We start from the raw sequence: 144179 nt of genomic DNA, 5'->3' as shown, positions 1-144179 counted from the left end.
CCAAAGCAACAATATCATTAGCTATCATTTAATGTTTACATTTCTTCAATATTCCTGTGAATATTGAATCAAGATTTAAAAAGTGATTCATTGCAATGCATTAACATGTCTTTTAACATTCTCTTAACTCCACAGGTTTCTCTTCCATTTTTTTTTTAAACCAATTTTTTAAAACAAATAGTAAATAGATTATTTCTCCTGTAGGTTCTCAGAGTTTTACTGCTCAAATAAATCAGAGATGACACAAACAAATGGAAAAACATTCCATGCTCATGAATAGGAAGAATCAGTATCATTAAAATGGCCATATTACCCAAAGCAGTTAACATAGTATTATTTCTGTCAAACTACCACCCACATTCTTCACAGAATTAGGAACAACTATTTTAAAATTTACATGGAACCGAAAAAGAGCCCCAATAGCCAAGGCAATTTTAAACAAAAAGAACAAAGCTGGAGGCATCACGTTACCTAACTTCAAGTAATACTACAGGGCTGCAGGAACCAAACAGCATGGTACTGGTACAAAAACAGACACATAGACTGATGGAATAGAATATAGAGCCCAGAAATACTGCTGTACAAATATAACTACTATCTAATCTTCAAGAAAGCTGGCAAAAACAAGCAACGAGGAAAGAACTCCCTATTTAATGAATGGTGCTAGGATAACTGGCTAACCATATGCAGAAGATTGAAACTGGACCTCTACCTTAAACCACAAACAAAAATCAGCTCAAGATGGATTAAAGGCTTAAATATGAAACCTAAAACCATTAAAAAAGAACCCTGGCAAATAACCTAGGAAATACTATTCTGGACATAGGACTTGGCAAAGATTTCATGATGAAGACACCAAAAGGGATTGCAACAAAACCAAAAATTGACAAATGGGATCTAATTAAACTGAAGAGCTGCTGTACAGCAAAAGAAACTTCAACATAGTAAAAAGACATCCTACAGAATGGGAGAAAATATTTGCAAACATGCAGCTGACAAAGGTCTAATACCCAGAATGTTTAAGGAACTTAAACAAATGTACAAGCAAATATCAATCAGCCCTATTAAAAAGTAGGCAAGGGACATAAGCAGACACTTTTCAAAAAAAGACATAATATAGCAAATAAGCACATGAAAAAATTCTCAACATTACTCATCATTAGAGAAATGCAAATCAAAACCACAAAGAGAAACCATTGCACACCAGTCAGAGTGGCTATTACTAAAAGGTCAAAAAGTAACTGATGCTGATGAGGTTGTAGAGAAACACTTATACACTGCTGGTGGGAGTGTAAATTAGTTCTGCCCTTGTGGAAAGCAGTGTAGCAATTCCTCAAAGAACTTAAAACAGAATTACCATTCAACCCTGAAATCTTATTATTGGATACATGCCTGATACGGTTTAGCTCTGCATCCCCACCCAAATCTCATTTTGAATTGTAATCCCCAAGTGTTGAGGGAGAAAGGCGAATGGATCATGGGGGGGGGGGGGGTGGTTTACCCCATGCTGTTCTCATGATAGTGAGTGAGTGAATTCTCATGAGATCTGATGGTTTTGTAAGCATCTGACATTTCCCCTGCTTGTACTTCTCTCTACTGCCACCATGTGAGGAAGGTGCTTGCTTCCACGTCACCTTCCACCATGATTGTAAGTTTCCTGAGGCCTCCCCAGCTATATGGAACTTTGAGTCAATTAAAACTCTCTCCTTGATAATTTATCCAGTCGCTTGTATTTCTTTATAGCAATGTGAAAACGGACTAATACAATACCCAAAGGAATATAAATCATTCTATTATAAAGACACATGAACATATATGTTCATCACAGTACTATTCACAATAGCAAAGACATGAAATCATCCTAAATGCCCATCAACAGTAGACTGGATAAAGAAAATGTGGTACATATATACCAAGGAATACTATGCAGCCATAAAAAAGAATGAGATTATGCCCTTTGCAGGAACATGGATGGAGCTGGGGGCCATTAACCTTAGCAAACTAACACAGGAACAGAAAACCAAGTACTTCAGATTCTCACTTATAGGTGGAGCTAAACAATGAGAACATATGAACACAAAGAGGGGAAAAACAGACACTGGCACCTATTTGAGGATGGAGTGTGAGAGGAGGAAAAAGTTCAGAAAAAATACCTGTTGGGTACTATGCTTATTACCTGGGTGATGAAATGATTTGCACACAAAACCCCTATGACATGCAGTTTACCTATAGAACAAAATTGCACATGTACTGCTGAACCTAAAATAGAAGTTAAAAATAAAAGCTATTTTGTGAAACTCTAAAAAAAAGTTTCTCAGAGTTTGAATTTGCTGATTGCATCCCATGGCATTATTGAACATAATTGAAATACATCAAAGACAATTAAGTCTATGCATTTGTGATGATACCACGAGATACTTTATTGATTACCTTTGGAGGAAAAAAGGAAATCAACTCACTAAACTGAAGGTTGGTAAATGCAGGGAAATAATTAGCATTTATCTTGAATTTTCTATTCAAACTATACCTTAGAAAAATAAAACAAAACAAGTTATGAGGGTAAGTTTATCTTTATAAATGTGTTTGAGCTAATAAATGAAGAAATGAGAGAATTAGAATATTATCATTTTGCAATCTTTTATGAATCAATGGTTTCTAACGTACCAAAAAGAGAGCCAACCAGAATTATGTACTTCCTGGTGGAAGTACTTACAAAGTAATCTTTCTATTTTAAAAAAAGTCAAACTTGAATCTGATTGAGACTTGAAAATGAACTTATGAATACATATGGTAATATACAAAGTACATAAAGGAGACAATTTTAATTAGCAAAATATGATGAAAATCATGTATGGAGAATAGAGAAAGCATATGAAAGAATGAAAAGTCCTCAACTTCTCTGATTAAAGGCCATAGATAACATCAAACTATACAAACCATGATGCATTTATCAGTTAGAAGCACTGAGAGAAACATTATCCACTAAATGTGTTTAAAGAGCTTGCCCGTGTGACGAGGCAAAGCATGAAGAGCTAAGAGTATTGTGGAGTTTTTATTTGTTTTTGGTTTTTTTTTTGGACCATATATTACTTGAAAAATATTTTTAATTTACTTTTTTTATCTTTGATTTTATGGGTACATAATAGTTGTACATACCATGGGGTACATGTGATATTTTGAAACAAGCATACAATGTGTAATTACTAAATCTGGGTAATTGGGATATCCATCACCTCACACATTTATCATTACTTTGTGTTCGAAACATTCTAAATCTTCTTTTAGCTATTTTGAAATATACAATAAATAATTGTTTACTATAGTTGTGCTATTGAACACTGGATTTATTTCTTCTACCTAATTGTGGTTTTGTACCCATTAACCAACTCTCTTCATCTCTTTCTCTCCACTACCTTTCCCAGCCTCTGGTAATGACCATTCTACTCACTACCTCTTATGAGATCTTGTTTTTAGTTCCAACATATGAGTGCAGACATAATCATTGTCTGTGACTGGCTTATTTTACTCAATGAAATGTCTTCCACTTCCATTCATGTTGTTCTAAGTATCAGGACTTAATTCATTTTTATGGCTGAATAATATTTCATTGTGTACATATGCCATATTTATTTTCTTTATTCGTATATCCACTGATGAACACTTAGGTTAATTGTATGTCTTGGCTCTCATAAATACTGCTGCAATAAACATGGGAGTGCAGAAATCTCTTCAATATACTGCTTTTCTTTCTTTGGAATAAGTCCCAGCAGGAGAATTTCTGGATCATATAGTAGTACGATTTTTAGTTTTTTGAGGAACCTCCATACTGTTTTCCAAAGTGGCTGTACTAATTTACATTTTCATCAACATTGATGAACATTCCCCTTTCTATATATTTTTGTCAAATTTTGGCGTTTTTTTTTTTTTTTTTTGTTCGTTTGTTACTTGCTAGTAGCTATTTTAATTGTGGTGAGGAGATATCTTGTTATAATTTTTATTTGCATATTACTAATGATTAGTGATGTTGAGCATTTTTTCTTATACCTGTTGGTCATTTGCATGTCTTCTTTTGAGAAATGTCCATTCAGATCTTTTGCCTATTTTTTAAATCAGATCGTTTTCTGCTGTTGAGTTGTTTGAGTTCCTCAAATATTCTGGTTATTATTCTCTTGTCAGATGAATAGTTTGCAAATATTTTCTCCCATTCTGTAGCTTGTCTCTTCACTTTATTTTTTCCTTTTACTGTGCAGAAGCTTTTTAAATTTCTGCTTTGGTTGCTTGTACTTTTGAGTTCTTACTCAAGAAATCTTTGCCCAGGACAGTGACCTGAAGTATTTCTCCAATGTTTTCTTCTAGTAGTTTTATAGTTTCAAGTCTTACATTTAAGTCTTTAATACATTTGATTTTTTTATAAGTGAGAGAGTGGGGTCTAGTTTTCCTTTTCTGCATATGTATATCCAGTTTTCCTAGCACTATTTATTGAAGAGATACAGAATAGAGAACTCAGAAATAAATCCATGCATTTACAGACAACTTATTTTCAACAAATGTGCCAAGAACATTGGGAAAAGGGCAGTCTCTTCAATAAATGAAAACACATTAAAATTTTAAAAAAATCTAAATTACGTATCTTCTCCCAACAGAGTCAACAGCTATTACTTGTTATTCATTCTACATAGATTTTATGTGTATTGTTGTTGTTATTTGATAGAAATATTCTTTATGTTTTTGGACGTTTCCAACCATTTGCCTCTTGGGAAGGTCATCTCCTCATGGTGCTCTATCACTCAGCAGCCCCCTTCACTATCAAGAGTGTTCTGGCTTGGACAATGAATTTTAGAGCCATTCAATAAATAGCTACCACATTTTTTGCAACTTGAAAACTTTCCAAACTGCTCCAGTCTCTCAGACATTTCAGAAAAGAATTGGAAAAAAGTTCTTGACCATCAGTTATTAGAGAGAGTTCATAAGTTATTGAAGAGAAGGGTTCTCAGGTAAGCTTTTAACCTAGTCTTTTAAGTCAAACTGATTAGCATGGAGGTGGTAGAGTGAGAGGTTTCTCTAAACAAAGGTCATGTTTCATATCTGATCTTCCTAAGTTAGCAGAAAAGCAAACTGGTCATGAAGGTATAAACTATATATTTATATCTTTCCCTGTTACTTCCTCATTAGTGTCTTCTTTGTAATTAGCAGAAACTCTTGGAAATCAAGTTATTATTTCATATCAATTCCTTTTCTTTTTTTGAGTTATGATACAGTTATTTATTATTGTGTAAGCCCTTATTAATTAGTTTCTCCCTCATCCCATCTTAAAATATTCAACAATAGATAGGGGCTCAAATTTTTTTTTTTTTTTTTAAAAACAGACTGCCATGAAAACCAAATCTTTTCTTCTTGTGATAATAGTGGCTTCCTAGTGTTATTTTTTATTAATAGGAGTATCCATGGATTTAATTGTATATTGCATTTTAGTTCTGGTCATGTAATAATTTCATGACTTCATACACCAAAAAAACTAATCTTGTCTTGAGTTTTAAAAAGAAAAAGTTACTAGCACTCATGGTTAGGAAGGAAAACTGCAGCTCATTTCAATACATTTGTTTCTTTTCAATTCATGAAATCGAGCACGTGCAAGAAACAGGATGACAGTCACCAAGAGTGGTTAAAACTGCAAACTATCATGCAATTGAAAATACCACATTAAAGTTATATTTATATACTGAAAATGGAGCAATGCCAAAAAGATTTTATAATTTACAAAAGTTACTTGTTAAAGGCAAATTTCATAATTGTGTTTACAATCATCCATTTAATCATCTCCAAAAAAGGCTGAATTTATTATTTTAAACTAACATTCTGTAAGTTAAAGAGAATAATCAAGTTGTCTCATGGACTGGATGGAAGGTGAGTTATTAATTCCTTTTCATTTCCAAACCTCATCAAGCAGTCACTACATTTATGAGGTAAGTCAGCTGAACGCTTGAAATCTAGATGAATTTTAAGATCTTCAATTTGTCCTGTTGAATATTCACAATATTGACATAAATAAATCCCTTCAGATAAATGTGAATTTAAATGCTTGCAATATTCTAGCATACTTGAAAAGCCTTTCCCAAAGTCATCACAAACATGAGGAAAAATTTTAGTATGTTCAATAGCAACATGCCTGTTAACATTTGTATGACATCTACTCTGAAAACCACATACTTGCCACACAAAGAAGGTTTTACATTTGTCAAAGGTAATTTTGCTTAAGAGGCTATACTGTCCATGTTCTCCATTGTTATCACTTTATTAATTTACATGCATGCTCATTTACCACATGGCTATGCAAGTCTTCTGGATCATTAGTTTCATGTTCACAGAACGGACACAGGTACTGTTCATCACAGCTGTGCTCCTGGAAATGTAGGTAGAGTTCACTGCTTGAGGAGAACTGTACATCACACTGTTCACACCAATAGAGGTGATCACTAAAATGGGTGTCTGCAATGTGCTGACTGAGGTTCTCAAAAATTACTGTCTTATAATCACAGTATTTACAAAAGTAGGGATCCTCTTCATGTAGTTTGGCATGTTCTATCAGAAGCATATTGGTAGAGAAACTTTCCTTACATACTAGACACACATTTGAATCAGTACATTTATGCTTCAGGATCATATGCTGCTTTAAGTCAGAAAAATATTTGCTGTTAAACTCACAACGTTCACATTTATAGAGGCCACTGCTATTAGCTCTCAGTAAAGGCCATTTCTGCTGGGCAGTCACATTCAAACTTGGCTCTTGTCAAGAATTTTACAAAGTTTAGCTGGTGGTTCTTCATCAGTTTGCTCTTGGAGACTCTCAGAGGAATTGTTTTCTGTCTCTATATCATAATCCTCAGAAATCGCATGCACTTCTACAGCAATTGGAACATCTTCAGCAGTGTGAACTTCTATAGGATTCTCCTCTTGGGTCTGCTGGTTGACTGATTCAGGTGAGTCACACTCTTCATCACAAATTTCCATATCAGCAGATTTTTCTGTAGAAAAGGCAGTGTGGTCTAGAATTCTAAGTACAGGACTGGGAACCAGGTAGTTCTGATTTCTGTTTCTGGCCTTGATTCCATTTGCAAATTTTGGCAAGTCATTTGATGTCTTGGTATCAGAATCATTATCTTTGTTGTCAAAATATTTTAAATCTGGCTGTCTCATAGAACAGACACTGTAACAATGATCAGAGAAAATTCCATTGAATCCATCTGCAATTCTGCTTATTCCAGAGGAATCTGAATAACGAGAAGGGTGTAGAATCTTCCTTTTTCTTTTTTTAGGATACTCATTGATATCTTTTCAATTTGGTGTAATTCTTACTACTGGAGTGAGGAAAAATGAATTGCAGTAAGTTTCTCTAGATGGTAAAAAATGCCCGTCGGTCCCCGCCCCCAGCCCGCCCTGCCAGCCCACGCGCAGTTCAGAGACTGCCCAGGCCGAGGTGCCGGAGCGCGGGCGAAGGGGCCGCGAGGTCCTTCCCGCGGACTCACGACTGCGGGCGGACAGCCCTGCTATGGCCCTAGCGCTCCCGGACCCTGTGTTGGGCCGACCCCTCTCCCTCTCCGTGTGCCCCACGCCCTGCGCGCCGGGACCCTGGCCTAGGCTCCGCAGCTGCACTGTCCTGGCTGCCATCAATTCCTTGTCAATTGACGTTTGAATCCGAGAATTACAGTAAGCATTTATCTACATAAAGCCAAAATGAATACTCACTTAATAACAAGGCAACTAACAACTTTCATTTTTCTTTCTTTCTTTTTTTTTTTTTTGAGACAGAGTCTTGCTCTGTCACTCAGGTTGAAGTGCAGTGGCACCATCTCAGCTCACGGTGACCTCTGCCTCCCAGGTGCAAGTGATTCTCCTGCTTCAGCCTCCTGGGTAGCAGGGATTGCAAGCACACGCCACCACACCCAGCTAATTTTTGCATTTTTAGTAGAGATGGGGTTTCACCATGTTGGTCAGGCTTGTCTTGAACTCCTGATCTCATGATCTGCCTGCCTCAGCCTCCCAAAGTGCTGCGATTACAGGCGTGGGTCATCACACCCAGCCTAAACTGTTATCTCTATGGTATACAAACTATTCTCCCCAAATCTACCCTTCTACTCCTCAGCCCACATACACTTTTATACTTTTTATGCTTTTTCCTTCCTAATCTAAACTTTCTAAGCTATGAGACAACAGAAAAGTCCCTTTTACTCCCCTAAAAATAGACAATTCTATCAAATAAGAACATGTATAAAAGGTCTTCTGAAACTTGGGAGGCTGTAGAGAAATGTTATTATTTCTTTATTCTAAAAATGTTATTATTGTATTATTTCTTCTCAAGCACGTATAGTAGATGAGAAGAGAAAAGGCTGATAATTCATTATACATGTTCCACGACCTACACCAAAGGGTTGTAGCTATATCAGGGAAATCTGTGTACTGAAACATTTATTAAAGATTAGACAGTATTTAATCATTTGCTGATATTAGTTTTATATTACTTATATGTTTGCTATATTTGGAAAAAAATCAGTAGAAAAAGATCATTGTCCAAAATGGGGAAACAGAAAATATATGTTAATCATAGGCAATATCATAAATTAATGAGTTAAATTAGTGGAAGTTTGATAAACAGCAGGGTTTTTAGTAGACGATGATTTCAAGAGCATTATTATGATCAAATAGTCAATAATAGTAGTGATAGATGGAATGCTTTTACTTGAGTTTCTCTCTTTCTCCCCTCACCCCCACTTGTCTTTATCTCTATCTCCACTCCTTTTGTTATCATTCACATTTCAATTTATTTTTACATATGTGGTTTCTGCTTACCAGTCACTTAAGAAGCTGAGCTGTAGATTCCTTTCCAAGATGGCCAAATAGGAACAGCTCCAGTCTGCAGCTCCCAGCATGATTGAGGCAGAAGACAGGTGATTTCTGCATTTCCAACTGAGGTACCTGTTTCATCTCACTGGGAGTAGTTGGACAGTGGGTGCAGCCCACAGAGGGTGAGCTGAAGTAAGGTGGGGCATTGTCTCACCCAGGAAGCACAAGGAGTCAAGGGATTTCCCTTTCCTAGCCAAGGGAAGCCATGACAGACTATACCTGGAAAAGCGGGACATTCTTACCAAAATACTGTGCTTTTCCAATGGTCTTAGCAAGTGGTACACCAGGAGATTATATCCTGTGCCTGGCTTGGTAGGTCCCACACCCACGGAGCCTTGCTCACTGCTAGTGCGGCAGTCTGAGATCGACCTGCCAGGCAGCAGGCAGGGGGAAGTTCATCTGCCATTGCTGAGGCTTGAGTAGGTAAATAAAGCAGCCTGGGAAGCTTGAATTGGGCAGAGCCCACCACAGCTCAGCAAGGCCTACTGCCTCTGTAGATTCCACCTCTGGGGGCAGGGCATAGCTGAACAAAAGGCAGCAGAAACTTCTGCAGACTTAAACATTCCTGTCTGACAGCTCTGAAGACAGCAGTGGTTCTCCCAGCATGGTGTTTGAACTCTGAGAGTGGACAGGCTGCCTCCTCAAGTAGGTCCCTGACCCCTGTGTAGCCTAATGCCTAACTTGGAGATGCCTCCCAGTTGGGGCCAACTGACACCTTATACAGGCAGGAGCCCCTCTGGGACTGAAGCTTCCAGAGGAAGGATCAGGCAGCAATATTTGCTGTTCTGCAATATTTGCTGTTCTACAGCCTCAACTAGTGATACTCAGGCAAACGGGGTCTGGAGTGGACCTCCAGCAAACTCCAGCAGCCCTGCAGCTGAGGGACCTGACTGTTAGAAGGAATCTAACAAACAGAAAGGAATAGCATCAGCATCAACAAAAAGGACATCCACTCCAAAACCCCATCTGTAGGTCACCAACATCAAAGACCAAAGGTAGATAAAACCACATAGATGGGGATAAACCAGAGCAGAAAAGCTGATAATTCTAAAAACCAGAGTGCCTCTTCTCCTCCAAAGGATTGCAGCTCCTTGCCAGCAATGGAACAAAGCTGGACAGGGAATGACTTTGATGAGTTGACAGAAGTAGGCTTCAGAAGGTCAGTAATAACAAATTTCTCTGAGCTAAAGGAGGATGTTTGAACCCATCGCAAGGAAGTCAAAAACCTTGAAAAAAGATTAGATGAATGGCTAACTAGAATAAAAGTGTAGAGAAGACCTTAAATGACCTGATGGAGCTGAAAACTATGGCATGAGAACTACGTATTGCATGCACAAGCTTCAGGAGCCGATTCAATCAAGTGGAAGAAAGAGTATCAGTGATTGAAGATAAAATTAATGAAATGAAGCAAGAAGAGAAGTTTAGAGAAAAAAGAGTAAAAAGAAACAAAGCCTCCAAGAAATATGGGACTATGTGAAAAGACCAAATCTACATTTGATTGGTGTACCTGAAAGTAATGAGAACGGAACAAAGTTGGAAAACACTCTTCAGGATTTTATCCAAGAGAACTTCCCCAACCTAGCAAGGCAGATCAACATTCAAATTTGGGAAATACACAGAACACCACAAAGATACTCCTCGAGAAGATCAATCCCAAGACACATAATTGTCAGATTCACCAAGGTTGAAATAAAGGAAAAAATGTTAAGGGCAGCCAGAGAGGTTGGGTTACCCTGTAGGTCCACACAGTTACAAATTATTAATTTCTTTGTATTACATTAATATGTTTAATATTTTATAATGTGGAATATATGTTACACATACATTAGAAGTTTATGTTCTCCCTGGGAGCAATCCTGGATTATACATAATCAAACCCCTATATGCATTTAAAAATACCTTTGATTTTCAGACTTTTTTCACCTATCTTGAGAACTTAAACAGGAGGCAAAAAATTGACATAGAAAGAATAGACAAAATATGTCTTCATAGTCTAAAGTCAACCACACAATTCTATATTTTTATAATCCCATGGGCATGAAAAGCTCAGCAGTTGTGCATTAGGAAGTTCAAACATCATAGTTTCAGGTTTTAACTTTATAGTGACTATAAAAACACAATATGTGGCCAGGGGAAGTTATTTATAAAAAATTCTCAACAGTGATACTTAAAGTAGTTTTAAATATGTTTTTTAAACTGAAATTTATTTATATTTATAGACCATAAAATTCACTGATCTAATGTAAAATATAGTTTTAAGTGGCAGACTCTGAGATATTGATCTGTTTAAGCAAATGTCCTAGTAGAAACTACTAGGAAATAACTTTTTTTTTTCTCTAGCAAGATTCTTAATTCCTCCAACTCTCACTTCCACTCTTTTCCCTTTTTCTTCTTCCTTCCCATAGAATGTTTTTATTTTTTCTTATTCTTGCTCATCTTTAACATTCATTTCTTTGCCTCCTCTTCTTTTTTTCCTCCTTGCCATTTCTTCTCTTCTTTGTGCATTAGGGCTTTGCTTACTTCCCTAACCTTTTTTTCTGGCTGTTTCTCTCTTTCATTCAGTTACATTAAAACTCCTTCTGGCAAAATCTCTCCCTCAGATACATCAGGGCCCTTGAATGAAATGCCTGGAAAATTAATTCCATGTACATTTTAGGAAATCTTGCTCACAGCTGCATTTTTCCATTAGAGATGGTTTCAAAGGCTGCATTTAACACACACACACACACACACACACACACACACACACACACACAGAGCCAAATGAGGCAGTTTAAGTGAGAAAACATGTGTGGAGCATTAAGCCAAGTGACAGGAGGGTTGCATTTTCAGAGAAGCAGGGAAGTTCTATAAATGCCTTTCAAATAAAACAAGAACACTTTTGAACTTTAAAAATCAGATTGCCAACACAGAATTGACTAAAATAAAATTCACATTTAGTTTGAAAGACAATTACAGCTCAGCTTCTTTTTTAATTTTAATTTTAATTTTAAATTATATGTTAAGTTCTAGGGTACATGTGCACAATATGCAGGTTTGTTACATAGGTATACATGTGCCATGTTTGTTTGCTGCATCCATTAACTTGTCATTTACATTAGGTATTTCTCCTAATGCTCTCTCCCATTGTCTCACCCCATGACAAGCCCTGGCGGGTGATGTTCCCCGCCCTGTGTCCAAGTGTTCTAATTGTTCAATTCCTACCTATGAGTGACAACATGCAGTATTTGATTTTCTGTCCTTGTGATAGTTTGCTCAGAATGATGGTTTCCAGCTTCATCCATGTCACGACAAAGAACATGAACTCATCCTTTTTTATGGCTGTATAGTATTACATGGTGTATATGTGCCACATTTTCTTAATCCAGTCTGTCATTGATGGACATTTGGGTTGATTCCAAGTCTTTGCTATTGTGAATAATGCTGCAATAAACATACGTGCTCATGTGTCTTTATACTAGAATGATTTATAATCCTCTGGGTATTTACCCAGTAATGGGATGGCTGGGTCAAATGGTATTTCTAGTTATAGATCCTTAAGGAATCACCACACTGTCTTCCACAATGGTTGAACTGGTTTATGTTCCCACCAACAGTGTAAAAGCATTTCTATATCTCTACATCCTCTCCAGCACCTGTTGTTTCCTGACTTTTTAATGATTGCCATTCTAACTGGTGTGAGATGGTATCTCATTGTGGATTTGATTTGCATTTCTCTGATAACCAGTGATGATGAGCATTTTTTCATGTGTCTGTTGGCTGCATAAATGTCTTCTTTTTGAGAAGTGTCTGTTCATATCCTTTGCCCACTTTTTGATGGGGTTGTTTGATTTTTTCTTGTAAATTTAAGTTCTTCGCAGATTCTGGATATTATCCCTTTGTCAGATGGGTAGATTGCAAAAATTTTCTCCCATTCTGTAGGTTGCCTGTTTACTCTGATGGTAGTTTCTTTTTCTGTGAAGAAGCTCTTTAGTTTAATTAGATCCCATTTGTCTATTTTGGCTTTTGTTGTCATTGCTTTTGGTGTTTTAGTCATGAAGTCCTTGCCCATGCCTATGGCCTGAATGGTATTGCCTAGGTTTTCTTCTAGGGTTTTTATAGTTTTAGGTCTAACATTTAAGTCTTTAATACATTTTTAATTAATTCTTATATAATGTGTAAAGAAGGGATCAAGTTTCAGCTTTCTACTTGTGGCTAGCCAGTTTTCCCAGCACCATTTATTAAATAGGAAATCCTTTCTCCATTTCTTGTTTTTGTCAGATTTGTCAAAGATCAGATGGCTGTAGATGTGTGGTGTGATTTCTGAGGCTTCTGTTCTATTCCATTGGTCTATATCTCTGTTTTGGTACCAGTAGCATGCTGTTTTGGTTACTGTAGCCTTGTAGTATAGTTTGAAGTTAGGTAGTGTGATGCCTCCAGCTTTGTTCTTTTGGCTTACGATTGTCTTGGCAATGGGGGCTCTTTTTTCATTCCATATGAACTTTAGTTTTTTTCCAGTTCTGTGAAGAAAGTCATTGGTAGCTTGATGGGGATGACATTGAATCTATAAATTACCTTGGGCAGTATGACCATTTTCACAATACTGATTCTTCTTTTCCATGAGTATGGAATGTTCTTCCATTTGTTTGTGTCCTCTTTTATTTCATTGAGCAATGGTTTGTAGTTCTTGAAGATGTCCTTCACATCCCTTGTAAGTTGGATTCTTAGGTATTTTATTCTCTGAAGCAATTGTGAATGGGAGTTCACTCATGATTTGGCTCTATGTTTGTCTGTTATTGGTGTATAAGAATGCTTGTGATTTTTGCAGATTGATTTTGTATCCTGAGACTTTGCTGAAGTTGCTTATCAGCTTAAGGAGATTTTGGGCTGAGACAACGGGGTTTTCTAAATATACAATCATGTCATCTGCAAACAGGGACAATTTGACTTCCTCTTTTCCTAGTTAAATACTCTTTCTTTCTTTCTCTTGCCTGATTGCCCTAGCCAGAACTTCCAACACTATGTTAAATAGGAATGCTGAGAGAGGGCATCCCTGTCTTGTGCCAGTTTTCAAGGGAAAAGCTGCCAGTTTTTGCCCATTCAGTATGATAATGACTGTGGGTTTGTAATAAATGGCTCTTATTATTTTGAGATATATTGCATCAATACCTAATTTATTGGGAGTTTTTAGCATGAAGGGCTGTTGAATTTTGTCAAAGGCCTATTCTGCATCTATTGAGATAATAATGTGGTTTTTGTCGTTGGTTCTGTTTATATGATGGATTATGTTTATTGATTTGTGTATGTTGAACCAGCCTTGCATCCCAGGGGTGAAGCCAACTTGATCTTGGTGGATAAACTTTTTGATGTGCTGCTGGGTTTGGTTTGCCAGTATTTTATTGAGGATTTTCACATTGATGTTCATCAAGGATATTGGTCTAAAATTCTCCTTTTTGTTGTGTCTCTGCTAGGCTTTGTTATCAGGATGATGTTGGCCTCATAAAATGAGTTAGGGAGGATTCCCTCTTTTCCTATTGATTGGAATAGTTTCAGAAGGAATGGTACCAGCTCCTCTTTGTACGTCTGGTAGAATTCAACTGTGAATCTGTCTGGTCCTGGACTTTTTTTGGTTGGTAGGCTATTAATTATTGCCTCAATTTCAGAGCCTGTTATTGGTCTATTCAGAGATTCAACTTCTTCCTGGTTTAGTCTTAGGAGGGTGTATGTATCCAGGAATTTTCTATTTCTTCTAGTTTATTTGTGTAGAGATATTTATAGTATTCTCTGATGATAGCTGGTATTTCTGTGGGATTGGTGGTGATATCCCCTTTATCATTTTTTATTGTTTGTTTTTGATTCTTCTCTCTTTTCTTCTTTATTTTTTTTTGCTAGTGAACTATCTGTTTTGTTGATCTTTAAAAAACCAGCTCCTGGTTTCATTGATTTTTTGAAGGGTTTTTTGTGTTTCTATCTCCTAAATTCTGCTCTGATCTTAGTTACTTCTGCTAGCTTTTGAATTTGTTTGCTCTTGCTTCTCTAGTTCTTTTAATTGTGATGTTAGGGTATCAGTTTTAGATCTTTCCTGCTTTCTCTTGTGGGCATTTAGTGCTATAAATTTCCCTCTACACACTGCTTTAAATGTGTCCCAGAGATTCTGGTACGTTTTGTCTTTGTTCTCATTGGTTTCAAAGAACACCTTTATTTCTGCCTTCATTTTGTTATTTACCCAGTAGTCATTTAGGAGCAGGTTGTTCAGTTTCCATGTAGTTGAGTGATTTTGAGTGAGTGTCTTAATCCTGAGTTCTAGTTTGATTGCACTGTGGTCTGAAAGAAAGTTTTTTATGATTTCTGTTCTTTTACATTTGGTGAGGAGTGCTTTATTTCCAACTATGTGGTCAACTTTGGAATTAGTGCAATGTGGTGCTGAGAAGAATGTATATTCTGTTGATTTGGGGTGGAGAGTTCTGTAGATGTCTATTAGGTCTGCTTGTTGCAGAGCTGAGTTCCAGTCCTGGATATCTTTGTTAACCTTCTGTCTTGTTGATCTGTCTAATATTGATAGTGGGGTATACTCTCGTATTATTACTGTGTGGGAGTCTAAGTCTCTTTGTACGTCTCTCAGGACTTGTTTATGAATCTGGGTGCTCCTGTATTGGGTGCATATATATTGAGGATAGTTAGCTCTTCTTGTTGAATTGATCCCTTTACCATTATGTAATGGCCTTCTTTGTCTCTTTTGATCTTTGTTGGTGTAAAATCTATTTTATCAGAAAGGAGGGTTGCAACCCCTCTTTTTTTTTTTTTCTTTCCATTTGCTTGGTAGATCTTCCTCCATCCCTTTATTTTGAACCTATATGTGTCTCTGCATGTGAGATGGGTCTCCTGAATACAGCACATTGATGAGTCTTGATTCTTTATACAATTTGCCAGTCAGTGTCTTTTAATTGGGGCATTTAGCCCATTTACATTTAAGGTTAATTGTTATGTGTGAAGTCGATCCTGTTATTATGATGCTAGCTGGTTATTTTGCCCATTAGTTGATGCAGTTTCTTCCTAGCATCAATGGTCTTTACAATTTGGCATATTTTTGCAATGGCTGATACTGGTTGTTCCTTTCCATGTTTAGTGTTTCCTTCAGGAGCTCTTGTAAGGCAGGCCTGGTGGTGACAGGCATTTGCTTGTCTCTAAAGGATTTTATTTCTCCTTCACTTATGAAGCTTAGTTTGTCTGGACATGAAATTTTGGGTTAAAAATTATTTTCTTTAATAATGTTGAATATTGGTTCCCACTGTCTTCTGGCTTGTAGGGTTTCTGTGGAGAGATCTGCTGTTAGTCTGATGGGCTTACCTTTGTGCATAACCCGACTTTTCTCTCTGGCTGCCCTTAGCATTTTTTCCTTCATTTCAACCTTGGTGAATCTGACAATTATGTGTCTTGGGGTTGCTCTTCTCAAGGAGTATCTTTGTGATGTTCTCTGTATTTCCTGGATTTGAATGTTGGCCTGCCTTGCTAGGTTGGGGAAGTTCTCCTGGATAATATTCTGAAGAGTGTTTTCCAGCTTGGTTTCATTCTCCCTGTCACTTTCAGGTACACCAATCAAATGTAGATTTGGTTTTTTTTACATAGTCCCATGTTTCTTGGAGGCTTTGATTCTTTTCACTCTTTTTTCTCTAAACTTCTCTTCTCACTTCATTAATTTGATCCTCAGTCACTGATACTCTTTCTTCCACTTGATCGAATTAGCTACTGAAGCTTGTGCATGCATCACCTCGTTTTCTTGCCATGGTTTTCAGCTCCATCAGGCAATTTAAGGTCTTCTCTACACTTTTATTCTAGTTAGCCATTCATCTAATCTTTTTTCAAGGTTTTTAGCTTCCTTGCGATGGGTTCAAACATCTTCCTTTAGCTCAGAGAAGTTTGTTATTACTGACTTTCTGAAGCCTACTTCTGTCAGCTCATCAAAGTCATTCTCTGTCCTTCTTTGTTCCGTTGCTGACAAGGAGCTGCAATCCTTTGGAGGAGAAGGGGTGCTCTGGTTTTCTGAGTTTTCCACTTTTCTGCTCTGATTTCTCCCCATCTTTGTGGTTTTATCTACCTTTGGACTTTGATGATGGTGACCTACAGATGGTGTTTTGGTGTGTATATCCTTTTTGTTGATGCTGATGCTATTCCTTTCTGTTTGTTAGTTTTCCTTCTTACGGTCAGGTCCCTCAGCTGCAGGGCTGTTGGAGTTTGCTGAAAGTCCACTCCAGACCCTGTTTGCCTGGGTATCACCAGCGGAGGCTGTAGAACAGCAAATATTGCAGAACAGCAAATATTGCTGCCTGATCCTTCCTTTGGAAGCTTCATCTCAGAGGGACACCAGGCTGTATGAGGTGTCAGTCGGCCCCTACTGGGAGGTGTCTCCAAGTTAGACTACATGTGGGTCAGGGACCCACTTGAGGAGGCAGCCTGTCCATTCTCAGAGCTCAAACACCATGTTGGGAGATCTGCTGCTCTCTTCAGAGCTGTCAGACAGGGACGATTAACTCTGCAGAAGTTTCTGCTGCCTTTTGTTCAGCTATGCCCTGTCCTCAGAGGTGGAGTCTACAGAGGCAGGTGGGCCTCAGTGAGCTGCAGTGGGCTCCACCCAATTCAAACTACCCTGGCTGCTTTGTTTACCTACTGAAGCCTCAGCAATGGCAGACGTCCCTCCCCCAGCAAGTCTTGCTGTCTTGCAGTTCAATCTCAGACTAGCAGTGCGCAAGGCTCCATGGGCATGGGACCTGCTGAGCCAGGTGTGGGATATAGTCTCCTGGTGTGCAATTTGCTAAGACCATTGGAAAAGTGCAGTGTTTAGGTGATGGTGTCCCAATTTTCCCAGTATAGTCTATCATGACTTCCCTTGGCTAGGAAAGGGAAATCTCCCAACCCCTTGTGCTTCCTGGGTGAGGCAATGCCCCGCCCTGCCTCAGCTCACCCTCTGTGGGCTGCACCCACTGTCTGACCAGTCCCAGTGAGATGAACCAGATACCTCAGTTGGAAATGCAGAAATCAACCATCTTCTGCATTGATCATGCTGGGAGTTACAGACCAGAGTGCTTCCTATTCGGCCATCTTGGAAAAGCAATCAATACAGCAGTATATTAATGTCAAATGCAAAACTATAGTTCTATTTTATATGTATGGCAGGTTCAATATATCTTTAATAAACCTAATATAATTAAGTTACCATGAAATGTTATACTCCATCACTACATACAGTTTGAAAAAATTTAGAGATTCTGAAACAATAGGCTGAAATATAACATTTCCTCTACTTTCTCTCTCTGGTTTGCTACCTATCATGTGCTTGAAACTTAACTCTGTTTTCATTTATTTCTTTTGTCTATGGTTTCTGCTTTTGCTTGTTAGTTTTATTTGGTTATTTGTTTAGTAACTGTAGTTTTTCTATGGCAAAGTAATCTATATAATTTTATCAAAATGTGTGAAGTATTCATGGATGTGACTGAACTTTCTGCAGAATAATATCTGATACTATTGGAACAATTTGTATGGGAGCCTTAGAAAACATCAATGCACTGTAGACTATATATGGAGTCTTTTTAAAAAAGATTTTTATTTGGTACAGAGTGTCAGTATTAGGGCAGTCATTTCACCACTGTTCTTTATGGCCCTTGGAATCATAAAGCTGATTTGTCAGACATTCTGGATATCTTCAGACAATGTGAGATAATGGAAGAAACTCTTGGCTCAAAGACAGAAGATAAGGCTTTTATCCTACTTCTGCCATGTTAGTTAGTTATTTGTAAGGAAACCAAGAATAGGAGTTGATTCCCTTTAAAAATAGTGCACTTATTAAAAAAGAAAACAGAAAAAGTGCTGCTCTTATTAGAATCATATTTAATTTTCCCTAGTCATTGGCAAGATGGATGGTGGTATGCATTTTTTAATTGCAAAAAGATAATATCTAATATTAAAACAATATTTGAATGCCGACTATAAGCTCTCCTCTGAGCACCATCTGAATTTCTTTATGTAGTACTTACAAGACATGGCAGAAACTTCATTTATTAACTCATTCAATCATTAACACATTTTCTCATTTAATTTAAAGTCCTTACATTGGCCTGTGAGGTTACACATGACCTGTCCCTTATCTCTTCTGCTTCTTTCTCCCTTGCTCACTCTGATCCAGGCCCAGGAGGTTATTTGCTGTCACTCTGATGTGCCAGGCACACTACTGGCTTACTTCTTTTGTGCTAGTTGTTTTCTCTTCCTGGGGTTTTTCTCCCCCAGGTGTCTTTTAGGCTGACTTCCTCACCTTCTTTGAGTCCTTGCTCAAATGTCACCTTCTCAAGGACCTATTCTGGCACCTGAATTAATACTGCTGATTTCCTTCTTTCATCACCCACCTTCTTGATTTTCCCTATTTTCCCTTACCCTGCTCTGCTTTTATCCCCTGTAGCATATCAGCTTTTAGCACACTGTGCACTTTATTTCATTGTTATGTTTAGATTATCTTTCCCCCTCTCTTCCAAACTCCATGAAAACAGAGATTTTTGTCTATTTTCTTCCTTGATACAAGTGTCTAGGATAACTTCTGATCCATAGAAGACACTCACATATTTGTGAAATGATTCAATTTAGCAAATAGGTATTGAGTGTCTGCTCTGTTTCGCGATTTGTGCTTACCACTGGGAATAAAATGAAGAACAAGACACAATCTCTAACCCACAAAAGTTTATGTGGTGTAATTCCCAGGACACTCACCACAGATTCTGATTCATTTGATCTTGGATGGAATCTAGTCATTTGCAACTCTGCCAGACACACCAAAGGTTTCAGATGTACCCTGTCCTCACCACGTCCTCCCAGCAAGTAGGGAAGTTGTCTTGTCATGGGATCTTTGACACTTAATACAAAGTCTGAAATGTACCGGGCATTGAATAAATCAAATTAATTGAAGGTACTTTCTATCTTCCAGAAACACATAAAAACATTGACAAAATTTGTACCAGACAATTGTTTGGTTTTTTTTCTAAAAGCACTTCCAACATTATAGAAATGAATTTTCTATACATAGAACAGTTAACTGAGAAAAGAAAGACATGTGCATATGGAGATTCAGAGGAGGGAACAAACCTCCAAAATATTTCACTAAGATTTCTACAGCTCTGATCTTGAGAGCTATATCTTGAGAGTAATATCAATGTTATCTTTAGGTATTACTAAAAAGTCAGTAAATGTAATGCTTAGTACATGTGGAAAAAACGATGACTTTTTTGGTAGCATTTCACATTTATGAGGGGACTGGGGCAGTGCTAGTGATACTGGATTTGCAAGTGATCAATGGGCAGGCTATTGTTATGAAATTCACAGGATACATACAGGTCATGACGAGATTCACATCTCTCCAAGATAAATCTGCATATGCAAACTCAACATTGATTGACAGTGAATGCTTAAATTATCATCAGCTGAGAACTCAAAATTTTCTCTCTTGTCATTTGATACCTGGGCTGGGAATTGCATTGATTGGCTCCAAAGGGACTTGGACTATAGATTGGAAAGGGAAACGTTTCATGCACCACAATAAAGTTTGAGCATAACACAACTTGTCATGGGATGTAATTCAGAATAAAGCCTGTGTTTATTATTGGGAGTAGCAGAAAAGCCTTGTCATACAGCACAGATTCTTTTATAATATGATTGATAAACATAGTATGCTGCCTGCTAAAGACCAAGATTCCAGAAGAATATTATAAGCCAGACTCTGAGACATATACCCATTCTCAAATAGAGAGTTTAAATAAGTAAAGCTTATTTTCTTGGACCCAACTCTTTTCTTTTTATACATATCCTCCTCTATTTATTCTTTTCATACCTCAGCCATCCAGTACTCTCATTTCACTCTCCTTTTCTTTTAATAAATCCTTATTTTCTGGAAAGAGGTTTATATCAATAAATTATGCCTAAGTATAAGTTTGTTAATGGTTGTTTATCCCAAGCATAACCTACTTCAAGTGCATTTGACTTGTACTTATATCTAATTGTGAAATCAGAATGTTTTCAAGCAAAAATGTCAAGATCAGGGGTGGAGAATAATATGTTTTGAAGAGTATGGAGGAGTTGATTATTAAATACCTATCATGTGTCAGGCCAGACATTTGGTCTTCATTACCCAATTTAATTATCTTGAAGAGTTCTATGAGGTGGGTAGGGTAATATGCATTTTTCTTTTTCTTTTCTTTCCTTTTCCTTTTTTTTTTTTTTTTTTTACAGATGAGGAAACTGAGACTTAAGGAGGTCAATGTACTTGCCAAAGTTCATGGGTTTTAAAACCCACGCACTGATTTCAGAGGCTTCCGAGCTCCTGCCTTTCTATATTCCACACCACAACCTGAGTTGGCCCTATCATAAACTATCTCTAATCCTGATAATAAGAATTGCATTATTATCTCCATTTTTTTCTTTCCAACTCACTGATTCCTTCTTCAGCTATATCCATCTTACTCTTTACCCCAGCTATTGTGGACTTTATTTCAACCATTATATGTGGGATAACTAACATTTCCTCTTTGTTCATTTTTATAGTCACTTGCTTTTCTCATATCACTAAGATGCTATATACTATTGAGCTGTTGGATTTCCTTCAGGTAATTTTCTTCCTTAGGTGTTGTTTAGTTTATTCCTTAGGTTTTTATGCTTTAGCTGTTGAGTTATTATTTAATTCCTTAGGTAAAAATGCATAAAAATACCGGAGGTTCTCAGTTATTGTAGCAGGTAAGGTGTTTTGGGGAAGGGCCAAGGTAAAGTTCCAAGTTTAGAGTCTCAGTCACTTTTGGTAACTCACATGTACAGTGATAGTTGTTAAAGAAAAACGTTTGATTAAAACAAAAGCTAAATTAAAACACAAAACAAAAGAAAAATATGACAATACCAACTGCTGGTAAAAATGAGGAGAATAGGACATTTTCATAGCTTCCTAGATGAAATAAAAGTGGGATAGCCACTTTGTAAAATAGTTTGGCAGTATCTTATCGAGTTAAACATACACGTAACATATGACCTAACAATCTTACTTTTAGGAATTTACCCAAGAGAACTGAAAATGTATTTCACACAAAAACCTGTGTGCAAATAGTTATAGGAGCTTTCTTAATAATTTACACCAAACTAGAAATAACCCAGGTATCTTTCAACTAGAAAATGGATAAACAAACTGTGTATGTGAATACAAGGGAATGCTACTAAACAGTACAAAGGAATATACTACTGACACAACATGGACAAATCACAAATAAATTATACTATGTGAAAGAAGCTATACACAAAGGCTACATACTATATCATTGCGTGTATATTTCATTTTTTTTTTTTTTAAAAAGCTTAAAGTATGGTGGTTTTCAGGGATTGAAGGAGGGAAAAGGGCAGCCTGAGAGAGATGCCAGGTTGATGAAACTGCTCTGGATCTTATCTGTGTTGATAGATAGGTGAATCTTTGCATTTTTCAAAATTCATAGAAATATACATCAAAAAGTGAAACTTTCTGTAAGTTAAAAATATAATTTTTTAAAAAGTAAAATCTAACCTATTTGATTCTTTTTTATGCTCACTTTTGAGATAAAAAGTGTGACTTAAAAAATCTTGAAATATTTTGTGTTTTAAACTTAAGAAACAGTCTTGTGGTTCAGTCACAAAGTCACAACTGAACTATTTTCATTAGATTTATTTAAAATATTTAATAAGTAGCAGAGTTTGAAGAAAAATGTTTCCAGCTTTATTATTTTTATGTTGTGCCAAACTTTGCTTCCACCTGGGTGTGTGTTTTAAGATCACTTTGTTTTCTTAACAAGGTCCTTTGGAGGAGAAAGATTTTTAGTTCCATCAATGAATTGCCACCTTCTCTTAGCTTATTAAACTGGAGATAAATGAGTTCAAATGCAGGTGGCCACCAAAAAAAAAAAAAAAAAACCCACTAAATTGTGAGGTCAATTCCCACCCAGGGTTCACAGGCCCTTTATTCTAAATTATAGGTGGAAAATGCTAAAGTGATCTCATGCTCATAAAGTTGGACCAGTGTTCCCTAACAGGTGTTAAAAAAGAGTAAAGACTACCGGAGAACTGATGGAACCACATCTGTTCCCGTTTAGTATGCACAGCTGTTTGAAACTATATTGAGACTCTCAGGCCTCCTTTGCAATAACTTGCTTGAAATGATGGATGTACAAACCAGATTTAGAATTTTGAGTTCCAATAAACACATTGGAGTGGCCACTCAAATGCAGAAAGCGGATCTCTCCCTCATCTCTGTTGTCCTGGTACTTGCATAGTTGTTGATAATTATTAGGTGTCAAGTAAATAATTGAGAAGCAAATAAAGTAAAACTCTCTGGGTCTAATAAATATGTGACTTTTCATGACTTTGTTATGCATCTTCTGTAGTATAGATATAATACCTTACATTCCTATTCCTTACATACCTTACATTCTCACAGGACGTTGAGAATAAAAAATAAATTAGTTGCTAATATAGAAATGTGCTGAAATAATATGGAAGTTTTATAATACTGAATCTGTAGTGAGAATTCTAACATAACTGACTCAGTTCTGGGTTGTCTCATTCTCTGAGTCTTTCATTTTACTTAAAAGTATTTTCATAGATTTGCATAAAGTTGTCCTTACTTTGGATTTCAATGCATCCCACGGGAAAATTGTACAGGATCTGTTCGCAGAGCCATATTGTTGTTCAAAGAAAATGAAATAAAGCATCATCAGATTTGGGGCTCTTTATTTCACAATACACTTTGCTTGGCAATGGAGTCCTTGTTTCAACTTGGGTGGGAGGTAAAGAGAGAAAAGTGGTAAATCTAGGAGAATCATTATTTAGAAATGTCTAAGTCAAAGCATTTCTCCTTGTGGTGACTATTTCTCAAAATCCTGATCCACCCACTGTCTATCCACTATTTGATTTTTCCTTTTGAGGCTGACTGCTTCCAGTATCTCTAATGGTACAGGCTTAAAAGTCAAAATAGCAACCATGGTGTACCTTTGAATGAATCCACTTCAGAACAAGATGGCTGCCATGCCCACAAGACGTGGTTTGTCATGACTTTGTCCTGGGCTAGTATATATTGCTGGGTGGCAGTGGTGGAAGGAGCTGCTACTTATTATTTACAATCTTCAAGTCATTAGTAAATGCTGTTGCAGTTCTCTTGTTTGCATAATCTTACCTGGAAAATTAGAAAACCAAGAATTTCTAGATTCAGCTGGGAATAATTGGGACTGGCAACTGGAGTATTGTCCTTCTTGAAGGAAGGTGATGACAACGACAAAGATGATGATGAGGATGATAGAAATAGTAATAGTTATCATAGCTTTCCTTTCTTGAATACTTATTATATGCCAGGCATTTGCTTTTGTGATCTATACGCTACATAATTTATAACCCAAATTTGTGCGAGTCAGGGATTAGAATAATTCTCTCCAAACTCTGTAATGCTAGCTTTAGCCAGATCACAGTCACCATCACCATGACAGCTATAGGTATTTTTTCTCCCCAACTCCACTGCACCCATCCAACCCATCCAAATTTAATGTGCCAAGGAACCTACAGCCTCAAAAGCTGAAGCACACTGACACAGGAGCCTTCTTTGGGGAATCGTTCATGCTATGGCAACCATGGAAGCATCCAGGTGGTACTTAAACACTATAGTTATCCAAAATAATTCTGAAAGATTTGTCGAATAAACCACCTGAACCCCTCCCTCTACTCTTCACTCCTCCTGATTCCTCCAACTCCCTCCTTCCAGACAGGGGAAGTTCTGGAAAGGAGACTGATGGAGCCACAGGTTTGTCATTCAGTACATATGCTATGTTCTACTTCCTCTATGTCCTCACTAGGTACACATCAGCAGTGGGGGGTACTTATTATTGTACAAGGCAGGTGCTGACCCTCATGTCAGATCTTTCTAGCCCCATAGCAGTCTGTGTTTTCAATCCCCTCTTTTGATGTGAAGCCTAAAGAGACTAAAAGTGTACCCAGAAGAATAGGAGAAGGGTTAGGAACTTAGGAAAGAAAAACAGTGATCATGTTCAAAATCATTATATTTCTTTAAAATAGTGTTCTCTGAAGTAGGAATTCTTACTCTATTTTATTCATAGTGTCCGATGAACAGTAAGGACCTTATTACGTGTTTGTTGAATAAAAGGTGCCAGCTCTAAATTCTGAAGGTTGTGGGTTTTCTGGATATTGACTTTTTTAAGTTGCCAACTTATAGTTATTGTTCCATTATGTAGTGTCTCTCATTGAGTCAAAAAAAAAAAGATAAGTATGAATCTAACTGGTTTAGGAAATTAATACAAAATGTATCTTCCTACATTATTTGTCTGCTTTGTATTTTGAGGAAAACAATACATAAATATTTCAGAATTTTTGCTTCAAGTTTTCATTTTCAGAAATACTACCTTATATTTGGTCTAAAAAACATTTTTTGAAGTCAGTGCTTAATGTCATGGTTTGGTAAACAACGATGAATAAGCCATGGTTCCACCTTCTGTAGGGATAACTAATCTGATATTGAGCGGGGCACCAGTTTGATAGCCATTTCTGCCCATCTGCCATATTTATACATTTCCTATTTCCTATTTCTCTCTTTTAACAAGATGAAAATTGGGATGATGGTGATATTATTGTTATTATTTTGAGATAGAGTCTTGCTCTGTCACCCAGGCTGCAGTGCAGTGGCACAATCTCTGCTCACTGCAACCTCCGCCTCCTGGATACAGGGATTCTCCTGACTCAGCCTCCCAAGTAGCTGGGACTACAGGTGTGCGCCAGCACACCCGGCTAATTTTGTATTTTTAGTAGAGATGGGGTTTCACTATGTTGGCCAGGCTGGTCTCGAACTCCTGGCCTCATGATCCAACCCCTACTCGGCCTCAAGTGCTGGGATTACAGGCGTGAGCCACCGCACCCGGCCGCAAATCAACATTATTAACTGACCTTTTTACCTTTAATTTTGAAGCCAGAGTGATTTTTCTAAAGCAAAAAATAATTTTATTTTGTCTTAGCTAAAACTTTTCAAGGTCTAACTACCATCCTTCAAACCTCTAAGCCTTCACGGTACACGTTCTAATAGATTCTCTCTAGTCCCTTAAGGCACCTCTGTCCTGGCACCTACCGAAATTTATTATTTATTTGCTTTCCTATCTGTGTAGATAATACCTTACTGAAGGAAGGAATTACAGTTTTTATCTTTGTATTCTCAGCACCTAACTGGCATTTAGAAGGTATTTAATATATGCTTGTTGAATGAGAGATGGAATGAATTAAAAAAAAAAAAAACCCAGAAACATTGTGGACTATGAAATGTCAGCCAAAGTAGAATACTATTAATATGAGCAGACAATATTGATATATATAAGTGGTAATAGATAAGGCCAAGGTATTTTTGTTTTGACAAGCTTTTTGGAAAATATTTGCTAGGATGTAGGAAAGTTTGTGAAGACTGTCTTACGTACTGAGTTGAAATATCAGTCATCAGGGAACAGACAAATAGTCTGTGGTTAGACTGAGTATATTCATAGGCTTTTCAAAATGCATTGTAAGGCACATGTTGTGTTTATTTTCCTGTGAAATAAATTCTAGCATTTTTGAGGCAAGAGTATTGATGGCAGGAGTATTGCTGGCAATTCCTAAGTAGGTTATATCAATTGTGTTTTGGAAAGTTTTAGCTCATACATAAACTATTTTACCAAATTTTAAGTATATATTTAAAACAGAATGTATTTAAAAAATTTGTCAATTGTTTTAAAACTAAGGAACAAATCAAGAGAATAGAATGTTACATAAATAATATGACTTAGTTGCTTAAATTGTGACTTTTCAAGTGTTTGATTTTATAAAAATTGAGTTATCTGTTACTGGACGATATCCACATAACCCTTATTATTTCAATGTAATCAAAAGCTCAAAGTTCAAATTTAAAAGGATACATAGAATTTTGAATAAACATGTATGCTTTTTAAAAAAGTTTTGCAGAAACTTGGAGAAAATCTGTAGTTGTTTGCAAGGTAGTTGTAAAATCAGCAGCTGGTTCAAAGTTATTCTGGATTTTTTAAAGCGACTTGGATTAGGGTACTTTTACCATTGAAAAACATCAATATACTAAAGCTTACAAAACAAAAAAATCGAATGAAAAGAGTAACATTTCAATGCCCAATTTGTGTCACTAAGAATCAGACACCGGTTCTAAAGTAATGGGTCAAATCATGTCAGTTTGCTATCTTTCAACCATTTTCTCTGATTTATCCAAATGAAATACTCCAGAAGATTGTACTGACTGTAACATAAATTTATGGATAATTTTCTGGTGAAGATATTTAGTGGAATTTTTCAACTCTGGAAACATTCGAAAGCTGCTAAAAGAAACACAGTATCAAAGTTTCTGAAATTTATAGTGAATTAGAATGTTTATGAATCCCTGCCAAATTTGTTGTTTCCCATCCATCACTGTCCATTGGTTTCTCTTATCAGTTCAGATCCAATCTTCCCAGAAGTAAAAAAGAAGCCCAAGAAAGATTCTTTTATTTTAACTTTATCATCTTCATTACTGACATAACTTTTTATTTTGCACATTTGTTCAATGTGAAACATTCATAGTGTTACTAGGAGGAAGGAATTTCAGAAGCTGGCTTGAATAGGAAGAAGACATGCCTCCTGGGGCAAGAACAAAAGACAAGTTTATGTTCTCCTCACTTGGACCTCACCTGGTAAATAAGCTAACGATATTCACTAGGAGGAAGAGTTCCTATCAGCAGAATATCTCTGGCTAAAAGATTACTTATGATAAATAAACCCCATGAGGATTTAATCCATGTGGCATGACTCCCTAGAGAATTTCACCTAAGCTATATAACACACTCTGGGGTATAACACGGAAATATTTTATAAGTTAAGTGGTCTTTGCAGTGTGAGGAATCCTACCAAACCTTATGGGGACCTCATCTGTTGTGCTTGTGTCCATTGTGGAAAAGCTGGACACATGGAGACCATAAGAGGCTGTGCCCCTCTCTGCTCCAGCTGAGCCTCTTGATTGTCTGTATCCTTAAAGCTGGAAGTAAAGGTTGATGCTGAGTAAGATCTCTGACTCTTGGGAGTAGAATTTGAAAATTCAATCCCATGCGTAAGCTGAGCTGTCAAATAATTCCGACATATTTTGCTGTTTAAATATCCATTACTATTTTTTCTTGGATGTCATTTTTCCAGAAAATGAGTTTTGGAGATAAATATGCAATTAATTGCCCTTCAAAAGGAATAATATATTAAATTTTTAAAAAATGTTCCTTCAAAATTGGGTTACAGTTTGAGAGTGATTCCAGCAACTCCAAAAATTTCCTTTGTTTGTTGATGGCATATTCTCTCTGTGACCACAGAAGAGAAGGTTTTTGTGTAGCTAAAAACATAACTATGTCAAAAAGATGGTGTAAAATATCTCCCCATTTTCCCACTCTTTATTCATTTCCACATGCTAGATTTTGTCAATGATTTTTATTCTAGTTTTAGTACCATTGCTGATATCTTCCATGTTTCTAAGTAGGAAAAATGTTCAGATGTCTCACGTTCAGAGATTTGAGGATTTAATTCTCACTATGTTTTAAGGCTAGTTATAAAGCTGGCTGTTTCACTTTTTGTCTCATCTGCAAATGGTCTGCAACAGAAAGCAAAGCAAACATGTTTTTGATTTTGAAGAAAGCAATTTCTTAACTTTTTGTCTCTTTTTGGTTTTGGTAAATACTTATAAAACCACGACATTGTTACATGTTGATTATTTCCTCTGTTATTTCTTTTTTCCTTCTTATTGAACTGTAGTGTAGAAAGGTTCACCTTTAATCTAAAGAGGTTTATGTCTTCTCTTAATCCAATTAACTCTCAAATCATCTGGAACCAGTACCGGCCATGCAGCAATATCAGAATAAATGAAAAATATCATTGTCTCTTCTGCTTGAAGTTCTTGGTCTCAGTCTTTACTATTCCTATCTCTCTATATATCTATTATCTATCTATCTACCTGTCTATCAATCCATCCATCCATCCATCTATCCATCCTCATTATCTATCATTATCTGTCTTTATCATTATCTATCATCTATCTATCCTGTTAATGTTGATTTTTACCAGCATTTTCTTTCTCTTCATTACTGTCAGTGCTTATAGATGTTGTTTCAACATTTTCTTTCACTCCTGTGCTATCTGAATTTTGCGTTGTTTCTAGTATGGTTACTTGCGTTTTTTCTAGTATAGATACCCAAGCGTACTTGCATTTCTAAAGAATGATTGTTAACTATACTGTATTAGGGTTCTCCAGAGGGACAGAACTAATAGGATAGAGGTACATGTTAAAGAGAGTTTATTAAGGAGAATTGACTCCCATGATCACAAGGTGAAGTACCATGATAGGCTGTCTGCAAGCTGAGGAGCAAGGAAGCCAGTATGGCTTAGTCTGAGTCCCACAAACCTCCAAAGCAGGGAAGTCAATAGCACAGTCTTCAGTCTGTGGCCAAAGGCCCGAGAGCCCCTGGGAAATCACTGGTGTAAGTCCAAGAGTCCAAAAGCTGAAGAACCTGCAGTCCGACGTTAACGGGCAAGAAGCATCTATCCTGGGAGAAAGATGAAGGCCTGAAGACTCAGCAAAGCAGCTTATTCCACCCTCATCCACCTGCTTTTTCTAGCCATGCTGGCAGCTGATTGGATAGTGCCCACCCAGCTTGAAGGTGGGTCTGCCTCTCCCAGTCCACTGACTCAAATATTAATATCCTTTGGCAACACCCTCACAGTCACTTCCAGAGACGATACTTTGCATTCTTCAATCAAGTTGACACTTAATATTAACCATCACATATACACAATGTTGAAGGATATAATTATGTTGCAACTACGGTCAGTATTCTCATCCAAGTTCTTATTTTATGAATAATCATTCTTTAAATCTCTGCAGAAATCATTCTAGTGGAAACATTTCTTCAGGTGTGTCATTTTTTAGAGCTTTAAGGAAAAAATATTTATTCCTTTTCGGCTCACCTCATTCACTGGAAAATGCTACAGAATTAAGACATAAGAGTGGAGAGACTTTCCCAGACAAGCTAAAATGCTCATTAGAGAGCTGTGCATGCAGTACAGACACATTTTAAAAGTTAATACCAACTTTGGAAGTACTGTGTGATCTAATAGGAAATATGGATTCAAAAAGATCAGCTTACATATTACTCTGATGAATAGGATTTTTCTGAGTCCTCTTTTTTGTTGTTCAAAATTTTTAGATGAAGTTAATCACAAACATCCAGGATCAGACTTGGACAATACACAACGAAATACCAAGCTTTAGAGTGATCCCTTAAAGATCAGCACCTTGACATCGGGAAGGCATCGATGCAATAAGCAAATGTAAGAAAATGAATGTTTAAATAGAAAAATGAAATCAAATGTGAAAAACAATGCCAGGAAAAATGGCAAAAGAGAATGGTCTTTCATTGTCAGAAGAAATCAAAAGAGCAGCATTTGAGTGCCTCAATTCTTTTCACTAAGAATTGGACACTCGTTTCTAAAGTAATAATCACATAATGTGAATGATCATATCTTTAACTATTTTGTCTAGTTTTTACAGAAAAAAATTGTGGAAATAAAACTGCAAAAGTTTTACTAAATATAGTAGAAATTTATGACAAATGTGGTCATGAAGATATTTAGCAGGAATTTTTTGAGTGTGGAGATATTTGAAAGCTGATAGGTAGAACTGAAACTTCTGAAGTGTACAGTGAAATGGGATTTTCATGGATCGATGCCAAAGTTCTCACAATTTTTAAGGCTTTTCCTAAGTCTTAATTGGAAATAAATTTTTAAATTTTGGAATTAATAAAAAGTCTTCTTTGACCACCTATGAGCAAAGACAGATTGATGAATCTGGCTATGCTTTCTATTAAAAATGAAAATATAACTAATGTTGATGAAGTTCGTAACAAATGTGTAGAAATCAAGTCACTAAAACACAAAAAAAGAAAACGTAACATTCCTATAATGTACCAATATTGAGATTCCCCCCCCATCAAAAAAATCTATCAGTGTAGTTAAGGACTATTAATTTATTACTTTTCTGTTTCTTGTAATGTTATTTTTACTTTGTGTTTTTTATTTTATTTCACTAGCATAATAATATATATGAAACTCAACAAAATACAATTTTCACTCTCCCTTTTTTCTGGCCAATTGTTTTCTGTATTTTATTTCATGATTAATTATTATTCCTAAAGTTAGGTTTATCAAGTAGAGAGTTAAATAATGTTAAAATAGAATCTGTTCCAAATGTCATATACACTAAGTATGACACTGATTTTTAGTTCTTGATATATTTGAAATCAGATGACACTGTGTGAAGGAAGTGTTGAGATAAGGGTAAGTAAATTTCATCTGATATGACCATAAAGAAAAAAGTAATAAACTCCTCAAAGTGAAGAACTTTGTTGTTGCTGAGTTCTTTTTCTCCCCATTGTATCCCCACTGTCTATACCAATTTCAGACATGATTTTTAAGTATTTGTTGAATGAATAAACATGCTAGAATATAGTAAATAATTTTAGAGAGAAGAAGTAGCACAGCTAAAATAGATAATCATGAGATTTTATGCCATGGTGAAATGTTTGGGATTTGTTCAGAATATTGTTGTGCATGAGAGTGTATATACTGTAAGCTTATAAAATTAGATGATATCAAATTTGCATTTTAGGGAGCTTACTCTGGTCATGATGTGGTGAAGGAAGTCTGTATTAGAGGCAGGTTGCCCAATTAGTAGACCACTGAAATAGCCAGGTAGTAGAGGGGATATAAAAGAAGGGAGGGAATGGATCTGAGAAGTATATGGGAGCCAGACTCAACCGGACTTGGATGTGGGAAATGAAGGAAGGATCTCTGACAACTCCTACTTCTGACTTGGATGCCCAGATAAATCTTAGACTCATTGTTTTAGCTGGGTACTGAGTACACAAGCTATCAAAGGAGCCACTGCCTGAGGTGGAAGTGGTCTGTGAGGCTTTTCAGTGGAGTAGTACTCGGGGCAGATAGACCTAAAGTCCTGGAGCTTAGGAGAGAGGACCAGGATATTGGTCTGGTTAGTGGATCATTGTTGAAAAATGGGATCTGAAGGTATAAAAATGTATGAATTATTGACCACTGAGAAGAATTGGGACATGTGTGAGACCTGAGGAAGGACAACATTTATGGGCTGAGAGGAGCAGCCATGCAAATAGAGAAGATGTTGAATCAAACACCAAAGGAGGAAGTGATCAAAACTGATCAGGTGCCATAAGCAGGACAGAGAAGGTCACTGTGGAAGTAAATGGGACATGAGGAGGTACGGACCCAAAGTGGTCACCACTCTTTCAAGAGCTTAGCTTCAAAAAGACAGCATAGTAATTAGGAAGACACAGAGTTTTGGCCAAGGGTAGGTTTGTTTTTTTTAAATAAAAATAACTTTATCCTATTTACTGATTATAAAAGAAAATGTTTAATCCCAAAATGCTTACATTAAAATGTGAAAGCCATGGATCAACACCTAGTAAAAAATGTTACAAGGACTAGAAACCATCTCTGTCCACTTAGTTTTAGTTTCTGGTAGCTCTTTGAGATAGCTAGGGTAACTTAATAAGGAGGCAGAAACAAACTTGTTCAAGAGAGGACTTTAACATGTCATCTGTTAGATCAGATCTCACGCGGCCTGAGTCAAGAGAGGAGAATTTTACAAAGCTTTGCATGCCACTTCTCCACAACTGCTTCCTTCTATCATCCTAAAATGAATAAGTGGGGCAATAGAAAACATTGCCGGCCGGGCGCGGTGGCTCAAGCCTGTAATCCCAGCACTTTGGGAGACCGAGACGGGCGGATCACGAGATCAGGAGATCGAGACCATCCTGGCTAACAAGGTGAAACCCCATCTCTACTAAAAAATACAAAAAACTAGCCGGGCGAGGTGGCGGGCGTCTGTAGTCCCAGCTACCCGGGAGGTTGAGGCAGGAGAATGGCGTAAACCCGGGGAGGCGGAGCTTGCAGTGAGCTGAGATCCGGCCACTGCACTCCAGCCTGGGCGACAGAGCGAGACTCCGTCTCAAAAAAAAAAAAGGAAACATTGCCCTGCAGTCTGGTCTCACCCTTTGGATATTCAAAACTTAAGTCTGGATTTGTATTGGAATTTGTTTCTACTTGAAAGATGTAAGAAATAATGGAAACCTCAAAACTTCTTTTGTTAGGGCAAAAAGCACACGAAGCCAACGAACAGAAACTAAGGGAATGTCCAATACAACACATCCTGAATTTAATTATGAGGAAACATCAAACCCATATGGAGAAACATTCTACAAAATAACTGAGCAGTACCCTTCAAAAATGTCCATGTCAGCAGAGATTCTGGAACTGTGTAAATAAAAGAGGCTAAAAGTACATGCCCTCTAACTCATAGTGCCATGCAAGATTTTCTTAGGTGTTAAATAACGTGACTGGGACAAATAGGGACATGTGGTCTGTAGATTAAACAATAAATAGCGTACCAATGTTTATTTTCTGATTTTGATAATTATACTGTGTTTATGTAGGAGGTTCTATTTATTGTTTGCTGTGAGCACTCTGCAGGTGCCAAATATACCCTCACCTAGAATTTGATTCCTATGTTGAGATTTATGATGCCAAACACATCTGAAGAGGGTATGAAAATATGTATTGCTTACATTATTGATGCGTCTTGGGAAAGCAGGTCAGGCTTACCGCGGAGGTCCAAGAGAGGAAGGATAGAAGATGGGCTTGAGGTATTCACTATGGTATGGTTAGGGGATGGGGACAGACTAGGGTGCTTCATACAGGCAGGATTGTGCATGGTTTGAATTTCCCAGTGGCACCAAAGGAAAGAACACTGGGCTTTCTTATCAGCTTATTCAGATGTGGGGCAGAGGAAAAGAGGGATGGGAGAAGCTGAAAAGTTGTCAGCTGTCAAACTTCAGAAAATGGAGTCAGACTCCTTATTTCAGGGTTAAAGGAGTGTTACGTCAGCAACATAGTCTCAAACAGAAAAAAAAAATATATCTATATGGGGGGAAAGGAGTTTAAAAAGATAGAGGAAATGTAAAATGTTAACTACTGGGGAATCTGAATGGAGACAATATGCAGTTCTTTGAACTGTTTTTGCAATTTTTTAAAAGGAAATTCAGTATACAAAGGGTTTTTTTTTTCCTGGTTGGGGGGTTTGTCTGTCTTAAGAAATGGAAAAATAGTCCATTTAAAACTTTCTTCTTGAGGAGAAAAATGTCAGATTTGTAATAAAGAGATGAAACCCTGTATCTACTAAAAAAAAAAAATACAAAAATTAGCCGAGCATGGCGGTGGGTCCCTGTAATCCCAGCTACTCAGGAGGCTGAGGCAGGAGAATCGCTTGAATCTGGGAGGCAGAGGTTGCAGTGAGCCAAAATTGTACGATCGCACTCTAGCCTGAGGAACAAGAGCAAAACTCCGTCTCAAAAAAAAACAAAAAAACAAAAAAAAAACAGCAGCATCAAGGCAAAGGAAGTAGTCTAGGAAGTTTTCTTTCCTTTCATAAAATTTTCAATTCTATTTTAACGATATACCTCTTCATGGACATAAATATATCATAGTAGTAACCATTGATGGCAATTTAGTATATATCCATCTACATATTTTCTATGGCCCTATGCACATGTATGTCACATATAAAATTGGTATATTATTTGACTCAATACCACTTATATAAAATTACCACAAGTACAAATAATGAGTATGCAAACATATATTACCAGGATGTTTATTATAACATTGCTTATAGTAGCAAGGGAAAATGAAAAACCATAGACATAATCCAAATGTCCTTACAAGAGAAATATAACGAGTTTCTCTGTCTGCATATGAGCCACTAGAAAATAGGAATTACAATTAAAATACATGTACATTTTTAGAATACAGCATGAACTGAGGTGCTCAGTACCTACTTTAGAGGAAGTGAACTCTCTCTCTCTCTCTTTCACACACACACACATACACACACACACACACACTTTTTAGAGCACATTCATCCAATACAATGGTACCTTAAGAAGAACATCTATCTGTTTTCTTTCCTAGATCACTGATGAACCTTTCATTTTGACTTAAAAAAAAAAAAGACTGGGTCATCATTTTTCCTTTGATTTTGTGAGCTCCCATGCTATTTAATAATTCATGTATTTACGTTTTTATTTCTGCTTAGTCACCGTCCATTTCTGTGTATTGCAAACAAAGCTAACTGATACAGATAATAAGTGAATGAACAAATGAACAAACAAACACAAAGAAGGGCACAGCTAAATGATTAAAAAGTATGTGATATATTCCAATGTAATCATAGAGGCAAGCTAAAAGACTAGATAGAGAAAAAAATGAATTCAGAAATTATAAGTTCTAGCCAATAACATTTTCTTTTCCAATCTCTTGACTTGATGAAGTGCTTTTAAAGTTCTTTGGGTTTTATGGAGTTAGAATGAGATTTTTCTGGCAGAAGCTCATTTGCCAATTTAATTAGTAATTAGTAATCCCAAAGGTTAATGTGGAATTGCTATCAATTTTATTTTAAGCTTAATATTCTTATCTAAAGGACAAAGCCAATGAATATATTCAGATAGCAATCATTAGCTTAATATTCTGGCCAAGTGAAATATTAAATTACAACATTTTAAAACTTGAAATAATATTTAGATTCTCACATTTATATTATTCTATTCATATTTTATTTCCTCTAAGCAATATGAAATACCCACTTTAAAGATGCCTAAACTTCCTGTAGTCACTAGATTTCTGCAAGTGCAATTAAAGCACAACATTTGATGTTCAGAGGAAGAATTGCAAAAACTAGGCAATTGCAATTGAGGTCCACTCTCATCAGTGGGACTTCTTTTGCACACTACGAGTGGCCCATTTTCCTTTTTTTTTTTTTTTTTAATGGTTTGAGGGTAGAGAATCTTCAATGAAAGACTTATATCCAGGTTTACATTAGAATCACAACTTTAAAGAATGTCAGAGCAAAGAGTTTAGAGATAAAATGTATAGGCCAAACACATTCGTGGTGAGCAAATTACTAGTTGAATGTGTGGGCAGAGTAATGGAATCTAACATGCAACATCCTCAAATTATTACATAATTCCTGGTTGAAAGGGTATGGGAAAAGGGGTCCAGATTCAACTGAAGAGACTTGTCATAAGCTGTAATGATTGATGAAGGAAGAGACCAGTGTGGTACACTGTCCTGTGGCCACATTCTGAAAATGAATAGCAACTTGTTGTCTTCTCTTGGTGGCATGTCAGCAGAGAAGTCAAGTATCTTGCCTCTTGTAGCTCTGGGCTTCCACTGAGAATTTTCCTAGGAAAAAAGTCATTTATTCAGAAGACCAAAATATGTTTTGATGACTACATTCTGCTACCTAATATATTTCAGTTATCACAAACTCTTGACTGAAAAAGAATATATACATTTTCTTACTGCTTTGGAATAAGTAAACTTACTTTTTCAGTCTCAAATGATCTTGGATGGCCGTATTTATAGTGTGAGCTATGAGGTAGATTTTGAAGAAGGAATTGTCACATGTAATGTGGAAAAAGGCTTTGGTAAGTTCAGTTTTAAAAGATGACTCTCTTGTATTTAGCATCATTAATTCTGGTCATAATTTAATTCTTATGAGCCATGGTAAGTGTCTATCTGTTTATCAGATGATTGTGTGTGTGGTGCATGCATGTAATACCATAAGCAGAATACAGATTGGAGAAATTGCCTGACTTTCATTAAAAATACCTTATGGCTATCATTTATTGAATCTTGCTGAGAATATGCTATCTAATGTGATACTCATTTGATATTTACTTTCATCCTGCCCTCTGAGACTTGAGACTGACACATTTGAGATTCATGGATTTGTTCTATGATTAGAAAGCTCTATGACTCACTCCAAATATGCTCCTGTGTCTCTATAGACTCCTGACCATCCCTCATAGGCATGATTCTTTGTAACATTAAGGGATGAAGAAAAAAATCTTAGCTGTCTACCAACCCCTTCAAAATTCACCTGGCCAGGATTTTCAAAGTTCTGTTTGTGTTTGCCTATATTCCAAGAAGTTAAAAAGAAATTATGACTCCCATAAACTTGTAGTTTTTTTAAAAAAAATTAAATAAAAAATTAGCACCTTCTCATACTATTAATCTATATATCTTTTAATTACATTGCCTGTATTCAGCAATGCCATGTTAACCCTTACCTGTATATATTCACTATTCATTCATTTTCATCTCATATTATTTATTGTTGCATTGAACAAATATTTACTGAGTGTCTACTATGCTTCTAGCACTGCTCTAGATGGAGGGATTTTTTCAGTGAAAAAAGAACAGACGATAAATGATTGTCTTTATGTAGCTTTCATGTGTTGCTTGCCACTTAGCTGAAGAATGCCTAGAAAAGTACATTTTAATTAAGGCCATTCTTAAAAATGTAGTTGGTCTGCAAGTGGTAAATAAGTCATTAAGTATATTATGAAAGTTTATCTTTAGATGATAATCAGAATTCATTTCCGCACAAGTGATATTCCCAGATGCAGGCCTACACAAACATGTACGTACACAATGTAAAATAAAACATGATTCTAATACAATATAATCTAAAATGGAAATGGTAAGAAAATTTAATAAGAAAATGTATTTTTCATATACGCATATATTGAATGAAGACATTCATAAAGTAGGTAAAAAGAGTTACCATCAGGCTGGGAATGGTGGCGCATGCCTGTAATCCCAGTGCTTTGGGAGGATAAGGTGAGAGGATTGCTTGACCCAGGAGTTTGAAACCAGCCTGAGCAATACAGTGAGACTGCATCTCTACAAAAAATGAAATAACTAGCCAGCCGAGGTGGCATGTGCCTGTAGTCTTAGTTACTTGGGAGGCTAAGGAGAGAGGATCACTTGCACCCAGGAGATCAAGGCTGCAGTGAGCCGTGTTCATAGCACTGCACTCCAACAGAGTGAGACCTTTTCTCAACAACAAAAAAGAGCTACCATCTTATCCCAGTGAGAATAGCTATTTATTAAAAAGTCAAAGAATAACAGATATTGGCAATGATGTGGAGAAATGGGAACACTTATACAGTGTTGGTGGGAATGTAAAGTAGTACAGCCTTCATGGAAAACAGTATGGAGATTTATCAAGGAACTAAAAATAGAACTACCATTCAATCCAGCAATCCCACTACTGGGTATATAACCAAAGGAAAATGACACCTGCACTTGTATATTTAAGGCAGTATTATTCACAATAAAAAAGATATAGAATCAACTTAAATGTCCATCAACAGAGGATGAAATACAGAAAATACACACATATATACACACCTATATATAAACATACACCTATATATACATACACCTATATATAAATGTATCTATATATTATATATATTATACAGATGAAAGATATAGATACATCCACACATACCATGAAATACTACTCAGCCATGAAAAATAAAATCATGTCTTTTGTAGCAAATGGATGGAACTAGAGGCCATTATTGTAAGTTAAATAACTCAGCAATAGAAAGTCAAATATCACATATCTTCACTTACAAGTGGGAGCTAAATAATGGGTACTCATGGGCATACAGAGTGGAATAATAGACATTTGGGGGTACAAAAGGTGGGAGGGTAGGAGACAAGTGAGGGTTGAAAAATTTCCTATTGGAGGCAATGTTCACTATTTGGGTGATTGATACACTAAAAGCCCAGACTTCACTGCTACATGATATATGTATGTAAGAAATCTACACATATATTCCCTAAATATATAAAAATTAAAAAAAAATAGAAGTGAGTTAAAGGAATCAAAAGGCAGATGACAGCATTTTAATGATTTGAACAAGACTTAGATGCTTATAAGCATCAAAGGCCAAGGCAGCTTGTTTTTCATCACATCTAAGTTCAGTTTAAAACATATGTCTCTCTCTCCTTTAGTACTTAAATTGGTTAAGTGACCTTTATCTCACTTCTGGAAAGTGAGAAAGACAAATGAAGGTGGGAAGTAATAAATCATGATAATAAACCAATTGAGAGAGCAGATGAAAAAATGCATACATAATGATCTAGAGGGAATGGAAAATGAGATGATTCATTAAGTTATGCTCAACACCAGCAAAAGGTAAGCATTATTGACCAAAAACCCAGGGGCAGTTATTGTAGTGGGATGGGATTAAGCAGCCTAGAACAGTACCTGAAACATAGTGGGTTCTCAATAAATATTTGTGAAATATGCAAATGAATGAATTAATTTTCCACTTATTTATTTATTAAATGTTTCTTGAACACCTAGTATGTGCCAAACACCCTCCTAGACACTGGAGATACGTATTGAATAAAACAAACAAAAATTCCTGACCTCACAGGGCTTACATCTAGTAAAGAGAAATAGACAATAAAAGTTAATCTTAAAGGATATCAGATGGTTATAAGTTAAGGAAGTTTTATGGGGAGGGTTTGCAATTTTGAGAAGGTCAGAAAACGTTCATTAGAAGAATTTCAAGGAAGCCAGAATGGCTAAAGCTGAGTGAACCATAGCAAGAGATGAAGTGGGAGAGAGGCCAGATCATGGGGCCCTTAAGCCATTAAATTGACTTTTGCTTTGACTGAGTGAGCTAGGATGCTATGGGGGCTTCTGAGCATGAATCTTACACTTATGTGTAACAGGATTATTCTGACTGCTGCACTGGGAATAAACACAAAGGCCTGGAAAAGGTGGAAGTAAGAACAGCACCAATAAGGAGGCTTGTCAGAGTGATAGCAGGAGAGGTAGTAAGAAGGTGTGAAGTCCTGGTTATATTTTTGAAGCAGAGATCAGAGTATTTGCTGACCTATTGAATATGAAATATGAGAAAAGAATAACTCCAGATTTTTGGTCTATAAGTACAGGGATGGAGTTGCCATTAACTGAATAGGTTTGGTAGGTTAGAAATCAAGGGTTTTGTTCTGGACATGCTAGGTTGAAGGTGCTCATTAGAAATCTAGTGGAAATCAACAGTAGGCAGTTGTATATAAATGACTGGGTATTTGAGGAGAGGTCTGGACTGAAGTTATACATTTGTGAGTCTTTAGTAGCATGTAAAGTCATGAGACACTGATTGAGATCCTCAAAGATTTGAGTATTAATAGGTGAGAAGAGATCTAAGTAAGGACTGAGTCTTGGGACATTTGAAACTTAAGAGATCTGGATGATGAGGTGGAATGAGCAAAGGCGAAAGAGAAGGGACAGCCAATAAGGTAGGAAAAACCCCGAGAGACTGTGGTGTCCTGAATGCCAAGTAAAATGCCAAGTGATTTTCATTCACTCATTGGGTGTTTGTAGGAATTGTAAACTTGAAATTAATTCATTCCTCCAACAGACAATTATGAGTAGTTATTTTGGCCAGGCATTGTGCCGGGCACTGGGGATACAGAAAAAATAAGACTTAATCCCTGGTCCTCAGTCAATGAGAAAAAATGAAAATCAACAGTTACAGTGTATGTAAAAAGTCCTGTGCTAGAAAAATGCATAGACTGCTTTCAGAGGTTAGAGGAGGGAAATCTAAATCATATGGGGTGGAACTGAGGCCTTGACTCAGAGGGAAAATATCAGCTAAATGAACAGAGTGGAAACAAGAAGTTTCTAAACTAAGCACCCCCACTCCCATTATGTTTCTCTCATTTGTTTCTCATTTGAGTATGTGTTACTCTACTGGGATTATTTTCTTTTATTTCATTTGTGATGGTTTTCTTCTCCAAAATGTAATGTTTGGCTTTTATTTTGATTATTCTGTTCAAACTTCTTACACAATTTATTTTTTATTTTATAACGATGACACATTCTTTATTTTCACCAAGTTTTATACCTAAAAATTATTTTCATGTTCTCTTTTCAAACTTGCTTTTGTGAATTAGTTCTTCCTCAGAAGCTCCCTTTTAATGTGCTCCATTTCAACGGCACAAATAAAAGATAATTCTAAGGTTAAAACTTTTAGGTAATCCCAAGAAATATGAATATATTAAGGAACCAAATTATAAAAGTTTGGAAATAAAAGCAATGCCAGTGGAGAAAATATCAAATATAGCAGTGTTCCCTTGTCACATTTATTTTCTTAAAATCAGCCAGAATCCACTTGCTAGATCTGTAGTGCAGATAAATGAATCCGTTCTATATTTGGTGACTATGTCTCACTCAATCCTAAATTGCTCTGTGATTTCGTTTATTTGTTTTTGTTTTTTTAAATATACACTTTGCAAAGAAACCTCCCACAAATAGGTGGCATTTGTATTCTAGAAAAAACAAATACAACTTGACCCAGGAAACAGTACGCTGTCTTTGAATTTCCACATTTTAATAGAACCTGCCAGGACATTATCTAATATATGGCTGTTGCTGCTACTGTTTTTCTTATCAGTCTGGTATGCATTAACATATTTTGCAACAAGAATAAAAAAGGATGCAGTAAATATTGTTTTATCAGCTCCTTCTACTGATAACTAACTTATTCACAATCCTTTTCTAAACAATGTCATTTTCAACAGGGAGCTGAGAAAGAATGACCTGACATTTTGAATTAAAAATAAAACAAGCTATTTGAATATGATCTAGGGTGATACAATTGAGATTGAAGAGATCTTCTACTCAACTATAAAAAAGAATAGAGCACTCTAAAAAACCTAAAGTTACTGTATGACCAACTTTGCTTATATATTGAAATTCTCGCCAAAAATAGATAATAACTTTTTTGTGAAGTTATCTGTGTTTTATCAGTATTAAAGAAAAATAATGGCATTACAGAGAGTTACAACACTGGAATTTAGAAATGACTGGGATAACTAAAGAAGATAAATGCAGCTGAGAGGGGCAGTCCATATGGGTATAAATTAGGTTAGTAAATCAAAGCTACTGCACTAGTGTTCTTTAAGCAATGCAACCATAAAAATATAAATGTACTCACTATAACATTTTACAGGGAACAACAAAATAGTAATGGTTAGCCAATCGAACTGTTTCTTCGATTTGTTTCTGTTTGTTTAACAGAAATATTTTACTGCTTGGAAAAGGCAGCTGATGTATTGTAAAATTATTGAATAAATTGAGTAGTAGATTTTAAGCAACCTCCTTCCACACACTAACATGTTGCTCCAGGTTAATTTACCAACATCCATATAAACTAAGTGTTTGGAGATGCTTTGGGGTGACAAATAATCTCTGGCCTTTGACAGGAGAGATTCCAATTCATTTTGCTTTTCCTGTGGGGAAAGCTGGTCACATAAAGACTTAACCATATTACCTTTTAATGTTGTATTATTATCATTACTGAATATAATATACCGTTTCACAGTTTACAGACTGTTATAAAACATTAATAGTTTGAGGTAGAATTCACTAATAGGACAGGCAAGCTTGACATGAGTTTAGATCAGTTTGTGTCCCCAGAATATAATTCTTCTGTATTAGTGAGGCCTCCTTTGGTTGTATATAATGAAGATAACTCTAGGTCGTTTAATTCAAAGAAAAATTGATTAGAATCAGAACTTATCTGAGCTCTACATGCAGTACAAATATGAATACGTCTGTTTTATTTTCTAATTAAGCTTTCAGTCCACCTGCTTTTCATATTAATAGGAAATCCAATCTCTCCTTGAAAGAGTTCTCTACTTCATGAATTGGGCTTCCTCCATCCACAGGGGTCAGATCTGTTTCCAAATCCACCACCATCTATCATAAAGGTCCTAGTTATGTTAAACCTGAAAAGGGAAGAGACTGTAATCAACCTCTCTCTCTCTCATGGGGTGCCTTGCCCCTCAGCCTGCTTCTAGATAGCACTTACCTCTGCATATTAGGATATTAGGAGACAGCCTCTAGGAGGGACAGCATTAATTGGACCACAGGATGCTCTGTCCCCTTCTCTAGGGCCTTGGGTGTCTTATCAATTTTATATTTTCATAACTTAGAAGCAGTACTCAAGTGTTTTGAAAAAAAAAAATCAGAAAAAAACTGCTCCTGAGTGACTTTCTGTGTCTGTTAGACAAAGGAGTGGTGACTGGCAGTTTTTCTTATTTAAAAACAAACAAAAAAGTGTATGTGTTTGCACGCATGTGCACGTGTGTCTATTTGTTTCTCCAAGTACCCCTCTACCAATGAATGCAAGGTTGGCCTATGAGATCCAGAGTCAGAGATGCAGCCAGGCCCCTGGTATGGCCTGGAACTAGACACTAGGATGACATCAGACTCTTCACATTTTCCCCACACTCTGCAGTGCAGGCTTTTTTGTTTGCTCTTTCTATTCATTCTGTCAAACATGGTAACTGCCATCTGGTTTTTAGTGTTTCTGGTTCACCTACCCCAAAAGAAAATTCTGTCTTAGTCCTAATGTTACATTTCTATGTGAGGGACAGTGATTAGCCTGCCTCAGGTCAGTTGCCCATCTGAGTTCCAATCAATTTTGTTCAAGTAGTCAAGAACACATTACATAAAAGTTTCCCCTGTTGTTTGCAACTTTTAATTAAGAAGCAGATTCCAATTCATAGAGCTGTTATGTTCAATTGTACAGACTGTACACTACACCAGAATGTCACATCAGAACACAATTCACATCGCAGATACCTTCTTCGTACTGTAACATGTCAGTATTTTTACTATACCTTTTGACTTCAAAGGTGAACTAGTTACATATTTATGTTGACAATTTTCTGAGAGTGAAGGAGTCTTATTCTAGAAAAATGAACATATTATGGGAATTTTCTGACTAATGGTAAAGTATGTTATCTAAGACACATAGTTTACATATATGTGTATATATATATATACATATACATATTTTACATGAAATTCCATGCCACATTAACTTATGAAAGAGGAGCAAGTTTGATGATTGAGAAACCTTGATCTGATCATATCTAAAATTCTCTTTGCCTCCAGATAAGATGCTGTTTTTATGGCTGATATACTTAGTGATTAGTAAACATTTATGGTTTTAATTTCATATTATATTAATACATGGATAAATTAGACATTCTAAAATTTAGTTCATCTGCCATTTGTTTACTGTAGTGAATGGTATTTCTGAATTATTAAGCATACAAATATTTTATGATATGAATCACTTCGAAAAAAAAAATGTCATTGCTAATCTCCAAAGTACTGCGTACATATAAATTACAGATTATCATGTAATCCACAAATTAAATAACTATTTATTTGTTGTTACAAAAAATTACCAATTGTTAATACAAAAAATTAATTTCTAATAAAATTTAACAAGATATTACATGAATCCATTCAAATTTGTTTTAAATGATAAAGAGCTAAACAAGTTTAAGATATCAAAAAAGGTTTTCTTCAATTGGTTGCTGTCAGAAAACAATTTTAAAAGAAAATACAGCTATTGTAATTATCGAAAGCATTTCAGAGAAAATAGATGAAAAGTTAGAAAAATTTAGAAGTACTTTGGAGGTCCAAGCATAAGTAGAATGTAATCACAGTTAGAGTTCAGATGAAACATGGGTAAATTAACTGTAAATCTACATGAAAACCACTATTAAAGAATTAAAAAAGAAAATCACAAAGGACTTATATCAAATATGTTGTCTGCTGATCTAAGTACATAGCCTGGATAAGTAAAAAAATTTAGTTTTTCAAATGACAATACTAATATAAAATTTTCAGAAATTTATTTGATGTAAGTTATTCAAAATAATGAATAATTATTAAAACATTATATACTGGTCAGTTTATTTTCTACAGTGCTTCTATACTTTTTTATTTTGCAAACTCTTGAGGGATTAAAAATCAACTGAAGATGAAATTGAGTGTACACATGGAAGCATTTATAGCAATTTAACAAAAAGAACAAAGCGAAATACTCATTAACAGTAGTATTGTATATAAACTAAAATATTTTATAGATGTAATTATAAATGTTAAAATTAAAAATTATACATTTAGTGATAAAAATATTCACATACTGTTTTTGAACTTATAATACATGATTCAGTTTTTGGCAAGTTGAAGTCTACCATCCAGAAAGTCATCCAGGAAACTTTATGTGTGTGAGAGTGGACATTTAGAAGAAAACCGAAGCCCAATTTGAGAGCATTGTGGCAGAACTTGTATGCAAAATACAAACATTGACAATAAGTAATATTGCAATACTGCACATTATTTAGGGGATGAAATGCAAAGCCAAATCCTGAGGAAGGATTATGTATATATTGGTTGGTTTATAAAACTATATATAAATAATAAATCTAGACCAAAAAAATTTTTGAAGCCTGGAATCCTAAGGTATCTGAATTGGAAAACATGGAAAACATAATGATTGCTACAAAAGATTCTTGAAAAATATTCTAAGATATTCTAAATTTCTTGTTATATATATTCTTTTTTTATTTTTTATTTTATTTTATTTTATTTTATTTTATTTTTTTGAGATGGAGTCTCACTCTGTCACCCAGGCTGGAGTGCAGTGGCCGGATCTCAGCTCACTGCAAGCTCCGCCTCCCGGGTTCACGCCATTCTCCTGCCTCAGCCTCCCGAGTAGCTGGGACTACAGGCGCCCGCCACCTCGCCCGGCTAATTTTTTGTATTTTTTAGTAGAGACGGGGTTTCACGGTGTTAGCCAGGATGGTCTCGATCTCCTGACCTCGTGATCCGCCCGTCTCGGCCTCCCAAAGTGCTGGGATTACAGGCTTGAGCCACCGCGCCCGGCCGCTATATATATTCTTTAAACTTGGTAGCAAAAAATGAAGCCTAAAACTCTTTTACTATCACTTAGTTTTTTCTTTTCTGACATTATTGAAAGGCTATATGATTACTACTCATTGGCTTCAATGAAATATTGAATTGTTTTGAAAACATATTTACTAAATGCAAATTTGAATCATTACAGAATACATAATGGGAAAGTCTAGTCATTGTCATTACGCCATTAAAACCCAATTAGATGCAGTGTGTGCTCATATAGAAACTGTTGGTGATATTAATAAGATGTAAATTACAGAATATAAGCCAAAAATATTTCAAAGCTGTATTTATTGAAATGTATTTTCTAAGTTCTAATGTGCCTCAATGTTTTAAGTGAAATGATGTGTTAGTCAAAATTCTCTATACATAATATCCTTGAAAGCAGCAAAGTAATTCAGAATTTTAAAAAGATAGACATGATAATATTTATGAAGCCTATATCATTGATGCCAAAAAACTTGTAGTTTTACAATGATGTGAATTTCTCCAAACATAGAAAATATTAGAAAAGGGAAGACATTTTGACGTCAAACCCCATTATTTACAATTTAAAACTAAATTTTAAAATAATTTTTTGTACATCACAATATCTTAAATAAACAAGTGTATGATCATTAAAAAGTGTAGTCTTTTTAATATCCTTGATGGCATTTAATTTAAGAATTATGATTAAACTTGACTAATAAAACATAATGACTTGGAGACTGAGTATGTGCTCTGCCGTGGTTTCTGTCTGAGAGGACAGAGAAAATCTGATTTACCTCAGAGAGGGCCGCTCTGCAGGAAGATGTATTTGGATTAACTGTTAAAGAATAACTCTGAGGCAATTACTTTAAAACACTGAGGGTTTATTTATGCAGAAGAAAATACAAAGACAAGGGCAGAACTCACAAGAGGGAAAGCCAAAACTTTTCACAAGGAAAAGTGATTGGTTGGTTAAATGAAAACTTGACACGTGAGTTCAGAATTGGTTGGTTTTAGTGGAGCTTGATGAAACCCAATTATTGAACCCCACATCTCTTTGCATGTTTTGCAAGAAGAATGACATGAAAGAAGGGCTTTAAAGGAAATATTTTTTACTGTACATAAAGAGCACAAGTCAGCATCAAAGCAGTCATAAAGAATATTGTTTCCTATGAAAGTAAGAGTTATAACTATTTTATCATATATCTTTTAATTCTGAGTTCCTAATTATTGTGACTAAAATTTTCATTATGTGTGATTTTATGTTTACTATTTTGGTTTGCATAATTTACAAAAATGATTTTCTATTTATTTTACTTCTTATAGATATATTAAAAATATACTAACTTTAAAAATTCTTAAGTTTGAGAAAGCCTTCTCCAATTCACATTTAAAGCATTGTTTGGGCTTGATGCTACATCCTCCATAGAAAACAGACTGCATATTTAAAATAGCCAAACTTACACTCAGAGAGTAAAATGGTGTTGGCCAGGGGCTGGGAAAGTGGGAAATGGGAAGTAGCTGTTTAATGGGAGTTTCGATGATGTCTTAATGGAATAAAGGATAAAAATCAAACAATTATCTCAATAGATGGAAAAAAATGCATTTGGCAAAGCTCAACACTTTCAATATAAACAAGTTACATACAGAAGGAACTTATTTCAACATAATAAAGACTATAGTAAAAAGCCCACAGTTAACATGGTAGTGAAAATCTAAATCGGAAAAGATTTAGAACAAGACCTGGAACAACGCAAGGATGTTCACGCTTGGCACTACTGTTAAATATTGCACTGCAAGTCCTAGCTAGAGCAATTAAGAAAGAAGAAATAAGCAGCATATAAATAAAAACGGAAGTATAAAATTATCTCTCTTTGCAGATGACATGATCTTGTATATAGAAAACCCTAAATATTTCACAAAAATATGGTTAGAAATAATAAATTCAGTAAAGTTGCAGGATACAAAATCAACATACAAAAATCAGTTGCATTTCTAGACACAGCACACTATCCCAAAAGATAATTAATAAACTTTGCCTTTTACAATAGCATCAAAAAGAATAAAAATCTTAGGAATAAGCTTACTCAGTGAGGTTCACTGAAAACTTGTACATTGAAAGCTATACAGTACTGATGAAAGAAATTAAAGCAGACACAAATAAATGGAAATAAATTAATGTTCATAGGTTAGAAGAATTAATGTTGTTAAAATGTTTATATTATCCAGCATGATTTACAGATTCAGTGCAATCCCTATTAAAAGTTGAGTGGCATTTAAAATATCTTTTTTATTAATTTTAATTTTAATTTGAAGTTCCAGAGTTTATGTGCAGGATGTGCAGGTTTGTTACATAGGTAAACATGTGCCGTGGTGGTTTGCTGAACCTATCAACCTATCACCTAGGTATCGAGCCCAGCATGCATTCACTATTTTTCCCAATGCTCTCCCTCTCCCCACCCCACTATCCAAGAGGCCCCAGTGTGTGTTCTTCCCTTCCCTGTGCCGTCTACATGTTCTCACTGTTCAGCTCCCACTTGTAAGTGAGAACATATGGTGTTTGGTTTTCTGTTCCTGCATTAGCTTGCTGAGGATAATTGCTTCCAGTTCCATCCATGTGCCTGCAAAGGACATGATCTCATTCCTTTTTATGGCTGTATAGTATTCCATGGTGTATATGTACATTTTCTTTTTTCAGTCTATCACTGATGGGCATTTGGGTGGATTCCATGTCTTTGCTATTGTGAATAGTGTGCTGCAATGGAACATACATGTGCATATATCTTTGTAGTAGAATGATTCCTGTTCCTTAGGGTATATACCCAGTAATGAGATTGCTGGGTCAAATGGTACTTCTGATTCTAGATATTTGAGGAATTGCCACACCGTCTTCCACAACGGTTGAACTAATTTACATTCCCACCCACTAACGAAGTAAAAGCGTTCCTATTTCTACTCAACCTTGCCAGCATCTGCTGTTTCTTGACTTTTTAATAATCGCCATTCTGACTGACGTGAGATGGTATCTCATTGTGGTTTTGATTTGCATTTCTCTAATGTTCAGTGATGTTGAGCTTCTTTTCATGTTTGTTGGCCACATGAATGTCTTCTTTTGAGAAGTGTCTGTTCATATCTTTTGCCCACTTTTTAATGAGGTTGCATGTTTTTATCTTGTAAATTTGTTTAAGTTCCTTGTAGATTCTGGATATTAGACCTTTGTCAGATAGGTAGGTTGCAAAAATTTTCTTCTGTTCTGTAGGTTGCCTGTTCATTCTGATGATAGTTTCTTTTGCTGTGCAGAAGCTCTTCAGTTTAAGTAGATCCCATTTGTCAGTTTTTATTTTTGTTGCAATTGCTTTTGGCAATTTCATCATGAAATCTTTGTGCCTATGTCCTGAATGGTATCACCTAGATTTTCTTCTAGAGTTTTTATAGCTTTGAGTTTTACATTTAAGTCTTTAATCCATCTTGAGTTAATTTTTGTATAAGGTGTAAGGAAGGGGTCCAGTTTTAATTTTCAACATATGGCTAGCCAGTTCTCCCAGCACCATTTATTATATGGGAATCTAAAATTTATGTGGAACCACAGAAGACCCTGAATCACCAAAGAAATTTTGAGCAAGAAGAAATCTGGAGGCCAGGATCCATGTCTCAAGCTTATAATCCCAGCAAGTTTTGAGGCTGAGATGGTATAATTGCTTGAGTCCAGGAGTTCACAGCCAGCCTGGGCAAAACAGTGAGGTCCTGTCTCTACAAAATTAAACATAAAAAATATGCTGGGTGTGGTGGTATACCCCTATAGTCCCAGCTGAGGTTGGAGGATCACTTGAGCTCAAGGGTGGAGGCTGCAGTGAGCTAAGATCATGCTACTGTACTCCAGTCTGGGTGACAGAGCAGGACTCTGTTTCTAAAAGAAAAAAATCTGGAGACAGTATGTTTTCCTGTATAAAAGTATGTTACAAAGCTAGACTAATCAAAACAGTATGTGATATGGTTTGGTTGTGTCCCAACCCAAATCTCATCTTTATTTGTTCCCATAATCCCCACATGTCATGGGAGAGAACTCGTGGGAAGTAACTTAATCATGGGTGCAGTTACCCTCATGCTGTTCTCATGACAGTGAGTGAGTTATCGTGAGATCTGATGGTTTTATAAGGGGCATTCCCCCTGCTTCTTCTGCACTTCTCTTTGCTGCCACCATATGAAGGATATATTTGTATCCCCTTCTGCTATGATTTTAAGTTTGCTGAGGCCTGCCAGCCCTGCAGAACTGTGAGTCAATTAAACATCTTTCCTTTATAAATTATGCAGTGTTGGGTATTTCTTCACAGCAGCATGGGAATGGACTAATACAGTGAATTGCTACCACAGAGAGTGGGGCACTGCCGTAACACTACCCAAAAATGTGGAAGGGACTTTGGGACTGGGTAACAGGCAGAGGTTGGAACAATTTGGAGAGCTCAGAAGAATACAGGAAAATGTGGGAAAATTTGGAACTTCCTAGATACCCACTGAATGGCTTTGACCAAAATGCTGATAGTGATAAGAACAATAAAGTTCAGGTTGAGGTGATATCAGATGGAGATGAGGAACTTGTTGGAAACTGGAATAAAGGTGATTCTTGCTATGCTTTAGCAAAGAGGGGCAGCATTTTGCCCCTGCCCTAGAGATCTGTGAAACTTTGAACTTAAGAGAGATGATTTAGCATATCTGGTAGAAGAAATTTCTAAGCAGCAAAGCATTCAAGAGGGAACAAAGCATGAAAGTTTGGGAAATTTGCAGCCTGATGATGTGATAGAAAAGAAAACCTGATTTTTTGGGAAGAAATTCAAGCCAGCTACAAAAATTTGCATAAGTAACAAGGAGCCAAATGCTATTCATCAAGACAATGGGAAAAATGTCCCCAGGGTATGTCAGACACTTTCATGGCAGCCCCTCCCATCACAGACCCAGAGGCCTAGGAGAGAAAAATGGTTCCATGGTCTGGGCCCAGGTCTCCCTGCTCTGTGCAGCCTTGGGACATGGTGCCTTGTGTCCCTGCTCTGGCTAAAAGAGGTCAACGTACATCTCAGGCTGTTGCTTCAGAGAGTGCAAACCACAAGCCTGGGTGGCTTACATGTGGTGTTGAGCCTGCGGGTGCACAGAAGTCAAGAACTGAGGTTTGGGAACTTCTGCCTGGATTTCAGAGGATGTATGGAAATGCCTGGATGTCCGGGCAGAAGTTGCTGCAGGGGGCAGAGTCCTGATGGAGAACCTCTGTTAGGGTAGCATGGAAGGGAAATGTGGGGTCAGAGCCCCCACACAAAGACCCCACTGGGGGACTGTCTAGCAGAGCTGTGAGAAGAGGGCCACTGTCCTCCAGACCCCAGAATGGTAGATCCACTGACAGCTTGCACCATGCACCTGGAAAAGTTGTTGACATTCAACACTAGCTTGTGAAAGCAGCCAGAAGCAGGGCTGTACCCTGCAAAGCCACAGGAGCAGAGCTGCCCAAGGCCAGGGGAGCCCACCTCTTGCATCAGTGTGCCCTGCATATGAGACACAGAGTCAAAGGAGATCACTTTGGAACTTTAAAATTTAATGACTGCCCTATTAAATTTTAGACGTGCATGGGCACTGTAGTCTTATTGTTTTGCTCAGTTTCTCTCATTTAAAACAACTGTGTTTACCCAATGCCTGTACCCTCTTTGTATCCAGGAAGTAACTAACTTGCTTTTGATTTTACGGGCTCATAGGCAGAAGGGACTTGCCTTGACTCGGACAAGACTTTGGATTTGGACTTTGAGTTAATACTGAAATGAGTTAAGACTTTGGAGGACTGTTGGAATGGCATAATTGTGTTGTGAAATGTAAGGACAACAAGATTTGGGAGGGGCTAGGTCAACGATATGGTTTGGGTATGTCCTCACCCAAATCTCATCTCGAATTATAGTTCCCATAATCCCCACATGTTGTGGGAGAGACCTGGTGGGAGGTAATTTAAACATAGGTGAGGTTACCCTCATGCTGTTCTCATGATAGGAAGTAATCGTGAGATCTGATGGTTTTATAAGGAGCTTTTCTCCCCCTTCACTCTGCCCTTCTTCTTTCTACTGCCATTTGAAGAAGGATGTGTTTGCTTCCCCTTCTGCCGTGATTGTAAGTTTTCTGAGGCCTCCCCAGTCCCACAGAACTACGAGTTAATTAAACTTCTTTCCTTTACAAATTACTCAGTCTTGGGTATTTCTTCAAAGCAGCATGAGAATGGATTAATACAGTACAGTACTGGCATAAAAACAGACAGACAGACCAATAAAACAGAATAAAGAGTCCAGGAATAAATCCATTCATATATGATCAAACCTTGTGCATTGTTGGTGGGTATGTAAGTTTGTGCAGCTCTTATGGAGGGCTGTATGGAATTTCCTCAAAAAATTAAAAATGAAACTACAGTATGATCCAGGCATCCCATTTTTAGGTATCTATCCAAAGGCATCAAAATCAGAATCTCAAAGAGATATCTGCACCTCCATGTTCACCTTCATGCATCATCTGCATGCATCTGTACCTTCATGCAGTATTATTCACAATAGTGAAAGCATAGTAGCAACCTAAATATTCATCAATGGATGAAATGATAAAGAACACATGGTATATACATACAATGAAATATTCAGGCTTAAGAAAAGGGAAATCCTGCCGTTTGCTACAACGTGATGCACCTGGAAGATGTATACTAAGTAAAATAAGCCAGATACAGAAGGACAAATACCACATGATACCACTTATATCAGGAATCAAAAATAGACAAACTTATAGAAGCAGAGAGTAGGATGGTGATTACCAAGGCTTGAGAGAAGATTAAACGGGGGGATTAGTCAAAGTGTGCAAGATTTCAGTTATGCAAGTCCTAGAGATCAGCCCAGCATAGTGCCTATAGTTAACAATACTGTATTGTATATGTAAAAATTTGCTAAGAGGGTAGATCTTAAGTGTAAACACACATTAATAATAATAATAACTAGCAAAAAGGGTGGGAAGAAAATTTTGGAGGTTAGGGATATGTTTATGGCATAGATTGCTGGGATAACGTCATGGGTGTATACTTATCTCCTAACTCATCAAGTTGTGTACATTAACTATGTACAGCTTTCTGAATGTTAATCATGCCTAAAGTGGCTTAAGAAAAAGAAGCTTATAAGAGCAAGTTCACATTAAAACATTTTAACTCTTAAATTTTATTTCGCTTAAAAATAGTGCATTAAAAAATGAGTCTCAATAGCATTTTAAACGTCCTAACATGAATAATAATAGACATTATGAAATTAATTTCCAATTGCTTTTAACCCTAAGACACTACTGTTGCCTTAATTACTGCAGTTGTCATAAAGATGAGAAGAGAAAAAAATGCCGAAGGCCCATGGTTTGTCATAGAGAGGTGTCTTGGTCTCTTTCATGTGTGTGTTCTATTAGTCTTATTGCCTACCAAGCTCATTCGAATGTCTCTTCACAGTGCTTTGAGTTGTGTTGGAATTATTTTCTCTACCTTTTCTGCTAAAGAAAAAACAAAAACATAAACAATTTTGGTCAAAGTCTGACTGCATATCTTCCTAATATTGTAGCAAATTAACAACTAACACCTGTGTGCCTAGCACAGGGCAGGTACTCAATAAATATTTGTTGCATAAATTCAACAATAAAATTTTATGCATGGAGAGAGATCAGTATTTACTGTGATATCCTTAAGTTTCAAAGGTTAGACCAAGAACATTGTTGCTTGAAACAAAAAATATTCGTTTCATGTTTGTAAATATATTGATACTTTCCTACTTTGTTGGAAGATGCAATTGACTCCTTGAGATTAACTTGCCTCCTGTCCAAAAGATAAAACCTAGTGTCTGAAAATGTCAATTACTCAATGTCATTTACTTCTTCAATCAAACATTTTATGACATTAAAAACTTTCATCTGTGAGAATAAAATCTGAAAAATCAGGTGGAATGAAAAGTCATTCCAAAGTTTTAATGAGACATATCAAGGGTGAATTATTTCATTTCTTCTACTCACTTTTATTCCTCTTAACATGCAAGTAATTGTCATGCGCGTCCATGTGAAGAGAGCATCAAACAGGCTTTGTGTGAGCAATAAAACTTTTTAATCACCTGGGTGCAGGCAGGCTGAGTCGGAAAAGAGAGTCAGCGAAGGGAGATAAGTGTGGGGTTGTTTTATAGGATTAGGGTAGGTAAAGGAAAATTCCAGTCAAAGGGGTGTTGTTCTCTGGCAGACAGGAGTGGGGGTCACAAGGTGCTCAATGGGGCAGCTTTTTGAGCCAGGATGAGCCAGGCACAAGATAATGTCATCGCTTAAGGCAAGGACAAGCCATTTTCATTTCTTTTGTGGTGGAATGTCATCACTTAAGGCAGGGCAGGGCATTTGCATTTCTTTTGTGATTCTTCAGTTACTTCAGGCCATCTGGGCGTATATGTGCAAGTCACAGGGGATGTGATGGCTTGGCTTGGGCTCAGAGGCCTGAAATTCCTGCCTTCTTATATAAACAAAATAGTGTTGAAGTGTGGGGCAGCGAAAATTTTTGGGGGACGCTATGGAGAGAGAATGGGCGATGTTTCTTAGGGCTGCTTCAAGTGGGATTAGGGGCAGCGTGGGAACCTAGAGTGGGAGAGATTAAGCTGAAGGGAGGTCTTGTGGTAAGAAGGGATATTGTGGGGTTGTTAGAAGGAGAATTTGTCTCAGAATGATTGGTGATGGCCTGAATGCGGTTTTGTATGAATTGAAAAACTAAATGGAAGACACAAGGTCGGCATAAGAGAAGGAGAAAAAACAGGTATTAAAGGACTAAGAATTGGAGGGACCTAGGGCATCTAATTAGAGAGAGCCCAAGGGGGTTCAGCATAATTACTTGCTTGGTTGGCAAGTTTTTTGGCTCTATCCTTGAGTTTTTTTATGTTGTTATATACCAGGCCAGATTGATTTAGGTAAAAACACACTCTTCAGTTAAGAATATACAGAGTTCTCCTTTTTCAGCAGTAAGGAAGTCAAGGCCTCACTAGTTTTGAAGGACAACTGCAGCTAAAGAGTCAACTTGGGCCTGGAGGACTGATAAAGTTTGTGATATGTCTGTGATGCTAGCAGAGAAGTCATTAGACACGCTACGGAAGGTCGTGACAGAGGTTGAAATGCCTGCTATTCCAGTACTGAGAGCAATAGTGGAGGCAGAAAGTCCTAAACCGACCAGCAAGGGAATTAGTGGAATAACTCTTTTTTGTCATGTCAGTGTCATGAGGGGAACAGGGAGCTCTTCGGTCCCATTTGCAAGTTGAATTTGGGGAGTAAGAAAAACTAGTGTGCATGTGCCTGTCCAATTAACAAGTAGACACATGTAGGTAGAGGATCCACAGAGGAACAAGAGACCTTGTGCGAGGCAAAACTGGCCAAACCGAGGAATTACATCTGACACATGGGAAGAAATGACTGTGGTGGCCTTCTCAGACCTTGTGGGAAAGCTCTCTACTTATCCAGTGAAAGTGTCTATCTAGACCAAGAGGTATTTTAGTTTCCTGACTGGAGGCATGTGAGTAAAGTCAATTTGCCCATCCTGGGTTGGGGCAAAACCTCCAGCCTGATGTGTAAGGAAGGGAGGGGGGCTGAGAAATTCCTGAGGAATAGTAGAATAGCAGATGGAGCACTGAGAAGTGATCTCCTTGAGGATAGATTTCCATGATGGAAAGGAAATGAGAGGCTCTAAGAGGCAAGCTAGCAGCTTGTAACCTACATGGAAGAGGTTATGAAATGAAGACAGAATAGAATGGGCCTATGAGACTGGAAGGAGATATTTTCCCTGGTCTAAGAACCATTTGCCTTGTGTGGGAAGAGATTGATAGGTGGAAGTTTCAGCGGGGGAGTAGGTGGGAATGACCGATGTGAAGGAGAAAAATTGCCATGAGGGATAGAAGTTGAAATGCTAGCTGCTTTTTTAGCTAACTTATCAGCATAAGTATTGTCCTGAGCGATGGTTGAGGGAAGAAAATAGATTTTGGATATCATGAACTGTAGAATTGAGCATAGTTTGTGATTTTTAGGGCCTCTAACAGTATTAAAGCAGTAGCAGACGCTGCGTGCAGATATGAGGGCTAGGCTAAAACAGTAAGGTCAAGTTGTTTGAACAGAAAGGCTACAGGACGTGGTTCCGGCTCTTGTGTAAGAATTCTGTCCTCACTAACCATGCCTAGGAAGGAAAAGAGCTGTTGTTTTGTAGAAGGGATTGGGGTTTGGAAGATTAGCCAGACATGACCAGCAGGGAGAGCACATGTGTTTTTATATGACAATTATGCTGAGATATGTAACAGATGAGGAAGAAATTTGGGTTTGACTGAAGTAATGGGGGCTGTCTGTGAAGCCTTGCAGCAGTAGAGCCTAGGTAATTTGCTGAGCCTGATGGGTGTCAGGGTTAGTCCAAGTGAAAGCAAAGAGAGGCTGGGATGAAGGGTGTAAAGGAAAAGCAAAGAAAGTACGTTTGAGATCCAGAAAAGAATAATGGGTTGTGAATTATTGAGAATAGGAGAGTATATGGGTTTGGCACTACGGGGTGGATAGGCAAGACAATTTGGTTGATAAGGTGCAGATCTTGAACTAACCTGTAAGCCTTGTCTGGTTTTAGGACAGGTAAAATTGGGGAATTGTAAGAGGAGTTTACAGGCTTTAAAAGGCCAGGCTATAACAGGTGAGTGATAACAGCTTTTAATTCTTTTAAAGCATGCTGCAGGATGGGATATTGGCATTGAGTGGAGTAAGGGTGATTAGGTTTTAATGAGGTAGTAAGGGGTGCATGATCAGTCACCAAGGAGGGAGTAGAGGTATCCTATACTTGTGGGTTAAGGTGGGGGGATACGAGGGGAGGATGCGAAGAAGGCTTTGAACTGGGGGAAAAGGTGGCAATGAGGTGTGGCTATAGCCTAGGAACAGTCAGGGAAGCTGAAAATTTAGTTAAAATGTCTTGACCTAATAAGGGAGCTGGGCATGTGGGGATAACTAAAAAAGAATGTTGTCCAAATTGGCACCAGAGTTGGGGAGTTTTAAGAGGTTTAGAAGCCTGGCCGTCAATACCCACAACAGTTATGGAGGTAAGGGAATTAGGCCTTTGAAAAGAAGGTAATGTGGAGTGGGTAGCCTCCATATTGATTAAGAAGGAGATGGACTTACCCTCCAGTGTAAGAGTTACACAAAGCGTCTGTGATGGTCCAGGAGGCATCCGAGGTGATGGGGCAGTGTCAGTCTTCAGACACTAAGCCGAGAAGGTCTGAGAAGGAGTCAGAGAGCCTTGGGCTAGAGCTCTAGGGGCTCTGTGAGTGGCTGTCAGGTGAGTTGGACAGTCCGATTTCCAGTGGGGTCCCGCACAGATGGGATACGGCTTAGGAGGAATCCCGGGCTGTGGGCATTACTTGGCCCAGTGGCCAGATTTCCGGCACTTGTAGCAAGCTCCTGGGGGAGGAGGTTCTGGAGGAACCCCTGGCAGCTGCGGTTCAGGCGTTTGGAGTTGTGTGCTGGAGATTTGGCTGGGGTTTGTCTCACAGTGGAGGCAAGGAATTGCAACTCAGAAATAAGTTGCTACTTCGCTGCCTAATTGTACACCTTGAAGGCGAGGTTCGTTAAGGCCTGTTGTGGGGTTTGAGGGCCGGAATTTAATTTTTGGAGCTTTATTTAATGTCAGGAGCAGGCTGGGCAATAAAATAAAATGCATATTGAGAATAAGATGGCCTTCTGACCTTTCAGGGTCTAGGGCTGAAAAATGTCTCAGGGTTGCTGCTAAACAGGCCATGAACTAGGCTAAGTTTTTCATATTTGATGAAAAAGAGCCCAAATGCTAACTGATTTGGGAGAGGTCAGATAAAGAAAAAGGAACATTAACCTTAACTGTGCCTTTAGCTCTAGCCACTTTTTTAAAGAGGAAATTGCTGGGCAGGTGGGGGATGGCTAGTCCAGAATGAAACTGTAAGCCAGACCGGGTGTGAGGAGGAGAGAAGATAAAAGGATTACAGGGTGGGGGAGCAGAGGCTGAGGAAAAATTGGGACCTAGCTCGGCTTGGCAAGGAGGGAAGAGGTCAGATGGGTCTGTAGAAAAGGAAGACTGGAAAGCCTCAGCGACGCTTGGGATTGGGACTGAGGGGACAGGTGGGAGGGAGAGAAGGAAGATTTGGGACAAGTTGCATTGGGAACAGAGACTAGGGAGGGACCGATGTGTAAAAGAATGCCTGGATGTCAGGCACCTCAGACCATTTGCCCATTTTACAACAAGAACTATTTAGGTCTTGTAGGATGGAAAAATCGAAAGTGCCGTTTTCTGGCCATTTAGAGCCATTGTCAAATTTGTATTGAGGCCAAGCGGTGTTGCAGAAGAAGATAAGGTGTTTAGGTTTTAGGTCAGGTGTGAGTTGAAGAGGTTTTAAGTTCTTTTTTTTTTTTTTTTTTGAGACGGAGTCTTGCTCTGCTACCCAGGCTGGAGTGCAGTGCTGGATCTCAGCTCACTGCAAGCTCCGCCTCCCGGGTTTATGCCATTCTCCTGCCTCAGCCTCCGAGTAGCTGGGACTACAGGCGCCCGCCTCGTCGCCCGGCTAGTTTTTTGTATTTTTGAGTAGAGACAGGGTTTCACGTATTAGCCAGGATGGTCTCGATCTCCTGACCTCGTGATCCGCCCGTCTCGGCTTCCCAAAGTGCTGGGATTACAGGCTTGAGCCACCGCGCCCGGCCGAGAAGACAGGCTAAGGGAGAAGAAAGAGGAATGGAGGTTGGAAGGTTGCCTATAGTGAAGAAGGCAAGCCCAGAGAAAAGAGAGGGTAGAGACACAGAGAGAAGGAGTTAGGGGTTCTTGCCCTCCAGAAAAGCAGGAAAGGGGTCAAGGCATGGAAATAAGGGATTGAGGCACAAAAATAAGAGGTTGGGGTGCAAAAATAAGAGGTTGGGGTTCTTGCCCCTCCCCCAGAAAAGCAGAGAAGGGGTAGAGACAGGGAGAGAAGGGGGTCGGGGTGCTTGCCCCTCCCCAAGAAAAGCGGGGCTTGCTGCTAAGGGTGAAGGACCAAGGTAGGTGTCCCTGCAGTGTGGTCAGACACCCCTGAAATGTGGGTGAGTAATCAGAGAGGCGTCCCTGCAATGATTAAACACCAGAGGAAGGCTGCCTTCCCCAGTCCGTGACCGGCGCCAGCGTTTTGGCTCCAGGGATGAAACGTGTCTCTTTTGTCTCTATCAGAAAATGAAAGGAATTGAAAATAAGAGAAGGGAGAGATTGAAGGGTGGCGCCAACATTGAAAGGAGAAAGACGTTGAGGGATAGTGAGAAAGGTTTGAGAAGAGAGTGAAAAGAGGCCACTTATCAGATTTAAAATTGGTGGAGATGTTCCTTGGGCTGGTCGGTCTGAGGACCAGAGGTTAGGTGGATCTTTCTCATGGAGCAAAGAGCAGGAGGACAGGGGATTGATCTCCCAAAGGAGGTCCCCTGATCCAAGTTACGGCACCAAAATGTCATGCGCATCCCTGTGAAGAGACCACCAAACAGGCTTTGTGTGAGCAATAAAGCTTTTTAATCACCTGGGTGCAGGTGGGCTGAGTCCGAAAAGAGAGTCAGCAAAGGCAGATAAGTATGGGGCTGTTTTATAGGATTTGGGTAGGTAAAGGAAATTTCCAGTCAAAGGGGGTTCTCTGGTGGGCAGGAGTGGAATCACAAGGTGCTCAGTGGGGGAGTTTTTTGAGGCAGGATGAGCCAGGCACAAGATAATGTCATCGCTTAAGGCAAGGACAAGCCATTTTCACTTCTTTTGTGGTAGAATGTCATCAGTTAAGGCGGGGCAGGGCATTTGCACTTCTTTTGTGATTCTTCAGTTACTTCAGGCCATCTGGGCATATATGTGCAAGTCACAGGGGATGTGATAGCTTGGCTTGGACTCAGAGGCCTGACAGTAATTTTGCAGCTATTCTATGTTTTCTTTGATGCAAGTTGGGACTGAGTTTGCATCTGGGGTGGTAGCCCTGGAATGCTAGCATGCATTCTGGCAACAGCTGCGTTAAGCACAGGTATGTGGGGACAGTTCCAGTTCTACTTCCCTGCTGGGCTATGTCACCTGTGACAAACCCTCCTGTGGGCAAGTCTTCTTTACTACTTGTCCTGCAACTTCCCCAACAAAGGGCTGCTCTCCACCTCCCATCCCTCCTCTGCCAGATGTGGCTGCTTCAGCCCTTTGCCAACCCAGGATTTCTTTTAGCCCTAATCATTCAGAGTACATGGAGTTCACAGCTTCTGACTTGACACTAATCGTTGCTGAAACCATCATGTCTATTTCCAATACTTTATTCTTCAAAAGCAAAGTGAGAGAGAAAAAAAGAGAAATGGAAAGGGAGGCAGACAAAAGAAAGGAGGAAGGAGAAGAAAGAGTGAGATATGTCTCTTCACTTTATAGCTAAAGCAGAGCAACAGCATAAGCCCCATCAAACCTAGTGTAAAACAACAGGAGTGACTCACTAAATCTCAGTGTGCTTAACTTTTGTACAAGGAGAATTCACCATGGGGGAAGGATTACTCAAGGTCTTTGTGATTGCTATGGCCCTAACACAATGGTTCCCACATAGCAATTGTCAAATATTTGTGGATTAGCCAGCAGGCAGGTAGAGCAGCTCTCCTCCAAATTGGCATTCATAAGAAGCTAGTTCTATTTGCACTTCTCATGTTTACTAAATACACATTTCAATAGAGTATTGTACTCAGAGCTGATTTTATAGTGTGGTTTTCAGATAATTTTAATCTTTTTTGATTCAGGATACTAAAATGCATACCCAGAAAGCAATGTTGGAAAATATGGGAGATAAATTCGTGAGTATGGAGTGAGAGGAAGGGAAGGTGGGTCTTTTCTGATGGAAAAGACCATCAGATCTCATTGCAAGAAGTCTAATTCTAGCTGTCAGTGTCATGTTCATGTTCACCCTTCACCAATTTCAATAGCTTAGAAAAATTAAGCCTCGGCCGGGCGTGGTGGCTCAAGCCTGTAATCCCAGCACTTTGGGAGGCCGAGACGGGTGGATCACGAGGTCAGGAGATCGAGACCATCCTGGCTAACACCGTGAAACCCTGTCTCTACTAAAAAATACAAAAAACTAGCCGGGCGAAGTGGCGGGCGCCTGTAGTCCCAGCTACTCGGGAGGCTGAGGCAGGAGAATGGCGTAAACCCGGGAGGCGGAGCTTGCAGTGAGCTGAGATCGGCCACTGCACTCCAGCCTGGGGGATAGAGTGAGACTCCGTCTCAAAAAAAAAAAAAAAAAAAAAAGAAAAATTAAGCCTCTCTAAGTGAGCAGTCTGAAAAAATCACTTGAAAGGAGATGGCAAAAATTTTTGATAAACTTTTTTTTATCATATGAAAGTTTGTATGTCCTATGTAAATGCTCAAAGGCAGATGGTAGTTTATCAAAATTGCAAGAGTTAATTTAGATTGTCCAAGATAACCCGCTTTATCATTTCTTTATCTGAAGGAAAGGATAGTGATTTAATTTTTGCTTTTAAGTCATCAGTGTTGGCAAAAGCCTTGTAAGATACAGATCTAACCCCTTTTCTTCTTGCTTCCACCCCACACACATATCCCCAGGAGAAATTTGACAGAAGCAGTCTGGAAACTCTATCTAGAAATTCCATTCTAAGGTCTAAAGCATTCCAACTAACTAGAACACACACACACACACACACACACACTGAGTCTAAATTAGAGGTCTGCATTTGTATCTAAAGTATTTTAAGTGTTAGATAGAAAATTGGAAAAATACTGCTCTTTCTACCTCTCTGAAGTTATCAAAGAATTAATTCTTGCAGTTTCCTTGATTACTTGAGAACACTGTCCCTGCCTGAGGTTTCTGTTCTATAGTGACTCATTCATTCATTCATTGCCTTTATCTTTTCTCTCAGTTCTTCCAGAAAGTAGAGACCAAGATAAGAATTTATGTGCAGATATGTTGTTTGGAAAGTGATCTCAGGAAACAGACAGGAAGACCAGGAAGGAGGCAAAGCCAATACAAGAGTGTCTTCTCAGATGGTTCGCCACTGTGGGAAACTGACTCAATCTCACAGGGTCCTTCTGATGAGCCACATAGAGTGTACCCCAGAATTGTCCACTGGAGAAAGGGATCACTTATTTACCAGCTCCATCTCTCATTGGTCCAGGACTGTCCTTTTGAGTATTGACTGTCCTGTGCTTTCATATTGTTCATGAATGAATGGAAGACAGAGTTCTGCATCACAGTATTATAGAAGCCCAGAGGCTGATATCAAGAGACACATGATATAACAGAAGCAAGTTGCTGCCAGGTTATACCTGTGCAAAAACGGCTGCCACAGAAATGGCCAGAGTAAATGGTGAGCTGACAGATGTCCAATACATTCATTTAGTATCTATTGAGAGTGACACTACAAAGAAACCATGGGGAAACTAAACACAAATAGATCATTCCAATAATAAGTAATGTGTTAGGGACATAACAGGGACAAGAGAGGAAACAACCTTCAGCATACAAGTGTGTCTGCCATATATGCTCTTGGAGTTGGCTGTAAAATACCAGGTTAATGATGGAAAGGAATTAGAGAGGAACACAAACTAGTGGGAAGGATGTTTGCTGACAGCAAATAGAGTACCCAGTGGAGAAGCCTGGAATAGATCTACAAAGAGGGAAGGTGAGACCACAGCAGCAGGGCTGGGTTTGAATCACTGATGGAAGTCAGGAGAGGAAAGTAGACGTAGCCCACATTCATAGGAGATATTAAAGAAAAACATGTGGAAAAAGGATTTTAAGAGATTCTGCTGTATATGAATTGAAATCACATTTGGTGTTTTCAAGAAACCGTGGTAGAGAAAATGGTAAAAACATTTGGGTCTTTTTATTCAATTTTAATTTCGCAAATTTTTTTGGAGTGAATTTTTTTTGGTTATACTTTATGTTTTGGGGTACATGTGCGCAACATGCAGGTTTGTTACATAGGTACACATGTGCCAGTTGGTTTGCTGCACCGATCAACTCATCATTTACATTAGGTATTTCTCCTAATGCTATCCTTCCCCCAGTACCCCCACCCCAACAGGCTCCTCCCTGTGTCCATGTGTTCTCATTGTTCAACTCTCACTTATGAGTGAGAACATGTGGTGTTTGGTTTTCTGTTCCTGTGTAAGTTTGCTGAGAATGATGGTTTCCAGCTTCATCCATGTCCCTGCAAAGGACATGAACTCATCCTTTTTTATGGCTGCATAGTATTCCATGGTGTATATGTGCCATATTTTCTTTAGCCAGTCTATTATTGATGGACATTTGGGTTGGTTCCAAGTCTTTGCTGTTGTGAATAGTGCCAAAATAAACATACATGTGCATGTGTCTTTATAGTAACATGATTTATAATGCTCTGGGTATATACCCAGTAATGAGATTGCTTGGTCAAATGGTATTTCTAGTTTTAGATTCTAGAGGAATTGCCACACTGTCTTCCACAATGGTTGAACTAATTTACACTCCCACCAATAGTGTAAAAGCATTCCTATTTCTCCACATCCTCCACAGCATCTGTTTCCTGACTTTTTAATGATTTCCATTCTAATTAGTGTGAGATAGTATCTCACTGTGGTTTTGATTTGCATTTCTCTAATGACCAGTGATGATGAGAATTTTTTCATATGCCTGTTAGCTGCATAAATGTCTTCTTTGGAGAAGTGTCTGTTCATATTTTTTGCCTCCTTTTTGATGGGGTTGTTTTTTCTTGTAAATTTATTTAAGTTCTTTGTAGATTCTGGATATTAGCCCTTTGTCAGATGGATAGATGGCAAAAATTTTCTCCCGTTCTGTAGGTTGCCTGTTCACTCTGATGGTAGTTTCTTTTGCTCTGCAGAAGCTCTTTTTGTATTAATTTCTTTTTCCCATTATAACGCTGTAGAAGGAAGAGCCTTAAATTAAGGACAGGAAGAATGGGAATGAAATAATTAGACTAGATCTTAAGTCACCATTCTCACGATTCTACATTTGTCTCCTTTAAAAGTATTGTATTGACAACTGCAGTAGATGCTGTGTGTGTTGTCCAAATCCTCCTCTGGAAATGGAGCTTTTATTCCCCCACGTGCGTGGATCACTGTCAGAAGGTGGCCTTCAGCTCTCAGCTCCTTCTAGGGACTGGCTTGGCTCAGGGAGCCACCTCACACAGTCACACATCATGGTCACAGTGGCCTACATCCAGTGATTAATCAATGTGGGGTATAAAGTCCCAGGTCCATCACCCAATTAGGAACAATTCTCAAGGGTCATCCAGCTTCCAAACTCTGTAGGACTGGCTGAGTCCTCAGAGGAGATGGCATCACAACTCAACTTCTTCCACTGTTCATAACATCATAATTTGCTATTTATTGTACTAATGCATAAAATACATATTAATTTTCCTTAAAACTATTCTTTGATATTCTGCCTCAGTTTACTAAAATAAATGTTAATTTTTTGTAAAGGAAATAAAACTTTCTTCCTGTCTATCTTCCTTTCTATTTAGAATCACTTCATAGCTGAATGGATCTTCATCTGCTTTCAAAAGGAGGCCCCACTTCAACCAATCTTCCACTTCACTGCCTCCCATGCAGGCCACGCTCGCTGCTGCTTTCAAACTCTTGTTCACTCAGTGTCTTTCCTTCAATATTTCATTCTCAGTTTATTGAAATTCTGTTCATTCTTTTTGGCTCACTTCACATTCATCCCCCTTTGTAATTCCTTTTCTGACATCTATTTTCTTTGCTCTTTCTCTTCTCTGAAATTGTAAGTAGCCATTTCCTATGGTGTGCAAAAACACTCCCTCAACGTGTTTTTGGATGTTACTTTCTTATGTGTGTATTCAATACACATATGTGCCTATTCAAATAGATGGCAAAGTCTCGGAGCAGAAGCCAAGGTTGGTTTTTCTTTATACTCACTTTGTACTCACTTGGTATGCCACCATAGTGCTGGTTGGTAATTACCATCTATCATTTATTAAATATTTAGTTTTTGCCAGATACAGTGCTTAGCACTTTCCACATATTAACCCATTTAATTTTTACAAATACCTAGTGAGACATATGCTATTATTTATTATTTATTTTTTTTTATTTTTGAGACAGAGTCTCGCTCTGTCGCCTGGGCAGGAGTGTAGTGGCCGGATCTCAGCTCACTGCAAGCTCCAGCTTCCGGGTTTACGCCATTCTCCTGCCTCAGCCTCCCCTGTAGCTGGGACTACAGGCGCCCACCACCTCGCCCGGGTAGTTTTTTGTATTTTTTAGTAGAGACGGGGTTTCACTGTGTTAGCCAGGATGGTCTCGATCTCCTGACCTTGTGATCCGCCCATCTCGGCCTCCCAAAGTGCTGGGATTACAGGTTTGAGCCACCGCGCCCGGCCGACATATGCTATTATTATCCTTGTTTGCAGTTGAGATAACTGAGTCTTAGAGAGATCAAGAAATTGTTTAAGATCCCACAGATGGAAATGGCAGAGACTGGTCTGTCTCACTGCCATGGTTCTGAATTACTCTACCACATGCTCCCTATGCATTCAACAAGGTGTCATGAATCAACTTATCTAAATCTCAATCACAAAGTATGGGATTTGTTTGTGAGGGTCTAAAGAGTAAGATAAACCTTTAGTCCCATACGATATATCATTTATTTTTTCAGTGTTTAGTAGCACCAATGAGAAATCAGCTGTAAACAGAATAATAGCTAATACATGACTCTTCACAATTGCTTCTTTGTACTAAAGTTGGCATAAAGTCATTCATTTACTCCCCAAATGTAATTTGACATCACTATGTAGAGTTTAGTCATCATGAGGACATCAAAATATTAGTCATGTCCCCCAAGAAGCTCACATTATAAATAAAGACACGATGGAGCTCGCAGGCATCTGTTATCTGCAGAGCTAAGATTTCCTAGGAGAGACATGATGCTGAAATCATGACTCATGCATTTAGAAATCACAAATGTAATTAAATTCATCAGCACTCTTTCACATTTGCTGTTTTTGAGTATCAAACAGAGCTTACCAGAGAAGAAAATACAACAATCTGAAAAGAGAATTCAGAAACACATCATGCTTAAATTATCATACTTCAGTGGATCACATGAGATCATGGAATTTGTGTCACTTCAGTCTATAAAACAGATCTTGCCCAGCTCTAAAATATAGTTTAAAGTAGTAATGGCCAGAAAAGATTGAGATCTCCATTTTACCATAAACATTTATGTGAATTTGGCTCTCTCTGCATATTTTATTTTTTAAAAAATTAAATTACTACCAAAAACCAAATAAATAGTCCCTAAAGTGAAATCATGCTCATGTCATTGTCTAATGGGTAATTTACTGTACTAAATTGTAATTGGTTTGGAGGGGGGAAAAAACAACTAAAGAATTGAAGACAGCTCATGCTGCTTATCAGGTTCAATTTCCCTGCAAATATTCTCTTTACCATGGTGTCACAATATTTTTAAATACATATAGATACAAGTAACAACATGCTTTCTGGTTTCTTTTTTTATTTTTATTTTTTATTATACTTTAAGTTCTAAGGGTACATGTGCACAACATGCAGGTTTGTTACTTATGTACACATGTGCCATGTTGGTGTGCTGCACCCATTAACACGTCATTTACATTAGGTATATCTCCTAATGCTATCCTTCCTCCCTCCCCTCACCCCATGACAGGCCCTCCTGTGTGATGTTCACCACCCTGTGTCCAAGTGTTCTCATTGTTCAATTCCCACCTATGAGTGGTAACATGTGGTATTTGGTTTTCTGTCCTTGCGATAGTTTGCTCAGAATGATGCTTTCCACCTTCATCCATGTTCCTGTAAAGGACATGAACCCCCTCCTTTTTTATGGCTGTATAGTATTACATGGTATATATGTGCCTCATTTTCTTAATACAGTCTATCATTGAGGGACATTTGGGTTAGTTCCAAGTCTTTGCTATTGTGAATAGTGCCTCAATAAACATATGTGTGCATGTGTCTTTATAGCAGCATGATTTATAATCCTTTGGGTATATACCCAGTAATGGGATGGCTAGGTCATACGGTATTTCTAGTTCTAGATCCTTGAGGAGTCGCCATACTGTTTTCCAAAATGGTTGAACCAGTTTACAATCCCACCAACAGTGTAAAAGTGTTCCTATTTCTCCACATCCTCTCCAGCACCTGTTGTTTCCTGACTTTTTAATGATTGCCATTCTAACCGGTGTGAGATGGTATCTCATTGTGGTTTTGATTTGCATTTCTCTGATGGGGAGTGATGATGAGCATTTTTTCATGTGTCTGTTGGCTGCATAAATGTCTTCTTTTGAGAAGTATCTGTTCATATCCTTTGCCCACTTTTTGATGGAGTTGTTTTTTTTTTCTTGTAAATTTGTTTAATTTCTTTGTAGATTCTGGATATCAGCCCTTTGTCAGATGGGTAGATTGCAAAAATTTTCTCCCATTCTGTAGGTTGCCTGTTCACTCTAATAGTAGTTTCTTTTGCTGTGCAGAAGCTCTTTAGTTTAATTAGATCCCATTTGTCAATTTTGGCTTTTGTTGCTATTGCTTTTGATGTTTTAGTCATGAAGTCCTTGCCCATGCCTATGTCCTGAATGGTATTGCCTAGGTTTTCTTCTAGTGTTGTTATGGTTTTAGGTATAACATTTAAGTCTTTAATCCATCTTGAATTAATTTTTATATTAGGTGTAAGGAAGGTATCCACTTTCAGCTTTCTACATATGGCTAGCCAGTATTCCCAGAACCATTTATTAAATAGGAAATCCTTTCCCCCATTTCTTGTTTTTGTCATGTTTGTCAAAGATCAGATGGTTGTAGATGTATGGTGCTATTTCTGGGGACTCTATTCTGTTCCATTGGTCTATATCTCTGTTTTCATACCAGTACCATGCTGTTTGGTTACTGTAGCCTTGTAGTATAGTTTGAAGTCAGGTAGTGTGATGCCTCTAGCTTTGTTCTTTTGGCTTAGGATTGTCTTGGTAATGCAGACTCTTTTTTGGATCCATATGAACTTTAAAGCAGTTTTTTCCAATTCTGTGAAGAAAGTCGTTGGTAGCCTGATGGGGATGGCACTGAATCTATAAGTTACCTTGGGCAGTATGGCGATTTTCATGAACTAATTCTTCCTATCCATGAGCATGGAATGTTCTTCCATTTGTTTGTGTCCTCTTTTATTTTGTTGAGGAGTGGTTTGTAGTTCTCCTTGAAGAGGTCCTTGACATCCCTTGTAAGTTGGATTCCTAGGTGTTTCATTCTCTTTGAAGCAATCGTGAATAGGAGTTCACTCATGATTTGGCTCTCTGTTATTGGTGTATAGGAATGTTTGTGATTTTTGCAGATTGATTTTGTATCCTGAGACTTTGCTGAAGTTGCTTATCAGCTTAAGGGGATTTGGGATTGAGATGATGGGCTTTTCTAAATATACAATCATGTCATCTGCAAACAGGGACAATTTGACTTCTTCTTCCTAATTGAATACCCTTTATTTCTTTCTTTTGCCTGATTGCCCTGGTCAGAACTTCCAACACTATGTTAAATAGGAGTGGTGAGAGAGGGCATCGCTGTCTTGTGCCAGTTTCCAAAGGAAATGCTTCCAGTTTTTACCCATTCAGTATGATGTTGGCTGTGGGTTTGTCATAAATAGCTCATTATTTTGAGATACGTCCCATCAATACCTAGTTTATTGAGAGTTTTTAGCATAAAGGGCTGTTGAATTTTGTCAAAGGCCTTTTCTGCATCTGTTGAGATAATCATGTGGTTTTTGTCTTTGGTTCTGTTTATATGATGGATTACGTTTATTGATTTGCATATGTTGAACCAGCTTTGCATCCCAGGGATGAAGCCCACTTGATCATGGTGGATAAGCTTTTTGATGTGCTGCTTAATTCGGTTTGCCAGTATTTTATTGAGGATTATTGTATTGGTGTTCATCAGGGATATCGGTCTAAAATTCTCCTTTTTTGTGTGTGTGTCTCCGCCAGGCTTTAGTATCAGGATGATGTCGATCTCATAAAATGAGTTAGGGAGGATTCCCTCTTTTTCTTTTGATTGGAATAGTTTCAGAAGGAATAGTACCAGCTCATCTTTGTATCTCTGGTAGAATTTGGCTGTGAATCCGTCTGGTCCTGGACTCCTTTTTGTTGGTAGGCTATTAATTATTGCCTCATTTTCAGAATCTGTTATTGGTCTATTCAGGGATTCAACTTCTTCCTGGTTTAGTCTTGAGAGGGTGTGTGTGTCCAGGAATTTATCCATTTCTTCTAGATTTTCTAGTTTATTTGCACACAGGTGTTTATAGTATTCTCTGATGGTAGTTGGTATTTCTGTGGGGTCAGTGGTGATATCCCCTTTATCATTTTTTACTGTGTCTATTTGATTCTTCTCTCTTTTCTTCTTCATTAATCTTGCTAATGGTATATCAATTTTGTGGATCTTTTCAAAAAACCAGGTCTTGGATTCATTGATTTTTTGAAGTGTTTTTTATGTCTCTATCTCCTCAGTTCTGCTCTGATCTTATTATTTCTTGCCTTCTGCTAGGTTTGAATGTGTTTGCTCTAGCTTCTCTAGTTCTTTTAACTGTGATGTTAGGGTGTCAATTTTAGATCTTTCCTGCTTTCTCTTGTAGGCATTCAGTGCTCTGCACACTGCTTTCAGTGTGTCCCAGAGATTCTGGCATATTGTGTCTTTGTTCTCATTGGTTTCAAAGAACATCTTTATTTCTGCCTTCATTTTGTTATGTACCCAGTAGTCATTCAGGAGCAGATTGTTCAGTTTCCATGTAGTTGAGTGGTTTTGAGTGAGTTTCTTAATACTGACTTCTAGTTTGATTGCACTGTGGTATGAGAGACAGTTTCTTATAATTTCTGTTATTTTACATTTGCTGAGATATACTTTACTTCCAACTATGAGGTCAATTTTAGAATAAGTGTGATGTGGTGCTGAGAAGAATGTATATTCTATTGATTTGGGGTGGAGAGTTCTGTAGATGTCTATTAGGTCTGCTTGTTGCAGAGCTGAGATCAATTCCTGGATATCCTTTTTAACTTTCTGTCTTGTTGATCTGTCTAATGTTGACAGTGGAGTGTTAAAGCCTCCCATTATTATTGTGTGGGAGTCTAAGTCTCTTTGTAAGTCTCTAAGGACTTGCTTTATGAATCTGGGTGCTCCTGTATTGGGTGCATATATATTTAGGATAGTTAGCTCTTCTTGTTGAATTGATCCTTTTAGCATTATGTAATGGCCTTCTTTGTTTCTTTTGATCTTTGTTGGTTTAAAGTCTGTTTTATCAGAGACTAGGATTGCAACCCTTGCTTTTTTTTTTGTTTTCCATTTGCTTGGTAGATCTTCCTCCATGCCTTTATTTTGAGCCTAGGTGTGTCTCTGCACATGAGACAGGTCTCCTGAATACAGCACTCTGATGGGTCTTGACTATCCAATTTGCCAGTCTGTGTCTTTTAATTGGAGCATTTAGTCCATTTACATTTAAGGTTAATATTGTTATGTGTGAATTCGATCCTGTCATTATGATGTTAGCTGGTTATTTTGCTTATTAGTTGATGCAGTTTCTTCCTAGCATTGATGGTCTTTACAATTTGGCATGTTTTTGCAATGGCTGGTACTAGTTTTTCCTTTCCCTGTTTAGTGCTTCCTTCAGGAGCTCTTGTAAGGCAGGCTTGGTGGTGACAAAATCAGCATTTGTTTGTCTGTAAAGGATTTTATTTCTGCTTCACTTATGAAGCTTAGTTTGGCTAGATATGAAATTCTGGGTTGAAAATTCTTTTCTTTAAGAATGTTGAATATTGACCCCCAATCTCTTCTGACTTGTAGAGTTTCTGATGAGAGATCAGCTGTTAGTCTTGTGGGCTTCCCTTTGTGGGTAACTCGACCTTTCTCTCTGGCTGCCTTACATTTTTTCCTTCGTTTCAACTTTGGTGAATCTGACAATTACGTGTCTTGGAGTTGCTCTTCTCGAGGAGTTGCTTTGTGGCGTTCTCTGTATTTCCTGAATTTGAATGTTGGCCTGCCTTGCTAGGTTGGGGAAGTTTTCCTGGATAATATCCTGAAGGGTGTTTTCCAACTTGGTTCCATTCTCCCCATCACTTTCAGGTACATTAATCAGACCTAGATTTGGTCTTTTCACATAGTCCCATATTTCTTGGAGGCTTTGTTCATTCTTTTTACTCTTTTCCTCTAAACTTCTCTTCTCACTTCATTTCATTCATTTGATCTTCAGTAACTGATACCCTTTCTTCCACTTGATCAAATTGGCTACTGAAGCTTGTGCATGCATTATATAGTCCTCATGCCGTGGTTTTCAGCTCCATTATGTCATTTAAGGTCTTCTCTATATGATTTATTCTAGTTAGCCATCTGTCTAATCTTTTTTTCAAGTGTTTTAGCTTCTTTGCAATGGGTTCAAACATCCTCCTTTAGCTCGGAGAAATTTGTTATTAACAGTCATTTGAAGCCTTCTTCTCTCAACTCGTCAAAGTCATTCTGCATGCAGCTTTGTTCCATTGCTGGCAAGGAGCTACATTCCTTTGGAAGAGAATAGGCACTCTGATTTTTAGAATTTTCAGCTTTTCTGCTCTGGTTTGTCCCCATCTTTGTGGTTTTATCTACCTTTGGTCTTTGATGATGGTGTCGTACAGATGTGGTTTTGGTGTGGATGTCCTTTCTGTTTGTTAGTTTTCCTTCTAACAGTCAGGACCCTCAACTGCAGGCCTGTTGGAGTTTGCTGGAGGTCCACTCCAGACCCTGTTTGCCTGGGTATCACCAGCAGAGGCTGCAGAAGAGCAAATATTGCAGAATGGCAAATGTTGCTATCTGATCCTTCTTCTGGATGCTTCATCTCAGAGGGACACCCAACTTTATGAGTTGTCAGTTGGCCCCTACTGTAGGGTGTCTCCCAGTTAGGCTACTCGGGGGTCAGGGAGCTACTTGAGAAGGCATCTGTCTGTTTTCAGATCTCAAACTCTGTGCTGGGAGAAGCAATACTCTCTTCAAAGCTGTCAGGCAGGGATGTTTAAGTATGCAGAAGTTTCTGCTGCCTTTTTTCAGCTATGCCCTGCCCCCAGAGGTGGAGTCTACAGAGGCAGGCAGGCCTCCTTGAGCTACAGTGGGCTCCCCCCAGTTCGAGCTTCCTGGCCGCTTTACTTACCTACTCAAGCCTCAGTAATGGCGGATGCCCCTCCCTCAGCCTGGCTGCTGCCTTGCAGTTGGATCTCAGACTGCTGTGCTAGCAGTAAGCGAGGCTCCATGGGTGTTGGACCCTCCAAGCCAGGTGCATGATATAATCTCCTAGTGTACCATTTGCTAAGGCCAGTGGAAATTGCAGTATTGGGGGGGAGTGTCCCGATTTTCCAGGTACCATCTGTCATGGCTTCCCTTTGCTAGGAAAGGAAATTCCCCAACCCCTTGCACTTCCTGGGTGAGGCAATGCCCCACCCTGCTCCATGGGCTGCACTACTGTCTGACAAGCCTCAGTGAGAAGAACTTGGTACCTCAGTTGGAAATGCAGAAATCACCAGTCTTCTGCGTCGCTCACACTGGGAGCTGCAGATTGGAGATTTCCGGTTTCTAAAAAAATTTTTCTTCTTGTTATCCATGCCAACTATCAATGAAAAGGGAGTCCCAGGGTTTCACAAAGAAGTGGTAAGATACAATACATAAGACTACTCTGGAACTTTTGCTAATTGTGTCTGTTTGCTAGAAGGTCACATCTCTTGTCCAAACCAAGAATTGAAAGAATATCTGGTCCACTGATCCATCTTTTGTTGTGTCAGGGAAATATGCTTTAAATAACTCCTTTAGTGAAGAAAGATGTCCAATGTTTTTGTCCTTTATTTTATCTCTAACACTGTAATTTTCATCACAAGTAAATGAATTGAGAAATTCAAATAACTTATAGCTTCCACAACCAAGTCTTTTCAGCTGACTCATTTGTTTCATTTACCTCACTATGATCCTGTCATGACTGTGAAAACATTTTCAATTTTGCCTTCCAGTTGTTGATTGAGAGTGTTACACCCTGGGGGAAAAATGCCACATAATACAACTTTGTGAACTAATCTTTATTATTAACATAAACAATATATTCACACATCCAGATTTTTGGCCCCTTTCTTGGTTTCATATTATGGAGAAGGCTAAGCTCTTTCTCTCAGCTAATGCAGTAAACATCTCTACTCTGCAGTAAACTTCTAAAATCATTTCTGTTTTAGTTTACATTTGTCACAGAAGATACAGACAACTGCTTGATTGTTTTATGTTACCTTCTTCTTCCCATTAATTTACCATTTACCAACCTGTTTAATGCAAGAGCTCAGACTTGACTGATGCAAATCAATGACTTTTTAAACACTTTGTCCCTCTGGTGTTTTGTGTGTAATGGAGCAGGCGTATTAGGATATTTCCATATTGCAAAATCAAAAACTATGTTACCTTTCTAATCAAATAAAAGTATACTTTTAGAATAAAAAAGTTAATTTTTTTTAAAGAATGAAAGAAAAAATGCATACTTGTACCCTATTTAACGTTTATCCCCAACAGAATTGCCTTCACAGGCAGGTATTTTGATGCTTCGAGACAGTCTTTCATTGCAGTCTCAGACGCTGCAATGAATTAGCTCTAACCATTTTTTGGTTGTGTTATCACCATGCATGCTTCAGAGAGGAAGAGTCTAATTGGTTTATCTTAGGTTAACTTGCATTCACACCCTTGATGTGGCAGAGGGTAATAACTTTCCCCAAACACCTATTTTGTCTTTCTTCCTTTCTAAAACAGAACTCCAGAGGTTTAGCTGCATACAGGCTCTGCACCTAGAGTCTATATTTCCTTTGCAACCAGGTGTGAGCATGTGATTTAGTTCTAGTTAATAGGATGTGAACAAAAAGATGTTCACAACTGTCAGGTTCTCATAAAGATAAAGTCACCTTACCAGGACTTGCTTTTCCAAGTCCCATGTACAGAAATATGAACATGTGGAACAGGTTAGCTGTGTCCAGTGTTGTTACAGCAAGTGAAAACAGTAGCCTGGGGATGGCGGAGCAACAATGTGGAAGGATCAGGATCCTAGAATGACTTTCTGTAGCAAAGCTGATCTGCCAACTTGAAATGGCGAGTACTATGAGAAAGAGAAATTAACTCCTACCTCATTTACTTTGAAGTTTCTTTGTTACATCTGGTTACCATAACTACTATGTCCCACATAAGGAGGATAAGGGCACCAGATTTGCTGACTGTTCTTAACATGAGATAATCATTTCTTCAAAAGAATTAGAAACCAAGAACCACTCCCTAAAATGGAATTCATTCTGGGAAACTGAAACAATGAATCCAGTACAGCTTTCACAGGGTAATAAATATATTGTGCAGCTTTCATAGAAATAGGCAAGTCAAACCAATTGCTGTGTTTGCCCGAAGATTATTTTGAGGACTTTATCCATGATATCACTCACTTTTCCCTAAAGTGTCCCTTACACATTTTGTTTACAATGAAATGCTCAGAGAAGTTTTTATTCCCCTGAGAAAGTGATCTGATTTTGATTTTGACCAAAAAAACTATGTGCATGAAAATGTTTCCCCCTTCATTTTGTACCAAGAAGTTTAGAGTTGAATTTACAGTTCAGGTAACTCTTATATTGTTCCTTATGGTATGCAAAGTAGTGTCCTTTTTAAGTTTTGGTCTTGGATTTTTAACCTAATTTTTATTATTCCGGATTTTTACTTTTAAACTTTTATATTTTAGCATTTTATTTTACATGCTTTTATTGTCCCCAGATTCAACTACTAAAAAAGATTGCTGGACTATAAATAAATGAGAAAATAATTCAACAAACAGAATGTTCATAATTTTAAAAGATATACATTCAACTTTTTCTAATTTTTCAGGGAACTTATCTATATTTTATTAATCACTACCAAGTTCCCATCCTCTTTCCAAAGTTTCTATATGTTTTCTTGATTCTCTTCCCTGTCAATCTTTAATTACAGTCATTTAGCCTTATGTTAGGAGCAAAGTGGGATCCAGGTTTTGTGGGACTTAAAGCTTATATAACACTGGAGACTCTACTAAATGCATAGCTAGGACTGAAGTGAATATTTACGTAGAATGAGATATGAAATTATAATCACAAATACGTTAAAAAGAAATTAAAAAGAAACCATAACCACAAACACAATGAAATCTGTAGAAAATATTATTAAACTGCCTATAGTATGTTCATGCAAGTATATTTTCAAATTGTTGATAGCTATAAACAATATTGTGCTTGCTTTTTTCTCATTTAATACTCCATCATTATTTTCCCATGACATTTAGGATTTATTTTTAAATATAAATAATTTACTATTAAAAGATTTGAAATAAAAAGCCCCAAAACAAAACATGCTTGCAAGGATGAGGGGAAAAGAAAATGCTTATACATTGTTGGTGGGAATGTAAATCAGTATGACCTCTAGGGAAAATGGTATGAAAAGCTTTCAAAAAACTAAAAATAGAGCTACCATAGGATACAGCAATCCCACTACTGGGTATCTATTCAAAGAAAAAGAAACCAATACATCAAAGGAATACCTGCGTTCACATGTTTATTGCAGCATTATTCACAATAGCAAAGATATGGAATTAAGTGCCCAGCAACAGACTACTAGATAAAGAAAATGTGGTACATATACAAAATGGAATACTATTTGGTCATAAAAAAGAATAAAATCACGTTATTTGCAGCAGTGTGGATGAAACTGGAAGCCATTATGTTAAGTGAAATAAGCGAGCCACAGAAAGACAAATACCTCATGTTCTCATAAGTGGGAGTAAAAAAACGTGAACTCAGGGACCAAAAGAAATAACAGTAGATAACAAAGACTGAGAAGCATGAATGGGTGGGAGTGGGAACTGAAAAGAGGTTGGTTATGGGTACAAACATACAGTTACATAGAAGAAATAAGTTCTAATGTTGGATAGCAGACTAGGGTGCCTATAGTTAGCAACAATATTATGTATATTTCTCAAAGCAACTAAAAAGAGCACTTTGAAATGATGCCAACACATAAAAATGATACTCAAGGTGATGGATACCCCAATTATCCAATTACATGCAAAGAATATGTGATTTTCTATCAGACATTCACATGCATTCCATAAATGTGTAAATTATATGCCAATAAAAGAAAAAAGATTTGAAAATAAAATATAATTTTTATATGTTTAAAAATGAAATTCAATTTAAAAATTCATTAAAATTGAAAGCAAACTGAAATGAATACATCTGTGGATCAAATTTGTGATATAACTACATGCTAAAGATAAGTAGAGCTATTACAGTCCCTACCAAATGGAACCAGAATTCCTTGAGAAAATGGCTAATTCTAGGTCTGGGGCAGAAAACATATAACATGAGTCTAGGATGTGCCACAAAAGAGAAAAATTTCAAGGACTGATGGAGTTGTATCAGTTGGTCATGGAAGCAAACATAAAGGATCTCCACTGATCAAAGATGAGAAAAAAAGAATAAAAATTAATGGAAGTAATTGATTGAAATCAATTAAATAAAGCAAATTTCTATGTTCATAATGATGAAGAGAGGAGAGAGATGGAGAGAGAGAAACAGGTTAAAATTTAAAACTCAGTAAACATCACTGGAAATAACTAGAGTACCAAGTACTATTTACAGAATGGATAATTTAACATAACTGAACACTTATTGTGCCTTGAATATAAACTATAGTTCAAGAAAACCAAATAGTCATAGTTGATGAAAGAATGATATTCTTTATAAATTCCATCTAAAAAAAATTAAGAAGCATAATAGAATTAGAAAATTACCCCCAATGCAGAAATTAAATCAGGAAACTATCATAAAGAAATGTAGACATCATATCAAAGATTAATATAAAATATTAAAATGGAGGGACCAGATTGTCACCACCTGAAATCACTGAGCAATCTCAGCATCACTAAATTGGGAACAACCAAATATTTCAGGCCTTTGATGTGCTATCAGTTGAAGCATACAACACCATCTCTAAACATTCGTGGCAAAAATGTTGAGCCTAAATCTAATAAAAACTCTAGAAGTAATTTCCATTTAAAGAAAATATGGGAGGTGGAGGCACATGTTAACTCCATGAGGAACAAAGCAGACAAATTCAGAATGTGGAACATTCTACAGAGCAACTATTTTTGTTTCTGTAACAAGTAAATTGTACAAAAGAGGAAAAAAGAGATGAGTGGAAAGTGGGCAAAATTTCAGTTGGTATAAGGGCTGTGTAAAGTGTAACGTGTGATCTTATTTGGATACTGTTTCAAGCAAACTAACTGTTAAAAAGGCACTTTTTATAATTGAGAAAATTTACTTATGGACATTATATTATCTCAAATAATTATTTTTATTTTCCTATAAATGATCATTGCATTGCCATTGTATAAAAATGCAATTGTTTTACTTGTATAATGCAGGATGTAGGGATAAAAGAACATGATGTATAGAATTCACTTTTAAATACTTCAGTAGAGAAGAAAAGGAGACTAGATGAAGCAAATTAATTGTTAAATTTAATAGATAAGTATATGAAAGTTCATTGATTATATATGAAAAATTTATAAGTCTGGCTTAAAATGCCACGAGACCAAATGTTTTAAAATAAATGGTTATTTTGGTATTCAAACAATACATTTTTACTGTACATAATATTAAAGTAAAAATAAAATTAAAATCCCCTGAAATCTGTTCATGGAGAAATTACTATGGTTGGCAACTGGATTTAATATTTATATGAATAAAATATTACAAAATAAAAATGAAGTTTTTAACTTGCTAGTATCCATTAAATCAATATCATCATATAGATATACAATATGAAATTATCACCCCCAAAAGAACTATTAAGAAAATGCTTATCTAAAATGCTGAATTACCATTACATATACACTACGCTATGATAATTTCCATTGTTATGATTTCTTTCTAATTGGTCTTGAGGTCTCTCTATTGAGAGAGGCCTAAAGCCAAGATAAACAGGAGAGCCCTGACAGGGGAAAGTTAAGTTCAAGTGTGTGTTTCAGGTGAGGCACAATGAAGAAGTAAAACCAAAGTACATGAAACAGAGCAAATTTATTACTCACTGGCCCCAGAGTGATTCAATGTGCCAACAAGAGGCTGACTGGGAGATATGGAGGTGGCAGGGAGCTGGAGCTGTGGAAGTAGAGGAAGACATGTAGAGAGAGAGAGAGAGAGAGAGAGACCTGGGAACTATTCCTTTATTAAGGTCCAGGGTGTTATCCCTTAGGCTTTCCCATGGGAATTGTGGATTAGCTAGTTTAAGGAAAATATTTATTTATTTATTTTTGAGACAGCATCTTGCTCTGTCGCCCAGATTGGAGTGCAGTGGCCTGACCTCGGCTCACTGCAACCTCCATTTCCCGGGTTCAAGCAATTCTCCTGCCTCAGACTCCCGAGTAGCTGGGATTACAGACACGTGCCACCACGCCTGGCTAATTTTTGTATTTTTAGTAGAGATGGGGTTACACCATGTTGGCCAGGCTGGTCTCGAAGTCCTGACCTCAGATGATCCACCTGCCTCACCCTCCCAAAAGTGCTGGGATTACAGACGTGAGCCACCGTGTGCGGCCGCGGAGAACTTATTGACATGACTCTAGAGTTGACCATTAGGTTTTATCGTGGTCAGGAGCTGTGAAATGTTTTGGGTTTTGAATCACTGAGATGAGGAACAATGGGCTATATCACAAACAGCTGCATAGGAAGGAGGAAGTTTTAACTAAGCCAAAGGTGACAGGGCACAACTGGGTTCAAACAACTTAGATCAGCCCTAAAAATAGATACTGAGGCAGCAAGTATATGAAACAAATTTATGACACATCACCTAGTGGTTAATAGAATAAACACTCTCTGCAATGTCTGTTTTTGAATTTATCTTTAGCATATACATTAGTTTGCCTAACTCATATGTCCTTGATTATTTTTCTTTGTCCACTATTGTGACTTTTGATAGAAATGGCTTTCAAATAAAAATGAATTCAACAAATATTTATTAAATGCTTACTGTGTGCCAGGTATAGGGGTGGCAGGATGCACTGATAAATTAGATATGGTTGCAGTCCACAAGGAGTGAGAGTCTGTTAAAGCTTGTGGATATAATAAATTTAAAATCTACAATAAAATATGACATGTGCTCTAGCAGATGTTTACTGGAGGTGATACAGGGCACAGAAGAGGGAGCAATTGACTTTCCCTGGCAAAGTAAAATGAAAAACAAAACCCTTCAATTAGCAGGGATGTTTTATGCCGAACTTTAAAGGATGATTGAGGTTTGGGGTGGGAGTCATAGTGAAATGTCGCCCAAATCAAAGTGAAGACGGTAGAGGCAACAAAGGCAGGTTGACATAAAGTCAAGTTGCAAGGTAAGCACAGTGCCAGGCAGTTCAAGATGACTGTAGGGTAGTGAAGGGAATGAGGGGAGTGGTCATGGAAAAGCAGGTTGTGGGACATTTATAGAGGCAAGACTAGCAGATAGGCACAGCCAGATCTAGAATAGAATACAAAAGTTAGACTAAAACTTTTTATTGTTACAAATTTACACCTGATAGTAAGACACAAAAAGGCTAACTTAAAAGTATTTTCTCAGGCTCTTCATATATATTTTATTTTTTCCCATCTTTAGACTTTAGATACTAGAGGATTTTACTTTCAATCCGCAGTAAGAGGGCAGTAATTTAAAAAGACATTCAAGTAAAGAGAGTACATTTGGACAACCCAATAAATGCATGCATGAGATTGCCTGGTGTTCTGTAATGAGAGTTCTGGAGGCTTTCAGGGCTGTGTCCGTTGGCAGCAACTAAGGAACTAGCAGACAGTGTTACAGGCAAAGCAAGCTTGAAGGAACTCACTTCTAAGTCTCATGATGGGTTTTGGACATGTTGATTTTGTTATAAAACTGAATAGTTTTATTCCTTTTTCAAAACATTTTTAAGTTCAGGGGTACATGTGGAGGTTTGCTATATAGGTACATTTCAGGTCATGGGTAGATTGCATGTCATGTTTAGTGTACAGATTATTTTGTCACCCAGGTAATAAGCATATCTGAGAGGCAGTTTTTCCATCCTCCCCCTCCCCCAACCTCCTTCCACCCTCAAGTAGGCCCCAGTGTCTGTTGTTCCCTTCTTGATGTCTGTGTGTACCCACTGTGTAGCTTCCACTTATAAGTGAGAACAAGCAATATTTGATATTCTTTTTCTGCATAATTTCACTTAGGATAGTGGCCCTCAGTTCCATCCATGGTGCTGCAAAGAATATAATTTTATTTATTTATTTTTTTTATGGCTGGCTGCTTAGTATTTCATGGACACATACACACACCCCCCCCATGGGATATATATATATGTGTGTGTGTGTGTGTGTGTGTGTGTGTGTGTATATGTTCTAATTGGTCTTGAGGTGTCTCTATTGAGAGAAGACTAAAGTCAAGATAAACATGCACACATACACACCACAGAATACTAAGCAACCATAATATGTGGCTTTATTTTCTTTATCCAACCAATTGTTGATGGCCACTAGGTTGGTTCTATGACTTTGTTATTGTGAATAACGCTGCCCTAAACATACTAGTGCAGATGTCTTTTTGATAGCATAATCTCTATTTTTAGTGGGGGTGAATACCCAGTACTGAGGCTGCTGGGGTGAAGGGTAGTTCTATTTTTAGTCCTTTGAGAAATCTCCATACTGTTTTCCATGAGATTTGAACTAATTTATACTTCCACCAATAGTATATAAGCATTCCTTTTTCTCTGCCACCTTGCTAGCATCTGTATATTTTGACTTTTTAATAATAGCCATTCTGACTGGTGAGAGTTGGCATCTCATTGTAGTTTTGATTTGCATTTCTCTAATGATCAGTGATGTTAAGCTTTTTTGCATATGCTTGTTGACCATGTGCATGTCTTCTGAGAAGTGTCTGTTCATGTCCTTTGCCCACTTTTTAATGGGGTTGCTTTTGCTTGTAAATTTGTTTAAATTCCTTACAGATTCTGGATGTTAGACCTTTGTCAGATGCATAGTTTGCAAATATTTGCTCCCATTCCGTAGGCTATTTACTCTGTTGATAGCTTCTTTTGCTGTGCAGAAGCTCTTTAGCTCAATTAGCTCCCAATTGTCAATTTTTGTTTTTGTAAAACTGTTATTCTGTCTAAAATCAGTTATTTGAAGAAAGAATTAGAGTACATCAAAAGGTATAATTCACTTGACAAGTCTAAAATTACAAAATGTTTGCCTTTTATTTTATTGCTTCTACACTGTTTTCTTCTTTGAAAAATGAGATGGTCTATTATTTACTCGGTATAGCATTCCAAAGGCTCAAAGACGCACACTGGGCATCAGATCAACTTCAGTTTCTCTTTATGTTTCTAGAAGGTCAATTTCTTAGTCTCATAACAAGTCATCTCAGTAAATCCTGGCATTTTTTCTACCTCCATTTTTGGAATTAGAGATGGTATATTAAACATGTAGAAGTTTATTTAGCACATAATTTTTTACAGTTTCAACTTTACAGAATATTTTCTATCTCTTGCTCTTTGAAAGAAGAAATCTTTTTGTTCCAAGTTGATAAAATGTTAGTTCTAGCTTTTTCCTTTGTTTTAGCTTATGAAAAATATCAAACAAATGTCATAGGTCATCCGTTTTGATGACATATAGATGTCTCATTGCTAGAGATGAAACAATATTCCTGTAAAACTAAAGCATATATTATAGAAAAAATGGAAGGCAAAGTTTCTTGGCCTCAAATACTTAGAAGTATAGCTTTACACTGGAACTACTCCATGCTTTTAGATGAGTATGATTATGCTGTCACATAAACAATCCATATGGATTCTTTTGTACCAGCAATTGTAAAATAGTTGTCAAATATTTTCATATGCCCTCTTAATATGAAAAATAATCAGAGATCACATATTTCTGAAATAGTAACATTGGAGAAGGTAAACTATGTGAAGGAAAACAAGTGGAAAAATATACTACAAAGCAATTTTCATAGCACAAAGAAGCCTTCAATGATATCCAGTTATATATATGAGTGAAATTTCTCCCCTATAGAAGTTTCATAGAAGTTTCCAAAGTTCTAGAAGTTTAAGTATAGAAAATGCCTTTTTTAACCTTTAAAGACAGTTGAATCTGCAGGCAAGACAGTGAACATTATGAAAAAACCAAGGACAATTGAGATTTTTTTATCCTTTTGTGAACCTGGCACTCAGAAAATAGAGAAATGTGTCAAACCTCCAGCATACTATTTGAAGAGGCACCTATGCAACAATTAGAAATAAACACAAGAATGAGTGGCAGCTGTGACAGACATTCTGAAACTTTGTCTCACAAAATATATCTCAAAGTCTGAGTGCAGCATCTATCTGGAAAATCATAATATTTTAAAGACAAAGATATTGATGCTGTGTCCTTTGTGACATGCACATGTTCATGTGTGTGCCTGTGTGCACACACACATAAAGATGTTCTCCTTACCATTTTTCATGCTGCTTTTCTGTACCAGCAAAAGTGAGCTTTGCTCAACATTATGGGAAGCATTCCAAAGGAAAACTCTTAGAACTGATGCATGAAAAAGAAAAACCCACGTGTTACTAGGATACCAAAGTCCTTTATCTTCTGACATTCAACAGTAAATTGGAAGCAAGTTGAAGACTCACTCATAATGCAAGAAAGCAGCTTGAAAGACAAGCTGCTTCCATAGACATTTTATTACACACTGGCTTAAAGAACATTGCCCACATTTAATGCACTGGTAGACCTTGCTGTAAAGTAAGAGACTCACTAAGACCTGGATTAGAAACAATAGAGAAATTTAATTTGAAATAACTGCAGAGGGATGTGTCATACTGCCAAAGCAAAATAGATCTGTGCCTGCGCTTTCACAGTGCAAGGCTTAAGCTGAGTTAAATGAGAAAAGTATTTGAATATGTTCAAAAGCTTGGAAGTGATTTTCATACTTTACATGTGCAGTGTTACTGTACCTATCAGGGGGAGATGTAGTATAAGAATATAATTATTAAATTACCTTTCAGACTTGTCTTCCCTGTCCTAAATAATAATATTTCCTTTAACATTCCCACAGTTCTTATGCTCCCCCATTTCTGAACACCTTATTTTTATTTCCTAGACTTTTCCATCTTCTCTACCTCGATTTGCTGCACTGAAATAATTTGGTCAAATGGCTTTGTAACATAGCAATTGGTATTTAAATGTGTGAAAGTTGTACAGATCTGTCATACCAATTTTCATATAATGTATTGACATATACATAAATTTTAATATTTTCTACTGATGGTAGCATTTATGTAAGGCATCTAGGCAATTTCTACATGATTAATTAGAGCCTCAGTACAGTATTAGTTGAGATTCATTGAGACTTAGATTTAGTGGTTGTCTTGTTACTGTAGTAAGGTGTTATAATATGTAAGAGCAATTTAAATATACATTTTCTGCAATACTTCAAAGATAGTTATCACATGCACTGAAACTGAATCACTTAGTGTCCTTTTCTTTTCAGAGAAATAAGAAAATGCATTGTGGGAGATTTTAGCCATAAGAGTACATTCAGTTATCTTTGCACAGCAGTTTTCTCTCTGTTCCCAGTCTCATGCTCAGAGCAGGATAGTACCAACAGACTGATATTTAAAAGAACTCTTGAGACCAGGTCATTTATGCCAGCAGGATGTTTTGTGAAATTAATACATTGTGCTCATCAAAGGGACATTGTAATAGAAATCTGTTCTACTGCAGTTCACTCCAGAGACCACAGATCATTTGGCCTACCTGGATAGATGTTTTTAAGAAAGAAGCCAAGAGATGATTTTAGGTTGTTAGGGAGGTGACATTGCTGACAAAGACAAGCTAAAATATACTAAACAGAACCATAGTCAAACTTACTTTACTTCTAAAATGTGACAGCTACAATCATTAAAAAGAGACTGTGATAAAAGGAATTTTTTAAAAAATCCTCTAAGATCTTGACTTTTTCATACTCTTTACCTTAGAACATTTTGAAGAATGAGCCGTAGGACTTTGGATCTTACAGGAAGAACCTTTTGGTGTCTGGGGTCTCTTCCAGCAGCTATCATGTGGTGTTATGAAAAGAGCCCTTGTCCAGGAGGCTTATGTTTGTTTGACTTCAGTTAGGCCACTAGTTGACCATGTAATCACTTGGCCACTTAATCATTACAGGTTTCAAGTTCTTTATTTGTAAAATGAAGGGATTAGACCAATATTTCCATCATATCATAAGAAATCTGTTTTGTTACATAATTTGCTGGTTTCTACTCATTATTGTTAGAATGTATTTAGATTAGTTCAAGAGAATAAAAAGGTACACATCTCACATCCTGTAAGACAAAATAGGGACTTGCCCACACATCTGAGAGATTCCCCACATCACAGGCTTTGTATAAACTTCATGAGCAACTTCCCAACCTGATTCAAGAATGTGACACCCTGGACAGTTAACAAGTGAGCAAGTGATCCTGCTTTATTTCCACAAACTCGGTTTGTAAAAACTCTAAAAATGAAATGCATTTTCTGTTACTTGTCGGGGGAGAGATATTTTGAGGCATGTTTCATCAACAACCCTCTGTGAATTGGCCATTATTATATCCGTATTTAGGAAAAATAAACATATTTAACATATCACGTAAAATATAGACAACATCATCAGGCAAGAGTAGTTACTGCAATCTGTATTCTCATGAATTTACATCACTGAGTGATGGTCAGCTTAGTTGGACAAAAAGGAACTCAACTATGCTTTGCCCTCATACAATCTACACATAGCATTGCTTCTTCCTACTGTCAGTTATGAGACCTCGTAAGTGAAGGAATAATTGATGTTGTAATTTATAAGCAATACAGATTGATTTTGAGAAGTCAATTGTTGTTATTAACTAATAATAATGTTAGGCTTACTCAAGTTGTCTATGAACAGCAGACAGTTTGAATTGGGTTGTGCGAAAAGGCACATGTGGATAATTTTGGAAGACTACAATTTGTCTCTTACAAAGGTGGCTTTTATGTAGGGCTTTATCCCCTTTATTCCTGTCTCTGCTTAATCATTATCCCAGGATAACAACCAAAGGACAATTGCCAGCTTATTTTAGTCTATTCACCTAAGCAGCTTAATCTATTGTTCTTAGTACAAATTAGTATCTTATTTTTCTGGTTATTAATACATTCCTATAAAATAGCCAAGAATGTAGAAATGAATAAAACATCAGTTGTAAGTCTCCCATAATTGGCAGGAAGGTAGGATGAGTTGAAATTCAGGGATGTCTGTTGCATGCGTATTACTTACACTGTGTCCAACAAAAGAATGAAGCATTTTGTTAAAAAGAGAATTGAATCTAGGAAGAAGAGTTTGTACTGTGTCTATTTTATTTTCCATATATGGTCATTCAAACAGTAAAGAAGCATTTCTGAAATATAAAGACAACCATGAAAAGAATGAGCCATAGCACATGAAATATTTTGTCAATGATCCTAGTTTTCCATTTAATTTTGTAACAGAACACAAAATTTAACCTGTCCTTTCGTGGTCAACACAATAGAATGTAACACAGCAAGACAGTCTGTCTAGTACTCTGAAACCAGATTTAATAATCAATAGAAGCAATAGAACATGAATCAAGCATGCATGTGAATAAAATGAAGACATAACAAAAGACTGATTTTTCTTTGGGAGGCAAAGGTGGGAGGATAGCCTGAGGCCAGGAGGTCAAGACCTGTCTCAGTGTAGCAAGATCCTGTCTCTACAAAAGAAAAACAAAATTAGCCAGGCATGGCACAGAACTGTAGTCTCAGGTACTCGGGAAACTGAGGTGGAAGAATCCCTTGAGCCCAGGAAGTTGAAGCTTCAGTGAACCGTGATCACACCACTGCACTCCAGCTTGGGTAACACAGTAAGACCCTGTCTCTCTCTCTCTCTCTCACACACACACACAGACAGACTTTTTAGCACTTTTACATGAAAGAAGTGTGAATAATTGATGACAACAATGTCTTTTCTTTGTTCTAAAATAAGTGATCTTATAAGGAGAGAATGAAAAGTTGAAGTAAATATCGTAATTAACCATGAAACACTAGAGGCATTATTATTACAATCTCTCAAAGAATAAAACAAAGATTAGGCTGCTGAATTTGAAGTAAGAATATAAAGTAAACACTAAATTCATGTTAATCCTGGCTTCTTTTATCTTCATTCAGTAAACAACATTTAAGAAATATTTATTAGGCTCCATTGATGTGCCAGGAAATTGGTGAGGCCTTGAGTATTTTAGTGATGAGTAAGCACGGTTGTTATATTTAGGGAGTTCCTATTCTAGAGGGGCTATAGATAAATAGACAAGCAATATTAGATGGTTATGACACCTACAGTGATAAAGGTAAAGAACTGGTTGCTAGGGAACCATTTAAGAAGGGAACACACTGCAAGAGGAGTGGCCTCTCTACTAAATCTTAACAAGCTGGTACGAATCACACAGGAGAGTAGATTGAAGAGGAGGTGCAGACTATAAATAAAAGGGGAGGGACATGTACAACATTGACATACAAGGCAGCACAATATATTTAAAGAACTGAAAATATTTGGGATAATTTTCAAGAAAGTCATTTCAACAGTTCCTAATAAGTCAAGTTCCACTAACTTTTGGATTTTTATATATTTTGAAAACCAAAATATTATATTGTTGCATCTCCTGTAGATATGAGTTGGTATTAATTATTATTGCAGGAAAACCTTTCTCTGTCACTAATTTGACTTGATTCCTAGTTGCAGGAGAGACTTCATACATGCCAATTCGTGAATTGTTCATTGGTTTTTATAATTCATTTACTGAAACATCAATGTCTAATCTCTGAGTTTATATTTAATATCTGCCCCTAGAAAGTCCATAATATTCCCAGGTTTCTCAAAACCATGGGGCTAGCCACATAGGATTGTCTTGGGAAACCTTAGACAATTCATTATTTGTAGAAGAAGTACTTGTTTAGGAAACGGCTGGAAGCCAGATAAGACTCACATCAATCTGGAAATTATCTTCAGATAGTTGTTACTTTTTCCCACATTTTTACATATTTCAAGTCTTTAAAACTCTTAGGAATTTTCTGTGTGTTCTACTGAGATGAAACCTTGTGTCTATAAATAAGTTCTCACATTTCATTTCAGAAAGATATCTTTGTTGACCTTTCAAATGAGCTTCATCTTTTGTTTGCTGTTTGAAATCCATTTTGAGTGAGAGTAGGGTTTCCATTGCAGCTGGAAAGCTTGCAATCTTTTTCTATTGACTTTAGCCACTAACCCCTGTAGCCTGGCAACTATGTCTAGGACACATCGAGCAGTCAATAACTACACATTGAGTAAATAAAGGAATGTTCATGGATCTGCATTCACACTACTGACTAGGTAGTCTTTAAGGGCCATTTTAGCTCTAAATTTTTAAGATTCTATAGAAAAAGAACAATATGCAAGGAAGGGTTCATATCTTCTTAGAAATGTTCAAAAGAGGAAGAAGAAGAAAAAGGAGGTGGCAGAGGCAGGGAAAGAGAAAACGGGCAGGTGGGGAGGATGAGAGAAAACATGCAGGTGGGAAGTATAACACAGAGTGCGGAGTCTTTTCAGATGGTCTGGAGGGTCCCATGTCATGCAGATTCAGTCAGCACTGTTCAAATCATCTGCTCCCTCAGGCAGGAATTTGATCCATAACAAGTAGAGTAATGTTAAAGTCTGTTTAATTCATTTGGAGTACACATCCCAGGAAATACAAGTGTCTTGAGCAGTCAAAAAGAGGTTTTGAATATTCCAAAGCTGCTTTATTTAGTTGAGCAACAGGATATACCATTGGCAGAAGCAGCTTGGGAAATTCATTAAAAGGTAAAGCTTTCTTTTAATGAAATACTGTAGCTTGGCAGTTAAACAAAAATTGATATACACCTTGGGAACTTTTACTTCCTTGGTATGCCCTTCATAGCACATGTGCAGAGAATAGTGATGCTAGTGTTCTAAGAAACATCATAAAACTTAGATCACGCCTATATTTAAACACAGTTGCTATTGTTCCACTGAGGTTGTACTCAAAGTTTAGATGGGTGGCATAATGGAGGATGCAACAGTTAAAGCCCTAAACTGATAGACCCAGAGGAAATGTCTAATGGCATTATAGCAGTGAGAGAAAGGCACTCATGGTCTCCAAATTAAGGTGACTTTTTCTGTCCTTAGGAACCAATTTGAAATGACTTACCCATCTGAAAACATTGCATTATAAAACCATACTCTCCATATTACAGTAGAATAGAGGCACAAAATAAGAACATCTAATTAATAAAATAATTCTTAGGGGAGGGAAGAGAGGAGAGGGAAAGAAAGAAGGAACAAGACAACTCCATTCATTCATTCATATGTCAAGTATTTGGGTGCTTACTATGTGCCAAGTGCTGTTCTAGGCCCTTAGAATAGAGCAGTGGGTGAGACAGATGAAATTTCCCTGCCCACTTTGATTTTACATTCTAGTAGAAAATAGTAAAAATAAGTGAAAAGAAATATGAACAAAACAAACTGTCAGAACATGATAAATGTTATATGTAAATTAATCAGAAAAGAAAAGATTGGAATTGGAGAGTTGGAAGAAAAGGGCAGATGTTACAATTTTAAACGGTCAGGTTTGGAGAAGGCTCCCTGAGAAGATTAATTTAAGCAAAATCTGAAGCAGGTGCAAGAGAGCAAGCATTAAGGATAACTGAGGAAGAAATGCTGGCGGATGAAGAGCCTCTTTTCTATGTAACAAGAAATTGGCTTCAATATTTTATTTAGCATATTGAAGAAAAGCCAATGTTCCTTAGAAATATACTTGGTGAGGACTCTCAGGCCTAAACTCTGAACAGTTTCAGAAACAACTGGCTGAGAACGACTACCATGAACTTAGAGAAGCGTGAAGCCCATGCATCATGCAGGCAGGTTCTTGTAAAAAGTGATGTGGAATGAATTCCTTTAGGTGCATCTGGCTCAGAGCTTCATCATGCTTTTGTGGAGGGATTGTAAGTTAATATCAGAAAGACCTGCTAAAGAATTTGTAGTTGGAACTAATTTTTATTGAATGTTCCTTATGTGTCATTCAATATACAACACACATTCCAAGCAGTTTCTCATTTAATCCTCACAATAATCTTAAATGACAGGTAGGATTATTATCCTTATTTTATAAACAAATGAAATTAAAGTTTAGAGTAGTTAAATAATTTGGCTAGGCCGGGCGCGGTGGCTCAAGCCTGTAATCCCAGCACTTTGGGAGGCCGAGACGGGCGGATCACGAGGTCAGGAGATCGAGACCATCCTGGCGAACACTGTGAAACCCCGTCTCTACTAAAAAATACAAAAAACTAGCCGGGCGAGGTGGCGGGCGCCTGTAGTCCCAGCTACTCGGGAGGCTGAGGCAGGAGAATGGCGTGAACCTGGGAGGCGGAGCTTGCAGTGAGCTGAGATCCGGCCACTGCACTCCAGCCCCGGCGACAGAGCGAGACTCCGTCTCAAAAAAAAAAAAAAAAAAAAAAAAAAAATAATTTGGCCACACAGCTAGTAAGTTATGGAGCCAAAAGTTGAATCCAAGCAATTTGTTTTCTAAGTTAACTAGAGAAAAGTGTATTTCTGTTTAACTATATAAAAATAACATACAATTCTTATCTTTCTATTGCTTTTAATTATATATTTTTAAAAATTTTTTAAAATTTAAATGATTAAACAATTTTTTAAAGAAGCACATGAAGAAAACTAATTTAAGGTGTCTTCAGACATTAGTACAACTATAGATAAACAGGATGGAAGCCCCAACTATCATCTGCTATGAAGATAAAATCCTCCTCCTCATAGGAAGCTGTCCCTGAACACAGCATATTCTTGCATGTGCTTCCCAGTATATTTGAATGTGGATGCTTAACCCTAAGGAAACTGAGTGGGGAAGGGAAAGCTGCGGGATATGGCAACATACAAAGTAATTACATGCAAAAAAAAATAAGATTAATGATCTCTGAAGAAGGGGCAGTAGGCTTTGGTTAACTTACCATGAATTTTCAGGAGGGAAATTGCTCTTTTCTGTTTTCCATTTGCTTGGTAGATTTTTCTCCATCCCTTTATTTTGAGCCTATATGCAGGTGTTGCAATCGTAGTTTGTGACAAAACAGACTTCATAATCAACAAAGATCCAAAAAGACAAAAAAGGACATTACATAATGGTAAAGGGTTCAATTCAATAAGCAGAGAGAACTTTTCTAAATATATATGCACCCAACACTGGAGTACCCAGATTCACACAGCAAGTTCTTAGAGAGGTTCAAAGAGGCTTAGACTCCCATACAATAATAGTGGGAGACTTTAACACTCCACTGACAATATTAGAAAGATCATCAAGACAGAAAATTAACAAAGATATTCAGGACCTGAACTCAGCACTGGAGCAAATGGATCTGATAGATACCTACAGAACTCTCCACCCAAAAACAACAGAATGTACATTCTTATTGCTACACAGCACATATTCTAAAATCAATCATATAATCAGAAGTAAAACACTCCTCAGCAAATGCAAAAGGACTAAAATAATAACAGTCTCTTGCAGCACAGCACAATCAAATTCGAAATCAAGACTAAAAAATTCACTCAAAACTCTACAATTACATAAAAATGAAGTAACCTGCTCCTGAATGTCTTTTGGGTAAATAATGAAATTGAGGCAGAAATCAAGAAGTTCTTTGAAACTAATGAGAACAAAGATACAACATACCAGAATCTCTGGAACACACCTAAGGCAGTGTTAAGAGGGAAATTCGTAGCACTAAATGCTCACATCAAAAAGTTAGAAATATCTCAAGTTAACAATCTAACATCACAACTAAAAGAACTAGAGAACCAAGAGCAAACAAATCCCAAAGCTATCAGAAGACCAAAAAAAAAAAAAAAAAAAAAAAAAAAAAATCAGAGCTGAACTGAAGGAATTCACACACACACACATACGATCAATAAAAAAAACCAGGAGTTGTTTTTTTTTTTTTTAAAAAAAAAACTTAATAAAATAGACCACTAGTTAGAATAATAAAGAAGAAAATAGAGAAGATTCAGGTAAACCCAAGTAGAAATGACAAGGGGGCTATTACCACTGACCCCATAGAAATACAAACACTATTAAAGAATATTATGAACACCTCTATGCAGATAAATAGAAAAATCTAGAAAAAATGGATAAATTCACAGACACAGACAACCTCCCAAGACTGAACAGGGAAGAAACTGAATTCCTGAAAAGACCAATAATGGGCTCTGAAATTGAGGCAGTAATAAATAGCCTACCCACCAAAACAACCCAGGACCAGACAGATTCAAAGCTGAATTATATGAGACGTACAAAGAAGAGCTGGTATCATTCCTACTGAACTTGTTCCAAAAATTGAGGGAGGAGGAATTGCTCCCCAGTTCATTCGATCAGGCCAGCATAATTCTGATACCAAAATCAGGCAGAGATACAACAAAAAAGAAAACTTTAGGCCAATATCCTTGATGAACATCAGTGGAAAAATCCTCAACAAAATACTGGCAAATGTAATCCAGCAACACATCAAAAAGCTTATCCACCATGTCAAGTAGGCTTTATTCCTGGGATGCAAGGTTGGTTTGACCTATGTAAATCAATAAATGTGATTCATCACATAAACAGAACTAAAGACAAAACCAAAAGACTTTTAATAAAATTCAACATCTATTTATGTTTAAAACTCTCAAAAAACTAGATATTGAAGGAACAAACCTCAAAATAATAAGAACCATTCATGACAAACCCACAGCCAATCATACTGAATGAGAAAAAGCTGGAAGAATTCCCCTTGAAGACCAACACAAGACAAGGGTGCCCTCTCTCACCATTCCTATTCAACACAGTATTTGAAGTCCTGGTCAGGGCAATCATGCAAGAAAAAGAAATAAAGGGCATCCAAATAGGAAGTGAGGAAGTCAAACTATCCCTATTTACAGATGATAAGGTCCTCTATCTAGAAAACCTTGCAGCCTCAGCCCAATAGCTTCTTAAACTGGTAATCCTCAGCAAAGTCTCAGTACACAAAATCAATGTGCAAAAATCACTAACATTTCTATACACCAACAACAGTTAAGCAGAGAGCCAAGTCAGAAGCAAACTCCCATTCACAATTGCAACAACAACAAAAACACCTAGAAATACTAGAAAGGTGAAAGATCTCTACAAGGAGAACTACAAGCCACTGCTCAAAGAAATAGAGATGACACCAACAAATGAAAAAACATTCCATGTTCATGGATAGGGAGAATCAATATTAAAATGGCCATACTGCTCAAAGCAATTTGTTGAAGTAATCTGTACAACAAACCCCCATGAAACAAACATTGAATAGATTCAATACTATTTCTATTAAACTACCATTGACATTCTCCACAGAATTAGAAAAAACTATTTTAAAATTCATATGGAACAAAAAAAAGCCCAAATAGCCAAGACAATCCTCAGGAAAAAGAACAAAGCTGGAGGCATCACCTCACCAGACTTCAAACTATGCCATAGGGGTATAATAACCAAAATAGCATGGTACTGGTACAAAAACAGACACACAGACCAATGGAACAGAACAGAGAGCCAAGAAATAAGACCGCATACCTAGGACTGTCTGGTTTTCAACAAACCTGACAAAAACAACTCCATTAAAAAGTTGACAAAGGACATGAACAGATGCTTTTCAAAAGAAGACATACATGTGGCCAACAATCATATGAAAAAAAATTCAAAATCACTGATTGTTAGAGAAATGCAAATCAGAACCACAATGGGTTACCATTTCACACCAGTCAAAATGACTATTATTATAATTAAAAAGTCAAAAAATAATGGAGGGTGGAAATGAATGCTTACACACTGTTGGTGGGAGTGTAAATTAGTTCAGCCATTGTGGAAGATGGTATGGCAATTCCTCAAAGACCAAAAGACAGAATTACTATTTGACCCAGCAATACCATTACAGGATATATGCCCAAAGGAATATAAATTGGTCTATTATAAAGACACATGAACACGTATGTTTATTGCAGCACTATTCACAATAGCAAAGACATATAATCATCAATCTAAATGCCCATCAATGATAGACTGGATTAAGAAAATGTGATACCGATCATCTATCTATATAAAGGAAATATGCATACACACACACACACACACCATGGAATACTATGCAACTATAAAAAAGAACGAGATCATGTCCTTTGCAGGGACATGAATGGAGTTAGAGGCCATTATCTTTACCAAACTAAAGCAGAAACAGCAAACCAAGTACCACATGTTCTCACTTATAAGTGGAAGCTAAATGATGAGAACACATGGACACACAGAAAGGAACAACACACACTGGGACCTTTTGGAGGGTTGAGGGTGGGAGGAAGGACAGGATGAGGAAAAAAACGAGTGGGTATGAGGTTTAACACTTGGATGATGAAATAATCTGTACAACAAACTGTCATGACACAGGTTTACCTATATAACAAACCTGCACATGTACTTCTGTACTTAAAAGGTTTTTTTTTTAAGAGAGCCCATGCAAACATGTCTATTTACCAGTGTCATACTCTTTTAACAAGCTTCACCTGATTTTTCTTCCCACCTTTATCCTCTGATGAACCATTATTTTCAGAAAAACATCTGAATAAAATGTGGAAACAGTGCTGAGACTTTGGAAGAATAAAAACAATTTTCTCATCTCATTGAAAGTCTAATAAAAGTGCTTTTCAAAAGAGATGTGAATGGTAAAAGATAACTTCTTAAAAAACTAAAGTATTAATATAAGATCATTAGACTATTTGCTATGAAAATCTTTATATAAAGGTCATTGTTATTAATGAAACAGATAATAAAAGTAATGTCATTATTTTTGTCTTTGTATTTCTTCCAAAGCTGTCATAAAGCACTTTTTAAACTAATTCACCATGTATATGTTTTCTCCTGAATTACTTTGTCAGTTGCCTCTAATTTTTATCTTAATTTACAAAATAAATGTTTGGTACTTTAGTTGCTTCAATATGTACACATTTATTAAAGCTACTAATTGTCTGATTTTGTTTAATATTTTCATACTTAGTGAATCTTATTTAGGTCAACTATATTCTCAGGCATAATATGTATATCTATATCTATGAATCTTTTTTTTTTTATTATACTTTAAGTTCTAGGGTACATGTGCACAACGTGCAGGTTTGTTACATATGTATACTTGTGCCATGTTGGTGTGCTGAGTCCAAGTGATCTCATTGTTCAATTCCCGCCTATGAGTGAGAACATGTGGTGTTTGGTTTTCTGTTCTTGTGATAGTTTGCTGAGAATGATGGATTCCAGCTACATCCATGTCCCTACAAAGGACACAAACTCATCCTTTTTTATGATTGCATAGTATTCCATGGTGTATATGTGTCACATTTTCTTAATCCAGTCTGTCACTGATGGACATCTGGGTTGATTCCAAGTCTTTACTATTGTGAATACTGCCACAATAAACATATGTGTGCATGTGTCTCTATAGCAGCATGATTTATAATCCTTTGGGTGTATACCCAGTAATGGGATGGCTAGGTCATACAGTATTTCTAGTTCTAGATCCTTGAGGAATCGCCATACTGTTTTCCAAAATGGTTGAACCAGTTTACAATCCCACCAACAGTGTAAAACTGTTCCTATTTCTCCACATCCTCTCCAGCACCTGTTCTTTCCTGACTTTTTAATGATTGCCATTCTAACTGGTGTGAGATGGTATCTCATGGTGGTTTTGATTTGCATTTCTCTGATGGCCAGTGATGACGAGCATTTTTTTCATGTGCCTGTTGGCTGTATACATGTCTTCTTTTGAGAAATGTCTATTCATATCCTTTGCCTACTTTTTGATGGGGTTTTTTTTTCTTGTAAATTTGTTTGAGTTCTTTGTAGGTTCTGGATATTAGCCCTTTGTCAGATGAGTAGATTGCAAACATTTTCTCCCATTCTGTAGGTTGCCTGTTCACTCTGATGGTAGTTGCTTTTGCTGTGCAGAAGCTCTTTAGTTTAATTAGATCCCATTTGTCAATTTTGGCTTTTGTTGCCGTTGCTTTTGGTGTTTTAGACATGAAGTCCTTGCCCATACCTATGTCCTGAATGGTATTACCTAGGTTTTCTTCTAGGGTTTTTATGGTTTTAGGTCTAACATTTAAGTCTCTAATCCATCTTGAATTAATTTTTGTATAAGGAGTAAGGAAAGGATCCAGTTTCAGCTTTCTACTTATGGCTAGCCAATTTTCCCAGCACCATTTATTAAATAGGGAATCCTTTCCCCATTTCTTGTTTCTCTCAGGTTTGTCAAAGATCAGATGGCTGTAGATGTGTGGTATTATTTCTGAGGACTCTGTTCTGTTCCATTGGTCTATATCTCTGTTTTGGTACCAGTACCATGCTGTTTTGGTTACTGTAGCCTTGTAGTATAGTTTGAAGTCAGGTAGCATGATGCCTCCAGCTTTGTTTTTTTGACTTAGGATTGTCTTGGCAATGCAGGGTCTTTTTTCATTCCATACGAACTTTAAAGCCGTTTTTTCCAATTCTGTGAAGAAAGTCATTGGTAGCTTGATGGGGATGGCATTGAATCCATATATTACCTTGGGCAGTATGGCCATTTTCACGATATGGATTCTTCCTATCCATGAGCATTGTATGTTCTTCCATTTGTTGGTGTCCTCTTTTATTTCACTGATGAGTGGTTTGTAGTTCTCCTTGAAGAGGTCCTTGACATCCCTTGTAAGTTGGATTCCTAGGTATTTTATTCTCTTTGAAGCAATTGTGAATGGAAGTTCATTCATGATTTGGCTCTCTGTTTGTTACTGCTGTATAAGAATGCTTGTGATTTTTGCACATTGATTTTGTATCCTGAGACCTTGCTGAAGTTGCTTATCAGCTTAATGAGATTATGGGCTGAGATGATGGGGTTTTCTAAATATACAATCATGTCATCTGCAAACAGGGACAATTTGACTTTTTCTTTTCCTGACTGAATACCCTTTATTTCTTTCTCTTCCTTGATTGCCCTAGCCAGAACTTCCAACACTATGTTGAATAGGAGTGGTGAGAGATGGCATCCCTGTCTCGTGCCAGTTTTCAAAGGGAATGCTTCCAGTTTTTGCCCATCCAGTATGATATTGGCTGTGGGTTTGTCATAAATACCTCTTATTATTTTGAGATACGTTCCATCAATACCAAATTTATTGAGCATTTTTAGCATGAAGGTCTGTTGAATTTTGTCAAAGGCCTTTTCTGCATCTATTGAGACAATCATGTGGTTTTTGTCTTTGGTTCTGTTTATATGCTGGGTTACGATTATTGATTTGCGTATGTTGAACCAGCCTTGCATTCCAGGGATGAAGCCCACTTGATCATGGTGGATAAGCTTTTTGATGTGCTGCTGGATTCAGTTTGCCAGTATTTTATTGAGGATTTTTGCATTGATGTTCATCAGGGATATTGGTCTAAAATTCTCTTTTTTGTGTGTGTGTCTCTGCCAAGCTTTGGTATCAGGATGATGTTGACCTCATAAAATGAGTTAGGGAGGATTCTCTCTTTTTCTATTAATAGGAATAGTTTCAGAAGGAATGGTACCAGCTCCTCCTTGTACCTCTGGTAGAACTCAGCTGTGAATCCGTCTGGTCCTGGACTTTTTTTGGTTGGTAGGCTATTAATTATTGCCTCAATTTCAGAGCCTGCTATTGGTGTATTCAGGGATTCAACTTCTTCCTGGTTTAGTCTTGGGAGATTGTAAGTGTCCAGGAAATTATCCATTTCTTCTAGGTTTTCTAGTTTATTTGCATACAGGTGTTTATAGTATTCTCTGATGGTAGTTGGTATTTCTGTGGGGTCAATGGTGATATCCCCTTTATCATTTTTTACTGTGTCTATTTGATTCTTCTCTCTTTTCTTCTTTATTAATCTTGCTAGCGGTCTATCAATTTTGTTGATCTTTTCAAAAAATCAGTTCCTGAAGTCATTGATTTTTTTGGAGGGTTTTTTGTGTCTGTATCTCCTTTAGTTCTGCTCTGATCTTAGTTATTTCTTGCCTTCTGCTAGCTTTTGAGTGTGTTTGCTCTTGCCTCTCTAGTTCTTTTAATTGTGATGTTAGGGTGTCAATTTTAGATCTCTCCTGCTTTCTCTTGTGGGCATTTAGTGCTATAAATTTCCCTCTACACACTGCTTTAAATGTGTCCCAGAGATTCTGGTATGTTGTATCTTTGTTCTCTTTGGTTTCAAAGAACATCTTTATTTCTGCCTTCATTTCGTTATGCACCTAGTAGTCATTCAGGAGCAGGTTGTTCAGTTTCCATGTAGTTGAGCGGTTTTGATTGATTTTCTTAGTCCTGAGTTCTAGTTTGATTGCACTGTGGTCTGAGAGACAGTTTGTTATAATTTCTGTTCTTGTACATTTGCTGAGGAGTGTTTTACTTCCAATTATGTGGTCAATTTTGGAATCAGTGCGATGTGGTGCTGAGAAGAATGTATATTCTGTTGATTTGGGGTGGAGAGTTCTGCAGATGTCTGTTAGGTCTGCGTGTTGCAGAGCTGAGTTCAATTTCTGGATATTCTTGTTAACTTTCTGTCTTGTGATCTGTCTAATGTTGACAGTGGGGTGTTGAAGTCTCCCATTATTATTGTATGGGAGTCTAAGTCTCTTTGTAAGTCTCTAAGGACTTGCTTTATGAATCTGGGTGCTCCTGTATTGGGTGCATGTATATTTAGGATAGTTAGCTCTTCCTGTTGAATTGATCCCTTTACCATTATGTAATGGCCTTCTTTGTCTCTTTTGATCTTTGATGGTTTAAAGTCTGTTTTATCAGAGAGAAGGATTGAAACCCCTGCTTTTTTTTGTTCTCCATTTGGTTGGTAGATCTTCCTCCATCCCTTTATTTTGAGCCTATGTGTGTCTCTGCATGTGAGATGGGTCTCCTGAATACAGCAGACTGATGGGTCTTGACTCTTTATCCAATTTCCCAGTCTGTGTCTTTTAATTGGAGCATTTAGTCCATTTACATTTAAGGTTAATATTGTTATGTGTGAACTTGATCCTGTCATTGTTATATTAGCTGCTTATTTTGCTCGTTAGTTGATGCAGTTTCTTCCTAGCATCAATGGTCTTTACATTTTGGCATGTTTTTGCAATGGCTGGTACTGGTTGTTCCTTTCCATGTTTAATGCTTCCTTCAGGATCTCTTGTAGGGCAGGCCTGGTGGTGACAAAATCTCTAAGCATTTACTTGTCTGTAAAGGATTTTATTTCTCCTTCACTTATGAAACTTAGTTTGGCTGGATATGAAATTCTGGGTTTAAAATTCTTTTCTTTAAGAATGTTGAATATTGGCCCCCACTCTCTTCTGGCTTGTAGAGTTTCTGCTGAGAGATCTGCTGTTAGTCTGATGGGCTTCCCTTTGTGGATAACCTGACCTTTCTCTCTGGCTGCCCTTAAGATTTTTTCCTTCATTTCCACTTTGGTGAATCTGACAATTATGTGTCTTGGAGTTGCTCTTCTTGAGGAGTATCTTTGTGGCATTCTTTGTATTTCCTGAATTTGAATGTTGGCCTGCCTTACTAGGCTGGGGAAGTTCTCCTGGATGACAACCTGCAGAGTGTTTTCCAACTTGGTTCCATTTTCCCCCTCACTTTCAGGCACCCGATCAGACGTAGATTTGGTCTTTTCACATAATCCCATATTTCTTGGAGGCTTTGTTCATATCTTTTTCCTTTTTTATCTCTAGACTTCCCTTCTCGCTATATGTCATTCATTTGATCTTCAATCATTGATACTCTTCCTTCCAGTTGATCGAATCAGTTACTGAAGCTTGTGCATTTGTCACATACTCTCGTGTCATGGTTTTTATCTCTATCAGTTCATTTATGACCTTCTCTGCATTGATTATTCTACTTATCCATTCTTCCATTCTTTTTTCAAGATTTTTAGTTTCTTTGCGCTGGTACGTAGTTCCTCCTTTAACTCTGAGAAGTTTGATCGACTGAAGTCCTCTTCTCTCAACTCGTCAAAGTCATTCTCCGTCCGACTTTGATCCGTTGTTGGCAATGAGCTGCATTCCTTTGGAGGGGGAGATGTGCTCTGATTTTTTGAATTTCCAGCTTTTCTGCCCTGCTTTTTCCCCATCTTTGTGGTTTTATCTGCCTTTGGTCTTTGATGCTGATGGCGTACTGATGGGGTTTTGGTGTGGGTGTCCTTTTTGTTAGTTTTCCTTCTAACAGTCAGGACCCTTAGCTGTAGGTCTGTTGGAGATTGCTTGAGGTGCACTCCAGACCCTGTTTGGCTGGGTATCAGCAGTGGAGTCTGAAGAAGATAGAATATTGCTGAACAGCGAGTGCTGCTGTCTGATTCTTGCTCTGGAAGCTTCGTCTCAGGGGTGTACCCCACCGTGTGAGGTGTGAGGTGTCGGTCTGCACCTAGTGGGGGATGTCCCCCAGTTAGGCTACTCAGGAGTCAGGGACCCACTTGAGCAGGCATACTGTCTGTTCTTAGATCTCAACCTCCATGTTGGGAGATCCACTGCTCTCTTCAAAGCTGTCAGACAGGGTCATTAACATCTGCAGAGGTTTCTGCAGCTTATTTTTTTTTTTTTTGTTCTATGACTTGTCCCCAGAGGTGGAGTCTACAGAGACAGGCAGGTCTCCTTGAGCTGCGGTGGGCTCCACCCAATTCGAGCTTTCCAGATGCTTTGTTTACCTACTTAAGTCTCAGCAATGGCGGGCACCCCTCCCCCAGCCTCACTGCTGCCTTGCAGTTAGATCTCAGACTGCTGTGCTAGCAATGAGGGAGGCTCCGTGGGCGTGGGACCCTCTCAGCCAGGTGTGGGATATAATCTCCTGATGTGCTGTTTGCTAAGACCCTTGGTAAAGCACAATATCAGGGTGGGAGTTACCCGATTTTCCAGGTGTTGTGTCTCAGTTTCTAGGGGGTTTCCCTTCCCCCTTGCCCTTCCCAGGTGATGCGATGCCTCACCCTGCTTCAGTTCTCACTGGTTGGGCTGCACTAGCTGACCAGCACCAATTGTCCAGCACTCCCCAGTGAGATGAACCCGGTACCTCAGTTGAAAATGCAGAAATCACCCATCTTCTGTGTTGCTCACGCTGGGAGCTGGAGGCTGGAGCTGTTCCTATTCAGCCATCTTGCTCGCACACCCTATATCTATGAATCTTAACTGGCAGTTATCTCAGCAAAAAGCAGAGTTTTGAAATGGCTTTAATGTTTGCATCCCTTACCATTTCCAGGAAGCTAATCCTTCTGGGTAAGAGAATACCAAAGAGAAAAAGATCCAGCATTTTCAGGCTAAAGCTTACCTCTCTTTAGTGATAGGGTAAAATCACTAAGGTACAGAACTGCTATGATATGAATGTCCCCTTTAAAACTCATGTTGAAATTTAATTGCCATTGTAATAGTATTAGGAGTTGGCACCATTAAGAGGTGATTATGCCACGAAGGCGTTGCCTTTGTGAATGAATTAGTGAAAAGTGAATTAGTTATCATGGGAGTGGACTCCTGATAGAAAGAATAAGTTCCGCTGAATTTTCTTTCTTCCTTTTGTGTGCTCCCTTGCCATGTGATGCCTTCTGCCATGTTATAACACAGCAAGAAGGCCCTTACCAGATACAACCCTTTCAATCTTCCCAGCCTCCAGAACTCCAGGAAATAAATCTCTTTTATGGAGTTACTCAGTCTGTGGTATTCTGCTATAGCAGCAGAAAACAGACTACAACAAGAACTTTCAGTTCCTGACTCAAAGTGACTCTTTCAAATGACTTAAGTGTATCAAACTCTGGTTCTTCAGAATCATCATTGATTTTATGGAACATAGCATGAAAGCAGGTATATACAAGGGTTATAAAGATGTCACCTTATAGATGGATCTCTGTCTTTTTTGAGAATGAGAAGCTACACTCAATTGTCCTTCTTAACACATATTATGAGATTTCATTTTTGTACCATAATTATATAATTTAGACTGGGTCCCTCTGATGAACTGTTTTAACAGTCTACTGGGTCCCTCTGATGAACTGTTTTAACAGTCTATATTTTTATGTTCCTGAGGCATGTGTCAATGGTTCTTTGTATTTACTGGAATACTGAGTGATGACCTAGTATTCAGTTTCTAAGTATATTTGTTTGTATAGCAGTTTTCCAGCTATAATATTCAGAAATTCAAACGTTCTAAGTTCACCATTATAACTATATTGTTAATAATCTTTTCTTTTGTGATGAAAAGGTGCATTTGATGACAAAAGAGCTTATTAATTTTTCTGTATGTGAAGGCTTTGACTTCCTATTAGAAAGCTTAATATCTTGGCTCTTCTAAACTTGTTGGTAGTCATCATATCCTTGTTTAGAGTTATTTTTGGAGTTGGATAAGATATTTTTCAACTTTGTTCAATATGATGTTGGTAGTGTGTTTGTTATATAGGGCCTTTATTTTCTATTCCTAGTTTGATGACAGTTTTCATCCCGAAGAGATGCTGAATTTTATTGATTGCAGGAGTGTCTGCTTTTTAGCTTCAAGAAAATTACAACCAACATCATTCCAACAGTTAAACCTAAACTTATCTTTTTGCACTTTGTTTAACTTTGTTGTCTAAGGCAACATTTGCTCAAATTGGCAGGAATTCTGTTCAACTCATTTTTCTTGGCCAAATATGTCAGCAGTTCTCCATTTTGTCCTTCAGTGATTCTCCATACTTGAAAGAGGTAAAACCAACTGGCCATTGTGTGTCTGGTTATTTTCCTACTGCAAGGCTTAGTAATCTCTCACAAAAATAGAAACCCAGACAGTTAACAACTTTTAACATCTCATTCATATGTCAATATGGAAACTGAAGGTTTTACCTTAAACTTCCAGAAAGCAAGCACTATGGTTATATTTGCAAATGTAATATTCAAACACCAGGTTGATTTTTGAAGATTTGATCAGCTGGTCAGTTATTTAGTTCATACCCTGTCAGACAGATAATCATTACAAATATTATTTATCCAACTAACTGAACTCTAAATTGACTACATAGACAGGTTATTTTCATAAAATAGCCAGAATATTATATTAAACGGACAATAGAATATTACAATGTAAGAATAGTAAAGATAGGTGAACTGATATAAAAAAAAATCCCAAAATTTCAATGACTTAGCACAGTGAAAATATTTCACTCAGTCATGTTTCAATGAGAGTGGGTTGTGGGAGAAAGGAGAGTCATGTTGCACTCCATTCAGTTGTTGGGGGGACCTGGGCTCCTTTCCCCTTGGGCCCTTCCTTTTTCTGGATCCATGGAGCCCTCTCTGTTAAGCTAAAAGTTAGGAAAAAAGCTCAAGAGTTATAAAGGGGAGTATTTTTAAGTTCAGATCTGAATTGCATTACATCACTTTCACACACATTGTATTGTGCAGAATTTGGCCACATGCATCTCCTAATTGCCAGGCAAGCTGGAAACTGTGGTTTTAGCTATGTGCCCAGAAGAATGAAAACTAGTTTGGTAAATGCTTAGCACTGTTTGCCACAAATGGCACTATATAAATATGGGACTTTCTTAAATATTATTTGTTTACATTGTTGGGATGGTGGTAGAAATAATGATAGTGAAAATGACCAGTGCCACGAAAGTCTATCAGGTTGGAATATGAAGAAAATTATAACCACACTTCAGATTCACTGACAAACTATTGAGAAATATGTATTAAACAAATTAATGTATTTGGCTTATAACACACTCTCATCTGTCCAGAAACTTGTTCTCTAACTTTTTAGCATAGTTGCTAAAAACTTTATTTCTTCTTCTCAGCTTTTAATGCATTTCTTTCCCTTGCAGCACAAATGAATATTATCTACAATATATTATCTACAATAATGCTTCATGTGTGTATAGCACTTTAACCTTCACATTTTCCAAAATCTATATAAAATTTGAGAAATAGATATCATTATCCTTGTTTCAGTCATAGATCAGCATCACAGTGCCTAACAGAGTAATTAGAAAAGGTTGGAACTCACTAAGGTACAGTGTCTAGACTTCCGCTTGTCTTCTTTTTTCTTTTTAATATGACTCCTCTTATCAGCATTTATATCATAAGAACAGGGAAATAAAAGGTAGTAAACATCAAATTCACTAGTCCATTATACCCTTATTTTCTAAATCCAGTAAGTAAACATGAGGAATTTTTATTGGCTAAATTAAGATTGGAGGCTTATTTGTATTTTTTTCCTTCTGTAAAGAATCCTATAATGGTAGTGATACAGTCATTATAATACGACCCTGTTCTCCTCAAAGTCTTCTTGTTCATATGCAAAAAAAAGGTGATTTTCCAGAAGCATCAAGGAAAAAAATAATTTTAAATATTTTGTTCAATTCAGTCTTTGAGACACCCAAAACCTAAGTAAATAGTTTGGATCAGCATTTACATTTAATATTCCACTTTACTCCTTTGAGGATCACCTATTTATGGTTTGGAAGAGAACACACAAGGAGCATTCAAATCTAATACTGCATGAAACATTTTCTGAAAGTAAGTCTACCCACCAGATCTCTCACTGAAATGTAACATTTTTGTAGATATAAAAGTATTTATCATTTTAATTTTGGGGGGACCAAATCCTCATCTTGCAACAAAAGACTTGCAAACTGATTCTTACTTGGCTGGAAATAAAGATGCTTACCATCAATAGGGGAATGAGATTACAAAGGATATAGGGAGAAATTATCTTCAGGCTCACTCAACGTGAGATGGGTTTCAGCTACACCTAATAGCAGTAGTCTAAAACCAACATGACAAGAAACAGAAAAAGGAAGGAAAACTTGAACTGCATTACTGCCCACACACACAACTGCAATGGAAAGAATCACCAAACTCATTGGCATCTGACATTTGGGAATCAGCAAATGCTTTCTTGTTCATGTTTTCTTTAAAGACTGTTTTTCTTACCCCATGTTCTAAAATTATGAACATATTAATCAAAATAATTTGTGTTATTTGCATTCATAAAAAGAGATACTGGAAAGTATGGAAAGACATAAAAGCAGTAAATAAACGTTAGAAGGAAGGTTACATTTCTTTTGTCATTGTAATTAAAAATTATGTACAGTATATTATAAAATAAAAGCTATAATGCAGAAAATCTTTTTTATCAATTAGTAATATGTCATATCTGTTTCTTTAAGTAAAAAGGAAATCTGATTTATTCACTTATCTGTAAAATAAATTTTATATGTTTAAATATTGGTGACTGATAACTATAGTGATTAATAATGGAATTTTTTGTATTAAATTGCAAATATAGATTTCTTCTGCTTTATATTTCTCCCAGAAAATAGCATTGAACATTTCACATAGCAAAACTCAATATATAGTTGTTATAATCAGTAATAATCAACATAAGAATAATAACAGTGACTGTACCTTGGACAATCATTCTCTTTTCAATCGAATGGTTTCAAGGCCAATTCATCATTTAGAAACTTGTATGGATCAAGATGATATATTTAAAAGTTAAACTCATTTGGATTATATTAATATGTCAAAAGCTTTGTTTTTAAGAAGTTTTTAATTTCAACAAATATTTCTCTTAAAAAAATAAGCAAATAAAAGTACAAGTTTATTATAAAAATATTTGCTATATTAATACATACTACTGCCTATAACTTGTTTCAGTCAAAACCCCCTGGAAAACAAGAAGAAGAATGCCATCTCAAGAAATGCTGCTACATGTCATTGAGAGTGGCAGAGTAAGGACATACAAAAACATCTCCTTCATAAAAGCAAGAGGAACTCTGACAAAAACAGTTAAATTTTTCTCTTTCAGAACTCTAGAAATTAACCAAAGGCTTCCAACAATCTCAAGATCATTTACTCAAGTACAACAGCTAAATTTCAGTAAGAACAGTGAACTCAGTGGTATTTATTTCGTCCTAGTCCCATCCCGGTTCCCCAGTCCTTTGAGAGCCTTAGAAACCAAGCCCCCTGCAGTCATGGTAAAAGCCCGCAGCCTCATGGACATGGGACAGTTAAAAAAAAAAAAAAAAAAAAAAAGGTGGTGTGGGGGCAGGAGCTTCTCCTACACCTTCTTCCCAGAAAACTGTCATTTCAGCTATCGGTAGTTCCCTGAATAATCCCACTCAAAATCTTGTCTTTTTTTTTTTTTTTTTTTTTTGTCCTTTTGTATAATTAATGCAAGAGCATGGAAATATTCAAAAGGCTTATCTTTATTTGACCCAATTCAGAACTCTACCAGTGTGAATAGCCTTTTTCCTGGGGCGTTTGTCAAAAACAATCGGTAGCAGTAGTTTAATACTATAACTACTTGAAATTTTGATAACACATAGGGCTAAACAAGTGGAACAAAACATCCAAAAAGAAAACCCGGGGAATGAAATGTCCATAGGAGGTTTTAAAAAGTTCTGAAATATTTCCCAGAATCAAGAAAGCCACTTATAAATTGGTTTATGCACATGCACAGGAAAGACCTAAGAAGGCCCTATGTTCTCACTTCTGGCTGAATTTGAGGCCTTGTGTAATCAGGAAGTGAGAATTAAGAGAGTTGTAAACTGCCTGCCTGACATTGAAGGCAAACCCCACCACACACACTGAGTCCCTCAGCAAAGACTGGGAGACTTACTGCTTTCAGGCATTTAAGCAAATCTGCATCTAATTATTAGTTGATCACTAATGAGTAAAGATTTTAGTGGCCACACATGACAAAGAATACAGATTTTACATAGTTGTTCAGAAATGAATTAAACAAATAAAACATAGAACAACAGCAACAGAAACAAACCCTAGGGATAGGCGAAATCTGATTTTCAGAGATTCCACATAATACCATCTCAAATGTCTAGTTCCCAATAATTATTACAGAACATGCTAAGAAACAAAAAAATATAGGCTATATACGAGAGTGAAACGATAGGATAGAAACTCTCTGGGAAGAATATCAGATGTTGGATATACTAGAAAAGATGTTGTCTACTCTATAATCAGCTATTTTAAATATTTTCAGAAAGCTACCTAAAAAAAAAAACACACACACAATGTCTCATCAAATAGAAATTATTGATACAGAGATAGGATTTTTAAAAAAGAAACAGAGAAAGTTCTGAGTTGGAGAGTGCAATAACTGAAATGAAAACTTTAGTAGGGGGACTCAATAGAAGGTTCAACTGGCAGAAGGATCAGTAAACTCAAAGGGAGGTTAATCAAGATTATCCAGCCTGAAGAATAGGAAGAAAGAAGAGTGAAGAAAAATTAATAGAGCTTCAGAGTCCTATGGGACACTATCAAATATATCAATCTATGTACAATAAGAGTCAAAACAAAGAGGTGATAAAGACATAAATAAAATGTGAAAAATTAAGCCAAGTCTTCCGAATTTGATGCCAAACATTAGTCTACACATCCAAGAAGCACAGGTAAATCAAAGTAGAATAAACTCCAAGAGATCTACACTTAAAAATCTCAGAAGCAAACTGCCGAAAGCCAAAGCCAAAGCAATAACCATGAAAGTAACAAGAGAGAAGAAGCTCAACACATACAAAGAATCCTCAATAGTATTGCTATGATTTGAATGTTTGCGTCCCCTCCAAAATTCATGCTCAAACTTAATCTCCAGTGCAACAGTATTAAAAGGTGAAGTAAAAGGTGGAGTCTTTTAGGAGGTAATATTGGCCATTAGGGCTCTGCCCTCATAATGGAATTAGTGCCTTATGTAAAGACTGGAGGGAACTAGCTTGTCCTTTTTTGCCCTTTCATTTTTTTCACCATGTGAGGATGTAGCAACAAGGCCCTCACCAGACATCAAATGCCAGCACTTTGATCTTGGACTTCTCAGCCTTCAGAGCTGTGAGAAATACATTTCTATTTTTTCAAATTACCCAATATCAGATATCTTGTTAGACCAGCATTAGCAGACTAAGACTAGATAATTAAAATGAGAAATTAAGTTAATTTCTGATTTAAAAAAAATCATGGAGGCCTAAAGGTAATGAAATGACATTCTCAAAGTGAATAAAGAAAAAACTGTCAACCAAGTATTCTCCATATGGTAATACTGTACCTCAAAAAAAGAGGGAAAAATTAAGACATTCCCATATAATCAAACACTGAGAGACGTTGTCATTAGAAGACCTACCCTATAAGAAACACCAAAGGTAGTTCTTTATTTTTATATACTTTAAATTCTGTGGTACATGTGCAGAACGTGCAGTTTTGTTATATAGGTATACATGTGCTATGGCAGTTTGCCCATCAACCTGACACCTACATTAGGTATTTTTCCTAATGCTATCCCTCCCCTAGTCCCCAGCCCCCCACAGGCCCAGTGCATGATGTTCCCCTCCCTGTGTCCATCTGTTCTCATTGTTCAACTCCCACTTGTGAGTGAGAAGATGCAGTGTTTGGTTGTCTGTTATTGTGGTAGTTTGCTGAGAATGATGGTTTCCAGCTTCATCCATGTCCCTGCAAAGGACACGAACTTATCCTTTTTTTACAGCTGCATAGTATTCCATGGTGTATATGTGCCACATTTTCTCTATCCAGTCTATTAATGCTTTTACACTGTGGGTGGGAGTGTAAATTAGTTCAACCATTGTGGAAGACAGTGTGGCTATTCCTCAAGGATCTAGAACTAGAAGTACCATTTGACCCAGCAATCCCATTATAGGGTATATATCCAAAGGAATATAAATAATTCTACTATAAAGACACATGCACACATATGTTTATTGTGGCACTATTCATAATAGCAAAGATTTGGAACCTAAAGATAGTTCCTAAGGCTAAAATGAAATTATTCTAAACGGTAACTCATATCAATATGCAGAGATAAAGAACCAGTCAAACAGATTGCATAAGTAGATATAAAAGACAGTATAGAATTTTTTGTTTCTAATATTTTTCCTGTTTGATTTAAAAGACAATGGTATTAAAAAAAGCAATAATTATAAACTCGTGCTGATGGGCATACTGTGTATAAACATACAATTTGCACAGCAATAATAGATAAATAAAGAAGAGGAGGCCGGGCGCGGTGGCTCAAGCCTGTAATCCCAGCACTTTGGGAGGCCGAGACGGGCGGATCACGAGGTCAGGAGATCGAGACAATCCTGGCTAACATGGTGAAACCCCGTCTCTACTAAAAAAAATACAAAAAACTAGCCAGACGAGGTGGCGGCCGCCTGTAGTCCCAGCTACTCGGGAGGCTGAGGCAGGAGAATGGCGTAAACCCAGGAGGCGGAGCTTGCAGTGAGCTGAGATCCAGCCAATGCACTCCAGCCTGGGCAACAGAGGGAGACTCCGTCTCAAAAAAAAAAAAAAAAAAAAAAAAAAGAGGAAATGGGACTGTATAAGAGCAAAGGTTTTATAAAATATTGAGATTAAGTAGACATTAAACTAGGTTATTATAAATTTAGGTACTAATAATCCTACAAAAATAGATAGCAAAAGAAACTACTCAGGAATTAAAACAGTACATTGGAAAAATCCTATGTAACACAAAAGAAAGCAGTAATAGAGTAATAAAGGAACAGAAATTACATAAGACATACATAAAAAAATGACAAAATCTCAGTCATATATCCTACTTTATCAGTAATTACATTAAATTTAAATAGATTAAACCTCTACTTAAAAGCAGAGACCATTAAAAAACATGATTCAGTGGCTCACGCCTTTAATCCCAGCACTCTGGGAGGCCGAGGCGGGCGGATCACGAGGTCAGGAGATCGAGAGCATCCTGGCTAACACAGTGAAACCCCATCTCTACTAAAAATACAAAAAATTAGCCAGGCGTGGTGGTGGGCGCGGGTAGTCCCAGCTACTTGGGAGGCTGAGGCAGGAGGATGGCGTGAACCCGGGAGGCGGAGCTTGCTGTGAGAGGAGATCGCACCACTGCACTCCAGCCTGGGTGACAGAGCGAGACTCCGTCTCAAAAAAAAAAAAAAAAAAAAAAAACCATGATTCAACTACATGCTGACTACAACAGATATATTTTAAAATTCAAAGACAGAATTAGACTGAAAATAAAAGGATAGAAAAAGATATATCATACAAGCAATAACCAAAAGAGAACTGGAGTAACTATACTACCATCAGATAAAATAGACTTAAAACTATTATTGTAAACAGGATTAATTCAATAATTATAATTTAACTTTAATAATTAAAAATCATTTACAAAAAGGACATTTTATGAAAAAAGGGTCAATCCATAAAGAAGATATGACTATTACACATGTGTATGCAATCATAATGATCAAGAGCCTCAAAATACACGGAGCAAAACTGATAGAACTGATGGAGAAATGTGCAATTCAACAATAATAGGTGAAGACTCCAATACCTCACTTTCAGTAATGAATAGAACGACTAGATATAATACTAAGGAAACAGAAGACTTGAACAACACTATAAATCAGATGGACCTAAATTATATTTATAGAACACTCCACAGAACAACAGCAGAATATACATTCTTCACAAGTCTCACGAACCAGGCTCACCATGAGCCATTTACCAATTCTAGGGGAGAACCACTACTACATGGAGAATAACAAAGATCATCACAATGCCAACCACCAGAACCAAAAGTTGAAACACTTCTGTACACTACATCTTGGGCTGTAATTTTTATCACTTGCAGAAGTCCAGTGAGATAGAACACTCATACAAATTAAGAAAAGCAATTCAGTTACTCACAGGCAGGTAGCAAGGGACAGCAGAAGCTATGAATCACGGCAAGCCAGTCCCTAAGTCTCGGAAAAGCTGCCTAGGGTGGTGGACTGAGTCTCTGCAAGTGCTTCACATCTCACTGCAACTGAGGAACCCCAAAAGCACTCTGCTCTATGTTTTATACTACAGAGACAACTTAGATTACTGTGCTAAAACATTGTAGGACATCCTGTTCTAGGAGGAACAGAAATAGAGCCCAGATTGTTCCAAACAGTTTCTCCTTATCTCACAGTGCTGTGTTCTTGGCACATTCTACAGCCATTCTGAAAATTACAAGTGAGATGGCGGAAAGAGCTGGGCCAGCCAAGGTTACCCAGAGCCCTGTCCTGCAAATCAACATGAGGCTTTCTCCAGGACAGACTACATATTAGTCCACAAAACCAATCTCAATAACTTTAAAATAACTGAAAATAAACAAAGTATGTTTTATGACTACAACGGAATGAAATTAGAAATTAACAGAAGGAAAGTAAGCAAATTCATTAATAAGCAAAAATGAAACAATGTAATCCTAAACAACCAAGTGATCAGAGAAGACACCACAAGGGAAATTAGAATGTACATTGAGATTAAAAACTAGTATACACACAAGATACCAAAGTGTACGGAATGAAACCAAAGCAGTGTTTAGAAGGAAATGTATAGTTCTAGATCCTTAAGGAATCGCCACACTGTCTTCCACAATGGTTGAACTAGTTTACAGTCCCACTAACAGTGTAAAAGTGTTCCTATTTCTCCACATCCTCTCCATCACCTGTTGTTTCCCGACTTTTTAATGATCGCCATTCTAACTGGTGTGAGATGGTATCTCATTGTGGTTTTGATTTGCATTTCTGTGATGACCAATGATGTGAGAACTTTAAATATAATTCAAAAAAGAAGGAAATTTATAGCTATAAACTGTATTTTTAAAATATAATAAAACCCCAAATTAACCTATTAACACATGCAAGTCAGTAAATGTGATACACCACATAAACAGAATTAAAAACAAAACAATCACATGATCATCTCAATAGACACAGAAAATGCATTTGACAAAATCCAGGATTCCTTTATGATTAAAACCTTCAGCAAAATTGGCATAGAAGATGTGATGGTTAATACTGAATGTCAACTTGATGGGATTGAAGGGTGCAAAGTATTGCTTGGGTGTGTCTGTGAGAGTGTTGCCAAAGGAGATTAACATTTGAGTAAGTGGCCTGGGAGAGACAGGTCTACCCTCAACCTGGGTAGGCACCATCTAATCAGCTGCTAGCGCAGCTAGAATAAGGCAGGCAGAAGGATGTGGAAGGACTAGACTTGCTGAGTCTTTCAGTCTTCATCTTTCTCCCATGCTGGATGCTCCCTGCCCTCGAACATCAGACTCCAAGTTCTTTGGCTTTTGGACTCATGGAGTTACACCAGTGGCTTGCCAGGGACTCTCGAGCCTGTGGCCACAGCTGAAGGCCAAACTGTCAACTTCCCTACTTTTGAGGTTTTGGGACTCAGACTGATCCACCAATAGCTTCCTTGCTCCTCATCTTGCAGATGGCCTATGGTGGGACTTCACCTTGTGATTGTGTGAGTCAATTCTCCTTAATAAACTCCCTTTCATATATACATATATCCAATTCTGTCTTTCCAGAGAAACTTGATTAATATAGAAGGGACATACCTTAATGTAATAAAAGCCATCTATGACAAACCAACAGCCAACATAATACTGAAAGGAAAAGAGTTGAAAGCATTCCCCTTGAGAACTGAAACAAGACAAGAATCCCCACTCTCACCACTCCTCTTCAACACTGTACTGGAAGTTCTAGACATAGCAACGTGACAAGAGAAAGAAATAAAGGACAATTCCTGTTGGTAAAGAAGAAGTCAAACCATCATTGTTTGCTGATGATATAATCGTACCACTAGAAAACCCTAAAAACTCCTCCAAAAAGCTCCTAGAACTGATAAATGAATTCAGCAAAGTTTCAGGATACAAAATTAATGTACACAAATCAGTAACTCCGCTTTACTAATGTACACAGATCAGTAGCTCTGCTATACACCAACAGCTACCAAGCAGAGAATCAAATCAAGAGCTCAAATCCTTTTACAATAGCTGCAAAAAATATACAAAGTACTTAGGGATATACCCAACCAAGGAGGTGAATGACCTCTACAAGGAAAACTACAAAACACTGCTGAAAGAAATCATGCATGACACAAACAAATGGAAACACATCCCATGCTCATGGATGAGTAGACTCAATATTGTGAAAATGGCCATACTGCCAAGAGAAATCTACAAATTCAATGCCATACTTATCAAAATACCACCATCATTCTTCACCAAACTATTTAAAAAATCCTAAAATTCATATGGAACCAAAAAAGAGTCCTTACTGCCAAAGCAAGACTAAGCAAAGAGAACAAATCTGGAGGCATCACATTGCCTGATTTCAAGCTATAGTGTAAGGTCATAGTCACCAAAACAGCATGGTACTGGTATAAAAATAGGCACATAGACCAATGGAATAGCATAGAGAACCCAGAAATAAAGCCAAATGCTTACAGCCAACTGATCTTCAACAACGCAAACAAAAACATAAAGTGGGAAAAGGACACTCTATTTAACAAATGGTGCTTGGATAACTGGCAAGCCATGTGTAGAAGAATTAAACTGGATCCTCATCTCTCACCTTATACAAAAATCAACTCAAGATGGATCAAAGACTTAAATCTAAGACCTGAATCCATAAAAATTCTAGAAGATAACATCAGAAAAACCCTTCTAGACATTGGCTTAGGCAAAGACTTCATGACCAAGAACCCAAAAGCAAATGCAACAAAAACAAAGATAAATTGATGGGACTTAATTAAACTTAAAGGCTTCTGCACAGCAAAAGAAACAATCAGCAAGAGTAAACAGACAACCAACAGAGTGGGAGAAAATCTTCACAATCTATACATCTGACAAACGACTTATATCCAGAATCTCCAAGGAACTCAAACAAATTAGCAAGAAAAAAATGAACAATCCCATCAAAAAGTGGGCTAAGAACATGAATAGACAATTCTCTAAAGAAATACAAATGTCCAACAAACATATGAAAAAATGCTCAACATCATTAATGATCAGGGAAATGCAAATCAAAACTATAATGCGATATCACCCATAATCCTGCAAGAATGGCCATAGTAAAAAAAATCACAAAATAATAGATGTTGTCAGGGATGTGGTAAAAAGGGAACACTTTTACACTGCTGGTGGGAATGCAAACTAGTACAATCACTATGGAACAGTGTAAAGATTCCTTAAAGAACTAAAAGTAGAACTACATCTGATCCAGCAATCCCACTATTTTCCAAGAGGAAAAGAAATCATTATATGAAAAGATAATTGTGCATGCATGTTTATAGCAGCACAATTTGCAATTGCAAAAATATGGAAACAGCCCAAATGCCCATCAATCAACAAGTGGATAATTATAATTTCTTTATCCACCAGCAGGAAGTGAGAAAGGGGGACAAGGGTTGGAAAACTACCTATTGAGTACTATGTTCACTACTTGGGGGATGTGTTTACTAGAAACTCAAATTCCAGCATTAAGCAATAGATCAATGTAATAAACATGCATATGTGAAAAAAATTAACAACATAACCTTCCACCTTAAGAAAATGGAAAAAGAAAAACAAAATAAACTCAAAGCAAGCAAAAAAAGATAAAAGCAGAAATAAATGAAATAAATAGAAAGGTAATAGAGAAGATCGAGAAAACCAGTTAGTTCTTTGAAAGTGAGAAGTTGGGGTAATAGCCAAAACCGTTTATATCATTTTTCAAGTCAGACCATAGGGAAAGGCTTTTACTGGCAGGCCTAAAGGGAGAAAGCTGCCCCCTTGTCTCCCCAGATTTTGTGCACAGCTGGTGAATTGCCATCTCTGATGAGAGTTACAGTCAAGAACGAAGACCTCCCTGACCTGTCATGCTCTTACATATGTCAGCATTCCTAGACGAGGCCCCCATTCAGAGGTCTCTTTATCTGGAGACTTGGCAGAGGCCTTCTTTGGGTATCTCTGCAGAGATTCCTTATTGGGGAAAGGAGGGAGGAAACTCTAAAGATACTTTTTTTCACTCTGACTGAATACACAATACTTTTCCACTCCAAGTCCTTTTCTCTTGCTTTCACCTGGCTCCTGGGTCCATAAAACTGAAAAAGGTTTTTGTTCCGGGTTCTCTCAATACTGAGATCCTCTCGACATCTGTACAGATCCATCTGACAATTGACCAGTGCCATTCAGTGGGAGGAAATAAACTGGGGCTAGGTAAGGGGGTCAGGAATCAGTGCTTTCTCTGGTTTAGTGTCTTCATCAATACTATTGCAGTAAGTGATTAAAAGCTTAACTATTAATATTACATTTATTTTGCTTATTGTCTTAATTGGCTACTCTAGCAGCTCACTTCACTGCAGCTCATCTGAGTTCCTAAGAAAAAGCACATCAAAACTGAAAACTCTTTAGCTAGACTGACCAAGAAAAAAATAGAGTGCTCAGTTTATTCAAATCAGGTATGAAAGAGGGAGCGTTACTACAAACATTATAAAATTTTTTAAAAAGGATTATAGGAGAATACAATCAATAATTGTATATCAACAAATTAGATAACCTAGGTGAAATGGACAAATTCATTGAAAGGTACAAACTACTAAAAATGACTCAAGAAGAAATTAAAAATATGAATAGACCTATAACAAATAAGACATTAAATCCATAATTTAAAAATTTCCCACAAAGAAAAGCCCAGAATCTGGAGGTTTCACTAGTGCATTCTACCTAATGTTGAAAGGAGAATTAACAGCAATATTTCATAAAATCTTCCAAAAACTGTAAGAGGAAAGAACACTTTCCAACTCCTTTCACAAGGCCCATAATAAACTGATATCAAAAACAAAGACATCACAGGAAAAGCAAACTGCAGACAACATTCATTATGAATATAGATGCAAACTCTCAACAAAACAATAGAAAACGAATCTACCAACACATGAAAAGGATTATACAATATGACTAAGTAGGATTTATCCCAGGAATGCAAGTTTGGTTCAATATATGAAAATCAATCAATGTAATATACCAATTAGTAGATTATTACAGTCGTAATATATACCTTAAAAAGCATTTGACAAAATTCAACTCCAATTTATAATACAAAACACTCAACATACTAGAAATAGAAGGAAATTTTCTCAACCTGATAAATTGTGTAAACCTATAGCAAAATGTCATATTCAATGGTGAAATACGGAATACTTTCTCCTAGGATTAAAAACAAGGCAAAGATAACTACTCTCACCACTTCTATTTAGTATTTTACTGGAAGTTTTAGCCAGGGTAATTAAGAAAAAGGAAACGAAGTCTTCCATAGTGGAAAGGAAGAAGTAAAAGTACAGATTGGGCATCTCTAAGGCAAAAATCCAAAATCCAAATGCACTAAAATCCAAAACTTTTTCAGCAGCAACAAGAAGCCACAAGTGGAAGTATTCACACCTCATCTCCTGTGATGGATCACAGTCAAAATGCAGGCACATAACACAGAGTTTATTTAGCATCCCCAAGGGATGCTCCCAGCCCTCTTCCATTGTAATATATCTTTTACAGGAATGCTAAGATCTCCTCATGCAAGCACACCCACAAAGGGTAATACAATGGCAGGAGTGTGGGTTAGAAGTACCAACAGTAGGTTCCTCATAACGGCTCCCGGGGAGTTAAGACCTACATACATTAATCATTGTGCTTTTGTTGTTGTTGTTTTGCTTATTCTCTGCTCTGTGGTGAAAAGATAATGCTGAAAATGTCAAAAAGGCCTGTTGATACCCATATGGGTAACAATAATAAGAAAAAGAGAAAGTCCGATTTGTCTATGTTTGTTTTTGTTGCATTTTCTTTTGAGGTCTTAGTCAAATTCTTTGCATAGGCCAATGTCCAAAAGTTTTCCTAGATTTTCTTCTAGGACTTTAATAGTTTCAGGTCTTACATTTTAAGTCTGTAGTCCATTTTGAGTTAATTTTTGTATATGGTGAAACATGAATCCAGTTTCATTCTTCTGCATATGGCTAGCTAGTTTTCCCAGCACCATTGAATTAAACTAAAGAGTTTCTGCATAGCAAAAGAAATAATCAACACAGCAAAAAGACAAGTCTATAGAAAGAGAGAACATACTTTCAAACTATGAATCTGACAAAGGTCTAATATCCAGAATCTATAAAGAACTTAAACAAATCAACACGAAAAAAACAACTTCGTTAAAATGTGTGCGAAGGACATAAACAGACACTCCTTAAAAGAAGACGTACAAGCAGCCAACAAACATGAAAAAATGTTCAACATCACTAATTATCAGAGAAATGAAAATTAAAACCACAATGAAATACCATATCACACCAGTCAGAATGACTATTACTAGATTCAAAAAATAAGAGATGTTGCCAAAGGGGTGGAGAAAAGGGAATGCTTCTACACTGTTGGTGGAAATATTAAATTAGTTCAAACCCTATGGAAAACAGTATGGAGATTTCTCAGAGAACGAAAAAGAGAACTACCATTCAACATGGCAATTCCACTACTCGGTATCTACCCAAAGAAATCATTCTATCAAGAAGACACCTACACTTGTATGTTTGCTCTGTCGCCCAGGCTGGAGTGCAGTGGCACAATCTCGGTTCACTGCAAGCTCTGCCTCCGGGCTTCATGCCATTCTCCTCCCTCACCCTCCCTCACAGTTGGGACTACAGGTATCTGCCACCACGCCCGGCTAATTTTTTTGTATTTTTAGTAGAGATGGGGTGCACTTGTATGTTTAAGGCAGAATTACTCACAATAGCAAAGTCATGGAATCAACCTAAGTGTCAATTGTTGATTGACACTTAGGTTGATTCCATGGTACATATGGATATACCACATTTTTAATCCAAACAACTGTTACGGATTGTATTCCATGGTATATGTGTGCATACATATTGGTATATGTTGATTGACACTTAGGTTGATTCCATGGTGTATATATACCTACCACATTTTTAATCCAGTCAACTGTTGTGGACTGTATTTCATGGTATGTGCATTTATCATGGAACACTACCTAACCATAAAAAAGAATGACATTATGTCCTTTGCAGCAACATGGATGGAGCTGGAGGCCACTATCCTAAGTGACATTACTCAGAGAAAAAAATCAAATATTGCTTGTTCCCACTTTTAAGTAGGAGCTACACAATGGATACACATAGACATAAACATGAAAATAGATACTGGAGATTCCAAATGTGTGGAGGGTGCGAGGGAGATGAGAGTTAAACATTACCTATCAGGTACAACGTTTACTATTCGGGTGATGGCTTTACTAGAAGCCCAAACCTCAGCATTATGCAATATATCTGTCCACCAAACCTGCACATGTACTCCTTGAGTCTACAGTAAAATAAAATAATGAAAAAGGAAAAGTACAAATTAGTGTATGTATTGTTCTTAATGTTACAATAATAAGTCCTTATTGACTGCTTTATATAAACTTGACTATTGACATCCAGAATTTTTTTTTTAAAGCCAGAAAACATTTTTGTCCATAGCACAGAAAATCAGGCTGTTGGGGAAACTGGACAGTGGTGTAAATGTGAAATGCCTTATAGAAGTATGGTGTCACAATGACCACCATATATGACCCGAAGAAACAGAAGGATAAACTATCAAAATTCTATGCTGAAAGGGATGAACAGAAGAAAAATAAGAAAACACTGCATAAAGCTAAAAATGAAGATTTCGATTACCTACTGAAGGGGTGGATCTATCAGCATTGCAGTGAACACATGACACTCAGTATGTTGATGAGGAAACAAAGATCTATCACAACGAACTGAAAATTGAAGGGAATTGTAAATATTCAACAGGCTAGTTGCAGAACATTAAGAAAAGTCACAGCATTACATTTTTCAACTTTTATGGTGATAAAGCATCTGCTGATCATGAAACAGCCAAGAAATTCAGTGACAAGTTTGCCAAGGTCATTGCTTGTGCAAATCTGATGCCAGACTAAGTGACTTCAGAAAGACACTGATTACAATTTCCCATAAGTTTGGTATGTTGTGTGTCTATTTTTGTTTGTTTCCAAGAAATTTTTAAATTTCTCTTTATAGTTCTTCTTTTAATCATTGGTTGTTCAGAAGTGTGTTATTTAATTTCCATGTACTTGTGGATTTTTCAATTTTCCTCCTGTTATAAATTTCTACTTTCATACCTTTATGGTTGAAAAGATACCCGATATGATTTCAGTCTTCCCAAATTTGTTAAGATTTGTTTTGTGGCCTAACATATGGTCTGTCATTTGCACTTGAGAAGAATGTGCATTCTGCTGCTGTTGGGTGGTATGTTCTGTGTATGCCTGTTAGGTCTGTATGGTCTATAGTTTTGCTTGAACCCACTATTTCCTTACAGATTTTCTGTCTGTATCTCCATTATTGAGAGTGGAGCAATAAAGTCCCACCACTATTGCTGTTTATTTCTCCTTTCAGTTCTGTTAGTAATTGCTCTATATGCTTAGGTATTTATGTGTGATACATAAATATTTACAATTGTTCTATCTTCTTGATTTATTGATCCCTTTATCATTAAATAACCTTCATTGTCTCTTGTGATTATTTTAGACTTAAAGTCTATTGTTCTAATATAAGTACAATCTAGCAAGACTGAATTATGAAGAAATAAAAATCTGAACAGAAAAATATTCAGCAAGAAGATTGAAGCAGTAATCAAAAACTTCCCAGCAAGGAAAAGCCCAGGTCCAGATGTCTTTACTTGTGACTTCCTTCAAATATTTAATGAATTAACACCAATCCTTCTCAAGTTTATTAAAAAAAAAATGGAAAAAGTGAGAACACTTGCTTCCAAATTTATTTTATTAAGCCATCATCACCCTGACACTAAGGCCAGATAAGAACACTATAAGAAAAGAAAATTACAAGCCAATATCCCTGATGAACTTAGATACAAAAATTCTCAATAAAGTGCTAGCAAACCAAATTCAACAGCATATTAAAAGTATTATACATGATGATTCAGTAGAATTTATCCTTAGGCTGCAAAGATGGTTCAATGTGCAAAAATCAATACATGTCATACACTGCAGCAACAAGATGAATAAAAATCATATGGTCATCTCGATTAATGCAAAAAGTTGACAAACTCCAACATCATTTCATGGTAAAAACTCTCAAAAATGTGGATATAAAAGAAATGTACCTCAACATAACAAAGGCCCTATATTACAAGCCCAAAGCTAACACCATACTAAATGGTGAAAAGCTGAAAGCTTTTCTTCTAAGATCAGAACAGGTCAAGGATGTTTACTCTCAACGCTTCTCTTAAACATAGTACTGAAAATCTTGGCCAGGGCAATTAGGCATAAAAATAAATAATAGACACCTGAATTAGAAAGAAAGAAGCAAAATTGGTCCTGTTTGCAGACAACATGATGTTATGTGTAGAAAACCCAAAAGACTCTACCATAAAACTGCCAGAATAAAGAAATTCGTTAAAGTTGAAGGATACAAAATCAACATACAAAAATCAATTGTGTTTCTCTACACTAACAATGAACTATCTGAAAAAGAAATCAAGAAAACAATTCCATGTACAATAGCATTAACAACAAGAAAATGCTTAGGAATAAAGTTAATCCAAAAGGTTAAAAAATCTGTATGCTAGAAAACAATACTGCATTAATGAAACAAAATTGAAGAAGACACAAATGGAAAGATATCCTGTGCTCATGGATTGGTATTATTAATATTGTTAAAATGTTCATACTACCCAAAGTGATCTATAGATTCAATGCAATACCTATCAAAATCCCAATGGCATCTCTAACAGAAAAAAAATTATTTAAATTCATCTCTAATACCCAAAGCATCTTGTGGAAGAAGAAAGAAGCTGAAGGTATCATACTTCCTGATTTTAAACAATATTATAAAGTTATAATAATAAAAATAATGTAGTACTAGCATGAAAACAGACACTAGACCAATTGAACAGAATAGAGAGTTCTGGAATAAAACCCATGCATATGTAGCTGACTAATCTTTTACAAGGGCATCAAGAATACACAATGGGGAAAGGTCTCTGTAATAAATAGTGTTGGGCAAATTGAATGTTCACATCTGCAGGAATAAAGCCAGACCTCTACCTTATACTATGTAAAAAATTTAACTCAAAATAAATAAAATTGAGAGCTAAAACTATACAACTCTAAAAAGAAACATAGGTACAAATATTTGTCTTACATATCACATCAAAAGCATAATCGGTAAAGGAAAAATTAAAACTTTCTATTGGGATTTAAAGCTTTTATGCTTGAAAGGGCACTATCAGGAAAGTGAAAAGATAACCCACACAATGAGAAAAATGTTTTCAAATAATATATCTGATAAGGGGCTCTTATCCAAAATATATAAAGTATTCTAACATTTTAATAATTTTAGAAAGCCCAAATAATCCAATTAAAAAATTTAAAGATACACAAATTGCTAATGGGCACACAAAAAAAGTTAAACATTATTGATAGTTAGGGAAATGTAAAATAAAATCACAATGAGAGATTCCTTCACACCTGTTAGGATGACTGTAATTTAAAAGAAAAACAGAAAATAACAAGGATTTTCAAGGATGTGGAGAAATTGGGATCCTCCCACATTGCTAGTAGAAATACAAAATGGTACGGAAACTGTGGAAAACAATTTGGTAGTTTCTCAAAAATGTAAGCACAGAATTACCATATGACCCAGCAATTTTACTCCTAGATATATATCCAAAAAAAAAAAAAAAAAAAAATTAAAAGGATATGTCCACACAAAAACTTGTACATGAATGTGCATAGAAACATTATTCATAATAGTCAAAAAGTAGAAACATTCTAAATGTTTATCAGATTATGAATGGATAAAACAACATATATCCATACAATGAAACAGTATTTGGCCATAGAAATGAACAAATTTCTGTAACATGCTATAACATGCAGTAACCTTGAAACATTATGCTGAGTGAAAGAATACAGAAATGCAAAGGTTACATATTATATGATTCTATTGAAGTGAAATGGTCATATACATAGAAGAGACAGAAAGTAGACAAGTGGCTACCAAAGGCTGAAGGGAGGGAGAAATGGGAAACAATAGCTTATAGGCATAGGGGTTATTTTGTGGGTGATAAAAATGTTTTGAAATTAGATGAAGGTAATGGTTGTGCAATTTTGTGAGTATACTAAAAACCATTGAATTGTTCACTTTAAAAGGGAAAAATTTTTATGTGTAAATTATATCTGAATAAAAAGAATTAGTGCTGGTTTTCATGAAAGTTCATAATGTTGCCAGAGTGTATTTGAGATACAGGTAGTGAATTCTTTATTTTATATAATTTGCATAGTAGTCGTATTTCCCATGCTCTGTCTTTTGCTTTTTATAAGAAAACATACTTAATGTAATCATTGGCATCATTATTCTATAATTGCCTACATAAAAGAGGTGTAAGAAAACTATTGACTATCATAAACAGACAAAATTGATTTACAAGGTAAATAAAACAAGGTAGAATAGCTAATTGGAAATTCTCAAAGATATAACGCAAAAATATTTACAGGTTTGGTAGTGTTTTATGTAGGACTCTATATGTCTATACATTTGTGTGTATGCATGTGTCAGGGAATAGTAATAAGTAAAAGGTATGTTTTTCATTAATGTGAAGGCTATATGTGTCCAGAGATCTAAAGTATCAGTAGCATGGTAACTGGTAGATTACTTACAAAGTGAAAGTGTGCTGATGGTGTTAAAAACAAACAAACAAAAGATCTACTGTGATCATTTAGTTTCCCATTATGTGCCACAGTCATAAAGAGTCCTGGGATCATCAAAAATGAAAGATAAAGAGTAATAACTGCTATAATTTTCTGTTGAATCACCTAGTTGTATAAGGGAAATATTTTCTTTTTATTTTGCTTGAAGGATTTGTCTCTAGCAGTGTTGAATTAGTATATTTATTTAAATACCTTTCTACCCATTTTTTAAAAATCAAGTAACTTTAGTTAAAATTCTTTCATTTTAATTATCACAGTTTTAATTTCAGCATTAAAACTTAAAGAAATAGTCTCCAACTCCCAGCGCGAGCGACACAGAAGACCGGTGATTTCTGCATTTTCAACTGAGGTATTGGGGTCATCTCACTAGGGAGTGCCGGACAATCGGTGCTGGTCAGCCGCTGCAGCCCGACCATCGAGAGCTGAAGCAGGGCGAGGCATCGCCTCACCTGGGAAGTGCAAGGGGGAAGGGAATCCCTTTTCCTAGCCAAGGGAACTGAGACACACAACACCTGGAAAATCGGGTAACTCCCACCCCAATATGCGCTTTAAGCAAACGGGCACACCAGGAGAATATATCCCACACCTGGCCGGGAGGGTCCCACGCCCAGGGAGCCTCCCTCATTGCTAACACAGCAGTCTGCAGCTATCTAACCGCAAGGCAGCAGCGAGGCTGGGGGAGGGGCACCCGCCATTGCTGAGGCTTAAGTAGGTAAACAAAGCCGCTGGGAAGCTCGAACTGGGTGGAGATCACAGCAGCTCCAGGAAACCTGCCTGTCTCTGTAGACTCCACCTCTGGGGACAGGGAAAGCTAAAAAACAACAACAACAACAACAACAACAAAAAGGCAGCAGAACCTCTGCAGATGCAAACATCTCTGTCTGACAGCTTTGAAGAGAGCAGTGGATCTCCCAACACGGAGGTTGAGATCTGAGAACAGACAGCCTGCCTGCTCAAGTGGGTCTTTGACCCCTGAGTAGCCTAACTGGGAGACATCCCCCACTAGGGGCAGTCTGACACCCCACACCTCACAGGGTGGAGAATACCCCTGAGAGGAAGCTTCCAAAGGAAGAATCAGACAGGTAAACTCGCTGTTCAGCAATATTCTATCTTCTGCAACCTCTACTGCTGATACCCAGGCAAACAGGGTCTGGAGTGGACCTCAAGCAATCTCCAACAGACCTATAGCTGAGGGTCCTGACTGTCAGAAGGAAAACTATCAAACAGGAAGGACACCTATACAAAAACCCCATCAGTACGTCACCATCATCAAAGACCAGAGACAGATAAAACCACAAAGATGGGGAAGAAGCATGGCAGAAAAGCTGGAAATTCAAAAAATAAGAGCGCATCTCCCCCTGCAAAGGAGCGCAGCCCATCGCCAGCAACGGATCAAAGCTGGTCAGAGAATGACTTTGACGAGATGAGAGAAGAAGGCTTCAGTCCATCAAACTTCTCAGAGCTAAAGGAGGAATTACGTACCCAGCACAAAGAAACTAAAAATCTTGGAAAAAGAGTGGAAGAATTGACAGCTAGACTAATTAATGCAGAGAAGGTCATAAACGAAATGACAGAGATGAAAACCATGACACGAGAAATACGTGACAAATGCACAAGCTTCAGTAACCGACTCGATCAACTGGAAGAAAGAGTATCAGCGATTGAGGATCAAATGAATGAAATGAAGTGAGAAGAGAAACCAAAAGAAAAAAGAAGAAAAAGAAATGAGCAAAGCCTGCAAGAAGTATGGGATTATGTAAAAAGACCAAATCTACGTCTGATTGGGGTGCCTGAAAGTGAGGGGGAAAATGGAAGCAAGTTGGAAAACACTCTTCAGGATATCATCCAGGAGAACTTCCCCAACCTAGTAGGGCAGGCCAACATTCAAATTCAGGAAATACAGAGAACACACAAAGATACTCCTCCAGAAGAGCAACTCCAAGACACATAATTGCCAGATTCACCAAAGTTGAAATGAAGGAAAAAATCTTAAGGGCAGCCAGAGAGAAAGGTCGGGTTACGCACAAAGGGAAGCCCATCAGACTAACAGCAGACCTCTCGGCAGAAACTCTACAAGCCAGAAGAGAATGGGGGCCAATATTCAACGTTCTTAAAGAAAAGAATTTTCAACCCAGAATTTCATATCCAGCCAAACTAAGTTTCATCAGTGAAGGAGAAATAAAATCCATTACAGATAAGCAAATGCTTAGAGATTTTGTCACCACCAGGCCTGCCTTACAAGAGACCCTGAAGGAAGCACTAAACATGGAAAGGAACAACCGGTACCAGCCATTGCAAAAACATGCCAAAATGTAAAGACCATCGAGGCTAGGAAGAAACTGCATCAACTAACGAGCAAAATAACCAGTTAATATCATAAGGGCAGGATCAAGTTCACACATAACAATATTAACCTTAAATGTAAATGGACTAAATGCTCCAATTAAAAGACACAGACTGGCAAACTGGATAAAGAGTCAAGACTCATCAGTCTGCTGTATTCAGGAGACCCATCTCACATGCAGAGACATACATAGGCTCAAAATAAAGGGATGGAGGAAGATCTACCAAGCAAATGGAGAACAAAAAAAAGCAGGGGTTGCAATCCTAGTCTCTGATAAAATAGACTTTAAACCATCAAAGATCAAAATAGACAAAGAAAGCCATTACATAATGGTAAAGGGATCCATTCAACAGGAAGAGCTAACTCTCCTAAATATATATGCACCCAATACAGGAGCACCCAGATTCATAAAGCAAGTCCTTAGAGACTTACAAAGAGACTTAGACTCCCATACAATAATAATGGGAGACTTCAACACCCCACTGTCAACATTAGACAGATCACAAGACAGAAAGTTAACAAGAATATCCAGGAATTGAACTCAGCTCTGCAACAAGCAGACCTAATAGACATCTACAGAACTCTCCACCCCAAATCAACAGAATATACATTCTTCTCAGCAACACATCGCACTTATTCCAAAATTGACCACATAATTGGAAGTAAAACACTCCTCAGCAAATGTAAAAGAACAGAAATTATAACAAACTGTCTCTCAGACCACAGTGCAATCAAACTAGAACTCAGGACTAAGAAAATCAATCAAAACCGCTCAACTACATGGAAACTGAACAACTGCTCCTGAATGACTACTGGGTACATAACGAAATGAAAGCAGAAATAAAGATGTTCTTTGAAACCAATGAGAACAAAGATACAACATACCAGAATCTCTGGGACACATTTAAAGCAGTGTGTAGAGGGAAATTTATAGCACTAAATGCCCACAAGAGAAAGCAGGAAAGATCTAAAATGGACACTCTAACATCACAATTAAAAGAACTAGAGAGGCAAGAGCAAACACATTCAAAAGCTAGCAGAAGGCAAGAAATAACTAAGATCAGAGCAGAACTGAAGGAGATAGAGACACAAAAAACCCTCCAAAACATCAATGAATCAGGAGTTGGTTTTTGAAAAGATCAACAAAATTGACAGACCACTAGCAAGACTAATAAAGAAGAAAAGAGAGAGGAATCAAATCGACGCAAAAAAATGATAAAGGGGATATCACCACCGACCCCACAGAAATACCAACTACCATCAGAGAATACTATAAACACCTCTACGCAAATCAACTAGAAAATCTAGAAGAAATGGATAATTTCCTGGACACTTACAATCTCCCAAGACTAAACCAGGAAGAAGTTGATTCCCTGAATAGACCAATAGCAGGCTCTGAAATTGAGGCAATAATTAATAGCTTACCCACCAAAAAAAGTCCAGGACCAGATGGATTCACAGCTGAATTCTACCAGAGGTACAAGGAGGAGCTGGTACCATTCCTTCTGAAACTATTCCAATCAATTGAAAAAGAGAGAATCCTCCCTAACTCATTTTATGAGGCCAACATCATCCTGATACCAAAGCCTGGCAGAGACACAACAAAAAAAAGAGAATTTTAGACCAATATCCCTGATGAACATCGATGCAAAAATCCTCAATAAAATACTGGCAAACTGGATTCAGCAGCACATCAAAAAGCTTATCCACCATGATCAAGTGGGCTTCATCCTTGGGATGCAACGTTGGTTCAACATTCGCAAATCAATAAGCATAATCCAGCATATAAACAGAACCAAAGACAAGAACCACATGATTATCTCAATAGATGCAGAAAAGGCCTTTGACAAAATTCAACAGCCCTTCATGCTAAAAACGCTCAATAAATTCGGTATTGATGGAATACCTCAAAATAATAAGAGCTATTTATGACAAACCCACAGCCAATATCATACTGAATGGGTAAAAACTGGAAAAATTCCCTTTGAAAACTGGCACAAGACAGGGATGCCCTGTCTCACCACTCCTATTCAACATATTGTTGGAAGTTCTGGCTAGGGCAATCAGGCAAGAGAAAGAAATCAAGGTATTCAGTTAGGAAAAGAAGAAGTCAATTGTCCCTGTTTGCAGATGACATGATTGTATATTTAGAAAACCCCATTGTCGCAGCCCAAAATCTCCTTAAGCTGATAAGCAACTTCAGCAAAGTCTCAGGATACAAAAGTAATGTGCAAAAATCACAAGCATTCTTATACAGCAGTAACAGACAAACAGAGAGCCAAATCAGGAATGAACTTCCATTCACAATTGCTTCAAAGAGAATAAAATACCTAGGAATCCAACTTACAAGGGATGTCAAGGACCTCTTCAAGGAGAACTACAAACCACTGCTCAGTGAAATAAAAGAGGACACTAACAAATGGAGAACTTACCATGCTCATGGATAGGAAGAATCAATATGGTGAAAATGGCCATACTGCCCAAGGTTATTTATAGATTCAATGCCATCCCCATCAAGCTACCAATGAGTTTCTTCACAGAATTGGAAAAAACTGCTTTAAAGTTCATATGGAACCAAAAAAGAGCCCGCATTGCCAAGACAATCCTAAGTCAAAAGGACAAAGCTGGAGGCGTCACACCACCTGACTTCAAACTATACTACAAGGCTACAGTAACCAAAACAGCATGGTACTGGTACCACACAACAGAGATATAGACCAATGGAACAGAACAGAGTCCTCAGAAATAATACCACACATCTACAGCCATCTGATCTTTGACAAACCTGAGAAAAACAAGAAATGGGGAAAGGATTCCCTATTTAATAAGTGGTGCTGGGAAAACTGGCTAGCCATAAGTAGAAAGCTGAAACTGGATCCTTTCCTTACTCCTTATACAAAGATTAATTCAAGGTGGATTAGAGACTTAAACGTTAGACCTAATACCATAAAAACCCTAGAAGAAAATCTAGGTAGTACCATTCAGGACATAGGGATGGGCAAGGACTTCATGTCTAAAACACCAAAAGCAACAGCAGCAAAAGCCAAAATTGACAAATGGGATCTAATTAAACTAAAGAGCTTCTGCACAGCAAAAGAAACTACCATCAGAGTGAACAGGCAACCTACAGAATGGGAGAAAATTTTTGCAATCTACTCATCTGACAAAGGGCTAATATCCAGAATCTACAAAGAACTCAAACAAATTACAAGAAAAAAACAACCCCATCAAAAAGTGGGCAAAGGATATGAACAGACATTTCTCAAAAGAAGACACTCATACAGCCAACAGACACATGAAAAAATGCTCATCATCACTGGCCATCAGAGAAATGCAAATCAAAACCACAATGAGATACCATCTCACACCAGTTAGAATGGCAATCATTAAAAAGTCAGGAAACAACAGGTGTTGGAGAGGATGTGGAGAAATAGGAACACTTTTACACTGTTGGTGGGATTGTAAACTAGTTCAACCATTATGGAAAACAGTATGGCAATTCCTCAAGGATCTAGAACTAGGTGTATCATATGACCCAGCCATCCCACTACTGGGTATATACCCAAAGGATTATAAATTATTCTACTACAAAGACACATGCACACGTATGTTTATTGCGGCACTATTCACAATAGCAAAGACTTGGAATCAACCCAAATGTCCATCTGTGACAGACTGGATTAAGAAAATGTGGCACATATACACCATGGAATACTATGCAGCCATAAAAAAGGATGAGTTTGCGTCCTTTGTAGGGACGTGGATGCAGCTGGAAACCATCATTCTTAGCAAACTATCACAAGAAGAGAAAACCAAACACCGCATGTTCTCACTCATAGGTGGGAACTGAACAATGAGATCACTTGGACTCGGGAAGGGGAACATCACACACTGGGGCCTATCATAGGGAGGGGGGAGGGGGGAGGGATTGCATTGGGAGTTATACATGATATAAATGATGAATTGATGGGTGCTGACGAGTTGATGGGTGCAGCACACCAACATGGCACAAGTATACATATGTAACAAACCTGCACGTTATGCACATGTACCCTAGAACTTAAAGTATAATAAAAAAAGAAAAAAAAAAAAGTAAAGAAATAGGACTCATTCTTAGATAATTTTAATTTTAAAACATTTATCAAAGTAAAATTTCAATGCTGTCACAAATATTTCTGAATAATTATTAAAAAGTTTTAAACTTTTCTCCTATTAGACTCAAATTATATATTATGCTCCATTCTTAAGTTATTTCTACATATTCATGTTAAAACTTTGGTAGTAAGTTTTTTGGGTTTCTAATTTGTGGAGATTTTAAAAATTGTTATATTCTTATACATAATTCAACCATGTGATTATTTTAGCTGTTGTCTCTTTTGAAAGACATGTTTTTCTATTTCAATGCTCTGGGATGCCTATATTTGTTCTTAAGAGGAGTTTTCTGTTTAAAACTATTATAGTGCATTATTTTTCTCAGAGAAGAAATGAACTGTAAGCTGCATATTTATTTTTATCTAAGCTATAAAAATTGACTTTAGTTATTGCCCATGTTACTATTTTTTTTTACTATTTTTTATTATATTACACTTACCTTTGATTCCTGCATTCTTTGTGATTAGGTATAACATTAATGAGAAATAAATGACCATTATTTGGAGACAGAAAAGCAGGGGGAAACAAACAGTAGGTAAGTTAGTTAAGGAGGTAAAAAGAGAAAGGGCAATTGAGACTCTAACTGGGTTTTACTTACATTCATTTAAAAAAGAAATAAAAAACTCATAGCTTTGATTTAAAAATAAAAAATTTTACACAGGACATGGAATGTATTAGTGTATGCTTATGGTATTACCACACATCCTCGGTAGTTCAAAAGAATTATCTCTGCCCAACATTTTCACCAGAATATGTAAAGATGAGGCTGCATCAGTATGGCTTGGTTGCATAAACTTTATTGGGTTATTTGACCAAGATCTTGATGTCTTGAATGATGGATATTTAACTTCATCTTTTTGTAATTGTACAACAGTTAAAATTTTCAAAAGTAAAAGACAATTCACACTGAAAACAAATTTTTGCTGTAAGCTGTTTTTTATAGAAAAACATACAATTCAACTGTGTCATTAATTAGCTCAATATTTACACAATAGTCTATATATGCATGTCTGTTTTGCAATCTCTACAAAATCATAAAGTTGTTATAGATCGGGAGCCATCTGGTTCCCCCAAAGGCAAGTTTTTTCAAATGTATGTTGGTTATCATTTGCTGCATAACAAATTATCCCAAACTTAGCAAGTTAAAATGACAAACAGCTTAGCTGGGTCAAAGTCTCTCATAAGGTAGCTGTCAAGCTGTCAGCTGGGGCTGTAGTCATCTCAAACCATAACTAGGCTGAAGAATTCACTTTCAACCTCACTCACATGGTTGCTGGCAGGGTGCGGTTCTTCACATGCCATCTGCAACTGAAGCCTTTGGTTTCTTGGGATGTGAGCCTCTCTATGGGTTTTCTGAATGACCTCATGATATGGAAACTTGCTTCTCTCAGTACACTTGGTGAGAGAGAGAGCGCATGTGCGAGAGAGTGCACACACCCAAGATGGAGGCCAGTCTTTTTAAAACTTAATCTGGAAGTGGTATCATATTACTTCTGTCACATTCCATTTGTTGCAAGTGAATCACTAAGTGCAATCTACATTTAGGGAAGAGGATTCACAAAATGGTGAACATCAGGGGACAGAATCATTGACGGCCATCTTAGAGGCTGGCTAACACCATATACCAAAGTTACCTTCAGTTGCCAGAAAATCGGCCACACAAAACTGTACTCTTTTCTATAGACAAAATAGTGACTTCTGAATTTTCATTTTGGGCAACTGGATAAATAATAACACCATTTATTAAGACAGCACTTGTGGTAGGCTGGGTTTGAGGAAGGAGATCATGAATTCAGGTATGTACATATTAAATGTGTTAAGTTTGTAGTTTTTCTAAGATTTCCAACTGGAGATTTTATGTAGGCAATTTGCTATTTGAGTCTGGAGCTTAGAGGAAAACTTTGGAATGAAGACACTTACTTGAAAGTATTCATAATATAGATGGTAATTAATAATGTGGGCATGGATAAAATCATGAAGTAGAGAATACAGAGTAAGAAGAGGAAGAGATCAATGACAAAACCTTTAAGAACTCAAGATCAAAAACCAGATAAAGGAAAGTGATCTAGCAAGAAAATCTGAGAATTAGTCCCAGAAGTAAATGAAAATGAGGGAATTTGGTGATACAGAAGCCTAGTGTCGAGATTGTGTCAAGAAGACATAGTACTCTACACTCTCGAATAATACTGAGAGAGTCAAATAGCAGAAGTCTGTGTAGAAAAATGCTGAATGGCTTAGTTTGATTGTTGCTGGAGCCATGTGCATGAAGGGGTGGGAGAGGGTCACCGCCTGGAGTGAGTTGAGGAGTAAGTGGCTGGTTAGTGAATCAGTGAGCTTCAGTGACTTTCTCAAGGCTTTGTAAAAGAGAGAAAAAAATACAGCAACAGTAGAAAAGGGAAGTAGAGTCCGAAGATGGTATTTTCTTTAATATATGAAAATGAATTGCATATATTTAAATGATGATGGAAGAGTGCAATAGAAAGAAGTTAAAAGAACAAGAAAGAAAACTGTAATGAATAATGTGAGTTTCTGGGGAAAGTTGGGATGTGGATCCTATAACACAGATGGAGGATTATCTCCAGAACTATAATCAGATGGAAAGAAAACAGAGGATATGAGAGATAAGGATGCAGGCAGGTTTCTAGGTTTGATGGCAGAAAAGTGAAGGTATTTTTTTCTGATGGTTTTATTTTCTCTGTGATGTAGTAGAAGAGGTCATGTGCATATTAATGCTGTTATATATTATTACCCATGTTGTATTTCTGCTAATTAAAGAAACTCTCTGAAATAATGGTATATACATAACCACCTATTAGGGGAGGAAACAATTTACTCATTCATTAAACAAATGCTTCTGAGTGCCTGTCTGCCTGCCCAAACTCACAATCAACTTGAGAGGGCAGGAATGCACATATTCACAACATAATAGTGCCAAGTGTGACACTAGAGATAAAAACAACATTCTATGAGTGCATAGAGGAAGACAACCTGGAGAATTATAGGAAACTTCACAAAGATGGAAAGCTGAAGATGAGTTTTGAAGAATGAGTAAGAGTTTGCTAGAAATAAAAGTTAGCAAATCATTACAGGTAATGGAAACAGTGTGGAGATAGGACCCTTAGTCAAGAAAAATTATTATTTATGCAATTTTAAATCCTCCAGGGTTTGGGGGACTTCAGGCTAGGAGTAAAGACCTCATAAATATTGCTTCAGATCTAGAAATTGGACTGGTAGCCTGGGAAATGGTTGTGCAATGAAAGAAACTCATTTTAGCAGGAAATAATGGCCAAATATCTGTTACCCTGAAATTAAGCACAGAGATATGGAAAAGCACATGAAAATCCGGTTTTGACTTCATGAGTTACCAACAATCAAAATAAAGTTCTTTCATACAAATGTGTTTATCACGGTAGAGTTATGAGGATAATACCCCAGTACACATGAAGAACATCAAAGTCAGCTCTGGCAAAGGCTGTTTGATGCCCTCAGCCTCTCCTCTTCTATATAATAAAATTCTCAATTTTAGTTAAGTAGGTTACACATGTATAGTCTGTATTATACTGGTGTATAGTCTGTATATACTATACAGATGTATAGTTTGTATTATACTGGCAATTGTGGTAAAATGACTAAATTCTGGTCAATCATAAGTGTAGGAAAGTGGTGTGGTGATTTCTGAAATGTGTCCTTAAAGGGGAAGTGTATTTCCTTCTTTTTGCTTCTTGGATGCATATGAGATTGGTGAAGCTCTATCTGGAACTCTAAGGCCCCTGATAGCTCACTTTAAGGATGGTGGAATGAAAAGCTGGAAACAGCCTGGGCTCCCAAGGACTGCAGTGCAACAGGACCAATTCCTAATTGCCTATATCCACAAAATTAAATTATATTTTATTTTGTTAGATTACTTAAGCAACTGCTTTTAAAAAAAAAAATTGTCACCAAACCTCATACATTCATTGTAACCAGACACATCAACTAGCAAATAAAACTCTACTTCTTTTTCAAAGTTTTAGATCTGTTTTATGTTTCTCTGTTCTTATTTCTACTCAAAGGGGTATCTTTGTTAGTTGGTGGATTTTTTTCCCTTCCAAAGGACACAGTGGTAATTATTTTCTAAAAACAAATAAATAGAAACACAGCCTATTTAGAATCCACATGAAAAATTAAATATGTGTTTCCTACCAGGGACCTCTCAAAAAGTATAATGACTTCCCTGGCTATACTCACTCTGATCCTTCCAGTATCTGGGTTAAATACTTGCCATGGATTAACACAATCAATCCTCCCAACACCACTATTAAGTAGTTACTATTTTCAGCCCTATTTTCTTATCATATTTAACATGTTGTTTTATTTTTTATTTTACGTTAAGTTCTAGGATACATGTGTAGAATGTGGAGGTTTGTTAACATAGATATACATGTACCATGGTGGTTTCCTGCACCTATTAACCCATCATCTAGGTTTTAAACCCTGCATGCATTACATATTTGTCCTAATGCTCTGCCTACCTTTGTCCCCCAACCCACAACAGGACCTAGTGTGTGATGATTCCTTCCCTGTGTCCATGCATTCTCATTGCTCAGCTCCTACTTATGAGTGAGAACATGTGGTGTTTGTTTTCTGTTCCTGTGTTAGTTTGCTGAGAATAATGGCTCGCAGCTTCATCCATGTCCCTGCAGAGGACATGATCTCATTCTTTTCATTGGCTGCATAGTGTTCTATGGTGTATATATGCCACAATTTCTTTATCCAGTCTATCATTGATGGGCATTTGGGTTGATTCCAAGTCTTTACTATTGTGAATATTGCCACAATAAACATACATGTGCATGTGTCTTTATAGTAGACTGATTTATAATCCTTTGGGTATATACCCAGTAATGGGATGGCGGGGTCAAATGGTATTTCTGATTCTAGATTCTTGAGGAATCCCCACACTGTCTTCCACAATGATTGAACGAATTTACACTCCTGCCAACAGTGTAAAAGTGTTCCTGTTTCTCCATAGCCTCACCAGCATCCATTGTTCCCTGACTTTTTAATAATCGCCATTCTAACTGGCATGAGATGGTATCTCATTGTGGTTTTGATTTGCATTTCTCTAATGACCAGTGATGATGAGCTTTTTTTCATATTTTTTGGGGGCTCATATATGTCTTCTTTTGACAAGTGTCTGTTCATATCCTTTGCCCACTTTTTGATGAGGGTGTTTGTTTTTTTCTTGTAAATTTGTTTAAGTTCCTTGTAGATTCTGGGTATTAGACCTTTGTCAGATGGGTAGATTGCAAAAATTTTCTCCCATTCTGTAGGTTGCCTGTTCACTCTGATGGTAGTTTCTTTTGCTGTACAGAAGTTCTTTAGTTTAATTAAATCCCATTTGTCAGTTTTGGCTTTTGTGGCAACCACTTTTGGTGTTCTAGTCATGAAGTCTTTGCCCATACCAATGTCCTGAATGGTATTGCCTAGGTTTTCTTCTAGGGTTTTTACAGTTTTGGGTTTTACATTTAAGTCTTTAATCCATCTTGAATTAATTTTTGTATAAGGTATATGGAGGGGGTCCAGCTCAGTTTTCTGCATATGACTAGCCAGTTTTCCCAGCATCATTTATTAAATAGGGAATCCTTTCCCCATTGCTTGTTTTTGTCAGATTTGTCAAAGATAAGATGGTTGTAGATGTCTGGTGTTATTTCTGAGGTCTTTGTTCTGTTCCATTGGTCTATATACTGTTTTGGTACCAGTACCATGCTGTTTTGGTTACTGTAGCCTTATAGTATAGTTTGAAGTCAGGTAGTGTGATGCCTCCAGCTTTGTCTTGGCTATATGGGGACTTTTTGGTTCCATATGAAATTTAAAGTAGTTTTTTTGTTTTTTTTGTTTTCCTAATTCTGCAAAGAAAGTCAATGGTATCTTGATGGGAAGAACATTGAATCTATACATTACTTTGGGCTGTATGGCCATTTTCACAATAGTCATTCTTCCTATCCATGAGGATGGAATGTTTCTCCATTTATTTGTGCCCTCTCTTGCTTCTTTGGGCAGTGGTTTGTAGTTCTCCTTGAAGATGTCCTTCACGTTCCTTGTAAGTTGTATTCCTAGGTATTTTATTCTCTTTGTAGCAATTGTGAATGGGAGTTCATTCATGATTTGACTGTCTGCTCATCCATTGTTGGTGTAAAGAAATGCTTGTGATTTTTGCACATTTATTTTGTATCCTGAGACTTTGCTGAAGTTGCTTATCAGCTTAAAAAATTTTGGGGCTGAGACTATGGGGTTTTCTAAATATAGAATCACGTCATCTATAAACAGAGAAAATTTGACTTCCTGTCTTCCTAACTGAATATGTTTTATTTCTTTCTCTTGCCTGATTGCCCTGGCCAGAACTTCCAATACTATGTTGAATAGGAGTGGTGAGAGAGGGTATCCTTGTCTTGTGCCAGTTTTCAAAGGGAATGCTTCCAGCTTTTGCTTATTCAGTATGATATTGACTGTGGGTTTGTCATAAATAGCTATTATTTTGAGATATGTTTTATCAATACTTGGATTTTTGAGAGTTCTTAACATGAAGGGATGTTGAATTTTATCGAAGGCCTTTTCTGCATCTATTGAGATAATCATGCGGTTTTTGTCACGTCCTGTTTATGTGATGGATTACATTTACTGGTTTGTGTATATTGAACAAGCCTTGCATCCAAGGCATGAAGCCAACTTGATCATGGTGGATAAACTTTTTGATGTGCTGCTGGATTTGGTTTGCCTATATTTTATTGGGGATTTTTGCTTTGATGTTCATCAGGGATATTGGCCTGAATTTTGTTGTTGTTGTTGTTGTGTCTCTGCCAGGTTTTGGTATCAGGATGATGTTGGCCTCATAAAATGAGTTAGGGAAGAGTCCCCCTTTTTTTTGATTGTTTGGAATAGTTTCAGAAGGAATGGTACCAGCTCCTCTTTTTACCTCTAGAAGCATTCTTGCCGCCCTATTTTACAGCTCATAGAGGTTAATTGACCAGTGCCTCAGATCTGGAAAGTGATGGACTCAGGCTTGTAGCACCGGCAGCCTAACTCCACAACTCAACTATCAAACACTACTCTCATCACCCTCCACAGGTATGGATAGCCTTTTTTGAAATTTGTTGACTAGGACTTGTCCATGGCCATATATATATGTATATTGCAAGTATATATATGCAAGTAAATGACTTGGTATGAGACATTCTTGTTCATCCATCTTACTTGTTCCTGAGATACTTACCAACTGGTTTTCCATTTTGTCCTCAGTGTCTGAATTTTCTGCTCCTGATTTCAAAGTAAGTTTCCATAACCTTGCTCTGCATAGTCAGGCATCTGAGACCTGAACATGGTTGGGACAATTTGTTGTCCATCATTATCTTTCTCTTTCAATTCCCCTTGAGCTGCTGTACCATCTTCAGTCCTAACTTCATTATTTGTGTTCCTCCCAAAGCCCCCCACCCCTGCCACTTTGGAAAAGTCAGTCTCTGGCTTGAAATCTTTGTTCAAATTCCATACTTAGCTTGCTGCCTTTTAGATATGTCTAGATACCATTCATCTTGGCCTTATTTCCAACCTCAAGTTTTGAATATTTAGGACTGAGAACTTGAATTCAGTGGATAGTTTGATTCTATAATAAAAGTATGATTGCCTTTGGCATTCTTGGTCACAATCTAGACATCCATTGGCTGGATTCATTCTCTCTTTTATTCTTCAAATATTTATTAAACACCTGTCAGGTGCTAGGCATTGTGCTGTGTGCAGAGATAAGCCCATGAACAAGTTATTTCCTGCCCTTGCAGAATAGTTACAATAGTAAACAGTAGTTACAACAGTAAATAATAGATACAATGATAAAAAGTTACAAAATGTGTGTTGAGGATTAAAATAGGGAAGTAACGAACAAGGTCAGTGGAGCTTGAACAGAGTTTTGAAAGCTCTATGGTTCATCAGGTTGACCAGGAAGGCAGGATACTACAACCAAGGGAGTGGAATGTTAAAAGGTATAACAACATGGCCCAGCATAGCCTAAAGCTTAGGATAGGACAAAGGGAATAGTCAGAGATGATGTGGGAGAGGGGTTTGGGGTTACATCAGGAAATGTCTCATATGCCATGCAAAGGAATTTGGGCTTTGAAGGGATTTAGGCCAACCTATAAAATGATGAGATTTGCCAGGTTTACCCAGTCCTTTAGGCTTCTACATGTCAACCTGCCACCAGGCTAGTGAACACACAGAAGTGATTAATGAGCTCTGTGACCACCCAGAAAACATTCCTGGCAGCTGCAAGCCCCAAGATACATCAGGAATCTGCTTCTCTGGCAACATTTAGGTAAGAAATAAATCTATTTTTGAGAGTTCTGCTGCTGCCTTAGTTGCAAGTCTCTTCATCTGCCCCATTACTATAGTATAGACAGTTGATTTTTTTTCCTATGGATTATTTTCAAGGGTTGATATAAACATTAATTGATTGAAAGTTTTTATTTACTCAGTTTTGAAGTAAGCTGAGATTACTTGTGAAAAAGCAAAAATAATTTGGTAGAACACACCAATTCTTACTAGCAAGAAGTATAGGAACTTATTATTCCCTGTGAAATAACAGTACTTTTTAAAAACGGAAAATGACAATACGTATTTGAGATGGGCAGGCTGACAGCCTCCTCACTGCTTCAGCCCAGTCCTTACTTTATGATGTTACCAACAAGAGACATTTGTAGACAGGTCCTGTAGTTACCCTCCCTGACTCCAAACCTCAGAAGGTTGATGGATAAAGTCAAACACAGTCAATAAACCCAACGGCTCTGTTTCCATGAGTATTTAACTATCATTTTGTATCTTCTGACAGCATTAAAATGTGTGGTGTATTGGTACTGGGATTTATAAGGACAATGTGATTAATTTAAATGCCTTTTGGAGCAAATGGGAAATATCTTATTCCAATTTTTGGAAGATGGAGAAAGTGTGTGGTCCTGAACACAATAGATAACTGTCTAATGTTCTGTTCATTTGGGGCTTTCTAACCTGGCCTATGGGATGAGAACAACACTTCCCTCCAATTTTACAGTGATTGAAATTTCCAATACCTCAACTTAGCCAAATAAAAAGAGTACAGGCAAGAAAATACTGTCCCAGGGATAGCATGCACATTTTTGTTTATGCAGTAATAGCAAGAATTGATTATGAAGACAAGAGTCATCTCCCTGGAATTTTTTTTTCCTTTTTAATAAATGCAGAGGTGGTTACAAGAAGAAATAAAATGTTGGCTGGCAGAAGCAGCAGGGAAGAAGATTTCATATTGAAGACTAAGTAGTTCTGAGACATTTTGGATGTCTTCTTGCACACAAGTAATTGAAAATTAAATATTCTCCGTATAAAAAATAGGCACCTGCTTGCAAGTTTTGTGTTCTATTATTTCTGCTTTTCTCCTTTGATGCTGGATTTCCATGTGCTTGGAATAATTCATGAGAATTACTTTAAAATTTCAGGAAAGGGCAATGGATGGAAGCTTGCTACCTAGAAAAATACTATATAGCTGATCTCTGAGTTTAAAAATAAATGGGAATCTTTCCCTCTGCACTCTCTACCATAAACTTGATGCCATAAGAAAAGCAATAATTTTAGACTGAGGAGCCTGGGGAATAAGACCCCACGTCCATTGATAACTAACTGTATCCTTGGGCAAATGCATTCATCTTCTTGAAACTCAGTCATATGGTCTGTGAAGTGATGCAGGCAGGGGTGCAGTGTATGCTCAATAATCATTAAGGACTCTATTAGCTTTAATGTTCTATGACCATTTATTATATTTTAGGTTAAACACAAATAAATTGTGAAAAACAAAGGCAGAAATGTAGAGCACTGCCATTAATGCAACCAGGGGTAAGTGGAATTGCTCTTTCCTCACACCCTAGGCTGAAATAAACGAGCATGCATTTAAAAGTGAAATTGGGAATATAGCAAAGCAAATACATAGGATTGACCAAACCAAAGCTTTGCAGGCAGTGGAGGTTCTGATACGAGATGTACCCTGCAGTTCATGCATTTCACTTGAAGAGTGAGATTATGACTCACAGGTGGGACTCTTTCCTCATCCCTCAAACCTCAGTTCTCACAAATATTCCAGATCAGTAGGAGCCTGCTTTGTCTGCCTTGGAGAGCCAAGTCATTTTGGGCTGGGAAGTAATAGGTATCTAAAATGAATGCTTGAGCAATGAGAGAAAAATAGATCCTCCAATGTCCTGGAACATAAGCCTCCATTGAGGTCCAAGGATAGAATCAGAGTTGTTCTAAATGAATTTTCTTTCATTTTGTTTTATCACACTAAAAACTATCTTTTTGGTCAATTTTTTCTGTCAAATTAAAAACTTACTAAGGCAACTTTGCAGTAGCTTGAGGCATTTCTGTAGACAATTAAGTTATATATCCTTACCATTGTTGTCATGTTATGATGTCTAGAATAATTTTTCTTTGATAAACATTAGGAATAATGTATTCCACCCTATGACTGTAAATATCTCATTAAAGATTGCTCATTTTAAGGTGCAGATTGAGTTAGCTTAAGCATCAAAAAGAAATTATTACCATGATACCAGATTCTCCCTTAGAACCTAAGGATTTAACTGGACCCCAGAAAGAAACTGCAACAAGAGAGGTTAACACTAAACTCATTTTATTTTACTGGGCTTATTTCTGTCCATCTACTTCATTCTATTGTCTCCACAAATCAACTTCCAACATTTTTCTGGTCTATGGACTATATAATAGAAAATACAGCCCCCAGCATTTCCAAGTTTCTCATGAGTAAATTTAGTCACCCAGAAATAATCTTATTTCTCTTACAGTACCAGCTTGAAAATTCCCAGGCAGGGATTTGATTAACTCAGCTTGGAGAAGGTGTGTACCCACAGACGATGAACTGTGTCCAGGGTTTGGGGAACAATAGCTGTTCCTGCTGCCACCAATGGATGAATGGGGTAATGCAAGTTCTTAGAAAGATACTGTTATTACTACGTATTATTGTATAGAAATGTACAGTCCACCCTTGGTCCCCCAGTAAACATGAATATAACATTCTTCTCATACAACTCCAAAATGTCCTGCTTAAAATATTCCAGGGTGAAACCATGGAATATATTCCAGGTGAAACCTCAAACAGTGGTTTTCTGGCCTAAAATCATACTTGATCTGCATTCTGTGATATAATGACCTGAGCAATATTTCTCTGTGACTAGGCTTTCTGAGGACTATCTATTCCTATTCCACTCAAGTTCAATAATATATTTATATGGTTCCTTACAATATGTAATACATTTAATAAACAATAATAGAGAAAAATAGATATATTAAAATAAAACTTATTTTTTGTTAAAAAATGAAAAATGCTGTGGTATAAATTGGTCACTGGTTCAGAGAATATCCTGATTATTAAATTATAAGATGAACAAACATCTTGGGCCTCCATTTGTTAACTGCCTTTGAAAGTGAAGTAAATTTTTTGGTTAATGCATTTATTGATTGGGAGGGTTTCCTGTGATAGGTGTTCTTCAGGAGCAACATTTGAGGCTGGGATTTTGCAGGATTTCTCTATAGGAGGCTAAGCCAACGTTGTAGTTCATTTCTTATCAGTGTCTGTATCAGTGCCTTGCCTTCCTGTGTTTTTTGGAGATACAACGTCTATAAAAGATTGGTCAGTTTTCTGTCAATTTCACTTAAGAAAATTATATTTTTAAATAACCTATGAAAGAAATATTGAGCTGTATTCTTTGAATCCCTATCCTGACCTGGGTCTTGTTGAATGTGCTTTACGAAAGGGCCATTGTATGGGGTCATCAATGTGTCTACCCCTGCAGTATTGGTGCTTCAGAGGGGTGCCTTACGTTACCTGGGACCCTGCAGATATTCTCATTCTGATTTGTAGAATCCAATTTATATGTTCTAATTTCAGAATAGAATGCCACTGAGGAAAAGGCTGTTGCAATTCAGCAAGGTAAAAGATGATCTTACCCCAAGCTGGTTAAAGGCGGGAGCTATGAATTTATACTATTGTCCATGGACTCCTTTCAGGAGAGCCACCTTGAACTGAAGATTATTCTTTTCATAAAAAACCCATAATGAAGCCTGAGTAAATCAGCCAACATACTAAAATATTTTGACATTTTGCTACAAAGTCTCTTACAAATCTTGGATACTAGATATAACAGAAGATAAATAACCAACTGTTCTGCTACCACAGGCATAATCCTCCTCCTGGTCCCAAATAAAGAATTCTTGCTATTCTCACCCCACCTTCATTCAACTAGTGTGCAAATTCTGCATTCAAAATTATTTCTTGGATAAACAAGTTGCATACATTCATACAATGAAATTTTACTCATCAATAAAAAGAAGGCACTTTAATGAGGCCTTAACTCAGTGATACAAAAATATGGATGTCAAAAACATGCTGAATCAAAGATATAAGACATGAAAACACATATGGTATGATTTTGTTTATGTTAAACAAAATCAAAAAAAGACTATTCTATAGTAATAGAAGTCAGAAGATGATTGCCTCTGAGTCAGGGATTGGAGGACTGTCTGGAAAGGGACACAAGTAAACATCCTGGAGTAATGAAAGTGTTCAACCTCTTGCTTTGGGTAGTTGTTACATAGATGCTTAAAATTATGAAAACTTATCAAATCGAACATTTAAGATTTGTGTATTTTGTGTTTAAATTATATCTTAAACATACAACTATTTTTTAATCATTAAAGATTATAGAAATGTTACTCAAATTAGCTTCAGAAAAAAAAAGCAATAGATTATGGGGATTTGAGAGCATCTCATGGAAGGCAAGAGGGATGCGTATGGGCCTAAGCAGTGAACTAGAGCCAGGGAGTTGAATGTGTTCGGGAATCTCGTTCTCCCACTAAAGCTAATATTAGCATATCTGCTTTGTTTTCCCTGCCTCTCTATATCTTCCTTTACTTCTCAGTTCCAAATGATGGAAAACAAAAATGACGACAGTTCCTGAGTATGCTATATTATAGGATTATTTGATTCTTCATCAATTCAGCAAATATTTGTTGGTATTAATTGCTGATTGCCACAGCATGCCAGGTATTCTTCCAGGTTTTGAGGCAGTATCAGTGAACTAGTCAGGGAAATTAATTAGAAGGGTATATTCTAATTTAGGGAAAGAGATAAGTAAACAAATACACTAAAATATGATTTTAGGTAATAATTAGGATGTTAGAAAAGGGAGAATGCCACATTGAGAGGCCAAGGCGGGTGGACTGCCAGAGGTCAGGAGTTCAAGACCAGCCTGACCAACATAGTGAAACTCTGTATCTACGACAAACACAAAAAATTAGCCAGGCGTGGTGGTGGGGGCCTGTAATCCCAGCTACTCGGGAGGCTGAGGTAGGAGAATCGCTTGAACCCAGGAGGCAGAAGTTGCAGTGAGCTGAGATAGCGCCATTGCACCCCAGCCTGGGCAACAAGAGCAAAACTCCGTCTCAAATAAATACATAAATACATAAATAAATAAATAGGAAAGTGCAAATCAGAGGGACTTGAGGAAGGAGTACTTTAAATGAGGTCATGAAGGAAGGCTGAAACTTGGATGATGAGGAGGAGCCTGTCATAGGAAAATTCGAAGACATTTATTTTAATTTTTAGGAAGAGCAAATATAAGGTCTTTGAGACTGGAATGAGCTTGCCATATATCAAAAACAGGAATATTCGTGAGGCTGAATGAGGGGTAGAGTGATAAAAAGTAAAGTCAAAAAGGTAAGCAGAAGCTGCCCTGTAGAACAGTGCAGATATAGAGACAGAGTCGATCTTTATCTTAAGAATAATGGACAACCATTGTGTGATTTTAATCAAGGGAGAAATCAAATCTGATTTATATTTTTAACCCCTAAGATATTAGACACTTATCAGATGGTTCTGATATTCCTTTCTTAAGTTTACCTTCTTAAAAAAAGTTCTTCAGAGTAGATCCAAATTCTCCAGAGAAAAGACGTATTTGTCCCATCTGGGTCAGGTGTCCATTGTTTAACTCAATGGCTATGGACAGTGAATGGATCATTTTACAGAAACATGGTAGCTCCTATGCAACCATACATTTGGAAAAAAGACGAGTTTTCAGAAAATGTGAAATAGATAGACAAACCTGAAAATGCTCACTCGAAATGCAATGCAAAAACTGGTTTTCTGTGAGGTTTTTTTTTTTTTTTGCACTATCAAATAGAAGGTATGACACAAATTGGAAAACCTTCAAGGATCCATGCTTTGGAAATAGGAGAAGTGGTTTGTGGCTTGGTTTGTAGTTTATACTTCTGTCTATATCATCTACTCCGGAAATGCTGATACTCACTTAATATTTTGAAGCAAGTCTTAGAGGAATTGGCAGATATGCCATTTTCCTTCAGCATAAACTAGATGGAATTGCTGGTATCTCCAAGTGCAGTTAGTTACAGTTACTAGCTTTCTTCCTTCACAGCTTACTAGTGGGCATGGGACCAGGTCTATATTGTTTACTACTGCATCTACAGTGAGCGAATAAGTAAATCATGATGTATCAGAAATACCCTCCTATTTTATGTCTGTTCTGGAAACTTTAAGAAAATTCGCATCTTCAGATTTTTAAGAAGAAAAATGCACTATATTCGATTGGAAGAAAAATTGGGACAAAAAATTGGGACATGATGGTTATGTCGAGCATTTGAAGTGTTTGGCAGCACATCTGGGTTTTTTTGTTGGCTGAAGGTAGAAGCTTCGCATATCATCATGGCTTATTGTAGTTAATTATCTTTCCTATTTCCTGCTGTATCCCTCATGCCTAATAAAGGTCCTGATATATAGTTGGTGCTTCATAAATATTTGCTAGATTAAGTATTATAAATACATCAGAATGTATTGAGATCAAAGACTTTTGCCAATTATCTTGAAATAAGTCTTGTCTACTGCTGTGAAATCATCACCTTCATGAAAAACAGAGTTTCTTCAATAAGTTTGTAAGAAATGGAAAGAGAATATAAGTTTCTTTTCCACTGTGTAGAAAAATCTTTTAGAAGATAAGTTGACTTTTGGAAGACAAGTTTCAAAGGCCTGGATTGAACCTGAGGAATACTTTTCACTTTTATTGAGTATTAAAGAAAGCCCATTCTGAGCAGTTTGACAAGGGCTCACTACCAGTCTGAATTAGTGAATAATTTTAGCTATGCTAATCAGATAGCTTTCTGTTTCAATGTTCTGCAGCAACCAACACAGTTTTACTGAAGGCCTGTAATCTCTTGGCCGAGCTGCTCCACTAAAAGAAGAAAATGGAGGCAATGTGTTCTGAGAGCTATCTCGTTGCAAAATAAATGCTTCTGTAAAGTGCATGTGCTGAAACAACAACATAAACAGTGGCAAAATGTTCTGTATATGAGTCTTACACATTTCAGAGGAGGCTGCCCACAGCTTTCAAAGGATTCTCAATGAGCCTTTGACTTCAGAATGTTAAGAACCACTGTTACCTCAACATTTAATTCACAGATGAAACCATACTGAGGTTAAAAAGCACTCTGTGATAGCCTGGGTTGATAGTGGTCATTTTTCTGTCATGTGAGAGGATTTAATGAGGGTAAAAGGTGAAGAAAAGTAGACGGGCCAGTCAGATCCCTTTCTCGAACAGCTGATTCAGACTATACCTCAACCATCTGTCTTAAACTCCCATACTCCAGGTCACTCTGTACCAGCCCTAATCATCCTGGGGCCAGGTACCAGACAGACTGAACAGGATCCAGGAACAGACCTATTCCCTGAAGCCTGAAAAGTTATTCTACAGCTAATCTACAGAAAGTCTGTGAAACCTAGCTAACCCCGTCACACTTCCCAACCATGAGTTGGCCGCTACAGCTCCAGTTTGCTGTTATCTTGTCCCCAGCACAACTCCCTGTGTTCTCTTTGGGAGCAGTAAGTAATAGAGTTCTGCCTTTCACCTACCCAAATGTCACTGCATGTGTCCCACCATCAAAAGAATCTTTAAATCTTATAGCACATCTTCGTGGTAATTCCATGAAATAAACTGAATGGTTGCAGATGAGGAAACTGAACCTCAATGAGGTTAGTAAAGTGGCCGAAATTTAACAATCTGTTAATTGATAGAGCTGGTCTTACAACCCACATCTATTATATATGCACTGAGTACAAGTTTTA

The 144179-nt window shown here is 37.2% G+C and overlaps 1 protein-coding gene and 1 long non-coding RNA gene across 3 annotated transcripts; both read right to left on the bottom strand.

Annotated features, from left to right (window-relative positions):
- Positions 1-5243: 5243 nt before the first annotated feature.
- Positions 5244-7332, bottom strand: LOC117090853 (zinc finger protein 639-like; the record flags this gene model as incomplete). Its single annotated transcript, XM_033223479.1, is given in 4 exon segments — positions 5244-5900; positions 5902-6292; positions 6294-6777; positions 6780-7332. Coding segments are annotated over 4 exon segments (1452 nt in total), but the record flags the coding sequence as incomplete, so codon positions are not given.
- Positions 7333-34592: 27260 nt separating this feature from the next.
- LOC117089849 lies at positions 34593-109704 on the bottom strand. Of its 2 annotated transcripts, XR_004439778.1 has the most exons (4): positions 109583-109704; positions 89855-89975; positions 77857-77926; positions 34593-36300 (listed from the first exon to the last, which is right to left on the bottom strand). It is a non-coding gene; the product is annotated as an uncharacterized LOC117089849 (long non-coding RNA). The 2 variants fall into 2 exon arrangements; XR_004439777.1 differs by lacking the exon at positions 77857-77926 and having other exon boundaries at positions 34596-36300.
- Between the last annotated feature and the right edge of the window lie 34475 nt (positions 109705-144179).

This window comes from Trachypithecus francoisi, unplaced genomic scaffold, assembly GCF_009764315.1.
Source record: "Trachypithecus francoisi isolate TF-2019V2 unplaced genomic scaffold, Tfra_2.0 Lachesis_group11, whole genome shotgun sequence".
NCBI lineage: Eukaryota > Metazoa > Chordata > Mammalia > Primates > Cercopithecidae > Trachypithecus > Trachypithecus francoisi.
This window is presented reverse-complemented; position numbering and strand designations above follow the sequence as displayed.